General features: G+C 31.5%; 3 protein-coding genes and 1 non-coding gene across 4 annotated transcripts; 3 read left to right on the plus strand and 1 right to left on the minus strand.

Moving 5' to 3' along the window:
* Window positions 1-21840: 21840 nt before the first annotated feature.
* LOC126743321 (probable chitinase 10) lies at window positions 21841-23654 on the plus strand. The gene is made up of 7 exons (XM_050450352.1): window positions 21841-21983; window positions 22088-22160; window positions 22288-22484; window positions 22542-22668; window positions 22779-22975; window positions 23036-23162; window positions 23340-23654. Exons 1-7 carry the CDS (start codon window positions 21926-21928, stop codon window positions 23521-23523), a joined length of 963 nt encoding a protein of 320 aa, XP_050306309.1. The 5' UTR covers window positions 21841-21925; the 3' UTR covers window positions 23524-23654.
* A 33618-nt stretch (window positions 23655-57272) lies between these two features.
* LOC126743314 (structural maintenance of chromosomes protein 3) lies at window positions 57273-96866 on the minus strand. The gene is made up of 18 exons (XM_050450344.1): window positions 96607-96866; window positions 90896-91010; window positions 90693-90832; window positions 90471-90629; window positions 90117-90410; window positions 89831-90059; window positions 89557-89782; window positions 89270-89500; window positions 84489-84640; window positions 84172-84425; window positions 73426-73576; window positions 73104-73346; window positions 72718-73052; window positions 65595-65729; window positions 65323-65538; window positions 65137-65273; window positions 64872-65077; window positions 57273-57918 (listed from the first exon to the last, which is right to left on the minus strand). Exons 1-18 carry the CDS (start codon window positions 96619-96621, stop codon window positions 57548-57550), a joined length of 3609 nt encoding a protein of 1202 aa, XP_050306301.1. The 5' UTR covers window positions 96622-96866; the 3' UTR covers window positions 57273-57547.
* On the plus strand, window positions 80600-80671 carry Trnaw-cca (transfer RNA tryptophan (anticodon CCA)). Its single transcript has one exon. It is a non-coding gene; the product is annotated as a tRNA-Trp (tRNA).
* A 3328-nt stretch (window positions 96867-100194) lies between the features above and the next one.
* On the plus strand, window positions 100195-107604 carry LOC126743317 (DNA mismatch repair protein Mlh1). The gene is made up of 12 exons (XM_050450347.1): window positions 100195-100452; window positions 100513-100712; window positions 100769-100959; window positions 101130-101232; window positions 101287-101420; window positions 101471-101697; window positions 101748-101837; window positions 101956-102181; window positions 106374-106569; window positions 106623-106853; window positions 106905-107110; window positions 107164-107604. Exons 1-12 carry the CDS (start codon window positions 100279-100281, stop codon window positions 107460-107462), a joined length of 2277 nt encoding a protein of 758 aa, XP_050306304.1. The 5' UTR covers window positions 100195-100278; the 3' UTR covers window positions 107463-107604.
* The last annotated feature ends 615 nt before the right edge of the window (window positions 107605-108219 follow it).

Consider the following 108219-nt stretch of genomic DNA (forward strand, 5'->3'; position numbering starts at 1 on the left):
ATTGTGCAGATATTTACTAATTTCTCTATTTTGTATGGGTGTTTCGTAAATTATGGAAAGTGATAATATATAAGCTTAAAACTTAATATCAACTGTATGATTTAAAATATATTTAAATCTAAGCCTATTCAGCTAATCATTTAAATAATGTTATTATTTGAACATTTTTTTAACATAATTTTACGTATTACTGGTTTCCATTTTAACAAAATTTAAAAACGTACGTCACGTACTCTCCGATTATGCAAATACAATATTTGTACTAAAAATGCTGATTTTATTTTCAAAAATATCACAAATCATATAATTGCAAATATTGAACATAGTTAGCGTAGAGTAATCGGGAAATTTTTGCTAAATTTGTTTTACAGTAAAGTACATGAACCCCCATTTATTCCGTTTGCATAACTATTGTGATTAAACACTGATTAATTCTAAATTTATATTGCACCATTAATTAAATCCTGTTTATCAAGAACTAATCGATGTTATATCTAAATGAGCATTTGCCATATGCCTAATTTATTTAAATTACGAATAAAATACTATGATATTGCAAAGACCTTATATGTTATTTAAAGTTTAACTCTTCTATGTTAGTCGAATCATAAAAGTAGATCGAGTTTTTTTTCCTCTTTTCCTCTCTCTCTCTGTTCTCTCAAAGTAGTCTCAATTTTTCCAGATCTTGGTTTTGGATAACATTAAGATAAATTTCCGAGAAAGAAAGAAAATGAAAGTCAGAAAAAGGGGATTCAGGATTTTGATTGATACTACCTTGTGATTTCAACCTTTTTTTACTGATTGTTGTAATATTACTATAATCTTTTAAGGCTTAATGGAGGAAAGTTTCTACGTGAGGATATTAACCTGATAGGAGCTCTGGGTCCTTGTAGTAAATACCCATTAAAGTCTTTATCAAGCTTCTGTAAAAACAAGGAGCTCTAAATATACGTTTGCAGTTTGCAAAGTGAATGTTTTCTTCTTTATAATCATAATTCATAGGTATGTACATGAAGCTTCAGTAATTGTCCTGACATATTAAGCGACTTAAAATAAAGCCATCTGCTTACTTTTAGAAATATAATTAAATGAATTTTTTGATTAAGTTTGATAAGTAACTATATGTATCAAACATCTTCTATTATTCTATCATAGGGCATAGTTGTGTATCCTATAATTCTCCAATAGACTAACTACTTTTTGTACAATTTTTTTTTATTTTTTTATTCTGAAAATGATTTCGTTATTAAATGCTCCCATATATTAATTGATTTTCTAAATAATATGATATATTCGTCTCTGTAAGTTCTCTTACTTTTCAAAACTAATCTATCAGCTGAACTGGAATTAAATTTATTGCCATGAATCTCCCAATTAGTTAGAGAGTTATCTAGTCAAAGAGTTATCTCAATCTGCAATACATTATGAAATACTGAATGATAAGCTTATTTTGTAGATTTTAAATATTTCTTGTGCTTACAAAAATTTGACTAAACTATACATATGTCTGGGCGAAATAATCAATGAATTGGTGATCTATCTCACATCAATTCAATATGCTATTCTATATTAATAGGGTTTTTCTTCAATTGAGTACTTTTTATTATAGAACAGAACTAATTTAAGAGAAGTAACTTATTTTTAGATAAATTAGAGTAAGTCAAGTCAGGAATAAAACTTTTGCACCCCAAAATATGTTTATGTTTACCGCTCCATAATATTTAAGAAAGAGAATTTTGTTCAATGTATACATGAAGGACTGGCAGATGATCAACAACTCTTTTGCAAATCTCTTAAGAGTAAGTAGTGGTTTCTTATCATGAGAACATAAATAAATTTGATTGTAATTGGAATTATTAATAAAAGTGCACCCATTCTGTCAGCATTGTAGCAAGACTAAACAACCTTTCCTGAAGGTGCTAACATGTGGTTGGTGGAACATGTATAGAGATTTAATAAGTCAAGTATCAATGAAGTGTGTGTTTTGAGGAGCAGATAAGACCATCTTTATTTAAGGTTGAAGAAATAGTCTATCTAAGACGTCTACCACTGATTTAATATTTTTCAAATAGGTGCCCTACCAGATTTGAACTTTGATATGTCTATCCTTGGGGATTAATGCAAAAACTGTTTGAGTACATAAAAATTAATATTATTATTATTATTATTATTATTATTATTATTATTACTATTATTATTAACAAAATTATTATCACAAAAATAGTCAACTGATTTATTACACACTTATGACATAACTACATACTAAATTCAATTACTTAATACTACTAGAAACATTTGCTCACACTTTATTTACTCCTAGCGACTGTGGCATATTAGGTAAATCATTGTTCCGGAACCTTCAATAACTTTCTACGTATGTTTTGAGATGTCACAAGTTATGCTCTCCGCTCGCTCTATCCTTATCGCACTTACGGGTCTAGGCCGCGTACGAGATGATACCCGAATGCCGAAGAGCTGGAGATTCGCGGCTGTTAAGATTGTTACACATTTTTTTATGGGAGATCGATATCTTCAATACCAGGAGATATGTCGGATTTTTACCGACTAAAACTTCCTCTGGAAAGCATCAACTACTAGTCATTAGGTCTGTTCTAAATAAATAACTACTTTGATGGGTAAGTATTAACATTTGTTGGCCTACCTTAACATATAGATAGGTTGAAGTATAACTGGTTAACAATCATGATATGACTTCAAGTTTTTTTTAAATAGGCCTTCGTTTTTTAGGAAGTCTAATGAGTCCTTATATTTTTCTCTTTTTAGGTTCTTTATCTTCTATAAAATAAATTAGTCCGAAGTTTTAACGCGCGTCTGCATATAAGCGACATTAGCAGGTAACATAAAGAGTTTTAAGCTGGTCATCACAATGGGTAGAAGTAGGTACTATATGTCCTCTTAGTAGGTGTTGGTGGGTAAATACAATTATTATTATTATTATTAGGAGTTTCCTTAGAACATTGAAAGACAAGAATTAGTAAACAACAACTTTGTTTGAGCTCAACATGTGAACAGGGGCAAGCGGGGTGTTTTGTTTACAAACATATTGATCGAGTCTCTGTTGTCAAGTTTACGCGCATTTTCAAAAGAGGAAACTTTTAGCTATATATCAACACATTTCGTTATATTAATTTATATTATTGATATTAGATTTTTGATAACAAATAAAAAGTTAAAACAGATATATGTTATTCTTAGCGCAAAAATAACATGTTCAAAGCAAAAAAAAAATATTAACAATCTTATTCCTAAAACCGCTTCTAAAAAATTTAAAATGGCAATACCGCAGTCAAAAGCTGATGTCATCTTGCGAAATGTCATCTTGACAAACGGGTTTGTGTTTACATTCGGCGTTTGTGAAGTTCTGTGTTTTTTCTTTAGTTTTTCGTTGAAAAAGGAAAAAGGTTGAGTCATTTCAGTGTTTTTGTGAACTGCTACGATAATAAAAATTTGTTCAGTTTGTGCTGCACGATGAGAAAAAGGTGATTTAGGTCGATCTTTTCATAAGTAAATGTCGATGTTGTCATAACATCATATCAAGGGATAACCGTCGTCATAAACGTAGAATAATACAATATGGTACGTAGAATAATAGAAGCTTATTAAGAAATCTATAATAATTATAAAATATTTAATTTCCATAAAAATGCTTTTTATTACGAAGTACGTCGTTGACGATGTCACTGGTAAAGATTACTTGTGTCGATGGAATCAACAATGCGGCGTTGCGATGTTATTGCCTTTTTCTCTAATATAAGAAAATGCTTCATATTTTATCAAAGAGGAATAGTATTGTTGCGCCTGTCAAAGTAAGTGACAATTATTATGATATTATAAGGCGTGTTTTTTTTGCCATTTCTACATAAGCATTTGGCATCATTGCATCAGAGATGTTGCAAACAAACAAACTGCTCATAGTTCCATGGCAATGCTAATTCTAGCCTTTCAATGTTCTAAGGGCGTTTCATTACTCTCCAACCCCTAAGTGTTGAATAATCGTTGACGATTAAAACTCCCTTCATAATATTAATTCTTTTGCCCATCCCAATACATATATATAATTTTCTTCAGCACTATCATTATTAATTTTAGAGATAATTGAATCTATATATAGTAGATAGGCAAGTGATCAACAAGTTTTCATTTTCTGATTAAAAGTATGATTTACTGCCCATGCTTAACGCAACACTTATTTCACTATACCCCATGCAATTATTTATATTAATATTATTTGACGTTTTATGACACTGGCCGTTACAAAACATGTTTGCTTTATTACCGTCAAAAGCGATAGCTCGTGTTTTTTATGGCATAGAGTAATTATGTTTATTGTATTTTCTTCTTTAATATAATATAATTACCTGGAATAAATAAACAATTATTTTGTATATAATACGGGCCTTATTCTTACGTCAACGCTATCTAATAATCTGACGTTAACAGATAAATAATTACTTAGTCGTTTGACGTGTGACATTAGAATCAGGACCGAACTTAACAGTTGTTATAAGGAAATTATCTAAATCTGGTCATGTAATATGTGTATTTGTTATTAAATTGTTTCTTCCAGGCAGTTGTAATATTTATGAAATCTAATTTCCGATTGCCTGGATTAAATAAATATTTATTAAAAAAAAATAATAAAGACACTCTCTTAGTTCAGTTAATATACGTCACGTGATCGATTATGTATTAATTAACAAAGAGTCACGTGGCAGCTCTGTCAAAAATAAGCTGCTCCCACTCTTTGACGTGGCAGTTCAAGATAACCGCCGGAAGTGAATGTTTAAATATCTAAACGTTATAGGTTAAATTTATTCTGGCTTGTCACGAGAATATTCTGAAATATCAATAAACCAAATTTAATGACAAGTGAATCGCGTTCTTAATATCGCGATATTTTTCCGTAATGTCAACAAAGACTTACGTGACAATTTGGTTAGCCACTTTACTGTCTTGGGAATATTCTGAAATGGCAGTCTAATTTAACCGATGTTGCCAAATAAACTTTTTGAAGATTCTTTAATAGAATTTGCTAAATAAATTCCTTACTGTATATTTTAACTATGGAAGAAAATAAAAAGTGAATTTATTAAAAGTTGAATTGAAAAAGTCATTTACATCTATTTTTTTTAATTTGTTTATTTTTAAAGCAGTTTTTATAGAGACTTAATCAAACTGATGTGTTTTTGTTTTCAATCGTAGAAGAATTTTTGTTTCGAAACCGGTTACAATTCAGCGAGTATTTTTAAACTAAAAATAGACTGAAAGCAATCGTTCAACTAAATACAGCTTTCCATCATACACAAGAGAATCAAAAATTGTCGGGTTATCCTCAATTCCCCAGTTTGAACGAGTACAGGAAATACGGCAATTTTCAAACACAGAGTAGAAGCATTCGTCTGTGCCAAGCGTTTCCGCGAATAATTTGCTATAACGATCAGTTTTTTATTGGCAGTGCCAAAACTGTCGTATCGAAAGACGAAACTTAATACAACAAAATTTAATAAAAGAAAATACCCTGCTGTATGAACATTTTTATTTAATTTAAAAATAACTTGAAAGAACCAGGTTAAATGTTTTTTACGATTCATTATAAGCATGAAGGAAGAATATTCTTAAACAAATTTTAATTTTAAAATTGCCCTAATAACAGTACTTCCTTTAAATTACATACTCGACCGGATATCGTCGCCTTGGCTTATTGCTAACGAGCTCCTGACGCGAAGCTGTAGCAGACAGCAGACAGCTGCAAGACTTCATTTTAAAAAATACTAAGCGAGCAAAAATAACAAAAGAATTTTACTCTGTATGAAGGAGCTTAATTCCGTTCCGTTTTGTCAATATCTTTTTTATTAAACCACAATAAACAACATCTTTTGTCCAAGGAAGTATAAAATCGGATTATTTCGACCCCATGACGGGTCCAGATGTAATTTCCTACTGGTTTTATGAGGCAGTCCTCGTTATTAGCTTCCGTCTCTATTTATTTTTGATTAAAGGTTTAGGAAACTAACGGAACTTTTCTAGAGATAGTCAAACAATAGGACTTTTATCTTAGAATAAGAAAAATTTTAAGCATCGTATAATATTCGAAGATTCATTTCTTTCTAATTTCATATATATAAAGATAAAAAGCAAAATAAATATTTCATACATTCGAAGACAAAAGGAGCTGGGGCTAGTAAGCTTATAAAGCTTATTGTCAAGTCCATTTTACTTCTAAAAGGGACCATTGCAAAATATATGCATTTCGATAGTTTTTGAAAGAAGAATTGCTTTATTCCATGGTCGGTGCAACAATATACTCACTGTTTTTAAAATAAATACCTATAGAGCCTCTTAAAATTCTGTAGTTATTTTACTTTAAAACATATATTTAAATCACTGAATATGGAAAATAAACCATTCAAACAAATCATATGTAATGTTCCATTTTTATTTTAATCTTATGGCGCCATCTTACAGTTTTTTTAACATGTGAATTAAGGCATTTGAAGCCAAAAAGTTAAATTATTCTAACAAATCATAGTTTAAATTCGTGCAACAAGCATTTGAAAACAAGAAATTAGTATTGATCTTTTAAACTGCTGCTATAATAAATATAATACAGCAAACCCATTTCCTATAATTGTCTGGCAAAAACCTAAATAAACTTTATGGATACTCGTTATAATAAGATCTGGAAGTAAATTATCAAAAATGTTTTACTTGTTCTTGTTCCTGGGTATAATTTCTCATTGTAGCTGCTACCTACTGCGTCATTTCGACCTCAAAAAGTGTGAGTGCTACATCACATAGTTAAATATTATTTTTTCGCTTACCAGAACGAAAAAAAGAGCCCAAGTTGTTACTTTAAATATCTAGTATGAGAGGATCATTTTTATGTTTCAAGTTGAGATGAGCTTCAATCAGTTTTATCCAGTTCATTTGTTTTCTCTCTATATAATTATCTAGCTCCTATTTTTTTCCATTAAAAAAGTTCAAATTTTTTCAATCGATAGTGGGGTTAGCATTTGGTTGCATAAATACATAAATAGTGAGCTTCTTCAGTGCAAGTATTATCTCATCTTGTATTATTCAACATATATCAACCCTCTTCAATATATATTTTATAAATTTCATTGCAGTTTTTTAATGAAAAAATAAATTTTATTAGTTGAAATCTCTTTACATTACTATTTTATAGAATTCTTGTATATTCCTTTTTCAATGCACTTTTCCATATTCTAATTCAGGAGCTTTAAGACTAGTTTTTTTTATTTTTTGGTATAACAACCGTGGATTTCTTTATAGGCTCATTACGGAATTCAATAAATGATTTCTCCTAACAAATCCGTTTTTTTATAGACTTTTTACTATTTAAAGTTTTTGTTACATTAATATCAAGAGTTATAGTGGCAGTATTGTATTTTCTTTTCCACAACTTTCCAGTTCAAAAACACTTTCTTCTTCAGGAATATCCTTTTCCATATTTTTCCCTAGGTAATATTTTAGCTACAAGATTCGCCTTTTTTATTTTTGATTACAGCAATCATGGATTTCTTCATGGGTTCATTATTGTTAAAGGTGTTTTTTATATACTTTTTACTATTTGGAGATTCTGTTCCAAAAATATTAGTACTTACAGTTCTAATATAATAAAGCTGATTTCGATCTCTTCTGTACCTTTTTCCAGTTCGTATACACTCTTTTGTATAATATCTTTTAAAATTTTTCTTCAGTTATACAACAACCATGATTTTGTTTTTATAGTCTTAGAGATATTATATATATACACACATCTAAATGATCTGAATTCATTTTGGAAACAAGACCGACCAAAACCCGTTCACAATTCATCGTTGTATACCAAGGGATTACTAAGATTACTACCTACTACCAAGATTCTTTTGGTAGGTACTAGGCTCACTTACAGTTTCAGATTGCCCGTAGCACACAGCGGGTAAATAAAAAAGTAATTAAAAATAAAGCTTTAAACAAAATGTTCATCTCAAGGTCTTGTTACACTTCTATTACAAACAGCTTGTTACAGCCTCGACGAATACATTAATGTAACTAGCTGGAGTTAATAGTCTACTAAAATAGCCTAAAAAGTTCTCTTTTATATGATTGGTATGTTCTATTATTGATAAGTTTTATTTTTTATATGTTTTAATATTGTTAAATTTTCAATGTGTGTACCCACTTCCCATTGTTATACTCAAAAATGTCAATCTGTATTCTGTGATATTTGTATTCTATTAGGATTATTTTAGATCCTAGCAAGGCTTTGTCAACAACTCTGTGATAGCAAAGCTAGTTTTTATTTGAATTTGATTAATAATGTACGACAATTATTGAAAACTAGATTAGTCCGAAAATCTATCATCACTCCAGTCCAAACCATCAAAGTTCCGCTTTGGTTAGTAGCTGCCAACTTCTTGAAATGTTTGAAAACGAGACGCCTTCCCCTCCCCCTGAACCATCTTGAATCAGGATGTAATTCAAAATTCAACTCAACGGTGAAAATAGTGCTGCCCATTCACGTTCTTGCCAATTTTGATGTTTTTCAGCCTATCCTAATCTCCTTGCGTGATTTCCACGCGATCTTATTGGAGGTTTAACCAGATTTGTGTTGTAAATATGGTTTTCATATAACCTATTCCTTATTGTTTGAGCATTGACACAAACACCGCGATTATTCTGAGTTCTCTTCATAGCTAATTGGCAGTAATATTGAAGTTTCGTAATGCCTGAAGGCAAACGGACTTATCAGGTATAGGTTCTCTTTCTGGGGTGCCTCATGTAGAATTTGCAGCTTCTGTAACGTCGCGGATGTTCATATCACAGTTTATCATACCAAAAGGCCGTAACCGTGTTTCACGATCAAAATGTTTCCTTTACATATTGAACATAGCTAATGACATTAACAAAAAAATAGCACTCACAATTAAAACATATTCTCTATTAACTATAATTGTAATGAATACATGTTGGTCTTCCCATTGATCTTTTGCTATCTAATCTCTTATGAAATACTGTTTTTATTAATCTGTGGTTTTCCGATGTTATTATATGACTTGCCCATCTTATTCTGATTTTTTTGTTATTAACATACATTTTGATTTTTTTAATAGTGAAGAAATAGTTCATACTTGCAGTGGAGTCGTAGATTAAGGTAACATGAAAATCCTGCAGTCTCCCTCCACTTATTTATTAAACATTCAGTTTTTTACATTCCCGACATGTTTCGGACACAGTGATGTCCATCATCAGGAGATAAAAGGTTTAAAATTGATATCAGATATACGCCCTAGGATTTAATTCCATGTCAAATAACCCTCTATTTATTATTATTAATTTTTTCCTTCATTATTAATTATTTCACTTCACTTAGTTAGTTTCAGTCACCAAAAAATGGTTTGTATCCCAATTTTCTTAAGGGAAGTAATAGTAGTAATAGAAAGTATAAGACCTTAAATAATCTTTGGGTACAACTTTGAAATGTACTGTATTTAATTTAGAAGAAGCCGGTTCTTAGTATTTATTCTGAATGATTAGTATGCCCTTACCACATTTAATGAATGTAGAGAAATAAACGGTAAAATATTCAATGAAAAGAAAAGAAACAAACTCTGACTTACCGCTATTGCAGGAGAGGTGTCAGGGAGCACTATAATATCTCGGTATAGTTCAGTTCAGAGATCTATTAGAATCTTTGATGTGCCGCGAATAGTCCGTATGTAAACATGACATGCATGTTTAAATCGCAAAATTTTATGTGGAAAGAGTCATGAAGTTATATTCTAAGCTATTTTTAATTGTTTCATTAAAAAAATAAATGTTTTAAGCATATTTTAAAGAATTTATACATTTGATTCGTAAAATTTGACCACATGCGCCCACGTACTATTTTGTTAGACGTCTGACCTCAATCACAGCCACTCAAGCGTAAAAAGTTGCACAGGTCCGGCCTTAAAATTTATTTGTATTTAAAACTTTATTATTCGGGATTTTTGGGTTTAGTTTTATTAAGTTAGAAATTCAGGATAGTTGATAGCAAGATTATATTCAATTTAACTATAAGATTTAAGTACGTAAAATCAGTTTAACCAAAAATTTTAATTTAATAAGTTTAGTTTTTAGCGCCATCAGTGGGATGTTTATAACAAGTGATGAGAGAATAGGTGGTACGAATTACTTAGACCCATTTATTCTGTGGATTAAGGCATAAAAGATTTACTTTTTGAAACAAAAGGGTAAAATGTTTTAGTTTATCTTCAAATTTTATAATTTTCTTTTTTTGGGTATTAAGATTTATTTTTATTTGGTGGTTATTATTAACGGGGATTTTGGCTGCCACATTCAATGTCCTTTATTATTGTTTTTTTTTTAATTAATACATATTATGATATATTATTATAATAATATACTCATGAAAACCCGCATCTCTATATTTAGTACGAACATCTTTGGATAAAAAGTAATTTTGTAGTCAGAAAAGTGGAACTATATTTTTTAAATAAACTTTTACATTAAAAATCATCTAGCTCTCTATATCTTATGTATGTAAAAGACACAAGTTTTACTTATAAAAAAAACACACTTTGCATCCTAAATTTTAAATCAACTATTTTAAAGGTGGTAGACCCATCCTTAAAGATCTCTTTAAAAACACGACGAAAGTAATACAAAAACGGCCCAAAAATTTATCTGGGTACGGCCCCGTAATCCTCAAAATCAGTGGGATAGAGAGAGATACACAATCACTTGCACAACTTAAAGTAGGAATCGCCAGATCGCAGGTGTTTTATCTTTGTTTAATAGACTAGCTAAAAAGAGGTGACAGTCTGGGAGTGCTGCAGGTATTTAAAATTATTTGTAAAATGCCTGGATTTTAGTCCGCGGTCAATTTTTTGATATTATTTTCTTTTTAAAAATGGACATTTTCGAAAGAAAAATAAAAAATAGTGTACAAAATGGGGTTTTACGTATATTTAAAATGATTTCATAGATAAATTAAATAAAATTTTGCCATTTAAACATGTATATCATGCGACAATAAATACGACATAGACGCATGGACTATTTAGTGCGGCATCTGCGACACATCAAAGATTCTAATAGATCTCTGAACGGGTCTTTACCTGTTCAATCTATATACTGTACATTTAAATTCATTCTTTTGTTGACCTAACAACAACAGAACTATAATAATATATATCTATACCAACAAATAATACGGTTGGTACGGAAAGTGCCAACTTAAGTCAAAATATTAAAACAAATATTGATTAATAAAGGAGATAATGCTTAATCATATTATTTTCTTTCGATTCCCAAATGGTGAGCATTTCTCTTAAATCTTTCACTACAACGGGTTTTTAATCGAGAAATAAATGACTATGACTTTAATGAGAATTATCTTGCCAAACTTGGCAGGAAATTACGGTTTAGATTGTCTTTTGTTCCCAAATAATCAGGTTTTACGCTTTACGAAGTTAGAAACCGAGTTCATTATTGCTAGTACAAAATGGCATTACTACTAATTAAGAGTTATAAGGGCAATATCGATTTAAGGATATCGCAGTTTTTATTATTTTTAAGTGCTTAAACAATTCAGTCGCAAGTTTTATTTAATCAAAAAATTACAACAAAAAATTTGTTTTATTTGCAACAATTGCCGCAATAATTAATATTTATTTTCGACGATTTTGCTCCAATAATGAAATAAAACTGAAAAATGTGACACCATGGGCATTGTGTGACTTTTTTTTCGTTAACGCTATACATAAGCGATGTATTGCCCTGGGATATTTATCGGGGTAAAAATACAGCCAATAAATTTGAATAAGGGTTCCGTTTTGTTAAATCCGATTGTTATATATTACGTCCTTTTTGGCCTGGATCGGCTTTATTTGATTCTCTGAAAAAATATAGCTTCATATAGACAGCAAGGAATAATGCTATTATATTTTAATTGGTATACTCTCTGAAAACAATACATTTAAGAGGCTTATATATGTTTTTTCATTAAAATAAATTTATAGGGGAAAGTAGGACAACATGACAATGATTAAGAAGTATTTTTTACCATTTTAGGAATGTAATGCACTTGGTTCAGCTAAGGTAATAGTTGATTTCTCACATTTGCATTTATTGCATTTTCACTTCTGTTATTCGAACACTCTCTCGAACTTATTGGAGCAAAGAGTTTACTTTTTGAATTTTTTTAGTCTTCTGCCTTTGAGTCAGGAGCATGTTCCCCTTTACGTCGGATGCTTTTCTTCTTTAGTTTATTTTTCTTAAACAAACACAATAGGAAGTCACGTTCCATAGAGGTATCGCGTTAAGAATCGTTTTCCTAAAGCAATACTCAGAGAAAAACGTGGTTCTTAATATCTAGAGATATATGATTTTATCGTGGGATGTGGGATGTGGGATGTTAGATATTAGGTGAACTTATTGATGTTTAGATGTTGATTTATTGATATTTTAAGTTTAAAGATTAAAATTTCAAGTGGGAAATTCCGAATTTGTTGATGATTATCAACGTATTTATCAATAATAAGCGATTATGATCTGTTCCAAAAAAAATTGGTTTTTAATGAAACATGGTGCAAACCATAAGATCAAACAAAACCTATACGCTGTGTGTTTATTAATTAAATACCGATAATACAGGATAATATTTATTCTTAGATTATTTTAAGAAGAAAATTAATTATTAATTTCATCCTGTCTATCAGACATAAAGTTTAATAAAAAGTTATGCCTATAGAGGCGATTCCAATGCTTTAACGTAAAAGATTTGCTATGTAACGCCAGAAAGTCGATCAGGTCAGAGCAGAGTCAAAAAGGCTTTTAGAACACTAAAATTGGCACTTTTATTGGATCTACCTTAATCAATATAAAAAAGTTGTAAGACGAAATCAAATAGAAGCATGAAGGACGTCCTGCAATGAAATAGAAAACTATAGCATTACGGTAAGACTTCAGAAAGCTCTGAGTGTAAACCAGTGTAGGGTAATAGGAAATCTACGTGAGAAAGATGATACGTTTATTGCTAAAATAAAAAAAAATACGGAACTTCTCCCTAAGTTCATCTCCAATATTACGTTCAATATTAAGCCCAGATGTAAGTAACATATGCATGCTGTTGACTTAAAAATCCGCGGATCTGACGGTATCTATTTAGCACTACTTTAGTCCGGAGCCTGGAACAGACTTTGGCACTAAGATACATACCCAAGGCATAGAGAGATCATGCTTGAAATCTATGGAGTGTAAAAAATATTGATTGCGTATTAACGCTGACACTTCTAGGGGATCAATAGACGCAGCTTTCTGCTCAACAGTAGTAGGGTGGGTGGAAAGCTCGAGGGTCTACACCATGAGGGTATTTATTGATATCGACGGTGTTCTTGTTAAAACAACCTTTCGAAAAATCAGCCTCTAGATTAATTAGGAAAAACATCTTAGAAACATTGGTCGGGTGGATTTTCAATATGCTGTCTTAAAGAAGATACATATGTATAATTCCTAATGCCAGGGTTCATCCGCAGAAAGGGTTGTTATCATCTCTACTGTGCACGTGTATAGTAGAGGTGATACGGTGCTTGCAATGCTTGCAACTATGCAGACAGATTAGTTATTCTGCAAGCAGATAAGTTCGAGTACTGACTTTGAAAATCTATGCAAGCGACTCAAATAATAGAAAAATTATGTACGAAATATACTCCAGCCATTAACCACAAAAAGACTGAGATAGTGCTTATGACACCTCTATCGATACCTAAATTATCACACATCTCACTAAATTTTCCTTCGGAAGTTAAGTACCTTGGTCTGACACTAGATAGCAAACTAAACTGAAATCCTCATAAAACAAAGAGAATACAGAAAGCATTTATTTCATATTAACAGTGTAGGCAAACACTGTGTGGTAGGTAGTGGATCATTTTTGCCGGGTAGTTAAGTGGATCTACAAGCCTATCATAAGACTTATGGGAACTAACTATTATCAGGGGCCTTAAAGAATATCAGGTGACTATTTGCGAAAAATAAATCATATCAATAAATGGTCTGCCTTAATATAAAGGGAGCTACTTACAATGGCTGGCTTGGAATTAATAGGCATGCTGCGATTGGCCTGCAAAGAGCTCGCTTTTAGCAGGAAGCAATACACTCGCCACCTCTACTAAAGACGAGAGTAAACTCTGCTTCGCCAATATATTTGCATTCAAAGGCAATTCTTGCACTGTCTAGACCATGCTTCACGTCAGAACTAGTGAACCAATGTCACCCTGTGGCTTCCCACAAAAATAGTGTAAAAGCAGGGACACAACCACAGCACAGGTAATTGGGCTGCCGATTTCTTAGCAGGAGTCTAACAATCGTCCATCTTTTGTAAGTGTAATAATAGTCCCCATCTAGAGAGAGCTAATTAAAACAGACGCTCATATGCTTTCTACACTGAGAAAAAATTTTCATCCTCTCAGGTCTTTTGACTATTTTAGCTAAAAAATCTATTAAAATAGGCGCTAAAAGAGAAATTTACTAAGGCAGTAAAGTTCACTTTACTAATATCTCTCAACTGTAGTAGTAGAGTAGTTTCTTTATAAAGTATCTTCACTAAAATAGTGGAGTAGCTCTACAGAAATAGCAAAGTCAATTAGTAGATACAGCAAACTACTTTAATGATATTGAAAAATAATTTTATTCTTTTAGAAAGCCAAACTAGCTCTTTTAAATAATTAGTTTATTCACAAAAAATATCAGTTATATCATAAGTCATTTATTTACTATAATGGTTATATTTTTAGTTATATAAAAAAGAGTATGCTATCTTTGAAGTATCTTTATTAAATGCGGGAAAATTTATTTTCTCTGCAGGTAACCAATTTTCATCATTACTAATATTAATGCTAGGACAGGAAATTGTAAATAATACAATATATTATAATAAATATTATAACGTTATTTATATTATTGTAAGGGCTATTATATACATATAAAATATAACTACAAATATTGATGGAATAACATGATACAATAAAATGATTATAAACAATATAAAATAAACACTTATTAATAACAATGAAAATGGCCTACATCAGTGCATATAAATATAAAAGTCTTTTTGTTACCCGTAATCCATTGACACCTTCATTTTTACATATTGGATAAGGAGGTATAGGTATGTACTTACATTCAATATTTTCTAGGCACGAAATTGCTAACAGTTTTTTAAAATGTCCTTCCATGGTATGATATGGTGCACCAATTTTTACTACCAACACATACCTTCATGTCATATGATACCGTCCAAATGATAAATAAAACTATACCTATTTAATTTTATATTAACAAACATACACCCAATTACATCACTCTTTTTTAAATTGGCAACATATTATTAGTCAAACTTACCGTTACATAGTCTAAACATCTTCTACGTCGAGACGTATGGATGTACCTGCTCTGTTTTAGAAAAGAACTTTGCTATTCTTGTAGAAAAACCTTTATTAATATTTTCTAACAGTGATAGGAAAGCACTTATTATGGCAGAGATATTTAATTCTTGGTTAGAAAATTAATGTTTACGAGAACGAAAATTTCCTGGTATAGAATAAATACTTTCTATTTTAGGAAAGAATTTTATAATTTTTACATAGAGCTAATAGAAAAGTAAATTGCACGCACACTGCAAAGTAGTTTCATTACCGCTATTAAAATTCTTCTTACCTTAGCCAAGCTCTAAGCCAAGCCAAGTTCTAAGAAAGAAGACTCTGCTGGGATTTTGTGTAAAAACTTCTCAGTGTAAAAACCAGAGGAAGAGAACCATACCTTTGTTTGTCTAAGAAGTTTCTCATGTACCGAGAAAAGAAAATGATGCCTGGTAACAGATACCTTTACGGGTTACTGTTAATTAAATGGCTATTTGTTAAAATTTAAACTAGTCACAAGCATTATTTACTATTATGCAGGGTGTGTAACTACAAGGACTGCAATGGAGTACATACTTTGAAATTATTGTGCTCTCGCCTATACGCGGCGATATTCTCTGTGTATCCCATTCATCCCTTGGAGATCAAGGAATTGCCACCCTCTTTAATTCGGTTGTGTGATGATGAGCTGAAGTATCTTCCCTTTTCTTTAAATAGCACGGTGGGGTTAATGAGGGTGTAAAATGTTAAGTATAATAATAATACTTTTTTAAGATAATTTTTTATAACTATTGGATATTTTTATGTACAAGTGTACACATCTTCTAATCATTAAGGGGTTTTTAGATTAAAATAATTTATGAAATTTTACCAGTGATATCCGTACAGAGTGTAAATATTTTTAAAGGAAAAAGTAGTACGCCACTCATTGTTCAAGAAACTTAAATTATTATCAAAATATTCCTTACATTTTTGAGCAAATTTAGTCTATATCTGGCCTTACTTTTGTATAATGCGCGTTCTTTCTATCACATTTTTAGAAAAATCAGTGGCGCGCCATTAAAACGCCACAAAATGTTGCTATATGATGAAAAAAATCTATATAAATTGTCATAAAATTTTCTAAGAATAACATGAAAAATTATGATAAAAAAAGTATTTTTTCCTGTTTTTGAGCTTGGACATAATTATCCTGAAAAGAGATTTAATTTAACTAATAAAAAAGTAAAGAACATTTAAACATTTAAAATATAATTTTAAAACATGAACAGAAAGGTGTGATTATTTTTTAGTAGACTATTTCTTTCAGTTTGAATGTTCAGTCTAACAAAGGGACAGGCAGACAGAAGGCGAATTTTTTTGAGCTATTTTAATTAGGTTTTATTTACGTAACTTTTAATTTTTAATATATTGGAGCATTTTTACCGTTCGATAGGTGTGAATTAAAATACGCGATATATAAAAATAGTCTACTTACACAGTTATTTTACACGTACACACTAAACATGATCACTTAAGACTATACTACAAATATTTATTTACACTGTATTTATTTACTAATATTTGAGCCATTTATAATATGAAGTTATGTATACTAAATCTTTTTAAATATGTCGCAAAAATTAGGTCCAATTTTTATCATTGCTATATGTGTGATTTGATGCCAACATTTTCTAACACACCTATTTTGAACACTTCAAATTGCTAATCAATAATTTTTTTTATACTACATTTAAAATACCAATATAATATATGCTTATGAAATAACACATTTTTTTTTAAATCCCTTAAAAAAAACTCACAAAGGGAAAATAATTAAGTCAATTAAAAAAAATGTCAAAAGAAAAATTGAACGGAAATTTAATGGCAAATAACAAAGTATTCATAAAAAAAATGAAAAAATAGATTAGGTATCATATGAAACATTGTAAAGTTAATGGAATTTCCCGTTAAAATGAAATTGACCTGCAACAACTGAATATGTCAAAAAATGTGCGTTTATCATATACCTATATACGAATTTTAATTTCTTTTGCTGAAAAAGTAAAGTGTTCCGTTATCCTGGGCCATAACCGGTAACATACTAATGAATTATTTTAAACTAAAAAGGCGGAAAAAGTAAACTGACATATTTTCAATGTTGATTTCAAGCATGTAGAGTATATTATGTAAACAAAATAATTTAAAACAATGCAAGACGAAATACTAGAATTAAACCGAAATAATATTTGGAACACATTACTTTTTTCCATTTTGGCATTGCTTCAACTTGCATCAATTTTTTTGAAAAAGAAAGATGAAAAATTGTTGGTCATTTAAAATAATGTACGAGGCTCTAAGGCAACCATTTGACCTACCAAAGTTTGAAGTCGCTAAAATATCTATTATTCCCAGATATTTTTGATTAGTATCTACCTAAACAAGTAGATTTTACTTCTACCTAAACAAGACAGTATTCGCTGATACGTCAACCGATTTAATTTAATTAAATTGTTTATCGATAAAGAAGTTATTTAAAGTGGTTTGTTTTAACATGAAAGCACTGTATATGTATGTAATGAACGCATACTTATTAAAAATGAGTATGTCATTGTAAATTAATCAGTGACTGGATATACGAAGGTGAATAAAATAACAAAAGTAATAAATGAATAAATTAAAGTTTATTTGCCAAACTACGAAATTATTTCTTATAATATAAACTTCCCAATTAAATGCAAATAAACAAGCTACCCAGAAGCATAGTTAACTGGTAATTATAAAAATCAAATCAATCAAGCCAAAAAAATATTTAAAGACATAAACTGCATATCCTATATAAACTTGATTTTGCTGTATCCTTTGTTGGTTAGTTTACATTTGTGGTAATGATACTCTCGGAAATTAACCTCTAATTAGAATGTAGATTTGCTGAGTCAAAATTTTGATGCTGAATAAGCTAGTATCTATAACATTATTAAAGAAATAAGAAATATTTTTCCTAAAATAAAAAACAAATATCTTTCCTTAAATATTTTAATATTGATTATTTAACTTTAAGATTAAAAAACTTTACGTCAGATTTGTCTGAAATTTGGCATATATCTTTCTCACACCTTCTATTCTTCTATTTTAGGCAATAATAACAAACCATAAAATTTTAATTATAATGGATGGCCAAACAAAATAGAACCGTTTTTTTTGTTGTATTTTTCTAAAATCCAAATAGTAAGCAATCTCGGTTAAGACCCATGGTTAAGTATCTCAACTTAAATATCTGTGCTAATTTTCAATGTGTTAAGATACGCGGAAATTAATTAATCAGTCACTAAATCTTTACTAGAAATTTTGTTGTCGGCCAACTTGTATTATAAAATATTGATCAAAAAACGCAAAAAAATAAAAATAAAGTATATTAGAAGTCTCTGTTTCGTTTATGGTTTTTTACATAAACTTTAGAATTTCCTTTGTAATTCGTGTAATAAGTATTGACAAATAGTTTCAAAAATAATCGTATGTTGGCACCCTGTTTTGATGGACCAACAATATAATTGTTTTAGATAAAATATTAGGTATTTAATCGAGTATCTTTTGAACAATGAAGTTTCATAATTTTAAACAGAGATAAATATTCATTAATCTAAGTAATTATGTAAATCCTTTATTGACTTAAGTCATTTATCATAATCTTATTAAATTATTGTGACACTTATTGGTCTACAAAAATGGAAAAACCGATATCGTGAATTGTATGCTTTTAAAATATATTAAAAATTGATTCACCCGACAAAACCGATTTTTTACGAAATTCAATTAACATAATGGTTTTCACAAATATAATCTTTTATATTGTCAAAAACATAAATTTACATGTTTAAACTTATTGTCAATAACTAAAAAAATATAAGCATCTATTCTTATGTCAGTCAGAGTTCGTTAGAACATTTATTTAAAATAAACAAAGTATTTTTGACGCCAAATCTGTATCTGTATCGGTTATTGATAGAGGTGGTTCATCCCATTGGGGTCCTCTGTTGAAGTGGTATGAGATTTCTCCCTCGGCTTATCATCCAGCCCAGCGAATCAACGGGAGCGACAACATCGCCAATGGACCCCCTGACCTCTTTAGCTGCTTTAAAGCTTCGTGCTGCTTTAAAGCTGCTACGTATTTACAAGAGAGCAGAAAAGTTGCAAAGTATATGCTCCATTATTTCATCTTCATGGTTGCATGCCGTGCATAGTGAATTGCTGCTTAGTTTCATTTTAAAAAAGTGGCAATTTAATTGACAGTCACCAGTTAGGATGCTTGAGTTAGTCCGAGATAATAAAAAGACAGATCGCCTTCAGTTTGTCCGGGCTGAGAAGCTGCTTGGACAAATTGCAGCGTTGAGTATCACCTCACCGCTTTTTTAAAAAAGTTCACACTTTTTTACTTTGAGTGAGATTTAATTGGATCTTTAATATTCACCATAGTTAAATCCACTCAGGCTACTGGTTGAAGACCTCCACTCTGTTTTTGCAAGAAGCTTTTACGAGGGTGCAGTGATATTGCTGTACTAGTTCCGACGAGAGGCGTGATCCTGTTTCCTCTATGTTCATTGTGAAGGAGTTGTTGAAAGCAAAGATTGGCGAGGCAAGGTTAGTTCAAGCCTCCAGTATAGGCAATGAGTTAGTTGGTTCTTGCCGGAGGCGAGTTCTTTGATCCTGTAGAGAAGAAGCGCATCATTGTGAGTAAGACGACGTCCTTGACATAAATGTCTAGAGGCATCACGCACAACATGACTTCCACAGCCCTGCTTGGTCTGGTTCTCATAGCTCCCGTTATGTGAAGGCAAGCCATTCATGGTCTAGTCTTCGACGAATTGTGAGCTGATTCACTATATGGCCCCATACAATAGCGCCGTATGTTATCATAGGTTTTATGAAAGCTGTGTAGATCCACATAATCTTCCTGGGCAAAAAGTCTAGATCTTGCCAATTTTGCGTCTGCCCTAGTGCTTTTTGTACTGTTTTTGTAATGTGAGAGTTCCAATTTAGTTTGTTTTGTTAGTGAGAGTTTTTGCTATGGACTGTCGTCAGTTCTAGGTACTTTACTTCCGATGCATAACTTAAGTAACGTGCCCGATAGTTTGGGTGCCAGAAGAGATGTTATTTTCCTCTTTTTAGTGAATAGTACCATCTCAGTCTTTTAGGGTTAATGGATAGGGAATATACCGTACACTATTTCTCTATGATTTAAACAACGATTGGTTATAATAAAGCGGGTTAGATGTCAGGATTTCATCTCTTATATATCTTTTGCACAGTCCTTTGATTACAATCAAAAAGATGATAGGCTGATAGGACGATAAGCCTATAATCTTTTGGCGATGGAAAGAAACACAACTTTCACTTGTCTCAATGCTTTAGGGATGTATCTTAGCGCCAAAGACGCTTTGAACATTCCCACCAGGTGCGGCAATAACTGTTCCAGGCGCCACAGAAGTAGCGCTGGATAGATGCCGTTAAGTCCTGGGGATTTAAAGGGAGAGAATAAGGAGAGTCCGCCCAGTTTATTTTATCCTTGTGAATATATGATCGGCAAGTAGCCAATCCGCCTCCAAGGATAAGTAAGATGTTATGTATGTAAGTTATTTGATGATCCTCCGTAATTCTGGAGGTGGAATCAGGCACCAAAGTTTTTTAGTATCTTTCCTCATAAATTAGACTAAAACTAAAAGTGAAATTCTCGACAAATAGTTTAATGTTATATTAAGCAGTCAAAAGGGACTCGTTGAACTGTTTTACGAGTATTTTTATATTTTATCACTGATTGTAAAGAAAAATGAAAGTGTAATTAAAATGCTCGAATTGTGACAAAACACACAAAATTACTTTAAAAAACCCAGAAAAATACTTTAAATTCGGATGTACTTATTTATATAGGACCTAACAAGGAACAGACGACAGTTATGATTAGGGCAAATTAAAGCTGCAAAGTGGCGTAGAAAATAGCCATTAAAAAAACATAACATGAGTTCTCTAGCGGTTCTAAATAAACGGTTTATTTGAAAAAATTTAGGGAATGAAGGATGATACACCTTTAATACCAAACCGTTTGGAGTGTTTTATCACTTGAAACCGGTAATTGAAATTCCGCTAGCGGCATTGAAGTGGAACATTTTTAAGAGAGAATAACATCTAATGAAGTACATAATAGTCACTCAAATTTTATATTCTATGTTATTGATCTCAATAAAACCAGTCATCAATAACCACAAATATTAAAATAAATAAATATATTTGGAATCTATTATAAATTAAACAAGAGCAACAGTCCGTATGGATATTTAATAAAAAAAAGATTGATCGATAATAAAATCGCTATCACAACGCTTGCAAAACTGCAGATAAAAGCAAGTATAAATACCTAAGAAATAGCTAAAAAAAATCAGTAAAAATCCAGTAACCCATAAAAGTGAGCCTTTAGTTATCTTTACAAGAATACAGCTCAGAACATGAAAGCCATAGTATTGTATTTAATTTTGGCTATAGCGGCCACTGTGTCTAGTGCAGGCAAGTCTAAATATTAGTAATTTGTGTCGTCTTAGTGGGTTTACTTCATAAATAATTTTTAGGATTTCATATCCACTTAATTTATTAAGCCATTTTAATTTCAGATGAATTTGATGATCAAAACCAAGAATTACCTAAAGGAGAACAACAACTGGACCAAGATCAACCACTAAAAAGGTGCGTAAGTTAAAAGAATTAGAACAAATTCATACCATTACATGTTGATAAATTTTAATGAATTATATTTAATAGTTCCTTGAAAATTAAGTTTTCTTGATTCTAATGTGATATATCACTCTTCCAGTCTTCGACCAAGATGTCCAACGGATAATTCCAAGGTGGTATACATCCCAGATGCTAACTGTAATAGGTTCTGGCAATGTAGTAATGGTGTTGCTATTAGAATGTCCTGTCCTGCAGGTCTCCACTGGAATCGCAGATTAAACGTGTGTGATTGGCCTAGACGTGCGAGGTGTATTGGAAGAAGATTTGATGACGCAGGTCTAGATATTTTCTCATTCAATTATTTTAGTAATACAGTTGACTTTTGAATTTTAGATCAATTAAGTGATCATGATGAACAAATAATAGTAAATCAATTCCAGTTACAAGTAGAACAGGATCCGATTTCATTAGTACCTAAAGGAGAATTAACTTTGGAAGATCAAGACAAACCGTTAGAAAGGTTAGTAGTAAGCTATACTGGAAATCTCATGTAGTTTAAGTATATGAAACCCCTCAATATTAATGTGATTTGTTTAAAATTAATATCGTAACTTTGACTATGACTTCAAGTCTGAGACGAAGATGTCCTAGAGACAACTCCAAGGAAGTATATTGGCCAGACCGCAACTGCAACATGTTTTGGCAATGCAGCAATGGTATTGCTATCAGACTGTCCTGCCCTAAAGGTCTTCAATGGAATCGAAGATTAAACGTTTGTGATTGGCCCACACGTGCGAGGTGTATTAATAGGAGATTTGATGATGCAGGTCAGCCAAGATAGTTTTTCCTTACTTATTTTGTTTACAAGTAGTCTATTGTGTTTTTAGATAAATTAGATGCTCAGGATCAAGAAACATTACTAGATCAGTTTCAGCTACCAGAAGAACTAGAGGAGGCCTCATTGGTAGCTAGGGAGGAATTAACAGCAGTAGAGCAAGACCAACCGCTACAGAGGTTAGTATAGTAAGCTAGACGAATTAAAAATGATTGAAAATTATTTTTTTCTTAAGAATATTAGTTATCTAATATATGTTATTTAATTTTCTGAATATTAAAATATTATAAGTAAATTTAAATAAGAAATTATAATGGTTCGTTAATATTAATCGCAATTTTTACTATTACTTGAAGCTTGAGAAGATGTCCTAGAGACAACTCCAGGGAAGTGTATTTACCAGACCGCAACTGTAATAAGTTTTGGCAATGCAGCAATGGTGTCCCTATCAAAATGTCTTGCCCTGAAGGTCTCCACTGGAATCGCAGATTGAACGTTTGTGACTGGCCTAGTCGCGCGAGGTGTGCCCGCAGGGTGTAGTGTAATACATGGAGTCACAAGATTATTAATATTATTAGGGTATAATAAATTTATTAGCCCAGCATTTTAAAACGTAAAAAAAATATGATATTTTATAATGTTGTAAATAATATATGACGTTTGTTTATTTACGAATCTACTTTTATTTTAAGTTTCCTTTTTACGATTATTATAAAAACAATATTTTTGAAACTGGAAGTCGTTCTAGTGTAATTTTATTATTATATTTAAGAGTATCACCTAACTTTATAAAAAACCATTTTCAGTACATAAATTACAAATTATCATAATCTCATTTGGTCAGTTTTATTTATCTCGTCATAAATGGTATAGGCCAGTAGATCAATCTCAGAATGTCAAAAGTTGCATTTGCAGAACAAAAAGGGTAAAAGGTAAGGCTCAAAAAAATAAGTTTTACCGTAAAATAGTATAAACGAAATGATACAGCAAATTGCACACAGATACAGCAAGAAGTTCAGTGTGCCTATCCCTTGTGCAAAGAACAGTCATTCCGGAGACTTCATATGACCGTGAATGAAGTATGTAAAAAGCAAACACGAACTATCTGCCTCCTTGTAAAAATTGTTGACACACTCAAACCTACAGACTATTATATTTATATTCTTCTCTATTAGCAACAGAAATAACCCACCACTCTAAGAAATTTCCTCTGAACTCTTTCAATTTCCTCATTCAAAATGCTTCTAACTTTAACAGTAACTTGATATTTTTAAATTAAAGCAAGCCATTACTGATTTTACACAACAGGGTTTTTTAAATACATGAAAAAATATTACTGATCATAATATGATATTTTCAGTATTAGATATTACTATGAATAATAATAGCATCAAACGAATTCAATATTTATAAATTACGAAAATATAGATTTAAATCAGTTTTATTTGCAAGCGAGTCAATTAAATTCGGATCAAACTTATTACACATAGATTTAAAAAAATGGTACTTTCAATAAAAATATAGTGTCTATAAGCATGCATCTTTTTTAATTTTTGAATTTAATTTTTCATGAAGGAAAAAGATAAACTTCATCATGAGTAGTTATTTAAAACAAAAAACTGAAGAAGCTTGCAATATTACAGATAGGTAAAAAATTACACAAAACATATCTAATGTCTCAAAAACACGGCAAGAAAATCTGTAGTGATGAAAATAACTTAAATCTCAGTCATGACAAGGATTGTGATCATTCTGAGACATTTTCTGATTCAACAGCTTTTCATAACTACTTTAAAAATTTGAGTAATACAGCTCAATATAATTTTATTAATCACATAAGCATAATAAGATTATATCTGAATTAAAACTCATTCTAATGAATCAGACCACTTTACTGAAAAAACCATTCACTCTACTGCAATTATTGGTGAAGACGCTTCTTTAAATGATTTACGTCTTTGTATGCCTTTTTGCTTAAAGCCGTTACTTAATATTATTACTATTTGCATTTAAAAAAAAATATCCTACCATCTGGAAAAAGGCAGTTATAATACCCTTAATAAAGAGTAGTGATCCAATGAAATTTAAAGGACTCGGGCCTGTAATTGCCGTTAGTGCCCAAAATCTTGACAAAAATTATTTAGCAACAAATTTGGGCATTTATTAAATGACTTGCTTTAATTCCTAAACGTTAGTTAGGTTTTAAAAGGAGCCTTAGTAACACTAATAGTCTTGTTAACCTTCTAATGAAACAAGAAAAAACGAGGAAAAAAAAAAACAAAGAACTTATAACATGTCTTGGTTTATTAAATTTTAGTAGAGCCTTCGATACTATAAATCACGAAATACTAGTAGCCAAACTCCATTATGTTGGATTTTCTAGTGATGCGGTAAATTGTTTAGATCTTCTTTAGCTAAGAGGGCTCATTGCGTAGTTCTTAATAAATGCAGAAAAGTCAAGTTACCACACTATATGTCCCACGGGTGTCGTACAAGGTTCTATTTTGGGTCCATTGCTCTTTTCTTTATACGGTTCTGACATGATATCTTATACACTTATATATCTTATACTCTCATACACTCAATACTACAGTAATACGCGGATGATTCCCAACTATATCTTTCGTTTTCCAGTCTAAATGTTTCTGAAGCTCAATTTTAGTTTAATTAGGATTTAAAAAGTATTGATAACTTTTCAGACTCAAAACTTAAAATCCTTCACAAATTAAAAGTCAATCCTTTTAAATCCTATTTAATAATACTGGGTTGTGGAAAAAATGCTTTTTAGGTATCTTTATATTTTCAATGACGTCAAAAATCTGGGAGTGTATTTTAATAGTTGTATTACATATCAAGCTCATATTTAAAATAAGTTTAAAATTGCATATATACGTCTAAGAAAACTATATAAGTCTAAAGAACTATTTACCACCTAATATTAAATATTATTTATGTAATTCACTAGTTCTTTCTTCGCTCGATTACTGTAATCACAGATATAACTAGCTAACGCAACTTGCGTTAGCTAGTTATATCTGTGCTGTAATGTTTTGTATTCTGATTCCCCGACTGAAGCAACTATTTATTCTATACAAAAACTCCAAATCTGCTGTATGCGTTTTGTAAAATAACAATTTATAACAACGTCATTTAAATAAAAATGTTATTTTAAATATGAAAAATCGTATTAAATGTTATATGTTCACCTTTATTTATATTATTGTAGAATTTTTTCCGTTTGTTAAGGTGTGAATTAAATACTTGATTACACAAAAATTGTCAACTAATTTATTTGCACACTTACACTACTAAACACGATCACTCACGACTACTAGAATTATTTATGTTCAGCATATTTATTTATGTCCGATTTAAATCTCGCGCCAATATTCCGAACTTTACTCCACTGAACTGACTTCCAGCGGTCCTTATATACCCGGCTGACCATAATTCCGGAAGATTCGCTGACCTTCCAAACATCGTGCGATGTACCACTTATGTCATTCTGGAATGACGGAGAATCAGCTGGTATTCAAGACGTTTTCAATATTCTTACAGTATTTTAAAAACTGGAGAGTCTTAATATTTAGTAAATAATTTTAACAATCGTCTTTATATGTATAACACTAGATTTCTAAACTTATTTAGAGTTCCATAAGATAAGAACACAAAATTTTTAAAAATCTTTTGTTTTTGTAGCCTCTCAACATTGGAATAAATTACCTGAGGATGTTAAACAATTTTTAATAGAAGAATTTAAAAAATATATTGAAAAATATCTCCTTGAAAAACAGCAATGTAATGGTTAAGTTAATTTGAAATAAATATAGTTAATCTGCAAAAAAAAAGAACAAAAAATGGCTAAATACGTTTTTTTTTGATAAAGTTTTGGTTTCCGGTCACCTCCATCTAAGACTTATTGTTTACAAGTTGCATTTGTTTACATGCCAGGTTTTTCCTGTGCATCCTGGCGGCGTATTTACATACTATACTACAGCACAGAGCACCCTAGAACTCCGCGGTTCTGCACCGCAGTATAATATGTAGTTGAGAAATGCGCTTATTTATCACTACATACTATACTACGCTACAGAGCATTAGAAAGAAAAATGTCCTTATGTAATTTTTTTGGTGCTGTAAAATTGGTAGTAACACATTTAATTATTGTGTAATTATTTATTAATTTAAATAATTACAATTAATACATACAAAATAATTAGTAAATAATTATTAATTATTTTTTCTGGATATTTCGGTATACAAGATAAAGGATGTTTAAATATTTAATGAATATGTTGCGACTGGAAAATTTGAAAACAAGTACCTAATGTTATGAAGGTGTGTTGTACTCTAAAAATTTTAATAGTGGCTTGTGGGCTTTTAAAGGTACGTAAATACGTACGCGTAAAATGTAATTTCTTTAGTCCATTCCTAAATTTGGTTTAATTTTAAAATATAGGTTTCGCTTCAGAATGTACAGATTTATATTTTTTATCATTAATCTGCTTGTATGAATAATACGTTGGGGTAAACTTTTCTAAAATAGCGAAAAAATGCTCTTATGTTAGTAAAAATATTCAACATAGCCACACACATTGAACCACAAAATACTAATAGTGCAAAAGTTGATTTATATTATTCTGCAATTCATATAAATTAAAAACTAAATTAAAAACTCTTTCAATGGTTAAGCTTGACTACGTTAAGTATTCTTCTGAAGTTTGCTTTAAATTTTTTTGCAATTTCAGAAAAGTTAGCAAACTGTTTAGAATTAGAAGGTGTACCAAGTAAGGATACGACTTTAAGAGATTATTTTATTAGATTAATTTTAATAGAAAATTATAGGTTATAAACAAATATTAATTAAAAATAAACACAGGTACTTAACGTAAAATAAAATATCTCAGTCTACCAAACTTTATGTTAGTATCTTAACTTTATTATCTAATTAGTTGTATTAATATCTAAATTAGTATTTTATTATAGTTAATTAGCCTAAAATCAACTTTTTAATGACATTTGGCGTTTTGGCGATTGCAGTCAACAGCTTGATTCAGTGACCTTGGAACCTGACGTCTTTAAAAATGATTTATTTATTTTTTGCTGGTCTTCCTGCCTGAATTCTTTTTGATCCATATGTCATTCCAGTTCTTTGCAATCTTCTACTTGTGGACGTAGGCTGTACTTTAGTTATTTTTCCACGACAAATATTCTTTATTCTACTTAAGAGATTGAGCAGCTCCTATGAGATTTTTATTTGCTCTAATGTTTTGTTTAGTTTCACCACCATATTTGTTGCTTCAGGAGTCGAGTCTCTTTTAACCATCTGTACGAGATTTAAAAAATTTTGACTTAATTGCTCTACTGCAATTTCTTTTCTCTTAAGTAGATTATCTGGATGTGAAGATGATGAAGGCAAATTTGGAACCATATCTTGTTGACATAAAAACTGTCATCTTTTTCTTTACTGTTATTTTCGTTTGTGATCAGTTCTATGTTAGGAGTATCCTATATCATATTTTCAAAAAACATGTCATCAATATTTTCCTCTGGGGCTATTATAGTTATGATAGGTACTATTGAATTTAATCTTTTTGTTATGAATACTAGGTATAAATAGACCTAATAAAATATTGAATGATTTCTTACTGATTAATAGTAGTGTTCGTATAAACTCCTTAAGTTTGGTAATATTGTCTTTAGATAGGTAACATGTCCAATCTATGGTAAATAATAATAGGTAGATGAGTCAAAGAAAAAGAAAATAAATAATAATTTGTATATTCCTAAACATTCTGTCTCATTAACACACAAAAATATACTTCTTCAAGTCTTGAGGTTTTGGTTTCATATTTTAAGCAAAAGTAATTGCTTTATTTTTATTCATTAGACCCTTTAAATTTCAAATCTAAACTAAATAGATAGCACCTAATTGAAATCTAACAATTTATATGTTCTTATTTAGATACATACTTTGTATTCATATACATTAAAATAAAAAACCTAGCTTAGAAGCAAAGCACTATCGAAATTCTAAAACCCAAAATACAACACACCTTCATAACATTATTTTTACATTTTAAAGTAGCATTGTATTCATTAAATATTTTAACACGCCTCATCTTGTATATTAAAATCACCAACAAAAATGAAACAAAAACCAATAATAATCATACCACATTTATTCACTCTGTTACTACCAATTTTACAGCACCAAACAAATCACATATCTTTAACATGAAAAACATTTTTCTTTCTAATGCTCTGTATCGTAGTATAGTATGTAGTAATAAATAAGCGCACTTCTCAATTACATATTATACTGCGGTGCAGAGCCGCCGAGTTCTATGGTGCTCTGTGCTGTAGTATAGTATGTAAATACGCATCCTGGCGTATCTATCGAATCTGCCTACCTCAATCCTAAAATTTCTTCCGCTGTTAAGAAAAAAATCTATTAATGTAAATGCGTGTTGAAAAAAGTAGTTATATTGGCCAGATTAACTTGTATTTCCTATAGGCGCTTTCATATCTATACTGCTATATTAAATAAATATAACCTATTTAAAAACAAAATCCAATTTAAAGGGAACATTGATAATAGTGTCTTATTAATACTTTTTTTGAGTATTTATTAATACTTGAGGAAGAAAAATAACTTTCTAGAAGAAAAATAATTATGAAAAAGCTATTAAAAAAAGGTAATATTTTAAACTATTTAAAAAAATTAATTATACTTACTACGTACTAAAATGCTAAGATAGTAATTAAAAAGTTGGAATAATATTAAAAAACGGGAAGGTTTAAAATCACCTTAACAATGAGTTAAAGTTTGTAGCTTAAATGTAATCAGATTGGCTAACCCAAAGGAGATCAAAATTAAAATGGATCATAAATTATTAATTTAACACATAATATGCCCTCCCAACCAGTAGAGGCTTAGCGAGTTATTTAAAATTCTTTCGGTCAAAAACTTTTCTTATATTTTTGTTGTGCTTTTGATTTTTAGATTTGCTATGAAGGATGATTTTTTCAATATAATATATTAATTATCAGACACACCACTTAAGCTCATATTTTTTATAGTTAATAAAAAACTCATTTTTTTTCAGTTTAAGTCAATTTTTAGATTCCAAATTCGTCATTATACATTATACAATTTAGTCTCATACAAGTGTATATCTCTTGTATAAAGTTTTTTGCCCTACTTGACTTTTAAGTGGCACTCGACGACTGGCAATTAAAAAAAAAGGGAAATCCCAATAGCTTATAATTATGACAGGATCTTGATCGATCATTATTTCAAAACGCAAAACAATAAATAAATACAACGGATTTAACTTGAGACTATGGATGTATAATAACAAAGTTGGTTATGAAGATCAGTATGAATTAAATGATTCGCAAGTATAAGGTTATCTCAAATGCTTTAACTACTTTTTACTAATTTTTTTATGAATCTTAATTCCCTTTCATTAATCTAGCTCCCTCAGAGGTGCTTCTATTTTGCAAATTTTAAAGTGAACTGGTCAGGAAATCATGAAGAATTTCTTTAGTGCCGATAGGAAGTTTTTCTGTAGTTAATTTAAGTTTTCTTTAGCAGCCCTATTGGCATTGATGAGGAGATTAGTTCAAATAAAATAAAAAGGTAGCATTAATTAATTATATTTCAATTTTATTATATTTTCTCTGATCCAAGCTCGCAATATTTCGGACGCATCGTATGATCTTTTAATGTTATGTATTTAGCAAATTTAAATGCCCAAATTTTCTGTAAATGTAAAACCAATTTTGAAAAAGGAAAATTTTCTTTAACCTTCCAAGTGACTACAGAGATGTTGTGCGATGTGCGATGGAGAGCAGCTGTTATATTGGCGGTGTTGCCAATATCGTTACAATTTTTTTCTGTAGCATACCAAATAAACAACTTGGATGCTTATCATCAAGGGTAATACAGCAGCATGAAAAAGAGAAAAATACATTAACGACTGTCAATATTTACTCTACTTCTCTCTAGTAAAAAAAGAACAATTCAGCGATGCAATGACAAAACGCAAATAAACAACTGAAACTTGGCAAACCAAATGTCCGAATGCTGAATCAATTTCTGTTCAAATAATCGGCTGCTGACATTTTTAGGTGTAGAAACTGAAACATTCATTCACTATATTTGTTTTCAGCATTTTTAATTTAAATTTGATACACACAATACATTTTTTCGTGTTTCTATTTAACGAAGGAAATTTTGCATCTATGAAAATGAAAAAATAATATTTTTAATTTCAAGTTCTCTTTAAACAAAATAAATTTAGATATAGGGAACGTTTTGATCTATGAGGTCCTCACCAAGAATAAATAAGATACAGGCAGGTCTAAAAAGAAACCATAAATGAATCCATTTAACTTTGTACCCCACATTTTTGCTCTTATAATTTTCCTTTTACTTGGCAGTTTTATCCCTTTAATCAGTTCACAACTAGAGAACGAATTAATTATTAATCATTAGTCAACTTTAAAGTTTTAAAAGTTTATTTAAAATTTGACTGTGAACCTCTCTTAAAACTCTAAAGAAAACCCTCTCTTAAGTCTTATTTAAAGTGTCTTAATATTTTATTTAACCAGAAAAAATATAATCCAAAAATATCGATATATCGATTTAAGTTGTCTTTTAAATAATTAAATTTGTAAGTTATTTAAAAGTCAATATTTCAAAATATGTTCTCTTTAAAATTTAAGACTTAATATGGTTTTATATATAGTTATAATGATCTCATATATAGTTTATAATAATATTTCAATATGTGTTATTTAGTTTTAAAAAATTAGTAAAGAAAGTCTTTCTCTCCACAAATAAAATGCTTATGCTAATTTTAGGAGTGCTGGATTTCGGCAAGTGTTCTCGCCATCATTAGACTAAAAAGTTACTTAACACACAGACAAATTATAAACAAAAACAAATTTACATTGATTCTACTTCAGAATGGACTTTTTCCTTGATAAAAGCTAATTTTATTTATCTAGATATTGTCTTTTAGACGTCTTTTTATATATATTTTTAATGTTTCTTACTGGTCTTAAATATTCAATTCTACATCTTCTTTTAACTCAGACGGCAAGACGACGTCTCAAGACGTTAAAGGACATAATTTTTACATCGCCTTTAGGTCACAGACATCTTCTGGTCTAAAGTATTTTATTTTATGTAGATTTTTTAAAAGTTTAAAGCAGTACCGTCTGCACAAGACATGTACTATACCCGATTTTTTTTACCTAGAAACAAAGTGCCTCATTATTTATTTAAAAGTACTATAAATAATAGTAATAATAATACTATAAATTGGCTTGAGAAAATAATTTTTTATTTGCATAACAAATTTAGTAATATTAGTTTTGACTTTTCCCTTGTTGATCAATATTCAGTGAAAAAGTTAATTAACGCCATTAAATCTAGTGCTGCAGGACCGGACAATATTACTCTTTCAATGGTAAAGATGTGTTTACCTAATATCATTAACCCTATTAGTAATATAATAAATAGTTGTTTGTTAACGGGTTAATTCCCTAAAGCATGGAGGGAGTCGAGTATCATTTTTATTCCTAAAGTTTCCAATCCTACGAGTCCACAAGATTTACGTCCAGTCAGTTTATTGAGTGTAATTTCTAAAGTCCTGGAAAGAGTGGTCTATATACAGTTTGTTACTTACCTGACATCCAACAATATACTTCCTCCTTAGCAGTTGGGATTTAGGACTGGACAAGGTAAGTCTGGTAAGTCTTTATTTTTTTCTATGTGGAAAAAAATGCTAAGACCGATCGGTATTACCAAAATTACATCAACACGATGATAGTAATGGCTAAGGGCAAGTTTAAGAGTTTTGCCGATTAGGTATGGATCTTAATTTTTTTGTTTATTATGTTAAATAATTTTATATTAGGATAAAATGTCACAAAGAAATATTCTTTATTTCTTAAAATTTCTTTATGTTTCTTCTATGTTCCATCTGAAATGTGTATGCATCAGAAACTCATAAGCAAAGAAACTCTATCGTTCAGTGGCGAAGCGTGAACTTTTTTTTCGGGTAGACAAACAATAAAAATCGTTAATTAAAAAAAAATTGTATTCAATATTATTCACTTTAATGAAATAGAGAATGAAAGCGCATGAAATATTAACTCAAAGAGAAAAATTATGTAGTGATATAAAAACGAAAAAAATAATTACTACTAGCATTAAAAGATAGATAGATAAAAATAAATACTACTTATAAAAAAACACAACTAAAATACAATTGCCAATATCGAACAGTCGAACAGAAATTTTCAATTTTGCATTCGTAATAATCGTAATAGGCTGAATGCTGATGCGGCGGGAGCTCTGTAGCCTGCTTGATGCGTATTTGGTTCAATTACATGCTCCAAATTTCGGAAGGCAAATATCAATGTGTCTTCCTGGGGCTCGTATACATTAATTGGGTGTCAGCCCTGTATTTTTATCGGTGCGGCAGGCGGGGCGCGCCTTCGGATTAATCATGTTTAGATACTATATGTATAATATTAGTAAAGATAGCGACTACGTTCTGTGTTAATTTTTTTATTTTATTTTAATTCAACAATTACATGAAATAATTACGTGATAAATTAATGACAAATAACTGGATAATTTTGGGTAGACAGTGTCTACCTTGTCTACTCGTACGCTTCGCCACTGCTATCGTTCTCTTTTCAAGTTGTAACTTAATTCCTGAATTTTCGCATTCAAGACCTTAGTTGGCCAGACGTGTACATAATTAGCAGAGCATTTTAAATGATTGAATTTGGTAAGCCCCAGGCACTATAATTTGTAGATAACTGTGCCGTAACAATATTATAATTCTTCTAACCCCATCTAAAATGTGTGTGTAGTGTTTCTTCCTTGGGTGCTAGAATGGCCATGCATATTAATTTCTATTGCATTCTATTTTTTAATTCTATGTTGACATCTGCATTGACAAGCAATAGAAATTCATAGGCGAAAATCTCCTATCGTTGTCTTTTTACTTTGTAAGTTAATTCCTTGATTTCTGCACTACATATATATAATCCGGCCTGTATATAATCAGCAGGGCACGTTAAATAAGTTCTTGTAACAATTGTTTTAAGTTCAAATTTTTTCAAACTTTTATTTTTCGTTCTTATTAAAAATTTTGTTCTTATTCGAAATTTGAAAAATTGAGAAGCGCAATGGTTAAAAGTATAAAGAAAATCGGTTTTTACATTCTAATCTGTTTTTACACCGAAATACACTTTTATTGGCAACTTCAAAAACTTAAACTTAACTCGCGTTGACTATCGTTTAATTGTTTCCATGGTATAAACTGACTAAACAATTAAAACTGAATAAAATGTCACGAAACGCCCCTGTGTCCCTTTTAAAAACTCATAGAAGAATTAGGAACTATTTAGAATTTTCTTCATTGCTTTTGACAAAAGAGACCAATAATTTCAAGAGAATACTGACAGTCAAAGCAAGCAAGTATACAAATTCTAGAAAATATAAAATACAGGGATTTACAATAATATAAAGTGGGGCCAAAATGGGGCTCTCAAACAAGATGAACTATTTAAAACTGGACACTATAGATGCAAATACTAAGTTAAACGTTAACAGGGCCCTAAATAAACACTACTAATTAACTTTTAATTACAAAATACGAATAAAATAATAGTACACATACTAGGAGAATAATTTACTTATTTACATTTTCATAATAATATACTTATGAAAATGTATACATATATGTATGTATATATAATATCAACTATTTGTAATATTTTAAAAATTTGTTTGACATTAATTTTTGCATACCTACCATAGTAAATGTAACCAAACTATCCCAAAATATTTTTATATAGTGATAAAATATACTTATTTATGTAACAAGTTTGTGATCCTTTTTTTTATAAATGGGAAATTCGTCATCGATAATTCCCATTAAATTTTTTGGTAGCAATGGACTCTAAGTATAGTAATAGATAAATCGACTAAATTAGCGGCTTTTGGATTCAGTTCTTAATATCACCGCATAGTTGTCAAAACTTCTATTGTCTATAACATGAGTATCTTTAGAAACACATAGTTAATACTAAAACGTAAAATTGGCTGTTCATATTGTAAAAATAATAACAATATGATGCCTAGCTTTTGTATTATATTAAATACCTAATTTTTATATTAAATTTACTCACAAGTGAAACCGTTCATATCTTTATCGAAAAATGGAACGCCAATGGTTTTTCGCCTCTTTATGGCTATCGACCTTTGGAAATGGTCTTTTAGATAATATTGTACGCCACTGCTTTTTCGCAAAATATATTTTTTCACTCCCTTTTTACTTTAAAACAAATTTAGTGTCTTTGAATTGTTTCCAAGCTAAAGAACAAAAGATTCAAATATCAAACGCGTCGTTGTCAGACTTCGCTGGGTCTAGTACACCACGGCGTTGATTCTGGGATCACACGAAAGAGATATTTACAATCTTTCTGTAGCTTTAATGACATGTCCTCCTCTATGGATTATATAACCAGACTCTGTCCCCAGGATTAACACTGATAGAATTTGACATCTCATTACGTGACTTCATTTCCTTAATCTCCAAAGACAACTCCGGAAACACCGAATCCGCATATCGAGTTCTGAAACAGCAGTTTAGCTACTGTGGTTGCATCTTGATTCGGAATGAGATATACCCTGTGTCACTTACAGAAGTAATCCATAATAACAAAAGCATAGGCGTTTTCAGGAGCAGTCCTGAAAATGCACCTTTCCTACTAGCAGTAGTCGGAAAAATCCTGCTACATCGATAGCAATTTAGAGAAGCACGCTAGAGCTTCTAAGTTCTAGTTTAAAAGAAGTTTCTAAAGTTTCTAAGAAACTTCTAGTTTAAAGAAGCATAAACAAGATGGATCATGATCAGTTCTCATACTGTCGTCACCAGTGACATCTTTAAGACTTTTCACACTTTCATCTCCAAGATATCTTCAAGACTTTAAAAACCTCACTTCTGCTTCTACAATCGACTGCTACAAGAATTTTTGGAAACCGTTGTCGAAAAATGGCTGTCAAATATATGTCTTCTCTCTTAGGCCTTTTTTAATAATCCTTTTAGTATAACCAACGAATCCTATTGAGCCCATTAAGCTTTTAGTAATTGATAATTATGAGAAATGATCGAGGCTCTAGTTTATAAATAAGCCTTAATAAGAACACAGGATCATCACACTGTTACACTAGCTGCGTCTTACTCTTCAGGACTATTATTGACAAATAATTATCTGTGGTGGTTGTTTCAATTTCTTTTTTAAGATAATTGTGCAAACCCTTTTTACTGGTACACATATTCGGCGATGTAACTGCTTCAATATAAAAAAAATGTGGACTGTATTTTCAGGAAGCGCTGGAGTCGGGAAAAAAGACACTGCCCATGAGAAAATTCCTATAATACACTATTTACAGCAATTTACACGTTTTACATATACGATTCAGCATTTTGCTGCCTTAAAATATAAAATAGAAAACTAAAAAAGATTTCAGTGCGCTTCTTGCGGACTTTTAGAACGCACACTAACAACGCGGCGTACGCGCCCAAAGTCAATGTCACATCAATCACTTGTCACTAAAATCAAATCACTGGCGTAGCGTCGCGTCATACGCATGCACGTTACTTACAAATATACTAACACAATTTAAAAATACATACAAATAAAAGGTTGTTAGATTTGTTTCCAACAATAATGAATGTTGACATGTTTCAATACAAGGTCTTCTGGATTTTGGTCATCGGTGATGTTTGCATTTTTTATGTTCTATTGTAAAGTCATACTCTTTTCGTAGCTGTAATTGTTGTAGTTGTCCTTCAGAATGTTTGTACTGAAACCTATAATTCAGAGAAGCATAATCAGTCTTAAAAATGAATTGTTAGCCATACAAATATTTATTGCAGTGTTCAACATTTTGATTATTGCTTAACAGTTCTTGGCTGGTCACAAATTATTTCTTTCTTGCTTTGATTGCATTTATTGAAATAAGCGATCAATCGTTCATCAAATTTTTGAGAACGTATTACAATTCCAACATTGTTGGTATCGGTATCTAAGAATTATATACGTTAAAATTGTAGAAGTGCATAATGCTCCTCTTAGCCCTTAAAATGCCTGTTCTTATGTTATTTTATATAACACAGTTTCCATAAACCTTTCAAAGGTTGCTGGAGCATTACACAGTCCAAACAGTGCGACAGGCATGTATTTTTTGGCATACCCACTGATTGTATTTTCACCTACTAGTATCTACTCTTTAGATCCAGTGTTGAAAACTATTGTGACTCTGATAGCTTATCCCAAGTATCATCAATTCTTTGTACGGGATAGCTGTCTTTTTTGGTAATATCATTTAGTCGCTGATAGTATACACAGAATCTGATAGATCCCGTGTTTTTCCTTCAATAATACGACTGATAATGTCCAATGCCTCTGACTAGGTCTATTACTCCCTCTATCTTAATTTATTGAAGCATTAAAGAAACTTCACCTTGTTAAGCTATTAAAATTCTCCGAGATGCTTGTGATCTCGATGCGACCTCATCTCCATAGTTAATTCGATAGTGCAACAAATTAGTACTACACAAGTTATTATCGTAGAAGAAAAACTCTAAAATAGGCATGTAAATGTCAACTGACATAAGGAATTCTGTCAGTATTTATAAGTGGCGCATGCTAAAGTACGCATGCGTTAGTGATCTCTCTGATCAATTTAATATTTTGTTTATATATTGACAATTCTTCCTTATAGGTTCAGTTTAGGATATATATTTTTTAAACTTTATTTTTGTATCACAGCAACTGAAGCTAAATAAGTTGTGAATTCTGAATCACTCTGACTCACTATAAAAGTAAAGGTAAATGCATCGCTATCCTATAAATACCAATTACTATACTGAAAATACTCAATAAATACCCAAAAAAGGATGATACGGGCACGAAAATATAAGCTCTCTTTGTGAATATTTTTATCATTAATAGCAGAAAAGTGTGGTTATATTGAAGTGTTTTTCAAAAGTTACAGTCGTTTAGTTAATAATTCAAATTAATTTTTAAGTGAGTCCTTTAAATTCACTTCTTCATTTTAAAAAATTTAAAGCATACCTAATACTTAAATGAAATCAAAACGTCTCTGATAAATCTTGGTTTAAGCTTTTAGCAGTTTCTTTTAAGATATCATTAAATAAGTATAATTAAGTCATTTTTTTCCGTCCTTTTAAAGTTGACTTTTGGAACTTAAATGAAAAAGCGTCGCGACCTCTTGGAAATATGTTACTTTTCTGGAAACAAACTGGAAAAATACAAAAAAAAGCGACGAAATTAGTTTTTAACCAGGCTTCTTTAATGCTATACTTATTTGCAAAAGTCTAATAGTTAAAACATTTAGTTAATTATTTAGTCATGTGCCTGCCTCTCAGTACTCTATTACAATATACACGAACCTAATTATTTTTAATTTAATTTACCCAGGATGTACAAGCCAAAGTATAACAATCCTGCAAGTGCAGGTAACTATGTTTACCCAGCAATAAGAGGATTGGATTTTCCTTGGCTTTGATCAGGAATCCCGCTAACAAAAGGAAACCAGCGAGGGACGGTGAGCCTCGTTAACGGTGCGAGACGTACGTTCGTTTGAACGAATGAAAAGTTTATTTTACACCGTCAAAATCTGCGAAGTTTGCCGATCTGCGTGATTAAAGTGAAATCTACTCTTATAAGAGTTCTTGAACTTGAAGGGTGCTGAACGCTGGTGGTTTTTCTTTTATATGTTTTTTTTTTAGGAGGAAGAAACACAATATGAATCGTCAGCGTCTTTGAAACTGATAACTTTTCGGTGTCTTTAAAAATAAAAAAAAAATGTTTTAACGATTTCCATTTTAAAATAATAATTAATAAAAAGGTTTGCATTATTCTTTATAATCTTATTCTGAAACCTTTCGCGAGGATATAAATTTAAGAGATATCAATAAAACATAATTCGATAAGGCTCTAATCAATAAGCAATTACAACCACCATTATAAGATAAAACCATAATAACGCATCTTATCCCAAATATCAGAAGTTCTTGTGGATAGGCTAAGTCGTCTGCCTTGCAACAGAGAGAAAACTTTCCTCCAGAAATTCTCAGCGTATGTTTCTTTATTGGTTACCCCTTAATTCTGTGTTACATTTTAAATTTTATATTAAATGGTTATTGAACACTCGCTGCCTTAATCAGCCTGTTTATAATGAAATGGCCTGTTCAAATCATAAGGTTAAAAACTTTATCTTCTTAAAGATTTTACATTTCATAATTTTGAAGCACTTACCCTAGTTTAAATTAAAAGATTAAGCACAAAAAGAAATATCGACTAGATCAATATTTGACGTTTATTTACCCATGCCAAATGATTTTATTGATCACACCAAATTATCCTGTTTTTTCTAAGGGTAAATCCTAGAAATAATTACAGAACTGTCATTTGAATTTGAATTCATTATAGGTTTAAAACGGTCTGTCACAAACAAAATAAACGGATATTGAAGCTCCATGCCAATACAATATTTATAGAACTTGAAGGTATGTTTCTATAATGTGTTATATTGATATTTCCTGAAAAGGCAAATAATAATTTAGTTTTCCTAATTCATAATATGTATTGATTCGGAAAACCTAAGGTTGATTTGAGTCAGGCAAATGAAAAAAGAGGACATTGACCTTATGCAGTTAAAAATGTAAGACCTTTGCTTTGCTACTTGCTAGTATTAAGGATTTAAATTTATATATTGTTGACATTTGTGCATATTTAAATCCTCTGTTGCTATTATCAATTGAAAAGTCAAGTATTGTAATTTAAATCAAGCGTTTGTAATGTGTATCTTTGATTTTTGTGGCCGTACATTTTTGTGTAGACAACAACTGTGTCGTCGGCAAAACTTATAATTCTTCCCACAGTTCTTAGTTCTTATAGAAAAAAGACTATTAATATATATAATAAATAAAAGCGGTCCCATTACAGTGCCTTGGGGTATTCCACATTTGATATCTCTCATTTCGCTATATAAGCATTTTTAACTTTTGCCACTTGTTTCCTACCTGTCAAATAACTTTCGATAATTTTATTGCCTACAATGTATGCCGCAACTTCTTAATTTTTTTTTAAGTATTGAATGGTTAACCGTGTCAAATGCTTTTGTTAGGTCTACAAATATACTTAAGATTGGTTTATTTGCATCCAATGCGTCATACAGCTGTTCCGGTAATTTAATATTGGCATCCTCGGTTGACGTCTTCTCCCGAAACCCACATTGGTTTGGGGATAAGATCTTATATTTTTAAAAAAAGTTATTTACTCTTTTCAAAATCATTTCAATTATCTTGCATACATTCGAAATAAGGGAAACTGGTCTTAAATTATTTACATTATCCAAAGACCCCGATTTATGAAGTGGTATAACAATGTCCATTTTTAGAACATCCGGAAAAACACCTGTACTAAACCATAAATTTGTTGTTATTAGACATAAAGGCTGTGAAATATGTATATTTGGAATTTTTTTTCAAAGTTTCTAATTGAATATTGTCATGCTATATTATTTCATGCTATAATATTGCTGCTCTCATTATTTATTTGGTTGTTGTATACATTTTTTAAAAAGATCGTTTTTATTATTTATCGCTTTAAGTAACTTCTTATCAACCCAAACTTGCTTACCACAATTTTTCCTTGTTCGTTTTATTGTATGCGTATTTTTTTCTTTGTAAAATTTTAATTTATTAATAAAATGATCTGTGTAAATATTAACATCGTTATTACAAGTGGAAAAAGACCATGTTTCTTGCTCTATCCATTTTCAACTGGTCATAATTTATAAATTTTTTAATTCTATGATCTGGTATTTAAGTTTTTACTGATTTATTGTACTCTAATATTATTACTATTGGGTAGTGATCAGTGATATCATAATTATGTATATAAAATTTGTAATTTAAAAAAAAGTTTTTGCGCAATTTAACAAAATAATGGTCAATACATGTTCCTGATATAGGTCTTCTAATTTCATTAATGTAAGATAGGAATCCAAAAAAAGAGGATCATTTAGATATTCATTGGAAGAAAGGTTTATATTTAAATCTCCTGTTAAAACGTGTATTTCATAGTATTTCTCACTCTGAAGATACTGATACAATTCTTGAATGAAAAATTGCTTATCTGTGCTTGGTAGTCGGTACATTGGTTTTGCTGATAGAGACCAATAATTTTAAAGAGAATACTGACAGTCAAAGCAAGCAAATGTACAAATTCTAGAAAATTTACTACCAACATTTGCAGTAATTTTGACATATAAGGTCGTTTAGATAAAGCATCAGCATTTCGCTGATGTTCGCCTTTTCTAGGTTCTTTCATAAAGTGTTACTCTAGTATACGTTAAAGCTACTTTGCTATTTAAGGAGTTTGAGTGCAAAAGCAGATATATCCACTTTTCACCGAAAACCCGTTTTTTGACGGTTTGTGGTTCTTTGTTATCATTTATATAGGTTCATATATTTGTTTGGAAGCAAAACCGAATAAATCCCATTTTAAACGTTAAGTAAACTTCGACATTTGGAGCAAAACCGGATATATCCAAATCTTGATAACAAAAGCGGATATATTCAAATAAACAAGTTGTGCGTATTCTATTGAACTTTTTATTATCTATTCTAGTAGTTGTTGTTTGGACGTTGAGTTGGGCTTCCACGCGCTTTTAATTCCTGTAAGATTAGTCAAATAAAAGTGTTCTTTTAGAGTTTTAAGTTCATAAGACATCAAGTCATTACAACAAAAGAAAAATACATTGAAATATATTCGAAAGTGGGTTTGGTAAAAACACTGGGCCTTGACTGAGACTGATAAATGTATAATATTAAATAACTGAAAAAGGTATATAAAAAAATAAAGAGAATTTTAGAATGCAAAAGAATTCACTTAAAAATTGAAATTGAACATAACAAAACCACTGTTAAAATTAAGATGTCCCAATTTTATCGGTTTACGTTGGGTGACACAGTTTGGGAATCACTTCTTAAGAAGGGAAAATCAGAAGACAACATAAAGCTTAGCACGCTACCACTAGGTAATTCCATACCTGAAAAAAAGTTTAAATCATTTAGTTTGTCAATCACTTAGTTACTCAAAAAATTAACACAAATTTGAACAAGAGATCTTTAAACTATCTTGCACCAAAAATTTTTAATTTAATTCCAAACAACATGAAGAGTGTTAGGTTCAAAACATTTAAAAAATTATGTAAAAACTTTATTTTCGAAAATAGAATAAAACTTAAAGAACTCTTCATCTAGGTTAGATTTTTGTGAAAGTGAATTGGGGTTGGGGATAGGATGATGTGTATTAATTTGTATGTTTTGTTATTGTGGCTCTTTATTTTTGTAATGGTTAGGGTATACTTTATTGATTTTGTTTCCGTAAAAACAGTTAGGAGTACATGCAGATATGCGGTTATCTAGGTGCATAATTCGTAATTTGGTATGTCTATGTTATGCATTATACTTATGTATGTGGATATAGGTATGAAGTAAATAAATTATTAAATTATAAAAAAAATTAAATTATTTCATGGATCATTTTGGAGATGATTAGCGAAACAGAGAAGATTTTTTGTGGTACAAAGACCTATTACATAGTAACCGGAGCCAATGTGGATACTTCGGTAAATTTTGAAACCCAAGAAAAAAATGAGCTATGCGATTGCCTGCATGAAGAAAATGCAATACATATTTAATTTTCCTTTTATTACTTTTGTCAAATTAATGAATATGTCAAATGAAATGTCAAATTAACTTGAACCAGCTTGTTTAGAGAGAAATAAATATATATTTTTGCTTACTATGTCTCATTTATGTGATAAGAACGGATATATACAAACTTTTATTGCTAGTAATGACGAATTTAATTTTTTTTGTTTCTTTTTATGTTAATAAATTGGCCAACCACGCTTAATCAAAGCTATTTTCTTAAAATATTACTATTTTTAAATATAAATGCACAGAGTGTTTTTCGTGTTTCCTGAAAATTTTCTAAAAGTGGATATATCCGGTTATGCGCGCGGATATATCCACTCATTTGTCCTTCAAACTCCTCATTTGTCCTTCAGGGCTTTTGAACTGAAACAGCCATTTCAGAGAAGCATGGTCAGTCCTCAAAATAAATCGTTGACTATACAATAAGGAATACATTACTGGAAATGTTCATTAGCTTTTACTGCTTCCAATAGCTCTCGCCTGATTACACAATATTTTCTTTCCGGGTTTGGTATTGTTCCACTGAAATAAGCTGTCATTTGGGTGCCTCCATATTCATACAAATGTTCTGTAATATGTACAAAGGCCCGGAAACCTTCTTAAATGAAGTTTGTTAGTAGGTCGTGAACAAATTTGAATTATTTCTACTTTATCTGGATCTGGCCGAGGTATCGAACTTCTTTTTAGAATAAACAAATTTTTTTAGGACTTAGTTTCAGCTTAGGCTCTCGGTGCTTAAAACATACAGCTCTTAAATATTAATTAAATGATTTTCGAATGTTTTTCCCAGTGTTCCTTTGATTATCTGAATGACGTCATTATCGTCATCCAGATAAACAAAGTAGGATTCCTAAATCATTCCATATAACAGAGTTTTTATAAGCCTTTCAAAGGTGGCTGGAGCATTTCAGAATCACACAAAATCTGATGATTCACAGAAGATTCTTCAAAAAAGCTTTATAATCATACAGAAAAAAATCTGCTCGAATGACGAATTCTATCAGTATTTTTTATGACTGCCACTACTTCAGAGCATACGTCAAGTTTCTTTCCTTGTTTCAGGTGTCGATGATTTCCTTTTAAGTTCACCATTCGAACCAACACTAGAATCCTTCTGGGTGGATAAAATCTTTGCAAGAGAATTCCTTGACTCTGAATTAGATTGTGTGGTAACATCCTAACATAACTTAACGACTCTGTATTTCCATTATCTTCATGTAGATGGTGCATAATTTTCGTCATTACTATGTGGTTATATACATCTATTTTAAACTGCTGAGCATACATAATATCTAATCCCAATTTAACGTCATCCATAATTTTTGCCACTAACACTTGCTGCTAGAATGTTGTTAAAAGTGAATGATGATCTTCGTGTAATCCAATAGCCGTGATCCTTTTTCCATTCGCTGACTTAAATATGATGCTGGTGAAATGGTGCAATGAGCCACGAGGAAGGTTTCACGATTGTTTGACTGTATCCTGCATCCACCACCATCTTACATTCACGGCCACATATTTGTTCCGGTACTACCAAGCTCTCTAGCGCTCTTATAAAGTTGACCACTGGAAGTTTTCCTGGTACCTTGTGCCTGTCAAAGGCTTAAGGCATTGACGTTTAAAGTGCTTCTCCTCATTAAAATTCCAACAGCGGAATGATGTGTTAAGTTTTCCAGCCAAAAATGACTCAATTTATCGAGATTTGCTGTCGAAACTCCGTTGGCGTGGAAGGGATATACTAAGAACGGATATCGAGCAATATCGCTCTCAAATTGTTGGAGACCTTCATCAGGTTGTTGTCTACTAGATTTCAATTGGGCATTTTGCAGATGGGCTTCACCTTATCTCATCTCTAAAGTACGCACCAGTAAGTCAAAATTAAAATTAAGATGACCATCAGATGGTACCATTCATAGTAAAGTCCAGTGCAACGATATATTAGAATGGTCACCCGTCAAAACACCAGCATTCCACCTGCCAAACAATGTCATGCACCTTCTATTTACATTGTTTAACAAGTAAAATGCTGGTGTTTTGACGGGTGACCATTCTAATATATCGTTGCACTGGACTTTATCTCTATAGCTTCTCCTCTTAGGCATAGCCTAAGATTGATTGCCTTCGTCCTCTTAGCGGTTTTCCTGGCAATGGCTTCGTAATCAAGTAGGTATTCCATGCTTCTTTGCCGTAGAATTTTGATGGCTTCAGTTTTATCAATTATTAGTCTATTTATAATTACCAACGAAATTTTCTTCAGAAGTAGTGTACAGTTCATCAATTTGTTTTAAGCAATGGAATACAAGACACTATTAATGCCCTTTACTAACTTTAACAAGCAACATAAGGCATCAAAATCCTACTTGTATAGGCGTGGTAGATCATCACATAAAACAAAATGAATTGAAATAAGCAGGGGGACAATAGGTGGAAAAAAATAGCAACAGAAAATTACGTTGTGATTAAAATAAATAATAGGACCGAGTTATACTGAGCAGGTTGAAAAAATAGTGATTCGCACAATAATGGAATTGTTTGACTTTCAAGTATTTATTTATAAATATATCAATACTAACCATAAGCTTTATTTCGCGGACAAATAATATATTTTTTAAGTATACCTTAGAGTTAATACAACGCTTTAATTGCTGGATAAGGGCATTGGTGGCATGGACCTGGTGCAAAAGTTTTATTAACCAAAGCCCCATCTCCCGCGGTACTGCAAACGGTTTACACGAGTGATGTATTTGTTGTATAAATTTAACAGACCAAAGAGACGTCTTAAACGGAACTACTGTATGATGCAAAATTAGGTTCTTCACTTACACAAGGTGGTGAAGCTTTAGAAAGGGATGGGATTATTGGCAATATTACATATTTTGTATTTTGAAGGGATTAGTTCCAGTTATTTTTCGATCTCTAAGGCAAGTCTGGTTTTCTCTATCACTAAGCTGAGAAGCCTAACTGGTTCCACGACTCATACATTTCTTCACATACATTCAGGAGTCCAAATTCGAAAAAATTACTATATTTATTTTGGAAATTATTACAATATCTACGATTGTATAATCTTCTTGACTTTCCCGAAAAGAATAAAATTGCTTAAAACAAGCGCTTACTTACATATATCCCTTCGTATTTCAAAACTTTCTCGATTTTCCGCTCCGACCGTAAAGGAATTGCATGCTAAAATAATAATAACCCTTCAAAAAAGTATGAAACTAAAACAATCCTTTTACGTCAAAACCCATTTTGCTAGAAGAGATCCAATTTAAATTCTTACTAAGCAATTGGTTACTTTTTCAACTAAATTGTACGTGCACTTATCCGGCCATTTCGGTCCCAAAAACCGCGCAATATAAATTTAAATCCAAGATAAACGAATACAATAGACGTCATGACGCTAAAGCAAATAGCGAAAGTTTTAAAAGTTATTTGACATTATTCGAGTGCTGTGCGCAGTTTAAATTCCTCACACATGTAAAACAACGTTCAAGTTCCTAGTAGAATGTCAGCAGGCATTTATTTTGGTTTAACCTGTCGGGCTATAATAAATAATCCTTTATATATTCACCCCGCTAAATATTTAGTTAAAAAGAATTTGATGGTGGTTTGCATATTAGTTCAAGGTAGGGCCCCAGATGGAGAGAAGAATACTCTCAGAAATAAACAAAAATATTATAAATAGTTGTTATTCGGTTGGGAAAGTATGGGTTATGGATTATTATTGAAGTACAATCATTTTCAAATCCTATTTTTTACACGGGCACTCTCCTTTTTGTGAAAAGGTACGAAAGTCTAATGAATTTTTATTCCTGTTAACTTTTGGTGAATGACATTATTTTTAAAAATTCATTTCAAAATTCAGCCAATAATATTGGGCTCATATTAGATCATAAACTAAAATTTAGGGAGCATGTTACACTTAAACTTAAAATTGGATACTCTGCTTTAAGAACTAGTTACTCATAGAAAAATTACTTAAATAGTAATATGTATTGAAAAAATGCTTTGTGATGCATTGGTTTTGTCACCTTTCAATTTCTGCGTCACTATCTATGGTCGTTGTCTTGACTGCTCAGATGCCTATCGGATACAAAAACTTCAGAATTCGTGCCTAAGACTTGTATTTGATGTAAGGAGAGGGTAGCATATTTCTCATAAGCTAAAGGATGCGGGCTGCTTAAATATGTTCAATCGATGAGTATTACATCTTATTTGTTTTTTTATTACTTAAGTGAAAATCTCCATCATATTTGCAAGATTAGATTCCGAACGGTTAGGACATACCCTAAATATTAGAATAAAAAATTGCTTACTATTCCAGCGCACAATAAGGAATTATTTAAAAAGTCATTTTCATAGTTGATTGCACACTATATAAATAGGTTTAAAATAAATGATTTTACATTGAGAGAAAAAACTTTTAAAGTTATCATTAAGCTGCTTCTCCTTGGTTAATTATGTGTATGAGCGATTTTTTTTAAACGTTTTTGTGTATAATATTGTTTATGATTTTCTTCCTGAAAGGCTTTGAACGTTGCCATAAATCGTTATATAATTTTCTTCAGCTTCGTTTTCCCTCATATTTTCTTTCATATCCTGATCCTCTTGCCACGCTCCCGTTAGGTATGTTCTTTCTTTTTCAGTAGAATATTATTATATTATTATTATTATATTTTTAAATTATTGTTTTTTTTTTAAATTTTTTTTGGCCTCAACGGAATTCAGGGAGCCGTTTGTGTAAGGGATATCTCTATAAATCTGCATATTATGGCCTGTTGATCACCTTGCATTATTAGCTTTTTTATTTAATTACAAATCCTTCGATTTTTTTTTGTTATTGGAAAATGATGAAATACTCAATATTTAGTGGAATTTTGTAATATTTAAAATTTTGTAAAAGTTAATACACCTACCTATTAGTTTTATTCTTTGTGCTTAATTGCTGTAATTTCTTGGTGACTAATAAACGTCTTATTATTATTATGATTATTATTATTATTATTATTATTATTATTATTAATTAAAATTTTCTGAAAACGTTCGCATACACCTTCCTGATAATGGTTGCGAATTTATACTTAATACTCTCTCTTCTGTACTCGAAATATCTCTCGATCTTCCACACATTTGAAGCCATTGAACCAGACAAACTTATAAATAAAAAATAGAAAATCAGTTTTAATCACGGGAGTGCCTGTATTTCATTGGAGATTCACTTCTAGGTCCTGAATAAAAAGCACATGGTAATCGTAATCCCCTTTTTCGTCTCCTCTCTTAATGCTTTTGGATTATCTCTGTTTCCTTTAAATTTCTGGATAATTATCAGTATGGTATTGAAAATATTAAATCCTTTAAACAATTTACAGACATACATTCCGAAGATGACTAAAGTGAAACCCATGGAGTGACGCTGAGCCGAAAAAGATTACAATTAAAAGGCTTTTGGTGAAAATTTAGACCTTGGACATCTTTTGCGTTCTTAAGAAAGTAATTGGAATCATACAATATACGTCGTTAAGGTCTAGATAAACCATGAAACAGTTCTTTGACATTAAAGATATTGCCGACTTAAGTCTTACATAAAAGGATGAAATATATGATGGATGAATATTATTTGATTTTTTATTCTGATGATCTTGATGTCTTTCTATTATTTTTATTTCTGATTCAATGTTTTCAATTGAAACCGCTTTTTTGGAAAATAAAAGATCTATATATACATATCTAATTATCTTACATACGAAAAAAAATTAACATTTAAGAGAATTTATAGACGCAAGACTTTAAATGTCACTGATCAGCTCTCATTTAACGGGGTGGGAAATGATGGTCTTATTATGAAGATCGAAATTGAATAACGAAAAATCCCATATCCAGTGAATCGCAATTTTTTTTATGTAACTTGCAATGAAGGCCTCCAAAAACAAATCATCTTTACCAACAACAGCAAAAGGAGAAACTTACTTGAAAAAGAGTATATACAGTGCGGCTCTTAATTATTGTCCCCCCGTTTTTATAAAAATTTGAAGCATTAGCATTAGCTCATTTTAGAAAACTTCTTGAAAAATTAAATTAAATAGAAAGGGAGGTTATGCGATATATCATTTCAAAGCTCCCACTAAATGTTTTATGGTCCTAGACTATTAAGTCATTACTTCTACTTATAGCAAAATTGCAGCCTTTCAAAATTAAATTTTTTGCATTTTTATTCTCTTTAATACGCCTCTTCAGGTGTAATTTGTTTGTAGGTAAGTTGTTGTTTATAATTTACAAAAGAAAAAAGGAAAAACCAATATCTATAAAACTAATTTTACTAAAAAGAAGCGCAAACCCCAAAGAAAAAAACCGGACTCAACAAATTATTGTTGAGAAAACAAACTTAATATCGAAATGAAAGACCATGTGTGTAGTCAAAGCAAATACTATATTATTCTGTGGTGGCAAAGCGCTTTCAACCCTTAGGCCATCATCAGTACCAAATGTCAAGGGACAACGGGTTTGTTAAAGTTTACTACATATTTTTAAAATTATATGATAAATTATGTATACGGGCATTTTTTGTTAAATGCACCATTTATATATTTTTTTATATTTTTTTTTGCTTAACAACATATTTTATAAAACAACTTTATCAAATAAACTATTCCTTTAATTAATAATCTCATTGACTTCGGATATGATTTATGAAACGATGAGGCTAGTTTAGATGTAATAAAAAAATCTTTCGTGTAAATCTAACTTGTGGTTTATATATTATATTGTTATGAAAATGTAAATAACCGAAGCGGAGAGTCCAATTCAGCTGACCAAAGTTTAAACAATAACTAAACTATACAATTGAATATAAGGAATTGGACCTTGATCCCTATTAAGAATGGTTATTTGATTTTTAAATATCGCGATACTTTCGTATGCATCCTTTTTTTGGATTGTTACTAACTGGTTTTATTAATTTTGAATTATCTATTTCTACAGTAACTAAGTTCGTAAGTATTTAAAACATATTTTCAACCTAACCGTATCGATTGGGATATTCAAATAATTTTTAAGAAAAAGGCACTTATTTTTTTTAAAGACCATATTAAAAACCCCTCTCTCTTTTACTAAATTCATAAGTATACCATTAATGCTCTAGCTATATATTATAAAATTCCTATTCAGAGTAAGAGACATTGCACAACACTTTTTAATATTTTAAGTAAGGCAACTTGTGTTACATCAATCCACTACAGTATATCATTGATACAAATGAAACAAAGGAGTCCTAAATTGAACCTTGGAAGACCTCAGAGGACTTAAAAACAGCAGATCTGACTCCCGATTCTCAACATAATCTTCTCTATTTAAAACATAAAATTTAATATAGCTTTATAGCTAAAGCTATATCTAACTTTATCGAATGCCTTTTCCATATCTGTATATAATACATCATTTTATTTTTCTCACTAAACGCTTAAACCAACTAGACAAACTGGAACAATGCTATTTCAAGCACTTTTGAAACTGCATTTAAGATAGTAACAAGTCAACAGTTAGTCAAATCATGCTTTTGCACCCTTTTTAAATAACGGGATAACCTTGGTTTTTCAACAAACTGTAGGTTGCTAAATTTTTTAGACTGATGTTGAATATGTAACGAAAAGGCTCCACTAGTAAATCTCCACATCCCTTTATGATCTAACCCGGGAGTCGATTAGGTCCAGCGTCTATCATTATAACGTCTCTATCTTTTTCCTTACGCAAGAACGAGATGTGTATATTTACGGTCGAAGAAACGAAATATGGCTACGCCTTTAATCGAATTTTTGGTTTAAAGAGTTTTTTTGCGCATCATTGGCATCTTCTCTGGATGGAGTTTACGGACTTCAGGCGTACTTTAAGCGACAGTAATATTTAAGAATTTTACAACTTGACGCGCCTGCATCTTGTTAGGCTTACTGTGAAAATTAAGGTGTACTCGATTGTTTTGCGTTGTTAGTGGTGCACTATCGAAGATAGGGGGGAAATATAGATTCCATCAAGAAACAATTATTTATTTGGTTATTTTTTTCTCTTTTTTTATAAATTTCATGAATGCAACAAAATTGATGGTTTCTCAATTAGACATAGCGTCCTTAACAGCTCATTTTATCGAGTTTAAGGAACAGGTTCTACATAAGGATTATGATCTTATTGGGGTAGAAAAAACAAATCTGAAGCCACATATATCAAATGCACTTATTCAAATTGAAAATTATAATTTTTATAGATGGGATAGAGTTGGACGTCACGGGGGAAGTGTTCCACTCTACATTAAATCTTCATTGTCACATAATTGGGTACAAGAGCAACATACTGATTGTATTAAGTGTCTTTGGGTTAAATTACATATAAAAGGTGAAATTTTAATCATAGCATGTGTCCATCGTCCACCTAATTTTCCTTTCAGGCAGTTTATTCCTGAAATCGATGGAATTCTTATAAATCTGGTCCCACAAACTGATCATTTGATTTTTTTTGGGTGAGACTAATATTAGCCTATTTGATCCAGCCGAAAATGCGATTGGTTTGTAATCATAGGATGTGCCCATCGTCCACCTAATTTTCCTTTCAGGCAGTTTATTCCTGAAATCGATGGAATTCTTATAAATCTGCTCCCACAAACTGATCATTTGATTTTTTTGGGTGACACTAATATTAGCCTATTTGATCCAGCCAAAAATGTCATTTGTTAAATGTACAAATGCTGATTGATTGTTTAGGACTAGTGCAAGTTATTGATGAACCGACAAGAATTACTCAAACATCCTCTAAACTAATAGATTATATAATAGTTTGATACAGAGAATTTGAGCATTTTACGGTCAGGTACGCTAGACCTCAACATTTCTGATCATGAATTGACTTATGGAATTTTTAGTCGAAACTGTGAAAGAGGAACTGGAATCAGTCACGTATCGAGATTTAAAGAATATTAATCTATTGGGCCTTTATTATTTCTTAAAATCGATGCCCTGGCATAATATTTTTGATTTAGATAGTATTGATGATTGAAGTAAAATTTTTTAATGATAATATTAATTTGCCTATGGACGTATTTATGTCTATAAAAACCATCAAATAAAGAATCAAATCCATGGATAACGAGGAATGTAAAATTCATTAAAAAAAATCTTTTTAGAGCAACATCTTAACGATGGAATTAGTAAAATATTCTGGAATACATTAAAGAATTTTAATATTTTTTCACAGAAAAAAAAGTAGTGAAAACTAGGGCTGTGGGTTCTGATAGAATACATGTACATTTTTAAATATTTTACTGTCCCTTTATTTTGCAATATATGTATTATGTCATCTAATAAATGATTGTACAGCAAATTCTGTATTTCCTTCTGAACGGAAACTAGCTGATATTGTGCCAATACCGAAAACGAAAATTATAAAGGGTTTCAATGACTTGCCGCCATTTCCATTCGTCCAATATTGTTCAAGGTTATTGAACAAGCGCTGATGAATCAAATTGCAGGAGACTATGTGAAGTCTGAAAGGTTGATTGACGGCGCGCAATCAGGTTTTCGAAAAGGTCACAGTTGCGCAACGGCTTAATGTAAAGAATGACATTTTTAGATCTATTGATAAGGGTAATTGTACTATTCTGGTTTTACTGGATTGTTCCAGGGCATTTGATGATACGTTATTTTACTAGTCTTGCAATATCTTGGTTTTCATCAGAGTTCAATTAGATTAATTTAAAATTATCTTTTGAATAGCCAGCAAAGGGTAGTTTTGAATGGCATTAAATCAAATAATATTGACGTTAATTAAGGTGCCCTCAATTAACGCCAAGCCGGGTCAATTTTAGGACCAAATCTTTTTATTTGATATACTTCCCAATTTCCTAAATTTTTCAAACATTTGTACGTTGTGAAACACCTGACTGAAACAGTTGCTGTTAAGATTGGCGATGAGATTCTTCTTTTGAAAACCGAAAGCAAAAATTTGGGCCTTATTTAAGGTTTGAAAAATACATTTCCATGTGCATTTAGAAATGTATAGGAAATCTACATGCCTTATATAACTCTAGATATTTTCTTAATCGAAAAACTAAAAAAATGTTATGCAATTTAATGGTTCTCTCTGTTTTTAATCCTTGTGATGTTGTTAATAGTCTTCGTTCAACTGCAGAGTATTGTAAGAAAATAGAACGCGTTCAAAAATATTGTCTAAGATTTATTTATGGTAATCGCCTTAGACAACCAGCAAGTCATAAACTGGAGCTCACCGGGTGGGTAAATATAAAACAGAAACGTTTCATGTATTGTATAATAAAATAATAAAGTTAAAGTCTCCTCAATATTTGTTTCAAAAAATCACATTCAGGACAGATGTTAATACAGTTAATTTCTGATTCAATGGGATTATGATACCTAGACATCAATCCGCAAAATTCCAGAGATCTTTAACATATCATCTGGCTAAAGCCTTTGATAGTCTCTATCTTAGCTTTCTCGGACAATATTAAAAGCTATGTCTCGTGCTTACCTCAATCTTCTCGATTTAATAGATCATTTCACCATTCGCCATAGTTCTGCCCACACATCATCTAGTTTTATATAGATTATAGGAAAAATTTCATTTTTTATTTAAGTTTGTTGGTTTTAGCATATTTTTGCTAATTTATTGTAGCAGTGTATGTCTACTTCTTCCTTAAGGATAAGTGTATAAATCAGCTGAAGAAATTATGTTCAACGGCACTCTTGCCTTCTCATTGTGTAAGTACATACTTATACTTGACTAAAAATTATTATTATTATTATTATTATTACTATTATTGTTTCTGAATAGGCGACGTTCTATCAGAGCAATTTAAGCACCTGTGTGTTTGTTTGTTTTTCTCTGGTTCTATCGTATTCAGGAAAATTACAAAATAAGCCGTATTAAGAAAAATGTTAATCACAATTAATTTTTTTCATCTATTCCGTAATTTGTTTTCCCCTCCGACCTAAACAATATAACGTAGTAAAATTACGTATTTGACGCCCGGATATTCTTAATCTGATGAGCTAACCGGTTTAGCATTATGGCCGACCTAAGTTTTTGACGAAGATTTCCACTATCCTCACGCAGTGCGTGGGGGTGATCTTGGCATTTATTGATAGTTCTATTGCGTGTTTGCGATACTTGCATTTTTATTGCTCTTTCGAATTTATTGATATTTTGCAATATTCTACACGTGATAATAACACGGAAGTTTTAACAACAAAAAATAATTATAATTTATTGATAATTTTTTTTTATTGATAATATAATTTTATTGATATTTTGCAATATTCTACACGTGACAATAACACGGAAGTTTTAACAACAAAAAATAGGAAAATCATAAGCTTCAATAACGATAAAGATGTACCCTCAAACAATATTGATGACAGATATGATAACTTGAGTTGAATAATTTATATTGAAATTATATTCACATTAGTAGTTTGCATTTTCATTATTCAAGATCTCAAAAAAATTGTAGAATTTTTAAAACTCTCCAATTTATATCAATTTTATCTATTATTGTAGGTAATAACTTTACGTATCTACAACACATTAAGTATGAAACAATAATATGAAGCGACCTTTCTATCTCATTTATACCCCGGAGACAAGGTAGGGTTGTCGGTCTGTACATAGAGGGCCAAAAATTATTGTTATTAGGAACCTAACTAAATATCAACAACGGAGTTTATCAAAATGGTATTTCAATGACTAGCTAAATCGATAATTTTCAAAAGATAAAATTTCTCACTGCTAAAAGAATGACATAATTAATATATCTGAATAAAAAACAACTTCCTTTAAAGAAATCCGTAGATTATTTTCAAAATTTAAAGGACAATAATTAAAAAATTGTTCTTGCATACTAGAGATTGCAGATTGAGAAGGGAGTCGTTTCGGCTGATCCGCCGCTCAGCACTGCTACCTGTGAGATATTTTGTGCATAACTCTACTTGTCTTAGTTTGTCTCAAAGTCTTAGACTTCTGCCATACAAAGCTATATTTTTGGGAGGTAGTTGTCCCACTTCTTGAGGTGTTGGTTGTACCCCTTCCAGGTACTTGAGACTCTTGCAGAGTTGGGTCGGGCATTAACAGAGCAGGTGTTCTGCTGTTTCTGTGGCATTGCTGCAGAATCTACATTGGTCGTCCTCTGTTATACCTATTGCCTTTAGGTGATATTTCACTGGGCAATGACCGGTTAGGAGTCCGACTGCTGTTCTGATGTCTGATCTGTTCATGTCTAGGAGCTGTTCAGCTCTTTTTCTAGAAGTGGTTATAAACTTTTTTGCCTGTCTTAGTCCTGGTGCTCTTCTCCAGTGCGACAGCAATTGTTCTTTTTCCCACCTGTTTAGGTCTTCGGTGATGTGGGTCTTCATTAAATCACAGTATGGCTCTGGACCATAGTATGGTGTTTGAGCCCCTTTTTTTGCAAGGCGATCGGCTTCTTCGTTCCCCTCTATACCCCGGTGGCCAGGTAGCCACATTAGTGTTACTTGATTCTTTGTTGTAAGGCGCTTTAGGGTTTGTTTGCACTCCCAGACTAGCTTTGAATCACATTTAAAAGCTTTCAGGGCCTTTAGAGCAGCTTGGCTGTGATAGTATAAATATGTGTTTTCTTTGGAGGCCTTGGTTGTTGCACTCTTCTGCACATATGTCTATGGCAAGCACTTCAGCTTGAAAGATGTTAGGGTATTTGCCCAGTGACTTTGAGATCTTAATGTTAGGGCCTGACACGCCCAGTCCTGCTCCTTCTGTTAGTTTGGAACCGTCTGTGTACCACAGCGAGCAAGGCTTTTGGTACTTCTTTTTTCTCCCATGATTGGCGATCATCTATGATCACTTCGAATGGAATTTCTAGATCCAGCATGGCCGTTATGTGGTCACGTGGTTTGCTGGCATTTTCCAGTTTAATTTCTTTGAGGATGCGCAGGTGACCACTTAAATCCCCAGGCTTGAATTTGCCGGTTTGGAAAAGCCTGTGAGCACTGTTAATTGCCTCTTTTTTCACGCTTATGTGAAGTGGAGGCATGTTTAGCAGTGTCTCTAAGGCTGTGGTAGGACAAGTAGACATTGCCCCGGTTATTCCTAGACATATAAACCTTTGGACTTTGTTTAATTTGGTCTGTGCGGTTGTTTGTTTGGTCTTCGGCCACCATACCAGCGAAGCGTATGTGATGATGGGCTTAATGACTGTTTGGTCATTAAGCCCACCTCGTTAGAAAATGTTAGCCGAGTTCCGTTTAATATAGGTGCTCTGAGTTCTAGCTTCCTTCTTCTGGTAAACGGCACTAAAATTGTTTTTCTAGGATTTAAAGATAATCCTTCAGTTTCGCCCCAGTTTTGTATAGTATTTAGGGCACTTTGCATTCGATTCGATATTACGCCCTCGTGCTTGCCCCTAACTATTACTACCAGGTCATCTGCGTAGCCTAGAACTGTGAATCCGGATCTACTTAATATGTTAAGAATTTTGTTTACAGTCTGTACAGTAGTACTGTTACAGTCTTGCATACTAAGCGCACACCATCACAGTTATTTTCAAAAGGTGTGTTTGTGACCCAGAAAGTATTTATAAGATGATTTTATTATGGCCGTTATTATTATGGCCAATAGAACTAAAACAGTGAGATCTAGCTGCTATTTAGGCTTCGACAAATTTGATTCTCATTCACAGGATACTGCAAAAATATACGTATTTATGGAGTATTGTAGCGTACAGCTAGAGGTAACTAATAAAACCTTAAAAGATTTTAACATATATAATGTTTTAAACAATAAGATGATAAAAACAACTTTGCAGAAAACACGTTAGCATAATATTGTATAGTAAAGGAATATTTAAAACATTAGACAAGACTGCATTTAGACAAATCAAAAATTGGCCGATAAGAAATACGAAAAAGTTAATCATCTTTAGAATAATAACAATATTTTCCTGATTAAAAAAAGGCTAAGCATATTTTCTTTATAAGAACCATTATTAATTAATAAAGGAGAAAACCAGATATATTACGTTATTACCAACACTTTTAGATTTCATTGCTCGTTATTAAAAATATTGTAAAAAGGTTTCTGTAGATATCCTCCAGGCGTACTAGATGCATACGCCTGAAATTATGTGCGATTTTTAATTATCATTGTCATTTTACAAATCATCTAGTGACATTGAAAAAGCTTAAGCGTACTATAATCAGACCCATTTTACAATATATTTTAACTATTGTCAAATTGTGATCTGAAGTAAATACTGTAATATTTTAATTTGTCGCCACTTTTCACGCACAAGTGGTTCTCACAATAGGTATTCTTTATTTTATTTTGTTTCTTTTGCAAATAAACATATATTATTAATAAATACCGACTTATTGTTAAAGTCTAAAAGGTCCCAAAAAAAAAAGGAATTACTTACTGATTATACGTTTAATAATTATTTTTTAGAAAAACAAGTTAAAATAAATATAAAACGAAACTGTATGTTCTTAACAAATTTTTTAGAAGACTTTTTAATATGCTAGCTATAATATATAGCTTTTAATACTTATCTACTAGCTACTTTAACCTGCACTCGTCTAATTGAAACTTATACATATTTAAAACATAAATTCGATACAAAATATTGAATTTCTAGATAGATTAAACGTTCTTTTTTAAAAATTGACTGTAAGAAGTGATTAAATGACTTAACCGTGTGTTGTGTCATCTTCGACGAAATCTCTGGCGACCTCTTTAGTGACGCACTCGACGTGACTTACTTTATTCCTAAATTTAACCCCGTAAAACTTATGTGCATGTTCTAATAGTTCCGGTCTGAACGTGGTGGTGATAAACTGTGCGTCTTTTGATAGTTCGTGGATCATATTGGCCACAGCTTTCCTATGTTGAGCGTCCAAAGCTTGATCGATTTCATCGAACAAGTAGAATGGTGCGGGATCGCATTTTTGGATGGCAAAGATGATGGCCAGAGCAACCAGAGATTTCTGACCACCTGAGAGTTGGTTCATTTCTTTCATCTCGACGTCGGCGTCAGTAAAGGAAATTCGTACGCCGATGCCTAAAAATAAAAGAAAATGTCAGGATCAAAGGTTTTATTTTAGGAAAAAGGGACAAATAAATTAAATTGATATTTCACCAAGTGAATTCACTCAATACAAATCAATATGGTATTTTTTATTTTGATACCTAAAATATTATTGTATTTCTTATTTTATTTAATTAATATTTTATTGAAATTAATTTCATATTAATAGCAAAACCAATTTTTCAATTATTAAATAATAAAATTAAAATTAAATCCAGATAACCCTAATTTTAAACACAAAGTCCGAACAGAAATAAAAAGCGTAATACTAACTACAGATCGGACTGAATTTGCTAGAGTTAAAAGATTGTTTTTATTCAAGTCTAAAATAAATGTAACCCCTTAGAAACGCAGAATAATGATATAATTTCATCCTCTATGCAAGGTGTTAAAAATTATGGCTTACAAAAGAAAAGGACAATGATACAAACCATCACCCAATGAATGCATATTCAAGAAGAGATCACAGAAGTGAGCAGTAAAGAATTTGAACGCATAAAGATAACCCCGAAGTATTAAAAATAACAAAGTCAAGAATACGCATTGCTTTATTAACTGCATTATAAGGTAAGAAAATTGAGAGACCAATCTAACACCATAAGTCACTAATTTTTCTACTTACTACTAAATATTTGTCACTTAGAGAAAGCCTTCAATATTAAATGATTTATAAGATATTCTAAATTAAATTTGATACTGAAATAATTCTTTACATTTGACTGCCGAACATTAGAAATGCTCCATAAACTCGTACTGTCAAGGTCCCGCTGAAGTAATTTTGGATAAATTCTGAATTCATTATTTTACACAATTTAACGTCTTCATGCTGCGAATAGTACTATCACTAAGTACACTACAAAATAAAATTATCAAAAAATAGTAATGGCTCCAAATGCGATTCTTAAGTTACCCCAAAAATTTACCACTGTATCATTCGACTGAAAGCCACCACACGAACCAGGTGCGACATTTCAAAAAACTGCGACAGAAATTAAGCAAAGCAGATAAAAAATTTTGCGGCAGATTGGGCGAAACAGCTTCGGAAACGTAAACTAAAATTGTAAAAGTGCATGGTGATAGTGTTCTTTGTCGTGCCCAGGTGTTTCGATGGCATAAAGAGTTTATGGAGGGGCGAAAAAGCGTGGAAGACGAGGGAGACCGGTCAAGGTGCGGACTGAAGCGCATGCGCAGCGTGTACGCGCCCTAATCCTTGAAGATCGGCGTTTAACAGTCCGAATGTTAGCCTCGGAACTAGGTATGAACCCTGAGACAGTGAGACAAATTTTAACCGACGATTTTGGGATGACAACGCGCCGTGCCATACCGCCCTCGGCGTGTCCCAGTATTTGGCCTCTAAAGGGATCGCCGTGTTGCCACTTTATTCGCCCGATAGGTCCCTGTGACTTTTTTTGTTCCCTAGAACAAAATCGATGGTCAAAGGTACCCATTTTGAATCGATTACGGACATCCAAGCGGCCGTGACGAGGGTACAGGCGTTCATCCTAGCCGAAGCGTTCCAGAACTGTTACGACGCGTTGAAAACGCACTGGAATCGTTGTATAGCTGCCCAAGGGGACTACTTTGAAGGAGATGGCAGAGTTGTAGAATAATTTTTGAATAAACGATTTTTATGGAATCAGTCTCATTACTTAATTGTCACACCTCGTATATATTTATCGTTTGCGGTACCACTATTACACATTATTAGTGAAATCGCCACTACTAATAAAATTTTAGTTATTTTTCAGGAAACCACCGTCTTTGATACATTTGTTGTTCAAAGAACGCCGCCTGATGTAAACAAAGATAGTGACAGATTTTTTTTAGGTATTTAAAAGAAGTAAGTTTTTTGCTTATTCTATTTACTCTGTATTACGCATTTTTGCTATTACAAAACTGAGTATGAGATATGACGAACTTCCGTCAAATGATGGTTCTTTTAGTTCATAAGCTCCATCCGACTGATTGGATAGCTTCGCTCATAACAGGTAAATTGTGCAGAATTTAGTTATCTTCTTATAATAATTATAGTTATCTGTTCTATAAATTTTTCTATGCGATTTAAACAAGGAAAAATTAAAATTCAGGCTCCCAAAAAAAAGTAGAAAGTAATTAATCACCATAATTACGAATATAAAAATTACAAGTAATAATATCAGTAATTCCCACTGGATTACTTCATTGGATCGACTAAAATATATAACATGTCAAAATAGAACAAATAGATTTTCACATTCAAATACCAGGTAAAGCAACTTGATGACGACGACTATATGAAAAAAAGAATTCCAAGGAAAATTTCATTTACATTTTTCTTGAATACGTTTTGAAAAATTGAGTAGAATAGATTAACAGTATATTTTTTGTCAACAAACTTCATCCCTGCTTAGAATTTTTGGTCCTCATATTCCCAATGATGCTAAATCACTCACTGATGTTTTTGCTTCTTTATTTACCCAAGATCTTGTAGAAATTTACTTACTTATAAGTAAACAGCCACGGCTTCTTAACTTATTAAAGGAATTTCTAATTTTTTTTTCAAAAAACCCATAAAAACCACCCTACTTAAAAAAGATTTTCAGACAGATATATGCACCTATTTTAGTAAGACTATTGTTATTTAAAACTTAAATTAAAAGATCCAAATTTTAGTAAGAATCGCTCTTTCTAAAAAAGTCAAAATTTTAGTTTAAAAATTAGGCATGTACGAATTAAATAAAACACAAACATTATTAAACATGTCCTTCACTTACAGTAAATGTATAATTATTTTGTTCTTTAGCATTTCTTCTTACTTTCTTCTCTGAGTATTCTCTAGGTAGCAATTTATTATTGTAAGTAATTATTGATTAAGTACTTAAGGTTGCTTATTACGTGTATATTGGATCATGGTTAGTCTAGTTGTATATAATAATAATACTTATGTATTTAATAAAGTTAATTAAGATGGGTTATTGTTTTAGAAAACATTGATGCTGTGCAAAAACTACTATATAAAAATCGTCAGATGACAGGTGAGTGGTTTTTGCAGGCCAACAAATACAGTTATTTTGTACCTAGTTTCATCTCACTAGGTATGTAATGTAGTACCTCTCCTTTTGCTCCCAAAGTGCTGCTTTTCTTTTGAAATATGTACTAATTTTTGTCAAATTTGAAGGTGTTGTCCATGAATTCATTGATCATTCTAGTCTTTATTGCCTTATTACAGAAATTGGTCAATAGTTGTTTACTTTTGTCTTGTTCACCTTTTTTAGAAATAGTCACTATTTTCGACAACTTTAGTTCTTTTGGAAATTTGCCACTAGTTAAAATATTTGTTTTAAAAACTACGATCTAAGGTCAAAGGAATTTAAACAGTGCTTCTATGGGTTTTTTGGCTAATCTGTCAAATCCCGGGGCACAATGATTTTTCATATCTTTTACTATCTTATTGGTTTCATCCAAATCACTTTTTCTTAGACTAATACTTTGTTATATTTTATTTGCTAATTTAAGTCCAATACTTGAAAAAGAACATTTTATTCGATTGCTCTGAAATATTCTGTGTCATAACTCTAGTCTTTATCATAACTTTTACCTCCATAATTTTCTATATTTTTTTGTTTTTTATTCTTTATCTGTTACAAATCTTATCTACTTTCTTCTGTTTTTCTACTATCATGTTGTGTTTCCTGGCATTTTTTTCTGCATACTGTTATTGTAATTCTATTCTTAGTTTATTTAACTCTTTTTTTTAATTAAATTCTGTTTTTGTTCATTTTATACCTTTTTCCGACCCTTTTCCATCTTGCATATAGTTTGTCCCTTTACTTAAATTTGTTGTATGTATTCTCAAATAACTTTTGGTTAAATGGAGAATACATTAGTTTAAATTTTTATTGTAGTTATTTTTGTGCAGAGCATTTTTGTATTTTACATAATTCTAGTCAGCTTTTCAAATGTGTCCATATTGGTTCTTCTACTTTAGTGTTTCATTTTTTGAGTGTCTTTGCAATTTTGTGTAGTATATATATTTTTTGATTTTTGTTTCAATGTAAATAAGTTTGTGTCAGACATTTTTCGATATTTGATCTTCTAAGTGGTTCATTTAATGATTAATTATGAAGCATTATTTTACAAGAGGCATTTTGTTGACTTATTATTATGTATTGAAATTAAACTCCATTCATTTGAATATTTTGTTTATAACTATTTATAGTTTAAGAATTCTAAGCTAAAGATCCATGTTTAAGTCTCGAATACATTAGTTGTCTGATGGTCTGTAGATTGATTGCGTGAAAAATATAGATATAATATTATAGTCATCAATTGTTATATTGCATTTACTATTTAGTACATAGTTTATCCCATCTCGAACATAAATCTTAGTTCCGCCTCCCCTAATATTTGGACAATTATGCACTCCTGTGTATAAGGTCAACTAGACAAGTGTTTTTCGTTAAGGTAAATCTAGGTTTTCGTTAAAATTATAAAGTGTACTGTTTTCTAACTAGTTAATAATATATCATCCAAATCATTACATTTTTTTTCTTAGGCTTATAATATAAATATAAAGTACGTTTAAGTTTTCAATTATCATTTTAATATTTAAAGTTTATTGTTTTCTTTACATTTATACTTCTTCACATTTCTTTACATTTTATTTTAGGTTAAAGGTATCATATATTTTGCATATTCCGCGCTCCTAATCTTAATGGATTTATCACTTTCATTGTGAAGTAAATCTTGCCATTTAATACATACAGAATTGTGCAAAAAGATAGCAGCATTCAACTTTCCTGTTATATATCTTTTAGTATCTATTTTATAAGAAAGGTTTATATATTATTTACAACAATAGTTAGAGCCTGTTTATATTTTCATATTATCATATTTTTTGTATCATAATAAATAAAGCACCAAATTGTTTTATGCAAATTTATTATTCAAAAATATAGCAACAAAAAATAGTTTTCATTCTAAAAAATATATAACCCAACTAAATTAAAATCAATTCAATATTTCGTGTAGTACCCCTTTATAACATCTGCACATCGTCTTGGCATGGACTCAATTAATTTCATAATATAGTCATTGTTCCCTTCTTTCCAAGCCTTTTCCACTATTTCAAAGAAAATATTTGTATTAGAGCATGTTAGGTGCCTGATTTTGGTGTCAATGTAATGCCATAAATTCTCTATAGGGTTTAGGTCTGGCGATTGAGATGGCCAGACCGTTACACTTATTTTTTCATCGGATAGCCACCTCTTAACAAATTGAGAAGCATGTTTTGGATCGTTGTCATGCTAAAATATGGCTGTTACTGGCATGACTTTATCCATATATGGCACTAAATGTGTTTGCAGAATGTCCTTGTACATGAAACGATCCATTTTGCCCACTATTCTTACTATGGGTCCCATGCCACGAGCCGAGAAACATCCCCATACAAGAATATTTCCCCCTCCATGTTTAACTGTGGGACAAATGTACTTTTTGTTTAATCTTTGTTCACTGGGGCGTCTGACGTACATCACTCCATCAGTCCTGAATAACTTATATTTAGATTCATCACTAAATATGACTTTCTTCCAATCAGCTACAGACCAGTGGACATGAGATTGGGCAAAGTGAAAACGAGCCTTGACGTTCTTCTTTGAGAGTAACGGTTTTTTGGCGGGGCGACGAGCAGGTAAGTTGGCATCAAGTAATCTTCTCCTTACGGTACTGGAACTGAGGTTTACTCCTCCACCCTCTTTTAATTTTGCCAAAATTTGGGAAGAAGACAAAAAAGGATTTTCTTTGGAAATTCGTAGCAGCTGCCAATCCATCCTCAAAATTGTTTTTCTGGGTCTACCAGGAATGGGCGCCGGTGCAGCTGTTTCAGTAAGGCGAAATTTTTTGCAAACTCTGGATACGATTAACCTGTGAAGCCGTAAGCTTCTTGCAATGTCACTCTGCCTAACACCATTTTCGTAATGCTCCACAATAATTTTTACTTACATAACCAGAGACGGTTTTTGAGCGACCCATTTTAAGTTAATTCTGAGATTCAAAAATAACAACTTTACAGCAGGTAAATCAATATTTAACTGATAAAATAAATGCGAAACAAGAATGTTGCTATATTTATGCACATTGTCTAAATAAACAAACATGAAGTTCCTTACTCTGCATTAGCATTCTTATGATATCTCGGTATATTTATAAATAATACAGAGGCGTGTACTTAAAAGTAGAGAAATAATATGGAATAAATAAAGGAGCAAATAATATTTTTGAAAACATCGCTTGTTGCTATATTTATGCACAATACTGTATACTATCTCATATTTATTTTCTTTTTTCACATCCCTTGCTTTTTTAAACAACAATTGGTTTTGTATCGTTAAGTCAATCGTTCCAACCTGTATTTTCTTAAAACAGCTAACATATCTAGAAATTATGTCCATCGCAAAAGTTGTTTGCAGAAGTGTTTAGTAAAATACAGAAAAAGATTGCGGCAACCAATGATCATTCTTTATAATGACGGTGCAAGCTCTCAATCATCAGCTCAAACAACAATTTCCTATTTGAATACCCAATGTGTTATGAAAATTGGATTGGTTCGAGTGCACGCAAATATTTATCATATAAAATAATAACATAAAAAAATTAAATAATCTATTCGGTCCGGAAAAAAAACATTCGAATTATTTAAGGTGTGATAAAATATTTTAGAAATTCATGAACTTTCACGCAATATTTTGCAAGTAATACAGTTTTCCCATCAAAAATAGACGCGTATTAACGCCATACTGAAAAACAGATGAGTAGCAAAGTATTTCGCCTTAAACACTTCTCTATGCGTAATGATCGATCACCTGTATAAGATCAATCATAAAATTTTGGCTTCAACTAACTAAGCAATAAACAAACAAAAAATTAAAGACAACAATAAAATATACCTTGGAAATTGTCTGCATTAGTTTCATGAGAAATCTCGGTGGCCTCTTCAGTTTCTGAAGTTCTTAAAACCAACTTTGCTTTACCGGCAGGTACTAATTTCTTAAAAACTTCCGTGAAGTACCGAGATACTTGCTTGAAAGTGAACTGAATGGCTTCAAGTTTTCTTTGTTCAAGTACTTCAATGAGTTCTTGGATTCTTGCACCGCTAAAATATAAAAAAGAAATCATTTTTCTGGTTGAAACAAAGTTTTAATATAACCATACCCTCTTTCCAATTCCTCCATTCTCTTTTGTAGTTTTTCCTTTTGGTCGGAGAAACTTATAAATTGATCCAAGGCCTTTTTGTTTACGTGACTAAATTTCTTGAGATGGGAGTTTGTCTTCTCTAGCTCTTTAAGCAACTGAAAATATATATTTTAGACTAAAAAAAAAGATTCTGTTAATACTTACTGCTTTAGATGACATTTTTGAAAAGTTTTTATAAAGGTCTGGCGCGGGCAAAGCACCCAAATGATTAATTTTTTCTAGGCATTCTTGGATCTTTGCTTCTAAAAGGTTTTGTTTGGAAGCAAACTTTTCCAAATGCTTGGCGTCTTCGTCTATCTTGTCTTGGGCCTCTTTCTCTCTCTTTTTCCAGTTTTCTAATTCACTTTGCTCGTGTTTTAGCTAAAAAGTTGTTAAATAAAATTGTTTGTTGGGAACATTTATGTCATTTTGTTTACCTTTTTAGTCATATCTTTTACTTTGGATTCCATGACGCTTAATTCTTTGTTGACCTTTTCGATTTTTTTGTCAATTTCTTCAAGCTCGTTCTTGCAGTTTGTCAGCTGACGTTTTCGGTCTTCCAAGGATATTTCCTAAATATTAAAATTTTCAAATAAGCATATTTACAAAAAGATAAACGGTCGATAAAAGGTGACTTCAAAATAAGAAATATTCAGACATCTTGAATGTACTTTCTAAAACCTTTGTTAATTTTCTTTTTTTTTTCATAGAAAAACTAAAAAAAAATTAATTCTAGAATTTTACTAATAATGAATAAAGTAATTTTTTTGCGATAAAAAATAAAACAATAAATGTAAAAAATTTTAATAACGAAAATTTATCGAAAAGTATTTTTCTCAAAAAGAAAAGCTGACAAAATTTTATTAGTCCTGTACTTGTGAGCTCTAAGGAACATTTACCAAAGGGTGAAAAGTTGTTTACGTAGGGTAAATCAACTACATATAACTCCAATCCAAATGGTATTGAGGCCTAATTTTCACACAAAAATGGAATTAGAAATGCTTTTTAAAAATGTTAGTCGATATCGTCACTTCTCAGCATACCCTAAGATTCTAAACAACCTTACTTGTTTAACATTTTAAGTGAATGAGATTTTAGTTTAAAATTATGAAAACTCACTGTTTGGTTATTTCATTTCTTGCACCATTTGCAAGAAAGACTACAGTTGCATTACTGTTCTGACTCTAGAGTTTTATAAATTTGTAATAAGGGGCCCTATAGTCGGATTACCGAACAGATGGAGTAAATGATGTGCGCGAAATATAGGCCCGCCCATCGATGCAACCTTGGTAGATTTAGATGAGGAGAATTATGCCTACTTATTTTAAATTATTTTACCATACAGCTTTGCTTTGTAAGCAGCTTTTTTTAAAATATAATACGGTGGCCTGTAAAATGGGTCCAAACCGATTTTGAGGTTGTGCCAGGTAATGATATAATAATCCCTTTCAAGTATTTTGTTATGCAAAGTTATGTTAATATATTGGGGTTTACCGAAAAGAATGCAAAATTATGCCCGAATACCGAATTTTATAACCATAGGCCTACTTTGATTTTTACAAATTTCAATCTCTAATAATTAAATATGAATAAAAAAATTCATTGGTACACAAAACGTAAAAATTAAAAAAAAAATCAGTAGGTCTATGGTTATGAAATGCGGTATTCGGGCATAATTTTGCATTCTAAACAACCTTTTCTTATAAATTTTTTTTATATCTTGCCTAGAATTACTACTTTATCCTCCACTTTACCTACTTATAAAATTTTAAAAATTTTCGTATCAAGGCAAGCTTGATTTTAAAAAAATAATAATATGCTAAACTTTATTTTTTAATCAAGCAGGGCTGGATGCCAAACGGTCAAATTTTAACCACAACATTTTTTGTCATTTTCTATAGAGGCTCTAGGCCACACCTCCGGCGCAGAACGATCACGTGACCACTCAGATATATATATACAAATATTCAGATTATAAAAATCTTGAATTTGACTCATATAATCCCAACTAATGAATTAAGAAAATGAAATTGTCGCCTATTAGATGTTGACAATCGCTTAATCGTCCCATTCAATTGCCAAGTTCGAATAACTGTTACATCAGCTGATGTAATTCATTCTTGGGCATTACCATCATTAGGAATTAAAATTGACGGGACTCCGGGCCGACTAAACCAAACAAATTTTATTTTAAATTGCACTGGATTATTTTATGGGTAAACCATCGATTTAAGCCAACGGTTATTGAAAGAATCTCACCTAACTGTTTTTTAAAATGAATTAAGAAAAATTCATTAGATGTCTGACAGCTCTGATCTCTTAACTAAATTTATAGTAAATTAGCACTTACTTCTAATGAAAAATTTAGTTTAACTATAAAAACTAGCTTGTCAAGTTAGAATTATTACGAAGTAATAATTTTTAATTCCTCAAATAGCACCCCTTTCTTGATTAACCTTATACACATATATTAAGGAGAATCCTGTCCATATTCTCGGAAACCGAGGAAACCGAGTCATACTGGGGTAATAATACATAACGAATCTTTTCACCCCACTAGTCATAAAATTGCTGCATTAAACAGTTACGTAAATAGAGCCGTAGATATCCCAATGACATCGGAACATAGAGAAAAGGAGTTTAATATTATTAAGCAAATTTCCACAAAACATGGTTTTTCCTCAACAATTATCGATAAAATAAAAAATAAAAAACTATTACGTAACTCAACTCATAATGTATATTTAAACACGTTTCAGAATGATGACCGGGATCAAAACCCTATAAAATTCGTTACTCTTACATTTAATGGCCCTGTTTCCTATAAAATACAAAAACTTTTAACTTCACACAATATCAAAGTTGCTTTTAAACCTCAGAAGACATTGGGTAATCTCTTTTTAAATAATAAAGATAAAGATGATATTTTAGCGTGCAAGGGTGTATATAAACTTTCCTGTGAGTGTGGACATTATTACATCGGAAGAACAAAACGAAATTTTAAGAGCAGATTTGCAGAGCATAATAGATGTATCAGACAACACAATTCGGAATCTCTTTTTGCTAAACATATAATTGAAACTGGACATTGTACAGATTTTAATAGTAATTTTAAAATAATTCATCGTTTACAGGATAATCGCCTTTTGAACAACTTAGAGTTCTTAGAAATTCAAAGATCACTTAAGAAAGACCATCACAATTCCTTAAATATACAAGTTCACATGGGAGAAAATAACCTAATTAAAACTTTATTTGACTAATAATTATTTATAAACGATCTACAGCCGTAGAGCTATCTATCGCGTGTCAAGGCAATTTATATCTATGAGATATACAGTGCGAACGTAAAGGTTGGAATAAATTCATTTAAAATTCAGGGGTATGTTCAAAAAAAAAAACGCTCGGACATGTCGATTTTTATTTTTAACTGCGGGTTTTCTTACTATAATTTTATGTATACAGGGTAGCCCAAAAATAAGTTACGGTCATCAACGTAATTTTTTTAAATGTAAACACCTATTTTTTATTTTAGATTTAGGTTCTACATTAAATTCTAAGTACATTTCATGTACCATGTTCTATACCTAAACTCGACCGTTGACGATTGAACACAATAAAAGGCTATTTTTGGAAGAGTTATTTATATCAAGCAAGAATACATAAAAATATTTTAATTAATTTATTAAGTGTTGAAAATGGCTGCCACGAACCTCTTGGCAATATCCCAATCGATGCTGAAATTCTTGTAAAACGTTATCGATAACAGAAGGTTCTATCAATCTTATTTCTTCCGTTATTCTAATTTTTAAGTCTTCAATGTTGTTTGGCCGATTAACATAAACTTTGGACTTAAGATACCCCCACAAAAAAAATCTGAAGGAGTCAGATCCGGCAATCTGGCCGGCCATTCAATTGCACCCCTCCGACCAATCCAACGTCCAGGGAAAACGGTATCCAGGTACTGGCGCACGGGACGAGTGTAATGGGCTGGAGCTCCATCTTGCTGATACCATAAGGAATTATCTAATATATCCGGGTCTTCTGGATCGGGGTATAAAGTGGCAAGGCATGGAACCAAGTCATTTTCTAAAAACTCTAAGTACCTCTCACCATTCAAGTATCCTTCAAAGAAAAAGGGCCCTATAACCCTGTTTTCAATCACCCCCGCCCAAACATTTACTTTTTGAGGGACTTGGCTGTGGCACTCCATCATCCAGTGCGGATTTTCAGTAGCCCAATATCGGCAGTTTTGCCGGTTTACACTACCATGAAGACAAAACGTTGCCTCATCAGAAAATACAATTTTTTTTGAAAATTGTGGATTAGCATGGCACAAGTCCATAAGTCTCTCACAAAATTCTAAACGCCTATCTGGGTCATCTTCATTTAGTTCATGAACCAATTGAACTTTGTAAGGGTGCCATTTATTTATACCTAAATACTTAACGACGGATGTCTGGGATATCTGATTTTCTAACGCAATATTGCGAGTCGTTTTATGGCAATTATCTTCAACTGCCAGCAAAACATTTAGTTGCTTCTCTTCTGATATACTTGACCGACCTTTCGGATAATTATCCCTGACATGACCCAAATCCCGATATTTCTGTTCTATTTTACTGACAGTACTTTGAGATATACGTGGCCTATCAGGATACTTGGCATGATAAATTTCACAGACTTCCATCTGAGTGCGTATCCTGTTTCCATAACCAATCATCATCAAAATCTCTATTCGCTCTCGCTCACTAAGACGTACCATTTTTTGAAATTTTAATTTTATCTTTTGATAAACTTAACACAAGCAAAACTTTGCTTAGGCATCTAAATCAAACTAAATTCACTCAAAATTATTTGATGTCAACAAATTGTGACAAGTTAACAATCAAAAACACCAACCACAAATGTAAATAACCAAACAATAACTGATAGGTTGCTTGATATAAATAACTCTTCCAAAAATAGCCTTTTATTGTGTTCAATCGTCAACGGTCGAGTTTAGGTATAGGACATGGTACATGAAATGTACTTAGAATTTGATGTAGAACCTAAATCTAAAATAAAAAATAGGTGTTTACATTTAAAAAAATTACGTTGATGACCGTAACTTATTTTTGGGCCACCCTGTATACATAAAATTATAGTAAGAAAACCCGCAGTTAAAAATAAAAATCGACATGTCCGAGCGTTTTTTTTTTTGAACATACCCCTGAATTTTAAATGAATTTATTCCAACCTTTACGTTCGCACTGTATAGTACTGTAAGTAACCTATATACACGAATTGATGATTAGTTTGTAAATAGATAGATGTCGTTAATGATATTGTTTGTTTGAATAAATTAATGTGGCGTCCGTTTTTTTACGATTTTAACATTGAAAATTATATACACCTACATACACGTATAGTACAGTGTTGATCTTCGGTTTTTTATTTGTTTATATTAATGTGGACGTAATTTTTTTTTTTTTAAGTTTTTATTATATTTGTGTTGTCCACGTACACTAATATAAATGTCCATTGTGTCTCTATGTGTTTAAATTTTATGATGTTGACAAATCTCGTTTTATAATTGTAAGTACCTAACATAATTTGTATCGCCAGAAAAATGTTGTATTTTCTATTATATTTTAAAGTTGTAATGTCTTCTTTTTACTTTAGTCCTTGGCCTGATGATAAGACATGTGGAAGTCACGAAACTGGTAGGCGATAAAATAGGAATTTTCTAGATAATTAAGACTTTTTTTGACTGCCCTTATACACATACTTTTTTACTCTACTTATTACTATTATTTTAAATTATTACATATTTTTGTATGATGGATATTTTTATGGATTAAGTGGTAAACTCTAAAATAGAAACGAGCAGTAATTTAAAAGTGTAATTGATTGACATCAATAAACTTAATATGCAAAACCAATTCAATCATTGCGATGCAGTTTATGGAAGCTGCTTCAATCAAAATGAATCTCAACAATACAAAAAGTGCAAAACACCTGTCGAATGTCTCATAAAATTAAGGACGCAGGCTGACTTAACACGGAGAACACAAGGAAGGCACATTTTGCTTCGATGTGTTACCAAATTATTAAATTTGCATCTTATAGGTACCTTTCCAAAAAAAAAATCATTTAGAAATGTCGTATTCGTACAAATGGCATCTACGAAATACAAGTTCTCTTACTGTTCCTCGCCATCGAAAAGAACTTTTTAAAAGATCCTTTACATACAACATTGCTTATGTGTTACAATTCTTTAAAAATGACTCATTTGATCTATCCTGTTATACCTTTAAGCAAAGACTTAAAAAATACTTAGTCCAAATTCAATGAACATCATTTAGGCTTTCATTACGACTATCTGCTTTCACGGTCTGTCCGCAATTATTATAATTGAAAATAAATGTATTTGAATGTAACATTGGGTATGCGTAGTTAATTTTATATATACCGTGATACAGGTATCATTCGTTAAAACACGTTTTGTTACTAGTGGTTTTTAGTACTAGTCCTGGCACTTCATTCTTTTAAAACATTTAATCATTTAGTGATAGTTTATAGTTTTTTTTGTTTTTGTGTAGCCTAGACTAGATGCCTGAAAAGACATGGCTTTTTGTTTTCCTCATAATATATAATTTGTATTTATATTGGTTAATCGCATTCTATTTTTGGAAAGCAATAAATTTAATGTATTATTATTATTAATAAAATAGAACACTTAATATGAGGAAATGAAGTATACCAATCTATGATCATATATATATATTTTTTCATTTATCATTCGGTTTTTCGGTTTTATGTTTTTTTGTACTGCGGCTATACTACAAAATAATACCAAACAAATGTACGTTTTTAATACGCCAAAATATTTTTTTTTACCTGATGAGGTTCTAATTAAAGTGAAACACGTTTAGGTAAAAATAATATGTGACCGTGATTTTGTTTTTACTTTGCGTCTATTTTTTGTTTAAATTATCATGTATTATAATATAATAATAATCAATATCTTTCATTATAATTAGCGTTCTTGCCTTTCTTACGATTGCAGAAAAATCAGTGGGGAAAGCAGGATATTAAAAAAACGTTTCTATGTTATCAGCCACGTTTCCAGCTTTATTAGATCTTCCTCGTTTTCGGCAAGGATTTGGAAGCTTAAGGAAGAACTAATACAGATCGAAACGTCGCTAAGAAAAAATAAAAAAAGTTGTTTTAATTATAGCAGCATAAAACAGATTCCTGAAGATAGAGCATGAAAAATATTTAATTCACGTAGCAAATGTTATTAGGCTGTATTTAAAAATATATATTTAAATTCAAACCATTAATTGTGACCCACTCACACACATTCCAAAAATCACTCAGCAATAATTAACACTGAACCTTGGATGCAATGGGCAAAAGCAATTTCAGGAGATCAGGAAACAATCAAAATTAGGATTCTTTAAAAAAAATTGATATATCATTCAATAATAGAGTAAATAAGACCTCTGCTACTTATTCTAGCCTTTAAGTGACTACTATCTCTAACTTACTTTACCAAAAATTAAAAAAAATTACCTGCAAAGCATGCAGCACTTCATCTCTCCTCCTGATCAAATTATTCGTCAACAAATTTTCTAGCTTATTTTTCTCAGCTTCCAGTTTCATTCTGGTACTAAACGCCTCTTTGTTCTCCTTTTGCAATCTTTGAATATCATCATTTAAACTGTCCACTTGCTGTTGATCAGCCACCGACAAGGATGACAGAAGTTCCTGGTGTAATTCGGACTCCAAATTTTCGCTAGTAGTTTGCATTGCTTCTAAACTGGATTTACATTGGGCCAAGGATCTTTCTTTTGGAGTTTTAAACTTTTCGATATTGGCAAGTTCTTCCTTCATCAGGCGTAATTCAACTAAAAATTTTAATGCGTAAGTAGTTATAAAACACATATTTACAATAATACCTTTTACTTTATCGTAAATCACTTTCGCTTTACTATTTTTGGTCTCGATTCTTTGCATTTCTGTCACTATAGAAGTGATAGAAGCCTCAGTTTTGCTTAGCTCGTTTCTGAGATCGGTCAAATCTTTTTCACACGACTGGATTTGTTGAATTGTTCCGCTTCTGTTCTTTTGCATTTCCAAACGAGATCGGGATGTGTTAAAATATCCTCCAGTTAAAGAGCCTTTGGATGAAACTTGATCCCCTATGAATTAAGATGTTTTCGTTAAATTCTAAATGCAAAAAAACCCTAAAATATAAATTTTATGTAATTGAGTATTTACCATCTAAAGTAACGCAATCTAATCCAGTGCTTCTGGCAAGTTTGGTGGCAGCATCGAGATGCCTGCAGATTAAGGTTTTTCCGAACAAGTATTTCATTGCCTTGTCATATTTCGGTTCGTAGTATAACTTGGAAACCATAGCAATAGCATCCTGAAATTAATACGCCAATTTTTAAGGTCAATTATTGTAACGGGATTTATTGCTGATGTTGGTAGATTAAGAAACTAATATACAAAATATTCACGATGAAAGAAACAAATTCATTTAAAATTAAGTTATTTTTTTTCTTCTTTTATTTTTTGAACACATCGATTAGTATTGTCACTTGCGCGTTTTTTTAAATGACATTTTTTATACAGGGTGCCTCAAGTAGAAAATATGTCGTCGATATTAATTTAGGGAAGATTAATTTTAAGAGGATATTTAATTCAATACGGTTCCAGGGTCTCTCAAGCAGAAACTATGACGCCAACATTAATTTTTTATGTCATTTCTTAGAAAGTAAGTAGACCTTATTATTTTCAAGCAGTTTCCAATTTTAGAATCTACACAATAAATGTTTTTCATGCATTTCTATGTATAATTGACATATAAGTTGCCATTTCACGTATTATTTTTTAATAAAATGCATTTTTCTGAGAAAGAACGAATTAAAATACTCATGATGATTGCTTTTGGAGACCGGGTGCGTACACAACAAGAGCGCTACTTGGAGTTTCTACAGTTTAAAATTATCCCTGCTTTAGTTGTTTTATTCTCTGATCCACAAGAGGCTGACATACCTAGTAACGAGATATGGTGTCAACAAGACGGGGCATCTCCTTACTTTGCCATCGCTGTTCGAAAATTTCTTGACTGCAACTTTTCCAACAGATGGAATGGACCGATTGAGTGGCCACCAAAATCACCGGATATAACCCTATTAGATTTTTTTCTTATGGGGGCTATTTGAAGTCCAAAGTTTATGTGAATAGACCAAATAATATTGATGGTTTAAAGCAAAGAATTCAACAAGAAATTAGACTAATCGGTCCGCAAGTGATTCAAAATGTGCAATTGGAAGTTTTTTGCCGACTTCAAAAATGTATTGAAGTAAAAAGACATATGTTGCATTAATCTATTACGTAAAATTTGACAAACCGCTGACTTTAGGCCTATGATATGCTATACAAAAAATATTTAGAATATGTCGTAAAATTGTAAAATGTCATAAGATACAGGGTGCATTTAAAAAAATTAAGGTTGACGCCACAGTTACTACTTAAGGTACGCTGTATAGAAAATTTTTATTACAAAAAATGCGCAAGTGAATGTATAGATAGAGAAATCACACTTTTTTCGCTGAATGTGACTTGGATTTAATAACTTAATAAATAAATACGAAATTAATAAATGGTTAGACAAAAAACAAGACAGTCGCAACTTAAAGTTAATAAATAAAAGCACGTACTCTTCATAATAACCAAAACAATCAGAGGGTTAGAAGAATGTCATACATTCCTGTTTCTAATAGGTGACATATTAAGAGAGTTCGCTCTTTGTAACATTACTAGTAACTTCAAAATTGTCCAAACATATATACAGGATGTGTTAAATAATGTCCCACTATTGATATTTCCGAAAAGGTAAGTGCCACAAGGTCGGAAAGAACATATAAAAGAAATCTTTTGACCTCTTTTCTGTCTATCTGAGCTACAGAGATTTGTAAAAAATATTCAAATTAATTCAGTTAAATGTTTAAAAAACTGTTAATTTTAGAAAAACTATTTAAATATGAGATTTTTATTATTTATTTTCACTCTATAATAGGGTATCTTTACATTTATTTATTAACGTATCATACTGCAACCTATTTTCTTTAGTATGCAACTGAACTTTTTATTGCAATTTTTGGTTTTATCAATTAGCTAAGCTACTGAGGGTGCCCAAGCATCGATTTCCTTTTAAACTCGAATAGAAGAAAACGTTAGTCGGGGGTACATCATACGTTTACTATTGAGAGCAACGATTCATATACAATTGCAATGGAACGGTTTTGTGGATACAAACAGGATTTCAATATTAGGCATGTGTAAGACGCGGCAAGAAAAATGTGGTAAAATCGTGGGTGAATATATTTATAGAAACATAGCTAGTCAGCTATAAATTTAAAATTCCGTAGTTATCCAAAGACCATAATTACTCCTGAGAATTTTGAAGCTGTACGTGAAATTCACCTCAAATGCCTAATAATCGTGGTTCTTTCGCCAAAACAATGATTTTTTTTCTTAACAATATTCTGTTCAAGCACTGTTACAGTATAGAACGAGTTTATAAGGAAACTGTATCGTTATTGGTTTGTAGAAAATCTAAGGCAAAAACACGAAAAGCCTCTTAATAACTTTGCACGTGTGCTATGAGGCGTCGGTCTCAAGAATTATTAGGTCGGTACTTGTTTGAAGAATCAAGAAATAGCTTAGACTATAAATATTGATCGTTATTGTGGAATGCTTTAAGAGTGATTTCAACCTCAACTGCATGGAGCTTTAATAAGACGCACATACACCACGAATATCTATAGAAGTCTTTTAAGGATTATTCGCGGAAAAAAAATGTCAGAAGTGAAATTTGAGTATCATATTAAAAAATTATAAGATCGTCAAATTCATACTGCAACTCTAAAATTAAAATTGTCAATTATTTAAAAAAATAATTTTAGCGTTGTTCATAAATCACTCTGTATCTGCCAATATTTAAATGTATTTACCTAGTATTAAAATGACGACTCTTATCTATTTTACTTGTAATGTTTACCGTTTCGGATATACCGTTAAGTTATTTAAGACACTAATATTTCAAGATGAATGTGAACTTCGGCAAAGCGGTTAATTGAATTGGCCTAAGAGTAGATTTTTGTTGGTTTAACCGATAACCCGATAAACGTAACCCGTGCAAACCCAGGGCAATATTTTACATAACCAGCCAAAATATGCAAAATCACAAGAGATGTTTTAGCATTCACAATACGTTGATCTAAGCGCTCAAAAATGGTATATGTACAAAAAAAAATTAAATACATAATTCTTTTTAAAGTGTCTTATTAACTACACTTAATAAATGTGTCATTATTTGTTATTGTGTAATTGTAAAATAGCCAAGGCAAGTGTGATCTTCCGTACGACTACGACTTTTTTTTTTTAAATTTTCATACGGTCATAGGTAGCCAGTATTGCTATTTACCTACAAACTTCAAAGAGAAAATTACTTTCAACACATAGGTAAATAAAAACTCTTTTGCCTTTTAGAAGCGAGTCTTCAAATTAAAGAGGTTTCACAGGAGGATTAACAGATCCTGTTATCATCTAAAACACCAGCTTTTGTAAAATGTTTGAACTGAAACTATTCGTTATTTGAAGAACACTTGCCGCTTTTTTGAAAATTTCTTGTAATTGAGGCTAAATTTTAATAACCCAAAAAAATAATTTACTCCTTCACAAATAAAGTTTTTTCACATAAACCATGCAAGATGAAAAATTAAGGAAAAAGACAAAACTTTTCTATTAAAAATCGTAAACATTTCGATTTCATGGATTTTCCATGATTGAAAATTTTTGTCAAAATCGTCTTTTAGATGTGTGAAGTAAATGTGCATATAAAAAAAATATTAAAAACGAGTCACTTAATGATGTTTTTTTTACGTAATGTTTATAAATATTTTTGGTTACAATATATTTCAATTACATTCCAGATATGCTCAAGGGGTAAGCAACTCCTTCTATGCACTTCAACCCCTTGGACACCTAAAATTAAAGGTCTTTTTGAGTAGTATTCATTTGGGCATGTTTTTTTCAATTTGATACAGGGTCGAAAAGAAGTACATTTTAAATAAAATACGTTATATTAAATAAAGGAAACATTTGTATTGTTAGATGCTATTCTAAAATATTTGATGCTCAAATTGCATTCCTTTTTAGGTAGGTAACAATATTTTTTGCTCCATATAATTTAAGTATAGTGGGTCAGCTTTTAGTTGTCTTTAATAAATATTACCCCTTTCAGTTTGTTTTTCGGATCCTGTTTTTTTAAATTTTAAAATCCGTTGCCTCACGTAAGTGTGACTTAAATTTTTTCCAGAATTTCTCTCATTAAATACAGCAGCAGTGCTAAAGTGCAACGATTTTCAGACCCATAAATAAAAACTATTTGAATTCTTCTGATATCGGATAAATATAAAAAAATATATTGTGCAGTGAATGCTACTTAAATATTACCTTTAATTTCAGATATTACAAATGAAGTAATGCCATTTAAGATTTAGAAGTTGGAGAGTACGAAGCCTAAAGAGTTGCGCACCCCAGAACTTAAAAATGGTACTTCCCCCTACCTTTAAAATATTTTTACCAAATTTGGATGTTATTGAAAGTTTTCAAATTGACACCCTGTATGTGCTTAACCTCGTTCTCAAATAAACTGTCTTTTTTTTTGTTTCAATTGTCAAAGCAGAACCATTTCGCAAACCTACATTGGTCCACCCTATACAGGGTGTCTCCTTTTTCATAGGGACAGTATTGCTATCTCCTATACTATAAAAGATGCGACATTTTATTCTGATTAAAAAAGTGTATTTAGATTTTTTATGCGACGTTTCGTTTTTTAGATATCATCAACTTTTTTCTTTAATACGGACCTGATTAGTATTTACAAAATTAAAATAAGGCAGATTTGGGTTGAGTTGGGTTAGCTGCTAATATTATTCACTAACATCAATTGCGGCTGATATTTTTTTATGTGGTTAGGAAAAAAATTACGATATGTGATTTGTTCGATATTAATATTCGATAACGAAAATCTATTTTTAAAGCTGCATGGAGAGCCACCTTTAATGAAAATGGAACCGTGCTTGCCGAATGGTTCAAACTTATAACAATGTCAGATTTATTACGGCTGTGACTCATTTAGGTAGGCCATGAAAACAAAAATATGTCGTAGCTACGACAACAATTATTATTATTAATTACAACAAAATTATTAAAATATTACTTTGATATTTTAACGTTTTGCCGTAAGTTAATTTCTTAAATTAGTTTAAAAGCTTTGGTTGTTTTCTTAGCAATTTCCTAGTTCAATATTAACAAAATAAATACAAGTTGTAAAATGGTACGGTATAGTGATAGCGAAAAAAAGGACATGTACGATGTTTTTATAAGATGTTATTGAAAGGTTGATGATGCAGTAAGGGAGTATGCTAGACTATATCCAAACAGAACTGCTCCAGTGCGAAAAACTTTTTATTTGGTTTCAAGAAACCTCACCGAATTTGGATATGTATGTAAAAAAACGCGGAAAATACCGTGCCAAGAATACACACAACGATGTTAATGTTTTAGCTCAAATTCATCTTTATCCAGAGTCTTCATTAAGAATTATAGGTTCTGAATGTGGGATACATCCTTCAATGGTCGGAAAAAATTTTAAAGAAACATAGGTATCATGACTACAAGTTCCAACCGGTTCAGAAACTGCATCCAGGTGATTTAGAACGCAGACTTGTTTTCTGCCGTTGGTATCAAGAGATGTTAAATGCAGACCCGATGTTCTCTACGACCATTTTATGGACCGACTAAACTACATTCACTAATAGTGGCATGTTTAACCGAAAAAATAAGCATTTCTATGCGCAAAACAACCCACATTTAGTAGAAGAAACTAAGCCTCAAAATCGATTTAGTCTTAATATGTGGTGCGGAATCATCGGTAATAGGCTAATAGGTCCTAAAATTATTGATGGAAATTTAAATGGTGAAAGGTAAGTTAACCTATTGACGGAAGTTATGGATGAAATTCCATTGGAAACATTAAGAAGTATTCAGTGGTTTATGCAGGATGGCTGTGCCGCTCACAATTCCGCTGTTGCCCGAGATTTTCTCGACACAAATTTCCCTAATTGCCGGGTAGGAACAAACGGTCCTGTAAGGTAGCCTCCTCGTTCCCCATGCCTTAATCCTCTGGATTACTTCTTATGGGGATTTTTAAAAAATAAAGTCAATAACAGTGAAATAAATAATATGGAGGTGTTAACACATCGGATCACTGCTGCATTTAGAGATTTAAAGCCCGAATACTTAACCCGCTCAATAGAGAATTTAGAATTAAGGATCGTAAAATGCATTGAACATAATGGGGGTCACTTCGAAAATTTTTTGTAAATAGTCTAAATGTTATTTGTAAAAAACCACTTAATTTCTTCTCAGAACTAAAAAACTGCTTTATAAGCAAGAAAAACAGCAACTTTTCTTGCCTAATGTATGTAAAGAGAATGTTGTTTCTTTAGTCAAATCGTATTGTTTTGTTATTTTTTTGGTTAATACACGTTTGTCATTTGTTTGTAAAGTAAATAAAATATTTCTTATTAAAAGTGTAAAATTCTATTTTATTTACACATTTATTGTTCCCCTTCTAAATCTAAAGCAAGTACTCGTAAATTAAAAGAACCATACCAAATTTTCGAATTTCTTTTTCTTACCCACAAAAAAAAAGGCCACTGTAGTTTTAAAATTTTATGTTTGATATTGAAGATAAATAGGTAAATATGCATTCAAAAGGTATTTTAATTTTGTAAATACTAATTAGGTCCGTATTAAAGAAAAAAGCTTGAAAACTGCTATTTTTATACCGAAACGTCGAGACAGACATTTAAGTTATACATTGTTGAAAAGGAAAATAAAAATTCTTTTTAAATATAAAATAAAAAATCTAGGTCCGTATTTTAAAAAAAAAGTTGATGATGAAATCTAAAAAACGAAACGTCGCATAAAAAATCTAAATACACTTTTTTAATCAGAATAAAATGCCGCAACTTTTTTCTAATTTACCCGCCCTCGTATCTTTTATAGTATAGGAGATAGCAATACTGTCCCTATGAAAAAGGAGACACCCTATATAACAGCATCGAATATTAATGCCTTGGCGAATAACAGTATTTTAATCGTTTTTTGTTTGCAAGAAATTAAAACTGCATTTAGTTGCAATCAACTAATATCGATTTATGCATTTACAAGTATAATGAAATAATTTGCATTAGCTGCGAGCCAATTAAGTAATCCGATATGCTAATGGTTAGTAATAAATGCAGTTTTGACTAAAAAAATATGTTGCAACTACAATATTATCGCCCGATCGCTGTTATCCACCATCGACTCCGTGGCGCAACGGTAGCGCGTCTGACTCCAGATCAGAAGGTTGCGTGTTCAAATCACGTCGGGGTCAAGCACTTTTTTTTTTTCAAGTATAGAAAAATTGACGATTTTTTGATTAAAAAAATATAATTTATATTTAAGATTCAATAAATTAGAAAAAAAAATATATTTTTTTTAATAAAGTTAAACAGACAATACTTGCGAAATTCTTAAGATAAATAACAGATGGATTATTGTCGTCTATTTTACTAGTCAAGAGTCTCATTTGTTAAAAGAGAAAAATTTTGGTGGTTTTATAGAAGTACATATTACTGGTTATAATATGTAAAATATTTTTTCTTCAAATTGAAATAATTAATGTTAAAAACTGAATATTTGTAGTCAACAGTATAAGTATATAAGATCTAATAGTCATTCTGGCATCCAAAAGGGTCTATAAAAAATCCAAGCAGCGAGTTTTTTTTTATTAGTCGAAAATGTGTATCCCCTCTTTTGCAAATTTTGGGAAACTCAACATCTTAGATCTATCTAACAAAAAGTGAAATTTTTCTCCCGTTTTCCGAATCCGAAGTCAAAAATATTGGCTCAATCACAGCATCAAATCGCAGCAGCAAAAGCCTATTCTGAAGTGAAATTTTATTATAAATTAAAAATAGCCTAATTATTACTAAAGTTGAGTTTGACCGCTTTTCTGAACGACGCAACGGATGGTTTAGATTTGAAGCTAATAGGCAATGTATTCTAAATTTTAACTGCGTTATAACTAAAGAAGCCTTGAAATATCTCCAACAAAAAGCAACAATGCGTCTCCAAAACGAACTGTCTGATATCTTTGCAGTTAGAAATGGAGTTCGGCAGGGATGCATATTATAATCGGCATTGTTCAATATTACGAAAATCTCTTAGAGAAGCCTTGGATGAATCAGAAGACTTAATAAAAGACAGTTAATAAATGGTCAACTCATCCATAATATTAAATATGCAGATAACACGGAGTCTCAAGTAATAATATTGTAGAAGCAAGCAACGAATACGAACTAAAACTGAACTCTAACAAGACCAAAGTAATGATTATCAGTAAATACGGTAAACGATACACCATTGGAAAAAGTAGAGAAAAAGTGCTACCTAGGTTTTAATATCATAGTTGAATGAAATAAGAAGTCTCATATCCTAGCTGGGCAATCTCAGAAAATGGACTGGCCTAACATCAACTGACTTATTCCGAGCTGCAATGAATCGGATATGATGGGCCAACGTGGTCGCCAACATCATAAGGAGATATGCACCTTTAGAAGAAGAAAAATAAACTAAACGATTTCATATTTAATACAAGAACAAGTGTCATCATCTACAACTTCCAAAAATTAGAGATGGTCAAATACAATCATCAATACCATCAGAACCAATTAATACCAACAGAAACAAACTTTGTTCATCAACTTCAAAATTACACCTAGACACTTCTTGGAATAAAAAAAAGTACAGGGAGTTAAAGCTGGCATTGTCGATATAAGGGCTATTTATTATCTCAAAAAATGTGCCAGGAACTTAAAAGTAATTTTATAAGAATTTTAGGAATTTAAAAATGACTCCCAGAAAATATTGAAATATTCAATAAGAAGAATAAAGGACAAGTTTAAATGAGACATTACAGAAAATGACTTTAGTTGATTGTCAAAATATTAATTTTTGGGTTTCATTATAGAGAGGAAAATTAACTTTTTACATTAAGGAAGACAGCTGAAACTCATTTCTATTCATTCTTTGAATCGCCAAAATAATTTGACCTTAGAATAAGCTCTATTTATAATGTCCATTGTATAATGGCTCTGGGTGGAGCTTATTCAGCCACTACATATTGTCTAAATTATTCAGTAACATTAAAACCATTATATGTCATTTAATAGTTAGTGTCCGATGGACAACACAACCTCTTTGTTTTTTTTTTTTAAAGCATGTAGTTTTAAAACGGACCTAAATAATATAAAAATGATGACCAATTAAATTGATAATAAAGAAATTAAATTGATATGATGTTAATATAAGATAATAGATGATATCTACATATATTTGACTTCCTTTGCAAATAATAGGTTATAAAGATAACTATTAACACAAAATTTATTTCTGTGTATATTATTAAAAATACGTAAAAATGATTTACAAGTCACTCATCCCTAAGAAAAATATAACGTGTTCTCATTTCTGGTGAAAACAGTCCGATTTGAAACTGCGACGGGCAGATTCACGTTTTTAAGTAAAAAACTGTAACATTTGCTGGTATTACAATTTTTTTATAAGAATTAGTTGCTATTTCCCACAAAATCGTAGCATCTGTAAGTATCATTTTTTAGATTCTCAATTTAACGTCGTAAAATATATAAGAAAAAGAAAAAATTCTTTTATTACCATTCAAAATTATTAAACATTATTACAGAATATACAAAACAAAATTCCATGAATATACAAATAACTCAAAATTACAACAATTTGTTTGGTAATCGGAGTGCAACGCGATTTTTATAAAAAAACCGATACGCATGCAAGTACATAGATTACTTGTACATGTGCTGTACAACCCGTGATCCTAAATAAACTATTTTTTAAAAAACGTAATATTATGTATTTACAATAAGGTCCATACCAAAATCAAAAGGGACAATATGTGCATTTTACACTGAACTAGCGAGTAGCTATGAAACTGGGCAAAAAGAAAAACAAAAAAAAAAACAAAAGAATCCAAAGACGAACGAAAACGGTATAGGGGCGAGCACGGAGGGTAGATAACAGGCGGGTGAGAATTCAATTTTAATGTAAATATTTAAAATTAGCAAGATCAGGTGTGCAGAACATTAATTAAAACAAAAATACCATTTTATAAAATACGGTCACATTAGGTTACCATAATTTGCGTGTTTAAGAGATATTTTTTTAAGTTTATAATAAATTTTTATATACTAAATGAGTAGAGTAAAGAGTAAGCAAAAAATGAGTGAATCTAAACGACTAGTACTAGTTTACTCAGTGTCAGTTTAAGTAACCTGACACTGAGTTAAGTAACTTGTTCACGAGTTGAAAGAAAACTTCGAATCGAAAATGTTAATTAAATGAAAGAAAATTTTTAAAGACTTTAATCTTATTTTTTCTTTTTGTTAAAAAAAGGTATACATTTCAAAATGGTATAAATTCCGAAATAGTATATTCTACAAGACCGTGTGATAACAATATTTTTCAAATATCGATTTCTTAAATTACAAACAAATAATTGCTGTAGCTTGAAATTTACCTTATTTCTTTACGTGACTAATTAATAAACGTATTTTTATAAAAGTAAACTGCTTTAATACCAATTATAATCCCGAAAAGAATAATATTTCTTTAAAAGAAAGCTGTAATAACACTTTTAAAGCTTCCTTTTATACAAAATGTTTTCATCAAATAGTGCGAAACAATAAAAGTATTTATAATATTACCAGTCAAGAATAAAAACAGTAAAATACATCTAGTTTGATTAATTTGTTTGAAGAATAAAAACAGCAAAGTATTAAATCATATACAGATACTTACCGAATCATTAGGATAATCCTGTTCCCTTGCATTAAGTCTGTTCAAAGGCATAAAAGTAACTTCCCCAGGTAATCTCTGCCTGTTCATTTCCTTTAAAATCTGTGTTCCCACTTTATCATTATCGATCACATGATGAAACAGGCGATTTCCCGCCGTTACTTCCACTGCTATATAAATACTTTTTTCACATTCAAAATTCTCGATTACGGGTCCGTAGTAGGCTTTCGCTATGTCAGCGTCCGGACCACCGCGAGCTATCAAGGTATATTTTATTTAATATTTAAAAAGGTGTATTGTGTATTTAATTTTTAACATACCAATGAAGGTATCTAGTACTTTTCTAACACTATCTCGTCCATTTAAAATAGGCTTTCCCACCATAGATCGCAGCTGTTGGTCAGCTTTCGCGAGCTCTTCTTTTAGAGATGACAGGTTTGTTTGGACGTTGCTTTCTTTACGCCATAATTCACTAAAATAATTATTAAATGTACACAATGAAATTTGTCAACTTTTAAAGCTTATTGCAATCATGAAAAAGTTTCGTTTTAATTAAAAAAGAATTAGCTGATCTTTAACACAAGCTGTACTGGGATCGAGTAAATATAAAGATTGTATGGCTAAAAAGCAATTTGTTTTGTTCAAAGAAAGGATTAAAGTGTCTTTAAATTCAGTACTAATGTATAATTATTTGAGGACTTATTGGATAATATTTATTTATTTATTTATTAAATTTACGGGAATCTCCATTTTACAAAATAAATGTACAAAATAGATTATTACATAATAGATAATTTAACCTAGTGAGTTGATACTAGTGGTGGCTTGCTAATAGGGGCGCAAGGGCGCGCGTCATATATCATTCACCCGCTTAATCTGCATGTAGAGCTTCAGGTCATCAGCAAACATACTTACAGAACTATGATTGATTACATTAACAATATCATTCACAAATAGATTGGCGAGCAGAGGGGCACAGTGAGATCCCTAAGGAACCCCTGAGACTACATTAGAAGGTGCAGAAGTACAGCTATGCACCTTTACACTCTGAGTTCTTCCTATCAGGAAACTCTTTAGCCATTTTAAGAGGGAGTCATAAAAACCAGCACTTTCCAACTTGGCCAACAAGAGACCAAATTTCACCCTGTCGAAGGCCTTGGAGAAGTCGGTATAGACCGCATCAGTCTGAACCCCCCTCTCCAAAGCCCCCAACAGATCACACTCGTATTGAACCAAACTGCTGGTTGTGGATTTCCTAGAAGAGAATCCTAACTGTTTTTCACTAATGATTCCTTTGAATTGCCATGTTAGCTGACCGCAAACCATAGATCTCAACTTGTCTGATCCAGAAGTTAACGTTAAAACAAGCTATAAAATAACAACGGTTTTTTGTTTTTTATAAATAACTTTAAAGATACATGAAGTATTTTGGTAGGGATTTTTAGACAAAACGTAAAGAATCAAAATTTCTAACTGAAATTGGCTAAATAATTGATCTGATATCAGTAATACATCAAAATAGTGTATTCTTAAATCTGCGAAGTAGAAAAACGCCGAAATGTTTAAGAACATATAACATATTGGCCAAAACATATTTTTTTTATTTGACATGAACAATTACACCCACTGTATATCAAATAATAATTAATTGATGAAATGGAGAATAATGGGCTTCAAAAATAGCTCTTTATATTTTCAATATGATATAACCATTTATCTGTAAATCATCCATTTATTTGCAGCTTTAGAAAAAATGTATATTAACAAAAAGAAATAAATCGTTAATTTCACACTAAAGTCTCGACACTACAATTTAATTATACGAATTTTACATTATGTATCGTAAATTGCAACAAAAAATTATTAATATGAACAAGAAAAAAAATTAATAACATATTTACTCTAAAAAATTATATAATCATTAATTTAAGTAAACTCGTTTTACCCAACATATGTATTTTTGCTTGTTGCCATAGGTATTTTTTATATATTTTTTTCAAACCATAAAACGTTTCCCGTCTAATTATTATTTAATTTAAAATATTAAAATTATTCTGTATCTACGCGTATTAGATTAGACATTGGTTGGATTTGTGGAAGAGTCGCAGGCGAATATCGGCTTCACGAATTTATCTGTTTCTCAATAGTTAACCAGTGTTAAAATTTGTGATTTATTCACTCGCAATGCATCTAGTCGTGCGTATTCTATCGATTGGTAATATAGTTTGCACATTGCACATTGTTCGCTTAATCACATTGCAATAATTGCTCGCTTACTCCATGCTTTGTGTAGAACAATACAAATTTCTAAAAGGGAACAATAGTTTTTGGGAATCCCTGAGGGCGCAGAACCAAATATTTATATTTATTTCCGAGCGTCGAGATTATCTCGCCAACGAGTGTAGAATTCTAACTTTTCTTCTAACGAATTTCTAGGTTTTGACTTAAAATGTCTTGTTCTAAATGTAATACTGTCAGTTTGGAAAATGAAATTAAATATAAAATCATTCGTAATTGGTAATTCGTACTTCGTACTTATACTCGTACATATATATACAACTTTTTGGGGTAATGTCCATTGCTTGGCCTGCGCCAAATTTTCAACATCTGAAGTAGTTACTCAGATGAAGTCTAAATTGATGCTTTTTCCTGATAATCCTGCCTTCCCAATCAATGTAATGAAGCAACATGACCTTGTGTAAAACCATTTCTAACTCTCTTTCTTCTAAACTTGAGACTCTCAGTTTTCCAATATAGGATAATGCACGTCTGGTTAACAATCCACATTGCAATTCTCAGTAGTTTTGGTCTTTGAGAAAGTCATATACAACCGTATGTTTCCAGCAGTTCATAGACTCATCGCCACTCAGCAACATGGATTTATGCCCCAACGTTCTACAATGTTTAATCTGCTTCAATTTACTCAATTTTTAAGGGATGCTATTGATAACGTCGGCCAGACTGATGTATTTTACACAGACTTCTCAAAGGCCTTTGACTGCATTGATCATTTTACTGTACTTAAAAAACTATGCTCTTTTGGATTTACTCCATCACTTGTCTCTTTTTTTAGATCATATCTTACGTCACGGCAACAATTTGTTTCTTATAACGGCTTCAAGTCTGAGTTGTATTTGGCTTCATCTGGGGTGCCTCAAGGATCGAATTTGAGGCCTTTACTGTTCTTACTTTTCATCAATGACCTTTCCCGCGCCTTAACTTGTGAAAACTTACTGTTTGCCGACGATTTGAAAATATATAGCAGAATCAAACTGACGACTGGGTATTTCTCCAACATCAACTTAATATTTTACACACCTGGTGTATAAAGAATAAACTTAAAGTAAATATATCTAAATGTAAAGTAGTGACATTCACTCGGAAACGTAAACCATTAAACAGTATCAGTTCTGAAGAATTAGAGCACTGTGAAAATATACATGATTTGGGGGTTACATTTGATACCCCACACTCAGTCAGTCCTTTCATCCGCAAATAGAGTTTTAGGTTTCATAATGAGAAACTGTAAACAATTCACTAATATTACATCCCTTAAAACACTGTTTTACTCACTAGTTCGATCAAGACTTGAATATTGCTGCTTAGTGTGGTATCTAATATATCAGATTCATGTTATGGCTCTAGAGAATGTTCAAAGAAAGTTCCTCAAATTTTTGCATTTGAAGGAAACTGGTGCCTATCCTCAAAGAGGATTTGATAATGCTCTTTTACTGTCTCAGTTTAATATCGATGCTCTTAATTTTAGAATGATGCTTGTTTCTAATAACTTTGTATATAAGCTTACTCACAATCTTATTGATTGACCCCATCTTTTATCAATGTTAAACTTTAGAGTACCAAGATGTAATTCACGGCTTACCGAATCATTTTATTGTCCTCATTCGAGAACTAACATTGGTAAGAAGTCACCAGTTTTTGTTATGACCACAAATTTTAACATTTTCTGCTTTGCGCGATATACATAACTGTTCTCTTAGACAAGTAGGTATTTTCACTAGGGAAATTTTCTCCCCTCTTATTTAAGTTAGATGTGTAGGTCTTATAGCTTAAGCACATATTGTATTTTTCAGTTTTTTTTTTATTTTATATCTGTTACTTGGTGTGCTAGCTTTGTTCTGTAAATGGTTTTGTACTGTTGAACAATAAACAATAAATAAATAAATAAAAGGATTTATGAACTAGAGATTAAGAACATACAACATGAATATAAGACATCAAGTCCAGAAGAAAGACTACAACAGTTTTTTTAAATCTTATAGTAAAGCTAGACACAGGCTCCGTGTCTGTGCAGAATTTTTCACATGCATTACTACAGACCTCAACCCAGGAAACACTCAACAAACACATAAATGCAATATGCAATCAAATTTGCAAACCAAACCTGGCGGATTAACATGTGTTTAATAAAAGAAAAAAATGCTACTGTCACTTGTCTTGGTTTTTCCTTAAAATGTAAAAAAATTGATGGTTAGTGTAGCTAAAAATGTATGTCATGAGATTGATCTTAAAAAGTTAAGATAGGAATGTGAAAATCATTTCATCCTATAACAAATTTTAAAATTATTTTGATATATACAAGTGCCTGTAAATATCAAAATTATTTTAAAATGTAGCTTGTCTACCAAAAAAAATATTTCTTTGCTTCAAAAATATAGCCACAATGAAGGATGGTAGTACTAAATGGCACGCTTTATATAGGATATGGTATTCAGCCATAAGCTGTTTACAGCATCTTCTGTACTACATTTCTTACTAAACCAAAAGTGATATCTTGATAATAATTCATATTTTTCTAGAAATTCATTCAATGTAAGCTTTATGCACTTTTCAATCATATTTTTTATATATATTTAAATCGAAAGATTGAGTTGAAATTTTCATGCTTAATGGAAAAATGCGAGCAATGCATTTTTTTTTGACGCATTGCTTTTTTATTTATATGTCTTTCTGTTATACCAAGCTAAGAACAAGACAATAGGCTTAAAAAAAAAATTAAATTGGAACCATTTAAGTTTCTTTAATCAACTTAGCATTAATATCATTAACCCTAACATAACAATGATAATCGTTTTCTACTTACTTTCGTGTCGCTTGAAACTGGTCCTTTTGCTTTTTTAACTCGTAGCATTGTTTATTATACTCATCAATATAATTCTTTTGCCTTTCTAATTCCTGAGCCTGTTCTTCAATTTTCTTCTGCAGTTCTACAGTTTTTTGGGCATCCCTCTTTAAGTCAGCTTCCAATTTTTCTTTGTGTTCCTTCTTGTCTTTAATTTGCTTGTTAAGCGACTTTAGTTCCCCTTGAATCCATCTAAATAGATTTTTATTTAATGGTGTTGAAATTCTTTGAGAATGTTCTTTACTTACTTGTCACGGTCTTCTTTAGATTTAAAATGACTACCTCTGCCCTGTTTGGCATATAGCTCCTTTCTTTTTTGCTCTTTCAGGGCTAGTTCTCTGGTAATTTCTTCCTCTCTGGCCTTTTTTTCTTCGTATAAGGGCTTAATTTTTTCCAACTCTGCTTCTTTTTCTTTAATGGTTTGAGTGAGTCGAGCCAGTTCATTTTCGGCGCGTTCTTTAGACTTATTGTCACCTAGAAATAGTTTAATGTAGAAATAATTTAATTAATTAAGTTGTTTACCTTGCAATTCTTCAGATAAATCTTTGATACTGAAGTCCAATTTGGTTTTTTCCTTGATCAAATGCTGAAGATCATTATTTAATATATCTTTCTCTTCTTTGTTTGAGGCAAGATCTTTTTTCAGATCTTTGATCTTCTTTGTCAACGTTTTTATATTATCTTGAGCCTCTTTTAAGTTTTCCGCTAGTTTTTTCTGTTCTGATCCTGACTGATCCCTTACCTTCTCCAACTAAAGTAAAATTGCTTAATTAAATACTAATTTAACTGCTGCAAAACCTAAACTTACATCTGCCAATTTCTTCTTATTTTCAGTCAACTCTACTTCATGAATAATATACTCAAGAGCCCTTCTGATTTTGTCATAGTGTTGATATTGCTTCAGCTCCTCCTTCTCTTCTTCTAATGTTGACAGTCTGTCTACAATTGTGGTTAAAAATTCCCTGATTTTCTCAATTTTTCCTTCTGTGTCTTTAAATAGAGCAACAGATTCGGCCTTTCTTTCATCATAAACTCTTGTTCCTGCTACTTCTCTTAAAAGTTTTAGACGGTGTGTATCTGGAGCAGTAGCCATTTGCAAAATCTATAAAATAATATTAAAAATAAATTAAGAAGTAAGAATTATTAGAATAATGTAAATTACCTTTCCTTGTTTTACAATATAATACGGATTTGCGCTTGAAAATCCAGCAGATTCCAATAAATTCATAACTTCAGTCCTGGGGACCACTTTCTTATTTAAGAAATACTGGTCTTTTTTGGCACCAATGACTCTCCTTATATAAATTTCTTCATGTTCAATCTGCAGTGTGGTTATAGTTTAGTATACGCCAAAATATATAAAAATATTGATTTTGTTACTTACAGGCACTCTTGCGTCTGAATTGTCGAATATAATTTCCACATAACCTGTGACTCCTCTGGGTCCTGTACCTTCATAAAGCAAGGATTGCCTTTGATCTGGTTTTAGGTGAGAATATTCATCACTCAGTACAAATTGAATAGCTAAAATAATTAAGAAGAGTAATAAATATGCATGATTTGTTAATTAACTGTTAATGGTTTTACCATAGAAGAAATTACTCTTTCCTGATCCATTTCTTCCAACTACAACATTGTGACGCTTATCGAAAGGTTCAACCACAGTTTGGTCTCGATAACTTTTAAAGCCTTGAATGATAATCTAAAAGTATAAAGGATTAAGCTTTTTAATACGCTTAAAATATACAAAAAGTCATTTCATTATGTCGGCATTTACATTCATATCTATCAGGTTTGTAAATCATATTAGAAAAAATGTATGTGCTGACATCAAACATCTATTTTTAATACTAAACCTGCAAAATGAATAATAATAATAATTTGGTAGGTACAATAATCCTGTATCTACCCCATTTATTATCTAAGTATCTAATATACACACAAAAGAACAAAAAGGAATGAAAATGTTACTTAAGCATTATTTTAGTATTGCCTTATATATTAAATACTTCAGTAGAATTAAGAAGATATTTACAGGTAACAGGTTTGATGTCAGTACTTTGACAAACTTGACTTAAACAAAATGCTTAATAGCCAATCTTATATTAGGAAAAACTCTCAGAGATATTTATCTTAGTTAAATTCATGATTTTGTGAACATGTCATTGGCATTTATCTGAATGTATTTTATATATTTCATTTTATTTTATATATTCGAAATTTTTAAAAATTTGGTAATTTTAACTAAGGGCAAAAATCAATTATTTAAATATTTTTAATTATATGCTGTTGCTATTTTTATACAAAACCAACAACATCTTTGTTATTTTATTGTAATGCTCTGTGTATTATTAAATTTTTACATTGTACATAAAATTCTAGACACACAATATGTATAATTTCCTATCCTAACTCTAACCTTTTTTTAATTATTTCAGATTTTATTAAAGACATTATGTCTTCATGTCTTACATAACCACGAATATTTAAAAAACTATATTGATTCTAATTGACATTGCTTAATTATGAAGCACTCCCAAACCCAATTTTTAAGAAATTGATTGTCACAGTGCATCATGAAACACCCTATATGTAATCATACTAATCCTATTTTTTATACATTTTCCATTATTAATATGATATCAATATTTAATATGAACCTTAAAGTTTTTTTATAAATACTAATATCAAATTGTTTTGTCCATGTTCATATCTGGCTGTTTGATGAACAGAGTCTATCCCATATTGTAAGAAACTAATAATATGATTGACACAGATTGATAAAATCTGCATCCAGTCTAGACCTTAATGAACATTTATTATATCCATCACATCAAAATTCAGGTCAAAAAAGAGAAAATTCTCTTTTTTGCAAGCCGCTCAAGAACCTTAGAGAGAGTAGACAAAATTGATATGGGACAGAAGTTAGAGGGTCAGTCCAAGCTACCAGCTGTATGAAGAGGGATAATCATAGCTTCCTTTAACCCTCGCCATACCGAATATGGGACGATGACCCAAAATTTTGGGATAAATAGGTATATGCTAAAACTACCTTTTTTACAGATCTAAACAAGATAAGTTGCATATATTTCAAAACCTCCCTCTAACACTAGTCATATGACTCGCCGGGTTAACGATTTTCCCTTACCAATCCCTACATCCTCCCTCACCAAGAACTCACTTATATACCTTAGCAAAAAAATTTACAATCATGTTCCTCTATGTATCAGACAAATTTTAGAAGTTAAGAAATTCAAAAAGGAATTAAAATCACTTTTATTATCCAGGGCATATTATAGCCTTGACGATTTTTTTAATGATACCTTTTGACCTGTGCTCTGACATCATTTTAGTGTTTTAGTTTGTTTCCTATTAAATATTTTAATTTAATTCCTCTAAATTCTGTTTTATTGACAGCTTTACTTATTTTTTAATCAAATTTATCAAAAAGATGCTTTTTTTTATTTTTTCAATATGTTTTGTTATAATTAATTAAGTGTGTAAATTTTATGGTAAAATGTTTTAGATGTTATGTTTGTTTGAAATTTAAAGTGAATTTGGATTTTTCTAGTTTTTAGGATGCTTGTACACAAGATTTTGTTGTCTTATGTAATATAGCACATTTTCTTTCTTTCTTTCTTTCTTTCTTTCTTTCCAATTTATTGCTATGTTGTGTAAGTTTTGTGGATATTTGTATTTAGAATAAAAAGTTTTAGTTGTTTATTTTTGTAATAAACGTAAAGCAAAATATAGAAACATCTTTTATTATGATTCCCATATTTTTTCAAATAAAAAGGAGTTCAAATAAAAGTCAATTTTGACCCAGTTCTGGGATCCAAAAAATATTATTATTTTGGGACAGCTAGGCTTAAACAGGATGGGAACTGAGCATTGAAGAACCCTAAAGAAATGACTAATTGACTGCCCAAACCAAAGCATGTGGGTGACAGCAGACATGAAGAAGTACCATCAGAACCTGAAGACCTATGATTCTTCAAGCACTTAATTGTTTCAAGGACCTCAGTGGCATCTTCAGGGTGGAAAAAGAATGATTGGTTGATAGCAATCCAATTAAGATACTGCAATGGATCGCCGTCACTGGGAGCTGCTTCCAGCAACATCTCCGCAATATCAGAAAAATAGTGATTGAAATCATTGTGCCCCAAGTCCGGTTCAACCAACTGCCGACGATAATAATATTCAAATTCAAATTCAAATTTAAATAGTTTATTGTCCAACAGGAAAATTCCCAATTACAAGACAATCGAAATAATTAAAATTAAAACAGTACAAGTTATAAGCACCTTAAATAAGTAGTACAAAAAAAATAATATAAGATCCAATATAGAGTGATAACAAAATTTAAAATTTAAAACAATAGCATAATTGTAAAAATATAAGACACACTAACCAAATGATAACAATCACAGAAAAATAATCAGGTATCATTCAAATTAAGAGAGGAACACATCCTTTTTTAAAAAACATATTCAGTGCTGCTAAAGATGTCGACATCTATAGCATTCATCCGATTATACCATGTACAAGCACGGCACAGTGGAGCTTTGCTGGACAGATTTGTTAAGTTAAGAGAGGGATAAAATATATAGTGCCTCCTTGTATTGGCAGGAAGAACAAATAGAGGTAGCCTCTCTAAGAGCTCAGAACAATCAATTTTATTATTGCAAAGTTTATATAAAAATATCTGACTAGAGAGAATAGTATTTTGCTTTAGTGACAAATAGTTGAATCTATTCAGCAGGTACTCCTGTTCCACACCTCTTACTGGATATACTCCATCCAACTTAACAGAAAGTAACTTTAAGAATCTGCGCTGTACATACTTCAGTCTGTTAAGATGAACATCATAGATGGGGAACCACAACATAGAGCCATACATTAATTTAGACTTTACTAATGAATTGTACAATACAGTCAAGCTGGATATATTCTCAAATTGAGAAGTGGACCTTACTATAAACCTGAGGGATTTTAAGGCTGAACTAGTGACCTGTACTACATGCTGGTTGAATGTGAGCTTCTTATCTACTTCAATGCCCAAATCCTTCACTGAAGAACAGTCTAGCACTATATGCTACTAAAACTAGCAACTGAGAACCACTCAATATATATGGGTATAAAATCTCTTCATGAAGAATGGAAATTGTCGTTTTTTTACATTTGTCACAGTTTAGGGGTAGTTTATTTCTTTCACACCATTCAAAGACCCTATTCATGTCCTCTTGTAGCTTCAGGCAAACCAGCATAGTACGAATGATATGAAACAACTTCAGATCATCAGCGAATAAAAGACAGAAACTCTCCATACAATCAACTAAATCATTAATAAATAAATCGAACAGCATTGGGGCGAGGTTACTGCCTTGGGGCGCACCACTCGAAGCCATGTAATACTCACACCCAAAATCATTAAATTCAACATACTGAAGCCTGCCAGTCAAATATGAGATGAAGAACTCCACCAGACAAGGATGAAATCGAGCCAAAGCCAGCAAACTGTGATCCAGCCTATCAAAAGCCTTCGAGAAGTCTGTGTACAGCACATCCAACTGGCTTTTCTGATTTATAACTAGATATGCTGTTTCCAAGAAACAAGCCATATTAGTGACAGTAGATCTTTTTTGAAAGAAACCATGCTGCTTTTCTGTAATTATGTGCTTAATTTGAGGAGACAATTTATCATGCACACATATCTCAAAGGCCTTCGAAAAATTAGGGAACTGAATTGACACCGGTCTGTAGTTCTCTATTCTGTCATGGTCGCCACTCTTAAACACTGGACATATTTTAGCCTTTTTCCACTCTTCCGGAAATGTATTGGTCTTGAGTGATAACTTGAAAATTTGTAAGAGTGGTACAGCCAGGGCCGATGCACAGTCACGCAAAAGAAATAAAGGTATTTGGTCAGGACCCGCAGTTTCTTTGTTTTTTAACTTCTGTAAAGCTTTTCTTACATCTGCCTCAACAAAAGATTGGACCAAAATGTTGTCTGAACCATATGTATCAGATTCTTTGGGCTGAGCAATAGAGGACTCAACATAAACACTCCTGAAAAAATCAGAAAAAGCATTTACAATAATTTTAGGACCCACAACAGTGGTATCTTTATAGCTCATAGAACCTGGAATGCGAGAGTTGTTTCGTTTAAGGTGAATGAACCTCCAGAATTGCTTTGGATCACTCCGAATAGCTGAGTCAGTGACTTTTGATTTACTATTAGAGGGTCGAAAACGAGGAACAGCTAGACAAAAAATTTCATGGATTTTATCATAAAAGGTTTTAACTGCCTCATTAACATCTGACTGGGTGTATAGAAAAGTCGAATCCACATCAGAGATAAGCTGGTAAATATAGGGAAAATTAGCCCTCCGAAAATTATACTTACGACTCTCATTGTTGGAGGGGAAATCTGTAACAAAAAACATCTTGTCGGACTTGCATTGTCTTATATATTTATTGTAACACGACGTTTCGGTTGGTAAGTATCTCCAACCGTTATCAAGTGTAAACTGACAGCAAACAGGACAGTGTAGGATCTAGAGAGACGCGTGTCCTTCCCCCCTCCAACCCTTTTTACGGATGACTTTCCCTCCCTTCCCTCCCCTTCCACATCGCTGCACACATCTAGTATATAAGCCTATAGAATAGAAGTTTGCTGTCAGTTTACACTTGATAACGGTTGGAGATACTTACCAACCGAAACATCGTGTTACAATAAATAAATAAGACAATGCAAGTCCGACAAGATGTTTTCACTGTACCATTGTCTACCACCTTCAAAAACAAATCTGTAACACTCTCGAATTTGACAAGATAATATAATATAATAAAAGAATAAAAGCTCTCTAATATTGCATGGCAGGTGACTGAATACCTTTATGCCTTTGTAAAAAAATAATATGTATATGTATTGCCCCTCTATAATTCAAATGCAAATTCAAATTTCAAATTTTCAAATAATGTCAAATACCTAGGATCCTCTGCCATATACTTATACCGATTTTGACCATAATGCTAGCAAGCTTCCTATATATACACACAACAACAACAGACAAGGTTTTGACTTGCAAATATACCTGAGGGCTTTCTTTTGCAATATAAAGAGCTACTGATGATGGTTGGAGAAACAACCCAACAGAAACATCATGTAGATTTAAAATGAGACAATGGAAGTTCAAAGATTTTGTTATTACATTATGATAATAATTATCCATTTTTTCGAAGCTACGCTGTACTTAGCGATAGAACAGAAGGAAGAACCTAAGGGATTCATTTACCTGTTTGATGTACATTTTGGATTAATGAAAATGACCAACAAGTTGAATTCAACTATTATTGCCTCTGCTAATTTCCTGCACTTCTTGCCTAGTTTTGTACCCTTTGCGGTACTAGGTCCATCTCCTATTGAAATAACTTTTGTGGGTTAATGGGTTATGCTTTTTTGATCAAAACCGGTCAAAAATCCTAGAAAACAGTAAAATCCAAAATCCCTCCAACTAAAAAAAAAACAAAGTCAAAACACCAAACACAACCACAACATAATTGACAAATGCCAGTAAAATAGCACAAATTGGTGACAAGTGACAGGTATATAAATGAATATGTCGGGTGAAAATAAGATTTAATCGCGCAACTTTATCGCGTGATGTCATAAGAGTTTTATCGCTTTTATAAATTTGACGTATGATTACATTTACAGCCGAAAAGAACTTTTTCGTATTGTCTTTTCCTTTTTCCTATTTCATTATTAATAATTAAAAAGTTTATAATTTATAATTTCAGTTTGGTTTACCATGACTGGCCAAAATAAAAAGAAAAGGTCTGTAAATTTTACTATGAGAGAACATAATCTACTGTTTTCCATTGCATTAAAACATAAAAATGTAATCGAAAACAAACAGACGAATGCAAGTGCGAATTGTAAAAGGAATAAGTAAAAAGAATAAAACTGTATATATTTTCAGTGAACTTTTATTTATTTGAAGAGTGTCTTGTAATATTTTTTGTTTCCATTTTTAAGTGTATTTGTAGTTTAGTAAAAGTAGCAGACTATATAATATAAAGACATTATAATAATTTATAAAATATTTACTTATTTTATTATATTTTATATATATAATTTATTTATTTTAAAATATCTACCACAGAGAAGTAAGGAAGGGAGAGACTCACGATAAGATGCGTGCGAGAGTGGGGGAAACGACCTGGTTCTCGTAGATCGACTACAGCACGATGCATGGGGCAAACATACAAAAATCTTTCCATCCTTCAGGCTTCTTGTTTACGTTTTGATTTTTATTTACATTTGCCAGCGGGCGTTGCGTACTATGCCACTGCGTAAACGCCAGACCGAGAATAGCATTGTGCGGATAGCGAAATCTGAAATCGCCATACAGGCTTTATCCATCACAGGCATGATACCTCTCGTCCTTCCAGTCTTCCTGATAATGCTATAGCATGAACCCTAGAAAACATGACTTTCAACGCCTAAGATAAATTGCCTAAATAAATAGGCGAGAATCGGCGCAGGAACATTCTCTGCCGCACGCTCCGTCTTACTCGCACGTTCGTCTCTATCTCTTGAACACATATAATAACCGAGTGTTATGCGGAAATGTTAGCCCTATATGTTATGTTGTATTGTTGTTTTTGTGAGCGCGCTAAATGATGCATTTCATATGCGCGGCGCAGGTGAGCGAAGCACAGCTTTTATCTTCATAGATTAATACTTCTTAGATAGGACACTTTCATTAAGCCAATAGAACACTGAAGGTCGATTGATTGTTGCGCCCTCTAAATGTCGAAGAGTAGTAGTAACCAGAAGTAAAAATGGGTTTATGACGTTATAAGAGCGGGTAATTTAAAATTTGATTATGACGCCAAATTTGAATTTTGCTGTACTATACCGTGCGCTTAAAATGAGTGGCAAATGCGTGCTTCTTTCGGAAATTATAGTAGGCCGATTAAAAAAGTATTAAATTGGGATTTTTTTTGTCCCCATATTAAATTACGTTCTCAGCATTTCCTACCTACGTATCTGGTATTCTGAAATTATATCTGGGTTTCAGAAATTATACAAGAAATATTCACATAATGTATATAATATAAGAAGAGATATTAACAGTTGTACAGGCTTGTAAAACATTAAATAAAATATAAAAACTCTTCTAAATTCTATAATGTATAAGCTTAATTTATTGAGGAACTTTGTATGAAATATTGTATTGTATGAAGAGCAAAGTTTGCAAAATAAATTAATACAGAGTAAGGCAAGAGGTTATATTAATTGTACCTAAGCAATAAAAAAATTATAAAAACCCCAAACAATTACCCTGTACTCTATAAATTACTGTACTACTGTACTATAAATTAGCAATAAGTTAATATGTTAAAAGAAAAATGTACATGGAGTTACACCATTTTTCTATTTGCACTTGAAAATTTTAGACTTTAAATTTGTATAAAATAAATGCATTGAAAATGCTGAAATTACTTTTCTATCAGTTTTGGCGTCGGATTTAGAGTCAGGCTTGACATTACGTCTTTTAAAAAGTCTACACAGAAACGAAATTAATGCTGCTGCAAATTCTGATTAATATTGATCTTCGCTGGGTAGTTTTGACTTGATGTGCAGAAATAAAATGCATATTTTGAAGTATTAATTTTTAAAATCATTCAAAATAATAAAATTCTATTATTTAAATTATAAATTATTTGATTCATAGTGTCTATCTGGGATCCTATGGTATTAGTAAAGACCTGGATGTAGTTTTTAATTTTCATCGTTCAGCATATTCTATCTTGTTATTATTTTATTGATTTCAAATGTATCATAGAAAATATCATTTGGCCACACAACCGTGGTGTCAGTCTAAGACACACATTATTAAGTTAAAATTAATTGTTTAAAACGATACAGCTATATCAATTATCAGTTAAAGAGCTTAGTTTGACGCAAGCAGTAAATTAAGCTTAAGCTTACAGCTCTGGTGGGGTCACTTGTTACGAAGACTATTTTTCTACCTACTTGGTATTAAGCCAAGGAGGTTGACTGAAGGCATGGCATCTGGTTTAAGACCGTTCTTAAATTGGGCATGAATGAATCAGGAGTAAAATAATTTTCACATGCATAGAATTTCAAATAAAATTGTATAGTACTAAAATTTTCATGGTTTCAAGGCTTCAGAATAAGAGCCCAAGTATTAAACATATTGGACCCGTTAAAAACCAGAAAATCCGTATATTTTGCTAGCTAAAGATTTTACTCCACAGCTTCTTCTTCTCAGAATTTATTTCTTACATTTGTTATTTCCATTTGCACTTGTCATTCCTACAAAAAGAAGTTTAATGCAATAAGTATTTATGTAAATGCAATGTCTTCAATGCCTATATTCAATTCAAAGTGTTTACTGTTTATTTCTCAGTTCTCTTACAACAATTCACTGCTTTTTTATATTTTTTTTCATCCCACGTGTCAGCAAACCTAAATGAAAACTAATCACAGCTGAAACACAACACATAGAAAAACTTTGTGCGAAAGATGAGAACAGATATATATTGTTAAGTTTTTTCGCAAAATTTGATTAATGAAAATATAGTTTTTCGGCAGAATTAAAAAGAAAGCCTCTGCAAGATCACAATCAGATGCTTCACAATCCGTGTAGTCTCGAGGAAGTAATTTCGTTCTCTTATTTCCATCTGTATGTCGAGGAGTAGAAGCTTTTTCAGTATTCAGTAAATCGCCAAAGCTTTCAAGGCTGTCTTAGCCTCTCCCGCCAGTACCGTCCTAATGTTTCAGGGTTCAAGGGCTTTAAGATTTAAAAATCGCCGTCAATGCCAAACAACAAATTGTCAAAATATGTTGTTTGAGGTTATGTTGGTCAAATTTAAAAAAAGACATTCCAAACATTATCGCCGAAGGCCCTTTTCTTATTTGACATACCATTATAATGGAGCCAAAACCTATACAAAAGCTCGAACAAGAAGTAATAAATAGAATTGCGGCTGGTGAAGTAATACAGAGGCCTGCAAACGCTTTGAAAGAATTAATTGAAAACAGTCTGGATGCAAAAGCCACTAACATACAAATTACTGTAAAGAATGGGGGGTTAAAGCTACTACAGGTAGGTCCAAATAATCCAAAAAAGAAATTTTTTTATCAACATATACCTTTGACTATACAGATTCAGGATAATGGAACTGGAATTCGGAAAGAAGACTTTGAAATTGTTTGTGAAAGATTCACAACTTCAAAACTATCAGCATTTGAAGACCTTCAGAAAATATCTACTTATGGTTTCAGAGGAGAAGCTTTAGCTAGCATTTCACATGTAGCTCATCTTATAATTACCTCAAAAACCAGAAAAGATGTTTGTGCTTACAGGCAAGTTTCAATTAAATAACACATTTATTTATAATTTATGTTATTTGAAATTTTAGGGCTGAATATTGTGATAGCAAGTTGAAGGCACCTCCAAAGCCCTTAGCAGGCAACCAAGGGACAATAATAACAGTGGAGGATTTATTTTACAATATGAATGTAAGACGAAATGCTTTAAGATCACCTGCTGAAGAATATCAAAAGATATCTGATGTTGTTAGCAAGTATGCAATTCATAATGCAGGTGTTGGTAAGGAATACTAAAATACATAAAATACTATTAAAAGATAATGTTATTAAAATGTAATAATTAAAAGATGTTTTTTTTACAGCATACATTATTTTCAGCTTCAAGCTTAGCTTATATGATTATATTATGTTACCTATTTACGTAGACCATATAATTAAAACATGTTTTAGGATTTGCATTGAAAAAACATGGAGGTAATAATGATATTAGAACACCTGCTAAATCTAATCATGTGGATAACATTAAACTCATTTATGGTAGCTCAATAGGAAGGTAATATAATACTAATTACTTAAAAACATATTTCTAAACATTTTTTTCTATTAGGGAATTAATTCAATTTAGCCTTGAAAATTCAGATCTCCAGCTTAAATGTCAGGGGTATATAACCAATGTTAACTATAGTAACAAAAGATTTCAATTTTTGCTATTTATCAATCACAGGCTAGTGGATAATCAAAGTAAGTGTGAAAGAGGCAAAAAAAATGTTTTAATAGTTATTTTTTCCAAGGTTTAAAAAAATGTATAGACACAGTTTACCAAACATATTTGCCAAAAAACAGCCACCCCTTTGTTTACTTAAGCTTAGAACTGAATCCAAATACTATAGATGTAAATGTCCATCCCACAAAACATGAAGTACATTTTTTAAATGAAAGTCAGATCATTGAAATCATTACTAATAATTTGGAACAGAAACTATTAGGTTCTAATACTTCCAGGGTTTTTTATACTCAAGTAAGTACTTTAGAGGAAGTTATTTTTCACTGTTAATAATTTTTTTCCAGTCAAAATTACCAAACATACAATTTGATACCAAAGAGACCCTCAGAGATAACATATCTTATAAAAAAACTGTAGAGGACCCTAAGTATGTGGTAAGTTTTTTATTTCCCATTTTCAGATGCATTAATTAATTAGTAAGTGCCTACATTACTTTATTATTTATTATGAAATATCTGAATAAAAATTAGCTTAAAATACTATCAATTCTAGGTAAGAACAGACTCAAATATTCAAAAGCTGGATAAATTTTTTGATGTGTCTAGCAAAAAAACTGAACTAGACTCTATTGAACCTGTCAACAAGGGCAAACAGGCATTGAATTTTTCTCTTACAGAGGAAGAATACCAAGAACATCATCAGCAGTTTCTTCAAAAGCAAGATGATTTTGAGAATATTTGTTTGGAAAAACATAGTGACAAGAATGATGAAAAAAAAGGTTAATACCTAATGTTTGTGACTTATGGATTGAAATATTTTTAATTGTTTAACTCTGATAATCTGAAAAATAACTTTAATAAATTGAAAATCTTTACCAAGGCTTTCTTATGAATAAAATTCCCATTCATAGGCCTTTGGAAAATAAATTTTATTTAAATTACATCTTATTTTCAAGTAAGAGTAAAACTGTCTTCTTAGGAATATAAAAGGATTGTGTGTCTTTTTGTGATTTTTACAAAATGTTATTTCATTTTAAGATAAATCTTACATATGCAGATTTTTACTGTGAATTTAGTTCTGTTCTGAATCTTTAGAAAATTGTTAATCTTCCTAGGGAGTTTTAATAAATTAAAATTTTTAAATAAGCTATAAAGTTAGTAAGTGAGTAATCATAAATTTTTTGGTATTTATAGTTGAATTTAAAAAAAAACAGAAAAATTCAGTATTAAAAATAAAAACCTCAAGAAGTGGGGCTGCTCAAAACGTGCCAAAGGTAAAATTAGTCTCTGATGTCAATACATTCATTCATTCAATTCATTCATTCATTCTGTATAATATTGAAGATATTTCATTTAACCTAATTTGTTATTTTCAGTTTGTATGTCCTGGTTGGTACTTTATGTGTACCTTTATAATAATAAATTAATAATTCTTAAGACTTCCAACTCAGGATATTACAACTACTTTCTGCTGCTCCCTTCTCCTGTTTCTATGGGAGTCAGTGAGGCAACTTTTTTGGTAAGGTTACTTGGCTAGGCAATTGACCTCTTATTTCTGTACTTCTTCTTCTCTAGCCTGTATCTATCCACTCCTGAATGTAGGTCTCTTCCTGTGCTTTCGATGTTTGTCTATCTAGGGCAGTTTGGAGCCAGTTTGTCCCTGCTATTCGTTGGATGGCGTCCCGCCACCGCGTTGGTGGTCTTTCACCAACGTGGCATTTCTTTTTGTGGCTCTTGGGCGCCATTGCATGATTTTGTTAATCCATCTAGATGGGTCTTGCCTTGCAACGTGACCTGCCCATCTCCATTTTAGTTCGGCTACTCTTCTCATAACATCCGTTACCTTTGTCCTTCTTCGAATCTCATCGTTTCTAATGTGGTCTCTTAAGCTAGTTCCCAGCATGGCGCGCTCCATGGCTCTCTGGGTTGTTCTGAGTCTTTCTGCGCTCCTCTTTGTCAGTGTCATCGTCTCGAGTCCATACGTTGTAACGGGTAATATGCAAGCCTCTAGACTTTCCGCTTAAGATTAATTGGGATGCTTTGGGATTTTAAAATGTATCCTAGTCTTCCGAATGCTGCCCAGCTAAGTCTTATTCTCCGGGATATTTCGGCTGTTTGGTTTTGTTTTCCCAGTCTGACAGCGTGGCCCAGGTATATGTATTCCTCGACGTTTTCGAGAGCGTGGCCTTCTATAGTTATTACTGTTTGTTTGTTGGTCATTATTTTGGTTTTGTTTAGATTCATCTTGAGTCCGATTTGTGTTGATGTTTCTTGCAGTTCTTCCAACATATCTTTTAGCTCGTTGATGTCATCACTAATGACAACAATATCATCAGCAAATCGAAGGTGACTTAGTCGAGCTCCATCTACGTTGATACCTTTATTTCCCCATGGCAGCTTTTTAAACGAGCTTTCCAGTGCCGTCGTGAAGAGCTTAGGGGATATGGTATTTCCTTGGCGGACCCCCTTTTCTATCTTGATCTTATTTGTTGATGCTTCTTCGTTGATGGTCACTTGTAGTGTTGCATTGTCGTAGATGTGTTTTTTAAGTTTGGAGTATCTTGTGTCAATTCTTGCCTCGTCCATTGCTTTCAGGACAGCTCAGGTCTCGACAGAATCGAACGCCTTCTCGTAATCAACAAACGCCATGTGCAGAGTTATGTTATACGCGGAACAATTCTCTATTAGAGTACGGACGGTTTGTAGATGGTCATTTGTACTAAATTCCTTCCTGAATCCTGCTTGCTCGACTGGTTGATAGAAGTCAAGTTTATTTGTCAGCCAGTTGGTCAAAACTTTTGTGAGAAGCTTGTACAAGTGTGAAAGAAGACGATCGTCGATAGTTTGCAATATTGGTATTGTTGTCCCCTTTTTCGAAGATTAAAACAACCTCGGTATTTTGCCAAGATTCCGGTATTTTCTCTTCGGTAATACATTTGTTTAAAAGGAGACAAAGGGCATGCTCAAGCGCTGCTCCTCCCATTTTTAGCATCTCGGCGGTAACGCGGTCTTCTCCAGGTGCTTTCCTATTTTTCATTTGTTTCGGGGCCTGTCTTAGTTCGCTTCTGTTTACTTCTGGTATATCTTCGGATCCAACTTAATGATCGCCACTTCACCAATATGTGAGTTTGTGTCAGCGTTCTTCTGATATAATAGGTGTCCAGACGTAAGGGTGGTCACACTCTCTCCTTGACGTCTAGTTTCACTTCTAGTTTCACAGGCCAATTATATCCCATTTGATATGGTCTAGTTCGTTTTCCAGGATCTCAAGGTGTTCCTTTGATCTTATAGTGCGGGTGTTATACGTAGCATTTTTTTTTTTTGATTTCGATCTTTAAAGCGGGGTTGATGTTTGGGTTTATTGAGTTTTTGCCTTCCCCAGAATCCATGAGGCGACTTATCAGTGCGAGATTCTGAGTTTTTCACTCTACTCGCTTGGGGTATATCTGAACTCAACATTGGAAGGGTTTTGGCATTAAAAGGCCACGCTTGCCTACCGGGTTGGCCAGTTTTGGTTTCAGCCGCCCATTTTGGGCCAGACGCCGTTTTGGGTCGCTCTTCTGGAGTCAGATACCCACACCTGTTTGGTCCGCGGGAGGTATTTGATTTCCCTCCTACCACCCATACCTGGAAGGCATTCCCCTATCCGCCACCTGGGGACGCGCCCTCTAGGGGTTACAGGTTCCCCCAGGGGGGATATACTATCTACATACCCCTCTTATACTATCTACACCCAGAAGGCGAGATGTCGCCTATTTGGGTACAAGATTCCTTTGAGATTATTAATAAAAAATATCGATAAAGAGAGGAAAAAACACAACTTCAGAATAGAAACATCCTTAAAGTCAAAGATGCAATCTACATGCTCCTAGAAAATCAGATATAAGTTCACATAGAAACCCAAGTAAATGTGGGTTGAAAATAAGGTTAAAGATATGAGGAAAATTTAGAAGCAGATTTTTTTCTAATGCCGATTTTAATCTTTTCTGTATAGTGGTTAAGATTATATTGGAGTACTTGGATTTTATTTTATTGTGTGACGTTGCAATCTTGTTTTGTTTGCAATTGTATCTGCTTATATAATTAAGTATGGTTTGGGATCCATGCTAATCTAATTTGAGAGTTTCTGAGGAGATAGTACCTGACCCTAATCACCTTTTTAGTTATTTTTTGGAGGGCACTCCTAGAGTCAGAAAATATTAATGCTAGGCATGCATTTGAGTCTCTATAGAGTTCTCATACATATACATACGTAATCTCCTGTCAGAAGTTTCTATTGTCTTATTATTGATGGCTCAGAAAACTCCACACCTTTTGTAAAAAACTAAGGCAAAGAAGAACTAAATTTTTGTAAATTTTTGGTTATTAGAATTTTTATTGAGGTTCATTATGGTAAATGGCATGTCCTTTGTCTGTGTTGGTGGGTCAAACCGAAAAAAACACCTGGTAAGGTCTGTAATTTGTATATCCTAGAGAAGAACTCTGATAAGAGGGACAATTTTTCAGAAATTGCAGTTTTCCTTTAATGCCTTAATTTTTTTGACTTTATACAGGAGCTATAAGAACCCAGTGGGTGCATCATTGGTTGGTATACAGCAATACTCGACGCAAGTTCGAATAGTTAGTTAACTTCAGAGAAGAAACAGACAGAAGAAAATTCTCAAAGTTTCAAAAGAAAAATTGCTGCTCCCATGCTGGCAAGACTGCTAAGTCATAACTGCTTAAGAGCCCTACAACAAATATTAATATAGATATAGAAATTTAACTTGTTATCAATCATAAAATCCAAGTGCTTCACATAAGATGATATAATTAAAATTAAGAGTTTAAAAAGCAATATGACATTTGAGATACCCCAGAAGAAATATTGTTATTTTTAATTCCAAGCAGTTCTTTATTTTAATGTCACTGTTTAAAAACGCTGAAGATTTTTATACAATATAAGTTTATTGAATCCGATTATCTTTTTAGAAACTGAAGACTCTGCACTAAAATCAACAAAAACTCTTATATGCAGTAACAATAAGAATGAATCGGAAATAGTTGTCAATACAAACAAAGAAATGTCAAATTCTATTATGACTTCGAAAGATACATCTTCCAATAATAAAGAAGAAAAAAAAACCGAAGAACCTCTAAACAAGCATCTTATTAAAAAAATTACTAAGTAACTCTACAGCTCTACGCTTCCCATTTTTGCAGCTAAAGGTAAATTTTTAGGGTAGAAACAAAACTAACAAGTGTCTTGCAACTCAGAAAGGCTGTGGAAGAAAATTGCCATAAAGCATTAAGAGAAACGTTTGCTCAACACGTTTTTGTTGGCTCTATAAATCCCAAACAGGCTCTTATCCAGTATAACACTCAGTTACTATTATGCAATACTAAAGCGATTTTAGAAGAGCTCTTTTATCAGTTTGTTCTTTATAACTTTCAAAATTTTGACTGTTATACGTAAGTCTCTATAGAATCAGTAAGATGCCAGCTATTTCTTTTATTTTTTAGTTTCCAGGATGGTATGTCTATTAAAGAGTTAGCTCTTCTTGGTTTGGATTTGCCAGAAACTGGATGGACAGAAGAAGATGGACCAAAAGAGGAGTTGGCTAATAGAATTAACGAAATCTTAATAGAGAAAAGCCCTATGTTAAATGAATATTTTTCTCTTAATATTGACAGTAGCGGCATGCTCAAAAGTTTACCTATACTGCTAGGTAAGGTTTTCTCTAGTAATTTATAATTTTTTTGCAGACAATTTGATTTTAAGATAAATATATACCGGATCCTGTAAGTCTTCCGATGTATATAATTCGATTAGCAACAGAAGTTAATTGGGAAGTAGAAAAAAAATGTTTTGACACGTTCGCAAGAGAAACTGCCATGTTTTACTCAAACGTCTCAGAACATGAAGACGAAAATGGAAAAACGTGGGAATGGATTACTGAATATGTACTTTATCCGGCGATTAAAAATTATTTTATACCTCCGAGAAGTTTTACGGAAAACGCTGCTATTTTAGAGATTGCTAGTTTACCGAAATTGTACAAAGTTTTTGAGAGGTGTTAGAACTTTCATCTAAGAACATTATTTTTAGATAAGTATTTAAATCATTTTTATTTATGTATGTCTTTATAGAACATTTAGGTTGAACTTTTGTTTGTAAATTTTTATGCATTAATTGATGTTAATATTCATTTTTTCGATATAATCAATTTTTTACGTAAAAGCTATCTTTATTACTCTTAAGAATAGAGTCAAACTTCGATATTTTTCATATTTCATATTTAATTTGCTGGCAATAGAATCAAGAATCAAAATTATGTGTATTTTTTACCTAATAACTCGAACTCAAAATTGATTCACAAATACAGGGTGTTACACCCGCCAGGTGGGACATAGAAAATGTAATTTTTTAATTGGGTCAAATTTTGGCTCCCCTAATTATTTTAGAGAAAAAATGTATGAGAATAATTGAAAGAGCACCAAAATCTGCAACCAACAAAACAACTTAAATTATTTTTGGTTGGTCCGTTTAGGAGTAATAGCCAAAAATCTTGATTGTCTCGTATTCACAGGTATGCCAGCCAAAATTTATTATCTTGACTGGTGATGAACCTCAAATAATGGGTCTTAATAAGTCCACTGCATTAAAATTCTACGTTAAAATACTCGGCTATGAGTTTTTTGCACACTACTGAAGAAAAAGTACTAATGGTTAAATGGTTTTACCGAGGCAATAGTGACCGAGAAATTTGGGACTTGTTTGCAGCTTTTTTTCGAATAGGCCGATTCCAGAAAAATCAGCAGCTAATAGAACTGAAAA

The sequence above is a fragment of the Anthonomus grandis genome, chromosome 12 (genome assembly GCF_022605725.1).
Source record: "Anthonomus grandis grandis chromosome 12, icAntGran1.3, whole genome shotgun sequence".
In the NCBI taxonomy this organism is placed as follows: Eukaryota; Metazoa; Arthropoda; class Insecta; order Coleoptera; family Curculionidae; genus Anthonomus; species Anthonomus grandis.

Bases quoted from the DNA above. Each gene is read 5' to 3' on its own strand.
- LOC126743321 (XM_050450352.1), top strand. From the start codon at position 21,926: ATGAAAGCCATAGTATTGTATTTAATTTTGGCTATAGCGGCCACTGTG. The intron at 22,485-22,541 runs GTCTAGATATTT...TTTGAATTTTAG, and splicing joins AAGAAGATTTGATGACGCAG to ATCAATTAAGTGATCATGAT. The intron at 23,163-23,339 runs GTTAGTATAGTA...TATTACTTGAAG, and splicing joins CAAGACCAACCGCTACAGAG to CTTGAGAAGATGTCCTAGAG.
- LOC126743314 (XM_050450344.1), bottom strand. The intron at 90,060-90,116 runs GTAAGTTTAGGT...ATTTTACTTTAG, and splicing joins ATAAGAAGAAATTGGCAGAT to TTGGAGAAGGTAAGGGATCA. The intron at 65,078-65,136 runs GTATGGTTATAT...TTTATATTTTAG, and splicing joins ATGGAGGAATTGGAAAGAGG to CGGTGCAAGAATCCAAGAAC.
- LOC126743317 (XM_050450347.1), top strand. From the start codon at position 100,279: ATGGAGCCAAAACCTATACAAAAGCTCGAACAAGAAGTAATAAATAGA. The intron at 101,421-101,470 runs GTAAGTGTGAAA...ATTTTTTCCAAG, and splicing joins CAGGCTAGTGGATAATCAAA to GTTTAAAAAAATGTATAGAC. The intron at 101,838-101,955 runs GTAAGTTTTTTA...TATCAATTCTAG, and splicing joins TAGAGGACCCTAAGTATGTG to GTAAGAACAGACTCAAATAT.